Here is a 144,179-nt window from a genome sequence, read left to right on the forward strand (position 1 = left end):
CCATTGTCCTGCTGTGTCTGTCCAGAATATACATACCAATGGACTAACTTGATGTCATTTCCTGAATTATAGATCCACCCACTTGTCTTTTCTTGTGTAAATAACTAGGTCAAAGACTTTTCAGTTATAGATATTGTGTAGGAGACTCTGGTATGTGCTGAGGGTATGACATCAGGTATGGCCAGGAGCTTCCAGAGGACCTTTCCATCTAAATGGAAACTCTCTCTGGCCTGGCCTCTTAGCTGGGCATCCCCTAGAAGAGTGACACACAGCTCTGGCAAGCAGACAGAAGCTTGTAGAACATGGTTTGTCTATCTACGAACATCTACATGCATATAGGTATGAATAGTATATCATTGTCATTGTTACCTGGGACTCCTCTCTGTTAGGGTCAGTTTGCTGGGAGTATATTCCCATGTCCATTGTTAACGCTGGGTCTACTCCCAGGTGACCTTTGCTTTTTCGCTTCTTCCTACACATAGTAGGCAATTAATAAGTGTGTGTGTGTGTGTGTATATGTATGTATATATATGTGTGTGTATGTGTATGTATCATGACATTGGAGGTCAGTATACATTGGCAGGGAAGAAATCTCCATCATTTCCTTCCTTGAGCCCCCTGAGCAACTTCTCTGATCTTATGACCATCTGGGGAAAAACTTCGCCTGACAAGCTATTTCTTCTAGCCTAAAAGAGAAGGGAATAATCCATGGAATTGAGAGCTCATATGAATGGCATGAGCAGGCAGTCAATTAGTAAATTAATCAATAAACATTTTCTAAACTCTTACGTTCTATCTTATAATCAATACTATGTATTGGTTCTAAGGGAGAAGAGAGGTAAGAGCTAAACAATGGGGGTTAAGTGACTTGCCCAGGGGCACACAGATAATCTGAGGTCAAATTTGAACACAGGACCTTCCTGCTCTGAGCCTGGCTCTCAATCCACTGATCCACCTAGCTGCCCCTCAATAAACATTTATTAAATGCTTACTTTGTGCCAGGCATTGTGCTAAGTGCTGTGGATACAAAAAAAAATAAGGCAAAAGACACTTCCAGTCCTCAAGGGATGTACAGCCTAATGGACAGAATGGCCAGGCCTCAATAAACTGGGTCTGAGAGCAAGAGGAGCATATGAAGGAAGGGATGGAGCAGGGGGTGTCTGTGGAATCAGCCCAGGAAACTGTAGAAAGTGAGGGAGCATAGCAGGTGGCATATTGTCCAGAATACTTTGTGACTTTCTCCAAACCACACATGAGTCTTTCTAATTTTCAAACTGAAGCAAAGAAAAGTTCTTTGTCAGAAGATATCCCTCCATTTATCCTCTCCCCCCAAATCCCCAAACCAGCAGAAATGCTACGAGAAAGTGGGGACAGAGCTGCAACTGTAAAGTCATTAGTACAGTTCTCAGGGGTAGGAAGTGTTTGTGAGTAGAGCTTATTTTGCTGATCTCACCTAGTGGCCCAGGCCCAGAGCTAGTGATTCCTCACTCCCTTCACTCCCTTCTTTCTCACTCTTCTCTGTTTCCTGAAAAGTTTGTTTGCTTTCTATTTTTTAACTTTAAGATAAATGGGGTTAATCATTGCATTAATATCTATGTGCTTTATTACTCAAACAAAATAGAGAAAAAAGATAGCAGGAGGAAGATACCTGGGAGGTGGCAAATATATATATATATATATATATATATATATATATATATATATATATATCTGGAGGACTCAAAGAATAGGACAGAAAACTATTGATACATTTTTACAATTTTCACAAAGAAAAAAGAGAAATGTAGAACTGGATCTCTCTAGAAATATGGGTAGGCAGCTGTGGCTTAAGAAAGCTCCAATGAGTGGGGACTAATATGACAAATGAGTCTTGACCTTTTTCTCTTCCTATTTGTTCTTTTTTCCCCATGGCCAGTTTGAAAGGAGAACCAAGCCTTATGGGTAGAACCAGAATGTCTAAACAGTAAAGTCTAAAGGGAGGCTCTAAGGAGTAGTGAAATCCAGGAGGGTCAGGACCCAGAAAGGAGACTCACCAGTCCAACATAGTACTACACCTCCACCTGCACTGCTACATTTGTTGAATGAAATTTACTGTGGGGTGGGAAAAAAGAACACTGCTGTGTCTCCTACCGCCACCCCCTAAACCCACCCCTGGGAGGTCTGAATGACAGTAAACACTGCCTGCCTCACTTAGAGAGTGGAAGAAAAAGTCACCAAGCCAAAAGCCTCCTCTCCTATTAACTGATGCAGCAGCCTGCCCCTCTCAACACTGTGTGAGTGAGAGGGGGCTCACCCAGGATTTGCATCATGAGAGCAAAGAGCATTGGGCCACAATGTAGCTGGAAGAAGCCAGAAACTTCATGGCCTCTGACACAGTTGAATCCCTTGCATTCCCTGTAAGTTTCCAGGGCTGCTCCAGGGACAGAGTCCCCAGGATGGCCCCAAACATCTCTTTTAGGTGGTTGAGAATCATTGGAGGATTTTGGGTGAGCAAAAAAAATGGCAAGATAAAAACAATATTTGAGAAAGATTAGTCTAGTAGCTATGTCAATCAGCATGAAGGGACCAGAAAACAGTTAGGAAGAGGTTGCAATAATCCAGGCTAACTTACTTAAGTGTGTAACCTATTCCACAAGGGTAGATTTATGGTCAGAGAACCTGGGTTCAGATCCTGGATTCCAAAACAATGTGACATGGATCAAACTACTTGCTGGACCTCATTTTCTTCATCTGTAAAATGAGGCAATTGGACTAGATGGCATCTAAGGTCACTTCTAACTCTATATCTACATCTATAATCATTTTCCTTTTTTCCTTTTTTTTCTTTGCCATTTAACTGCTAATTAGCTAAGGAGAGGGAGGGAATCAAGCTCTCACTCATACATAGGGATAGGGTTAGGTTTAGATTTATGGTTAGTATTAGGGTTAGGGTTAGGATTAGAGTTTAGGTTTAGGATTAAGATTAGGATTAGGATTAGGATTAGAGTTTAGGGTTAGGGTTAGGATTAGGATTAGGGTTAGGATTAGGATTAGGGTTAGAATTAGGATTAGGATTAGAGTTAGGATTAGGATTAGAGTTAAGGCTTTAGCTTTAACTAGTTAGGATTATGGTTAGGGTTAAGGGCTAGGGTTAGGATTAGGATTAGGGTTAAGGCTAGGGTTAGGATTAGGGTTAAGATTAGGGTTTAGGGTTAGGATTAGTGTTACTTACAAGCAGCTCTGAAGGAAGGCTAAAACTATTGGTAAAAGCAATGAATTATCCATGAGCCACAGTACATACACTCTACACACCCCTGACCAATAATTTACTTTAGAAGAATATAAGCTCCATGAGGGCAGGAACAGCTTTTTCTTTATATCCACAGTACTTAGCACAGTGCTTGGCATAAAGGTGGTACTTAATTATTGCTTATTGCATTAAAAAACCTGAACAACATTATTAGTCCTGAAGTACTTATTACACTAGAAATGTGATTTCTTTCCTTTTTTTCTTAAGTTAGCCTTTTGTAGAGTTTCAAAACATAGAAAGCAGAACAATCTACCCTATTGTATACAATACTACTTTCTAGCAAGGGCTACACCTAAGTCATTCCAAACAGTCCCAGGATACCATACCAAGACTGGCTACGACTTCTTCCTTCCCTTATTTCAACACCTTTCACTGGCTAGAAGTTCTTTTGATCTAGGGTAAATGACCCCACCATTGGTCTGTAAATTCTTTTTTCTGCTGCAAAGATAGTTGGAGGAGAGCAGGCATGGAGGGCATGTTTACTTGTGATTTGAGGAGTACTGAAGAGCACATGAGCAGAGAGTTGGTTTTGGAGAAATGAAACCTGAATGTGAAGAGAAAGAGAGAGAGAAAGAGAGAGACAGAGAGAGAGAGAGAGAGAGAGAGAGAGAGAGACAGAGACAGAGACACAGAGAGAGACAGAGACAGAGACAGAGAGACAGAGACAGAGAGACAGAGACAGAGAGACAGAGAGAGAGAGAGACAGACAGACAGAGACAGCGACAGAGACAGAGAGACAGAGAGACAGAGACAGACAGAGAGAGACAGAGAGAGAGAAAGAGAGAGAAGTGGTAAAGGTAGCAAGAGCTGACTGTGCTTCAGAGGAAAATCTATCATTCAAGCAATGCTCACTACATAGAAAGGATCCCTATAAGCAGACGAGACTGACAGTTACCCAACTCCTGAGGTTGGAGGAGGCATGGGGGCTGGCTTTGGGAGAGAGAATGCCAGGCATTTTCTTCCTCCACCCTGATGAGCTGGCTCCCCTAGTTTACTTCTTCCTGAAGGCACATTCAGCTTGAGGAAGTTTCATTGGAGTCAGGCAGCAGGGGAAGCTGAATAAATCAGATTCAGGTCCACAAGGGAAGATGATGAGCAAAAAGCCTTAGAGAAGAGCTGATTCTTCATCTTTCCTTCATGAAGTTGACATCAAATTAGTTGTCTTGATGGAGAAATAAAAAGAGTCTAACAGGCTTTAAACTCTTCAGTATAGTACCTATTTCAGATATTTCTCCCTGCTCACAATCAGTTGGGCTGGGAGCTGCCAAACCATTTATGCATAGCTGGGTATCCAGGGACAGTCTAAGGAAGGAAGCATGGCTTCTTTCTCACAATCTTTCCCTAAAAGTTTTGCACACTGAACTGAAAACAAAGTAGTTATAAATTAGTTTGGATTCACAGAACATTTGAGTTAGAAGGAATCTCGATTTACAGGTCAGTCAGTCAGTCATCAGACATTTATTAAATGCTTTCCAGGTGCCAGGTACCCCTCCTGGATCACTTCCTTGTTGTGGCAGGGGGCTTGCAAAGTTCAATGAAACTGTGGACAATGCGGTACAGGGTTATCCAAGATCCAGAGGATATAGTGGAGAATTTTGACAAAAGTTGATCCACTAGAGAAGAAAATAGCAAACCACACCAGTATCTTTGCCAAGAAAATCCCCTGGAGAGTGTGGTCCACAGTGCTGCGAAGAGTTGGACATGACTGCCCCACTGAACAACACAGGTGCCAGGTGCTGTACAGAGTGCTGGGAATACAAATATGAAGGAAAAAACCCCAATCTTTGTCTTCAAGGTGCTGTTGGGGTGTGTGGGAGGGGGAAGCATATAAAAAGAAACTGGAATTCAGGGAAGGAGAGTTCAGAGAGTCAGGAGCAGACCTGGGAAAGAAGAATGGAATAAACAGCTGGCCGAGGTGCTTCCTTGAAATGGAAACTAACCAATTAGGTGAGGAAACGAATGACTAGAAAGTCTAAATCCTTGATCAAGGTCATCTAGCCAGAATTAGAACCCAGATATTCTGATTCTCTAGCCCCAATGCTTTTCTTTAAAAACCAAAACCCAAGCTCCTTACCTTTGGCCTCAGAATCAGTAGTACTAAGGCAGCAGAATGGTGAAGACTAGGCAATAGGGGTTAAGTGACTTGCCCACAGTCACACAGCTAGGAAGTATCTGAGAGATTAGGTTTGAACCCAGATCCTTCTAACTCCAGGCCTGGCTCTCTATCTATTGAACTATCTAGCTGTGCACTCCCATCTAGTACTTTTTTTACTGGGCTTATTCTTAATTCTTCCTATAGAATCTCAACTAGGACTATTTGCTTCTGCTTTGTCACTGAGTCCTCCTGGGAACTCGTCTTGCCTTGTGTTCCCATTTCACCCATCTACCCACTCATACTGAATCCTGTGTCTATCATAGAGTCCCTCTTTTTCTTCAAGGACCATCTCAGGATTTATATCTTTCATAAAACTTTCCTTGGCCTGTCCCACCTGGTGAAAGAGCTTTTTTACTCCTCAAATTTATCATAGTCCTCCCTCTTTTGCACTTATTCCTATTGATAAAATTTATCTAGTACTTTAAATTTTTGGGAGATGCTTTACAAATATTGTCTTGTTTAATCCTCAAAACAACCTTCGGAGGTAGGTTCTATTATTATCCCATTCTATGAATAGGGAAACTAAGACAGTTGTAGTTAAGTGACTTACCCAGGCCTCATATCTAGGAAATATCTAAAGCCAGATTTGAACATGATCTTTTTGACTCCAGATCCAACACTTATCCATTGCCCCAGTTGGTTCATTCTACCTTATACTTGTGCTATTAGATTCTAACTTCCTTGAGGACAAACCCTGTGTCCTAAGTTCATCGACTGATCAATTAACAGACACTAATTAAGCAAATACTTACTATGTGTTTTGCCTGGTTTGTCAAATGTAGTAGCTGGTTAGTAAATGTTGAAGGAACTGAACTGAATTAACTCATAGAAGTTTGTGGGGATGGGGGGATGGGATATCTAGGTTAAGTTGCTACTAAATCTGTTTAAATCAATGGGTTTAGCACATGAATATTAAAAAAAAAAGTTGACAAATTGTCAATAACCCTGGCTTATTTTTAGGTTGGGATTCCCTAAGGGACTTCCTTTGCTAGAGCTTTCAGCCCACTGCTCACCTGACTTATTTGCCACTCATTTACCCAAGGGAGCTTTGAAGGAGTATTATAGTTCACTGTAACTTAGAGTATAGTTTAAGTTTAAATACTTCAGGGCTACCAGCTGGCTATCTTGGGTCTTGCTAAGGTCCTTTGATTAGATTTTTCCCTAATAAGGTGAGACTTATATCTCATATTGTAATTAAGTGGCATAATGGATAGAATGTTGGTCCTAGAGTTCAAATCCAACCACAGACATTCACTAACTGTATGACCCTGGGCAAGTCACATAAGCTCTGCTTATCTATTTCTTCAACTGAAAAATGGGGATAATAAGAACACCTATCTCTCAAAGCTGTTTTCCTTTATCTTTTAAAATTTATTTAGAATATTTTTCCATGGTTACATGGTTCATGATTTTCCCACCCCTCTTCCCTCCCCACTCCCAGAGTTGACAAGCAGTTCCACCAGGTTATACATGTATCATTGTTCAAAACTTGCATGTTATTCATATTTGTAGTAGAGTGAACTTTTAACATCAAAACCCTAATTATATCCCCATCAAACCACATGATCAATCAAATGTTTTTCTTCTGCATTTTTGGTCCCACAGTTCTTTATGAATATGGATAGGTCTCTTTCTCCTAAATTCCTCTGGATTGTCCTGGGTCATTGCATTGCTGCTAGTAGAAAAGTCCATTACATTTGATAGTGCCACAGTATATCAGTCTCTGCGTACAATGTTCTCCTGGTTCTGCTCCTTTTGCTCTGCATCAATTCCTGGAGGACTTTCCATAAAATTTGTTATTAGGATCGAATGAAATATTTTGTAAAGCACTTAGGACAGTGTCTGGCACATGGTATATACTATATAAATTCTGATTCTCTTCTTCCTCCTCTTCATTAGTTGTAACTGAAACTATGAGCCACCTCATCTAATCAAAGACCTGAACAAAATGTGCTCCCAGACAAATATAATGTCTACTCTTTAACTCATTCTACATGGGTCTGAATTGTAGTTTAGATGGCACAGTGGATAGAGTACAGGAAGTTAGTGTTAGGAAGACCTGAGTTCAAACCCAGCCTCAGACACTTACTTAGTTGTGTGGCCCTAGGCAAGTTATTTAGCCTTGGTGCCTCACTTCCTCATCTGTAAATAAGCTGAAGATGGAAATGGCAAATCATTCCAGTATCTTTGCCAGGAAACCCCCCAAAACAGGTCATTAAGAATCAGATATGACTTAAAATGACTAAACAACAATAGTAATAATAGGTAAAACCTCCCATTTTACTCGGGGGTAAAAAAAATGCCCTTCTTCTGGGGCTTCTATATCCTTCAAAATTCATCTCCCAATCTCTACCAACGGAAAAACATGGGAGTTGTATAGGATCTGAGACACTGCAGTTGAGGCCCCAAGATCCTTTGGGTCTTGGCATGAAAATGAACAGCTGTGAGGGCAAGAACAAAAGAAAGGGGGGGTGGAAGAGGGTCACTGGGAGGCTATTGCCTTATATCTCAATTCTTTTGTCCCAAAGCTGTTTACATGCGGCTGCACACATTTCCCAAAGTTATAGTTACTTCATGACTATTGAAACCCGTCTCTTCCTTGATCCATGAAAAGCAGATTGCAGGCTTTAGAGTTAGGAAGGACCTTGGAAGTGAAGTATTGAGATTATCTGTGTTGTGAAGGGGAGGCTGGGATAAAATACTTTGTTGTTCACAAACGTATCTTTCTATTCTCCCCTCAGAAGGAAAGCCAGGAGTGACTTCCTTCACCAGGTCAGTGTGCACTTTACTTGGAGACTATAAATTCATAAAAATCTATTTGTTTATAATTAAAAGATATAAATATAAGGATTAATAACAAGGAAAGCCTTAATACTAACAGGGAACTAAATCCACCATTCACCCACCTTTTACGTTTGTCTCACGACAAAGTCTTCGGATCTTCCAGCTACACTAAAACTTCCTAGCACTTACCAAAAATCCCAAAAAAGCTATCTGACTATTATCTAACTAAAATCCTTATTCAATTAACTTAATTTGATAAAAATATCTCCAAGTACATATAGATTAAGTCAACCAAGATGGCAGCTGCTAATTGACAATAAGGTAACCCTGGTAGGGTCCAGAGTCCAGGCAAACAGCCTTCAGCCTTTCTTTCTCCAAAACTATTCTCCAGCAAAAAAGATCTATCAGCTTCTTCTTAGAGATGACTTCTCTCAATCAGGAAAGTAGAAAACCTCTTCAGATGGTTTTCAGAGTTCTCTTCCCTCTCACCAGCACAGAGCAAGGAAGGTCTCAGATGTCTACCTCCACCAACAGCCAGAGAGAAAGTCAGTCAGTCAGTGAGTGGACCTCACCAACTATCAGAACCTTTTCCTGTGTTCCTACTTCTAAGTTCTGGTCTCACACCCAACACTCTGCCTTGCCTGCACCCTCAGAGATCTCTTTATCAAATATATTATTTTAATCAATACTTAATCAATATCCTAAATTCCTCATTACAGGAGTCTAACTTTTATTTTTAGAAGTTAAATGTTATTGATATGATTTTAAGAAATGGAACTGCTTGATGGATTTGGGAGGGGGGAGGAAAGAGCAGGGCAGGGGGATCATGAATCATGTAACCTTGGAAAAATATTCTAAATTTTAAAAAGAAAAAAAAATAAATGTATTTTTTCTTCCTCTCATGCCCACTTTGTTAGAGAAAACCAAACCAAACCAAAACAAAATCCTTGTAGTAAATAAGCCTAGTCAAGGAAAATAAATTCTCTCATTGGTCATGTCCAAAAAAATAAATGCCTCATTTTTCCCTGAGTTCATCACCTCTGGGACAGGGGGTGACCAATATTCTTCATCATCTAGCTTCTGGAATCATGGATAGACATTTCATTAATCAGAATTCTTATAGCTTTCCAAGGTGTTTGACTTTTTACAACATTTTTATTGTACAAATTATCTTCCTTGTTCTGCTCATTTTATTCTTCCTTGGGTTATATGCGTTCAAAATTGTTCATTTTAAAATTGATGATATAGTACCAATTATTCTTCTGCCTCTGTTCATTTCACTCTGCATTACTTTATACAAGTTTTTCCATGTCTCTTTGACATCATTTTCATTTCTTACAGGATAATAGTGTTCCATTACAGTCAAATACCATCATTTTTTTAGCCATTCCCCAGTGGATGGGCTTACATTGAGTTTCATTTTGCATATGCAGAGACTACATTATACTTATCTTTTGTGTGCCTGAGACAATGCTTTGTATATAGTAGGTGACTAATGAATGTTTGTTGAATTAAGAATGTTCTGTATATGCTTCTCTCCACATATAGTGGATCTTGTTTGGAGTAAGGAGGAAAACCACATTCAGTATTTTAAGAAAATATCAACAGTGGATCTCATGTTCATATTTATTGCAGAGAAGTAATGTGGTTTTAATTGATAGCTGAGACACCCAGGGACATCAAAGATGAATTATTGATTAAATTCTTTCTGAAGTATTAAGTTATTTAAAAGTCAATTCTGATATATGGTACTACCTAGCTATACTCTGAGCCTGTAATATCTGGTTAACATGTACAGAGACCAAACCTGATCTCAGTTCCTCCTACCATCTCTCTTTCCCCAGAGTCCCAGGACAATATTTTTCAGTTATCTAAAGATGTTTCATATTCTTCCTTACAGGCTAAACACTCTTCTTTGTGAAGAAAGAGCCTTGAAAATCCATTTAAAAAGTAAAGGAGAATAATGAGAAATCCTAGCTACTAATTTGGCACCAAAATCTCCACTGACCCTTGCTGTTCTTCCATTGCCAAATAAAGTAATGAAGGTCCAAAGAGATGAGACTTGGAGCTGGACCCAAGCTTTCTTGATTCTAGATTGAATGTTCCTTTCATTAAACCACCACTGTGTTTCAGTTGTCAGGAGACCTATGTTTGTTGTGGCTAGCAATAGCTCTCATGGGAGACTATAACCACAGTGTTCAGTTGTTGAACCTGTATTTAAAAATAGAACTATTTCTTCTTTTCATAGCCCAAGAAAAGGTCTCACCAGATAAGCTGGGATCTAATTATTTTCTCTATAAACTGATTCTTTTTTAAAAATTAAATAAAAAAAATTAACAAGCATTCTTCTCTCCCACCAGCTCTTTTATTTATAGTTATGATTAGACCAGGATCTCCACCAACTGGGATGTTTTCCCTCAAAGGCAACACATCTCTTACCCGGTCCTAGTTAGCCCTTGCCTTCCTTATGAGGAGCTTCCTGATTACTTGGGGCATTAAAAACTCCCTCCCATGTGAAGTTGGGACCCTCTCTGTCTTGGATGTCTATAGAAGCTCTAACTGTTTTCTTATTGCATAGCCTTGCTATGTTAGGGTGAAGTAAATCTTCTTGAGTTACCTGCTTACTGTTGACTTATGGGTACCTCTTTTCATTCCAAGTTGAACTAGAACTGACAGGATGTAGGTATTAGCCTGCCCCAAATAGTCAAGTAAAACCAATTCTCATATTGGCCAGGTTCAGAAATGGCTCTCATTCTACATATTTTCTCCCTCCCCTTCCTCTCAAGGGGCAGATAACATGTAGAACTCATTACTGAGAACTATGCCCAATATTCCTGAAGGAGATACTTGGAATGGTGGGTAGGTGATATCGCCAATGATTCTCTTCATTTAGTTTGCTTTTCCAGGAACCCATATTTTCAAGGAATCTGGAAAATGAGGCTTTCACAAAAACAGGGGTAAAGAGTACGATTACTTTATTTCCTCCATGATATCTTTTCTTTTCTTTCTTAAAAATTTAAAAATATTTTTCCATGGTTACATGATTCATTTTTTCTCCCTCCTCTCTTCCCTCCCCCTTCTGGAGCTGACAAGCAATAGAACTGGCTTATTCATGTGTTATCTTGATACTTATTTCCATATTATTCATTTTTGTAATTGAATTATTTTTTAAAACCAAAACCCCAAATCAAATTCCCATATAAACAAGTGATAAATCATGTTTTTCTTCTGTGTTTCTACTCCCACAGTTCTTTCTCTTGATGTGGATAGCATTCTTTCTCATAAGTCCCTTGGGATTGTTCTGGATCATTGCATTGCTGCTAGTAGAAAAGTTGATTCCATTTGATCATCCCACAATGTTTCAGTTACTGTGTATAATGTCCTCCCTGTTCTGCTCATTTCTCTCTGTAACAGTTCATGGAGGTCTTTCCAGTTCACATAGAAATCAAACAGTTCACATGATATCTTTTCTTGTATATGCAATTAGAGTCTTGTTTCAAAACATGATAAAGAGGGAAATATGTGTTATGTGATAACATACATACAATCTATATCATATTATCTGCCTTCTTGGGGATGGGAGAAAGATAGGAAAGAGGAGAAAAATGAGGCATAGATTTTTGGACAGAGCAAATGTGAGAATTTGTTTCTCTTGATTAAGCATATTTAGTATAATTTATTACATGGTGATCATATGTACTATATTACATATAATGTTCTATATTAAAATATAATAATAAATGGTCATTCCCACATTCCCACATATACACACAAGTCTGATCTTGTCCCATAAACTGTTTCTGTGTAGAACATCCCTGATCCAGTCCCCCAAAAACAGGATGCTCTTCTTGTTTAAATTTTTATCTAATTAATTAATTTATAATATTTTCCCATGATTCATTTTTTCTCTCTCCCCTCTTTCCTCCTTGCTCCCAGAGCTAACAAGCAATTCCACTGGATTTTATATGTACCATTGTTCAAAACCTACTTCAATATTATTAATATTTGCAATAGAGTGATCATTTAGAGCAGGGGTCCCCAAACTACAACCCACGAACCACATGCGGCCCCCCCAAGCCATTTATCTGGCCCCCACTGCACTTCCGGAAGAGGCACCTCTTTCACTGGTGGTCAGTGAGAGGAACACTGCATGTGGTGGCACCGCGAAGCACGGCATGGTTCACATACAGTACTACTTCTGGTGGCATAATCCTTTGCATGGCACCTTGTTCTGAGGGTAACTGAATGAGAACGAGGCACCATGCAAAGGATTATGGGGCTGCACAATGGAAGACGTCAGCATGGTGAGTGGCGATCTGGGGGAGGGGATTCTGTACTGTGTATACTGCTGTCTGGTATCGTGGTGGTGGTGATGGGCCTGTGCAAGTTGTGACAGGTCCATCACAGCCAGCACTGTAGCCTCTGCTATCCCAGACAGCGGTATACAGATTTGTTCATAGTTTTTTTCATAGTCCGGTCCTCCAACAGTCTGAGAGATGGTGAACTGGCCCTCTGTGTAAAAAGATTGGGGACCCCTGATTTAGAGTCAATATACCCAATCAAAACCCCACCAAAAACATGTAATCAAACAGTTGTTTTTTCTTCTGTGTTTCTACTCCCACAGTTCTTTCTCTGGATGTGAATAGTGTTCTTTCTCATAAGTCCTTCAGAATTGTCCTAGATCATTGCATTGCTGCTAGTAAATAAGTCCATTATGTTTGATTGTGCCATAGAGTATAAGTCTCTGTGTACAATGTTCTCCTGGTTTTGCTCCTTTTACTCTGCATCAATTCCTGGAAGTCTTTCGAGTTCACATGGAATTGCTTCAGTTGTATTCCATCACCATCAGATACCACAATTTGTTCAGCCATTTCCCAATCAATGGTTACCCCCTCATTTTCCTTTTTTTTTTGCCACCACAAAGAGCACAGCTATAAATATTTTATACAAGTATTTTTTCCTATTATACCCTTAGGGTACAAACTTAGCAGTGGCATGACTGGATCAAAGGGCAGGCATTCTTTTAAAGCCCTTTGGGCATAGTTCCAAATTGCTTTTCAAAATGGTTGGGTCAATTCACAACTCTACCATCAATGCATTAATGTCCCAATTTTGCCATATCCCTTCCAACATTTATTACTTTCCTTTGCTGTCATATTGGCCAACCTGCTGGGTGTGAGGTGGTACCTCAGAGTTGTTTTGATTTGCATTTCTCTAATCAGGAGGGATTTAGAACACTTTTCATGTGCTTATTGATAGTTTGATTTCTTTATCTGAAAACTGCCCATTCATGTTCCTTGACCATTTATCAATTGGGGAATGACTTGATTTTTTTGTACAAGTGATTCAGTTCCTTATAAATTTGATAAATTAGACCTTTGACACAGGTTTTTGTTATAAAGATTTTTCCCCAATTTGTTGCTTCCCTTCTAATTTTGGTTGCATTGGTTTTGTTTGTATAAACCCTTTTTAATTTAATGTAATCAAAATTATCATTTTACATTTTTAAATATTCTCTATCTCTTTCTTGCTTGGTCTTAAATTCTTTTCTTTCCCATAGATCTGACAGGTATACTATTCCATGTTCACCTAATTTAATTATAATTTTCCTTTTTATAAGTTGTTTACCTTTTCTGAATTTATCTTGGTATAGGATGTGATATGTTGATCTAAATCTAGTCTCTCCCATACTGTTTTCCAATTTTCCCAGCAGTTTTTGTAATATGGTGGGTTCTTGTACACTATCTTGCTGAGGTTATTTACCCAAGTCTATTCCATTGATCCTTCCTTCTGACTCTTAGTCAGTACCATATTGTTTTGATGACCATTGCTTTATAGGACAGTTTAAGATCTGGTACTGCTAGGCCCCCATCGTTCACATTTTGTTTCATTAGTTACCTTGATATTCTTGATCTTTTGTTCTTCCAGATGAACTTTGTTATAACTTTTTCTAATTCTATAAAAAAATTGGGTAGTTTGTGTGACAAGGGAATCACTTTAAAAGACTGATATATATTAATTTAAGGTCTCCAAGGAATTCAGCTATGTAATTCCTAAATGAAAAACTCAAGTCAGCCATCAGCCTTTTTTGGAGTTTAATTACAATAGGAGCAAGAAAGGAATTAGAGATAGAGAGAAAGAAAAAGGGAGAGAAGGGAATAGGGCTTAAATACCCCTTCTGTTTAGGCTGGGCCAAAGGGCCCAAGCCCTTAGATAACTGAGGCAAAGAAAAGAGATCAGTCCCTATCACTCACGTGACCAAAATGGAGAAACAGTCTCAGAGGCCCCCACCTTCAGCTTCCTTCAGCGCAAGCTTCTCTGAGTCCACCGCAATCACCCCAACCAAACTCCTCAACCCTCCTCAAGTCTCCAGACCCTCCTATCTTTAAGGAAACCCTCCAAGTTCCTCCTCTCAGTTCTCCCATCTACCAATCACTGTTCATCAATTTCCCTGTGCCAATGGAGGCTCTAGCTTAACCCAGGACCGCCCAGAGGTTTCTGGCTTTTGCACATGTCTGTTGAAGGTCATATTTTCAAATGATTAAATCTTTGATCTAGGCTGCAGCCCTTACTCAATCCTGTTAGGACTGAATAGGGTGGAGATTGATTCCAAGTATCTCCATTGTATCAATTCTAAAATCAATCATGACTCAAAGAAATTCCTGTTCTATGCTTAAGCATAGGTCAAAGTCCTTTCCATTGTTCAGCAAAAGGTTTCTGTCCTAAAGTAATCTGAAGAAGGGAAGAGAAGGAACCTCCCATGCCAATGGGGTTCCCATTCCAATAGACTATCAGTAAGAAATTTTCCAAGTATGAAATATCCCAATGGTGAAATTTCCAACATTTATAAGTCTAAGGAATTTTGAGGTTTACATTTGATAGGTATGGCACTGAATAAGTAGATTAATTTGGGTAGGATTGATATTTTTATTATATTAGCTCATCCTACCCATGAACAATTAATGTTTTTCCAATTATTTAGATCTAGTTTTAATTGTGTGGAAAGTGTTTTGTAGTTGTGTTCACATAATTCCTGTGTTTGTCTTGGCAAATAGATTTCTAAATATTTTATATTGTTTAGCATGATTTTAAATGCTCTCCATCTCTAGGGATGGAAATTCTGTAACTTTTTCATCAGTTTCCTTCAGGGGTCTCTATCCCTTAATGTCATGTGTATAGGTGTATGTGTGTGTGTGTGTGCTTAGTATCAGTTCCCACCTTATTTCGATCTGAAACATTATAGTCAGTCAGCAGCCAAGCACTTATTTATTTTAGCAATACTTAGCTTCTGCTTTAGAATCAATACGAGGTCTCGGTTCCAAGGCAGAAGAGCAGTAAGGACTAGGCAATGGGGGTTAAGTGATTTGTCCAGGGTCACACAGCTATGAAGAAGATGAGTCTAAATTTAGGCTTAGGACCTCTAGTTTCCAGGTCTGGCTCTTTATTAACAAGCATCAATACTGTGTGCCAGGTACTGTGCTGAGTGTCAGGATAGTCCCTCACCTCAAGGCACTTCTCATGAGGGGAAGACAATGTGTAAGAGAGCCGAGAGTGGGAGGCAGAAGGAAAGGCATCATTCCAGGGTTTAGTCAGGGAAAGACCTGCAGAGATGAGTCAGCATCTCCAGCAGCACAGTCTGGAGAGGGATAAAGACAAGTTTGGGGTCAGCTGGGTGGTTCAGTGAATAACTCAGGCCTGGAGATGGGGGGTCCTGGCTTCAAACCTGGCCTCAGACACTTCCTTATAAATACTTAGTATTGATTCTAAGGATTTCTAAAGTAAATAACTACATTGTATTGGTTCTAAGACAGAAGTTAGTAGTGTGTATATATATATATATATATATATATATATATATATACACTACCAATTATATGTAATAAATTTCCATACAAGTTTTCCTAAGTTATATGATCGAATTTATCTCCAGCCTCCCTTCTCTTACTCCTCCAGGGATGGGCAGGTGATTTGACCTGCATTATAATTGTATTGTCATGTGAAACACATTTCCATATTGTTCATTTTTGTAAGTGAAACCCCCCAATTTAAATCCAAATAAACAAGTGATAAATCATGTTTTCATCTGCATTTCATCTCCAACAGTTCTTCCTCTGGAGGTGGAGAGCATTCTTTGTCTGAGTACCTCAGAATTGTCCTGGATCATTCATTGTATTGCTGATAATAGCTAGGCTAAGACAGAAGAGTTAAAATATCAAAAGACGGAAGCTTGAAGACGTCAGGATTCTTTTTCAGGTTAAATAATCCCAGTTTCCTAAAGGCCACAAATTCAGACATTAAACTGTGCCCTGGGACTTTGCCACCAATCTTTGCTTTGCCTAAAATAGAGTGCATGCAGCCAGGTTCCAGGGCTCACTCAGTCTGATGTCAATTTAAGGAGGACCATGACAACAGTTGCTGGTGCTGCAAAACAAAGTGTTTCTTAAGTATCTGATTGATTTTCTTCCATCCCAAGTGAAGCCCTGCAGCATGGTGTGCTCTGGAGATGACAAGATTAAGAAAGGGAGGCCTAGAACCAGAGGAGTGTACTGGATAAGAAATCTATCCTCACCCCACTACTGGGGAATGAAAACTCTTCAGGTGAAGAAACAGATCCTTCCTGTGAAGCAGAGAAGATTACTGTTCTCAGCAGGCACTCTGAAGCAAAGATAATGATATAATTTGACATTCCCTACTCTTCGGGGAAGAGATTACATATATAATAACCTCCCACAAATGTCTAAGAGGACAATTGAAGCCAAAGGGCTGGAGGAGGGGGCTCAACTTGAAATCAGAGGTGGCAAGCCTAAGTGTTGGGTACACAGGATGCTGCTTGCATCTTGCAGGCAATAGGGGCAGCCACAGATCTGGTCCTCTTCTATAAGCCATATCAAACAGGGCCTTTCTTTTCCATTCCATGGTCTCAATGATGCACTCAGGGGAAGCTAGAAAGGGAGGGGGGGTATGTGTTTACTTTATGGGGGAAGAAGGGGAGTACAAATGGGTTTTTTCCTTTTTTACCATTCTGTGGCTGTTGCTGTGTAGAATGAAATGAAATTTGAGGGCTTCATCCACAGCTCAGCATGGCTCCTCTGGTTCCAGGTGTGGATGCAAATATGGGGATGATTATCTTGTAGCCTCCTTTAGTCACTTTGCTTCAGAGATAAGGGTTTTTTTTTAAACTCTTTTCTTCTGTCTTAGAATTAATATTAATTTTGGTTCTATGGCAGAAGAATGGTAAGTGCTTGGCAATGGGTGTTAAGTGACTTGTCAATGGTCACAGAGCTAGGAAGTATCTGAAATAAGATTTGAATCCAGGATCTTCTATCGAGGCTTGGTGCTCTATCTAACGAGTCACCTAGCTAAACAGGTTCCTTGTTTAAGATGAGAGTGATCTTTTGGGAAAACATTCATCAAGTGTGTTAGGAGAGAGGGGCTCTAGTTTTCTTAATTATAAGGATAATTCTTGGCTCTGATTTGTTGGAGGGTAAATGCTTTACTCAAATCTAATTCCTATATCACACTGATGTAATTATTGACTCTAGCCTTGGGATGGGCAATAGCAGAATGTTCAAAAACTCTGAAGTGTTTAAGTTGTTCTTAATAAGACTTTCAGTAATGGGTTTTATTGGATGTTTCTTTTAGGAACCAACCCTCGGGTTTCCTGACTCATTATGCCACCTGAGGTAACAGAAAAGTAGTTAAGTCTGAAGAGTGGGAAGGCAACATTTACTCATACTCAATGTAATTTCCACACATCTATTGTTAGTTGAAATTCAAGGGGAAGAATTCTGAAAATAAATAGCCAGTACTCCAGTGCATATTAAAATAATAACTTTATTACCATAAGAACAAAACCAATGGTATAAAGCAAATATCTCCTTCAAATACAGGTATGATGTGACACCTTTTAAGTCTTTTTGATGTATTTCATGGTTGAGTTGAGGATCTCAATCCCATGAAGCTCTTCAAGTTGAACAGTATGCCTGCAACAGCCAGAATGCAAAAAGTCAGCTTCTAACTCAAACCCCTGCTGCTTCTTAACTTCCTAGATCCAGTGCTTTGCTAAGGCCTTCTGATTCTAGCTCTGCAATATTTCTCTACTCCTTCTCCCACTCTGTTTCTCCTGTATTACTCCCATATAGGCTCTCATTACCATTCACCTGGAAAAACTGCAATCGTCTATCTTCACTCCCTCTCCTCCTATCCACTTTTCATGGTGCTGCCAAAATCATCCTGAAGCATGTGCCTTAGCATGTCAATTCTATGCTCAAAAATCTTCTGTATAGTTTCCTTTTTTATGTTCATGTCAGTCACCCATTTTGAATTTATCTTGGTGTAGGGTGTGAGGTGTTGATCTAATCCTAATCTCTCCCACACTGTCTTCCAGTTTTCCCAGCAGTTTTTATTGAATAGTGGATTTTTGACCCAAAAGCTACGATCTTTGGGTTTATCATATATTGTCTTGCTGAGGTCACTTGCCCCAAGTCTATTCCACTGATCCTCCTTTCTGTCTCTTAGCCAGTACCAAATTGTTTTGATGACTGCTGCTTTGTAATATAGTTTGAGATCTGGGACTGCAAGGCCCCCTTCCTTTGTATTTTTTTTTTCATTATTTCCCTGGATATCCTTGATCCTTTGTTATTCCAAGTGAACTTTGTTATGGTTTTTTCTAAATCAGTAAATAAATTTTTTGGAAGTTCCATGGGTATGGCACTAAATAGATAGATAAATTTGGGTAGGATGGTCATTTTTATTATATTGGCTCATCCTATCCATAAGCAGTTAATGTTTTTCCAATTGCTCAAGTCTAGTTTTAGTTGTGTGGAGAGTGTTTTGTAGTTGTGTTCATATAGTTCCTGTGTTTGTCTCGGGAGATAGATTCCTAGGTATTTTATTTTGTCTAAGGTGATTTTGAATGGGATTTCTCTTCCTAGTTTTTGCTGCTGAACTATGTTGGAGATGTATAGAAATACTGATGAAGGAAACTATAAGTAAATTAGGTAAACACAGAATAGTATACATGTCAGACCTTTGGGAAGGGAAAGACTTTAAAACCAAGCAAGACATAGAAAGAGTCACAAAATGTAAAATAAATAATTTTGACAACATCAAATTAAAAAGCTTTTGTACAAACAAAACCAATATAACTAAAATCAGAAGGAAAGCAACAAATTGGGAAGCAATCTTCATAAAAACCTCTGACAAAGGTTTAATTACTCAAATTTACAAAGAGCTAAATCAATTGTACAAAAAATCAAGCCATTCTCCAATTGATAAATGGGCAAGGGACATGAACAGGCAGTTCTCAGCCAAAGAAATAAAAACTATTAATAAGCACATGAAAAAGTGCTCTACATCTCTTATAATCAGAGAGATGCAAATCAAAACAACTCAGAGGTATCACCTCACACCTAGCAGATTGGCTAACATGACAGCTATGAAAAGTAATGAAATGAGGCAAAGTAGGGACATTAATTCATTGCTGGTGGAGTTGTGAACTGATCCAACCATTCTGGAGGGCAATTTGGAACTATGCCCAAAGGGTGATAAAAGACTGTCTGCCCTTTGATCCAGCTATAGCACTGCTGGGTTTGTACCCCAAAGAGATAATAAGGAAAAAGACTTGTACAAGAATATTCATAGCTGCGCTCTTTGTGGTGACAAAAAATTGGAAAATGAGGGGATGCCCTTCAATTGGGGAATGGCTGAACAAATTGTGGTATATGTTGGTGATGGAATACTATTGTGCTAAAAGGAATAATAAAGTGGAGGAATTCCATGGAGACTGGAACAACCTCCAGGAAGTGATGCAGAGTGAAAGGAGCAGAACCAAGAAAACATTGTACACAGAGACTGATACCCTGTGGTACAATCGAAGGTAATGGACTCCTCCACTAGGGACAAAGCAATGCCTCTGAACAATCTGCAGGGATCTAAAAAACACTATCCACAAGCAGAGGACAAATGTTGGGAGTAAAAACACCGAAGACAAGCAACTGCTTGACTACAGGGGTGGATGGGATATGACTGAGGAGAGACTCTAAATGAACACTCTAGTGCAAATACCAACAACATGGAAATGGGTTTGAACCAAGAACACATGTGAAATCCAGTGGAATTGCGCGTCGGCTATGGGAGAAGTGGTGGGAGGGGAGCAGGGGAGGAAAAGATAATGATCATTGTTTCCAATTAATAATGTTTGTAAATAACCAAATAAAATAATGTTTAAAAAGTGAAAAAAAAAACAATAATTAATTAAAATGGGAAACTACCAAAAAAAAATCTTCTGTATATCCCTGTTGTTTACGGATTAAAATATTTTCCCTTTGTTTAGAATTCAATGTCTCCACAATTTGGTTTGTTATTGTTTTGTTGAGTAGTTATATCTAACTCTTTGTGGCCCTATTTGAGATTTTTTGGGAAAAGATAATGAAGTGGTTTGCCCTTTCCTTCTCCAGCTCATTTTACAGATAAGGAAACTGATGTAAACAAGATGAAGAGACTGAACTAGGGTCATGCAGCTAAGTAAGTGTCTGAGGTCAGATTTGAACTCAGGAAGATAAGCCTTCCTGACTCCAGGTCTAGCATTCTATCCATTGCCCCACCTAGCCACAGCCCTCTCAATTATTCCCCATATACACTATGCTCTAGTCAGACTGACTCATTTTCTGCTGCTTCCCTCCAGCTCCCACACACACTTTCTTGCTTCCATCCCCTTGGAATGCTGTCTGGTCCCCTACACTTGCAAGTCCTACTCATGCTTTAAAGCTCAACACAAATTCCATCTTCTCCATGAAACTATTCCTGATTCTCCCTATTTGTAATGATGTTTTCTATATAAAAAGTCATAAAACACTATAGATTTGCTATAATGTATAAGTGTATAATGGTTACCTGTGTAAGTATCAAGGACCATGAGATCAAGGACTCTGACATGAATTTTGCATCTTCCTTAATTTCTACTATAGTGCTGTGCATACAAAAGGTGCTTAATAAGTGCTTGTTGAATTAAGTTGGCAAAAGAATTGAACCTTTATCCAAAAAAAATCCCTATCTTCTATTTTGATCTGATTGGTCAGGGTGTCCCACATCCTCTATTAAGGCAACACACTGCCACATATTTATTCCCTTTGACTCTGTGGCTTGACAGACATTCTGGCCAGTTGATCCTGATAACCCTTGGACACTTAGTACCTTGGTTCAGCCGTGCACAGTTTTCCTAGGGCAATTCCTGCATTCAGCTGCACTGATGTTTCCTTTGAATCACCACCTGCAAGTTTTAACAATATCTTTACGATATCAGACTTGAGCAGGATAAAGGCGATTCCAGGCACCTCTGCACAATTACCAATGCAGAGGGCTGCATTTCCCACAATAATCTCATCTTCTGAGTCCAGCAGTTTGATCAAAATACTAAACTCTATAGGAAAAGAAAAGAAAAGAAAACAATGCTACTGATTCTCTTCATTTCCAAGGTCCCTTTGAGCACAAAGATTCAATTACATTTTCTAGACTGTCTAAAGTCAGATGGAGAAATAGTGCACTACATTCAGCTACCGGCATGGCAAAGGCATGGCAAAATGACATCAGGGAAGAGGCAGTCAACACTCAACTTCATTAGTACTAAGAACTGGAAGTAAAAACTCAAATAAAGGGCAATCACAGGATGAGTACTATAGAAGAAATGAAGGGAGTAGGCTAGATGAGCTTTGAGAGGATGCCTTCAAATGCCAAAAATGCCTGTAGGCCAGACTTTGGAACTGGAACAGCTATTCTAGCTTTGGAGATTAGGCAGCAACGACTCCCCCAGGACACCTGAGCCTAGTACTCTGGGTTTTGTGTCAAGGTCTCTAGGATTGGCTGCTTGAGTAGGGATAGTTTTATTCCTGTTTTCATATTCACTTAGCCTACTACAATGCTCTGTACAGGGCAGATGCTTAAAAAGGGTTTGTTTAGCTGTATTAAGATTATCGGTCTGGGAAATAGCACCCAAAGCGAGGAGAGAAAAGGTCTTTCTCTCCTCCTGGATGTGTTACTCAGAATAGTAGCAATGTCATAGACAGACAGAACAGACCCTAACAGATGTGCACGTTTTGGTACCATTATTGGGTCCAAGAAATAAAAGTGGGTCTTTCAGTTCCCCTGTGGAGCCAATCAGAATGCACTTCAGAGACCTTTTCAGAAGACCCTTTCCCCTTAGGAATGGAGAATAAACCAAAAACAATTCATCTTTAAGTGCCTGCTAGGACTTTGGCATTGGTGCTAGATGCTACTGATATAAATACAAAAATGCAATAGGTCCAATCCTCAAAGGTTTATCTTCTATTAAGGGAGACAACCTGTACCTAAAGAACCACATTCAAAACCAACAAGTTTAAGTGTATGGGGGGGGGGGGGGAGCTGTAGTCAGTGAAAGACTTCGTATTAGATGTGATGCTTGATCCGAGGGCAGATTCGGTCTGACAATTACCAAGAAGCCCAGTCGGCCTGGATACCCAAGAAGGGGAGGAATGTTTTAATGGAAAATGGAAAGAGAATTCAGGCTTAAGTTTAAAGACAAACAAAGGAGCTTGACTCTAGAATCAAAAGGAAGCCAAATTAATTGAGTAAAAAAGTGACATGTTTGGGCCTGAACTTTAGGAAAATCCTTTCTGCAGCAGTGTGTAGGTTAGAGAGGAGGGAATAATTGAAGCAACTAGTCCAAAGGAGGCTATTGCAATAATCCAAAGGACTGGGGATGAGGGTCTAAATGAAAGTGATAGTTGTGGGTGTGAAGAAATGGGAATAGATGCAAGGAATGCTGTGGAGGTAAAAATGACAAGATATGACAACTGGTTGTTGATGGTTGTTGGTGGTAAGGACACTGAATAGGCAAACCTGTGTGATTGGAAGGATGGTGGTGCCCTCAGCAGAAATAGAGAAGTTCAGAAGTGGGGTTGGTTTGTCATCATGTTAAACAAGCACCTAACACTGTTTCCTTCTTCGCTCTCTGCTGCATCTTATAATCTTCAATTTCAAGTGGAGATATTTGGTCAAAATATTTGGAAAACATCTTTGCCAACAAGAATGAGCTGGAGGTAGGAAAGGTCCGATTCTGGAACAAATGTCCAGATGCACTCAGTGTAGGTGACTTTGGCATTAGTGACTATTCCCACACCTGCCACAGACTGTCGCCACTCCTGTTGGCAGCAGAGCCCACACAATGCTGTCTTTGGATTCTAGTCTTTACGATCTGACTCAATCAGAAGACTGAGAAGCCTAAAATGGCTAGGAAAGTTCAACGATTGTAAGGCCCTATTGCATGTGTCCCAGGAGCACCAACTGCCTAGCACAGGAGTGTGCTGTTGGCAAAACTAGACTACAAGATGCTACAGCAAAAAACAGTATTGCAGAGCCCTGGATGCCAGCATGGCCCATCCTGGCACAGGCAGTGCAAGCAAGAGCTGACATTTTATTAGCACAAATACACTGAGAAATAGTCTGTAGGATATGTGTCGATATAGAAAATATACTGTGTGGAGATGTAAAATACTCTCTATGCTATAGATATGTAAAGTACTCTATACTGTAATTATGTAAAATACTCTTTACAGTATAGATATAGCAAATACTCTAGAGGGTATAGATATGGAAAGGACTCAATAGAGTGTACATATATAAAATATTCTATATGGTATGTGTGTGTGTTTGTGCACACGCATGCGCTCAGGCTGTCACAGCTAGAGACTCTCTGCTCTCAGTGACCAGTTTGAAAAACCCAGTTATAAAGTGAAGGCTGGTCCCTTATCCAAGAGGGTTTTCTCATTTAGTACACACTGAATTTTATTTTCCAAAGGCAAAGAAAGAACCTGTGTTAAGGCAATACAGTGAAATCCTTTACAAACTATGTCAATGACAACTTGGTGAAAAGGTGTTTCCCAAATAAGAACTTGCCATTTCTGCTTTCTGCTTTGTCTCTCTCAGAGGAAGGAGGTTGGGGGAAACGAAGGAACTAAATATCCTCAGCTCATTCTACAGCATGGACATTCCACCTGTTTGTAGTTGAAAGACTAAAAAGTTCCGTAGTCAAAGACAAAACACCACATTTTTCTGTAAATACTACTGAATTCTGGGGAAGATTTAAGGACCTCACTGCTACTTTTTTAACCACCCTTCAATGACAGTCTTCTTTAGAGCTCCAAACCAATGCACACTGTACCTATTAGGTACAAGGTACTCTGCTAGACTCAGAGCTAGGCTAAACGCCAGGACTAAGGCTCTGTCTCATTGAATTGTCACTTACTTTTATCCAGTCTTGCTACTTCTTCTCGAGCTTCATAACAACTATTAGTACAGACAGCTATTATCTTTATGGCATAGCGTGAAGCAGTCTGGCCTCCAGCCTAGATTTAAAATTTTTTAAAAGCAGAAAGAAGAATTTTAAAAAATGTACATACAACTGTATTATTTGATGCTCACATAGTTTGAATCTTGCTCCGAAACCTGAGTCAACTAGATAGACTGTAACAGTGGTCTACTGATATTTTATAAATGAGAACTCTGCGAAAGGTGATTTTTTACTCTATAGAGCTAGACTCAGATGAATGAAGGAATGAAACATTTACTAAGCACTTGCTATGTGCAAAACATCAGGCTGAGGACTGAGGATACAAAAGAAAGGTCACACAGACTCAGGGAGCTCACATTCTAATGGGAGAGATGGAAGATTCTACACATGGACAGTTTCATCTGCAAGTCAGATGAAAAACTCTCCTGGTTCTTAGGAGGCACTGGCAATTCAATGCTAATGCCTCCTCTTTAATGTCATTTCCACTGATAAAATCTTATCAGTCTATGAGGCTGAACCATTTGATGGTACCAAGGACGTTAGTGGCAAGCCCTTTCCTTTCTGGGTCTTCAGTTGCTGTGGCTGCAACATCTGCAGGCTGGGCCATTCCCAAGGCTCAGGTGATGGTGGTCATCTGACCTTCTTGGGACATGCTGGCTCCTCTCAGTGTGTTCTGCTTATTCTGGATCCTGCCAGTTTTAAAATTCTATCTCTCATCAACTCAAATCTTCAAACTATGCCCTCCAAAATAGATGTATACCTGTTATACAATGTCCACCTTGGCTAATTAGCTCCAGGGAGGCTTCACAAGCTAATTGCTGAGAACAGAAGGAAGTTACCAAAGTGGCAGCCATATCTCACCCTAAAGATGAAGAATGACAAAGGCCTCCCCTGTAACATCTCCACTTGAGAGTGGCTTCTGTCTCACTAAGGCTGTCAGGCTGACAGCTCTGCAGGGAGAACACCATGAACTTAAATCATTCCAAGAGGTGAAAACTGTCAAATCATCATCTCTCAAATTACAAAGCACAGCTTCTTTAAAAAGTGTGTGTATGCATGTGTGTGTGTGTGTGTGTGTGTGTGTGTGTGTGTGTGTGTGTGTGTGTGTGTGTGCATGAGTGATGGGAGAGAGAAGACGGGAAAGGAGAGGGAAGGGGAGGAAGCACAGAGAAGAAAAAGAGAAGAGGGAAAGAAGAGGTATGTATATACACATAGAGAGAGAGAGAGAAAGGGGGAATATCTGTCTATCTACCTAGCCTCTAGATTTGAGAGAGAGAGAGAGAGAGAAAGAGAGAGAGAGAGAGAAAGAGAGAAAGAGAGAGAGAGAGAGAGAGAGAGAGAGAGAGAGAGAAGAGAGAGAGAAAGGAGAGAGAGAGAGAGAGAGAGAGAGAGAGAGAGAGAGAGAGAGAAAGAGAGAGAGAGAGAGAGAGAGAGAGAGAACAAGAGCAGAATCGGAGCTCTCTTCTGGAACATTCAAAATAATTCTATGAAGTGAACCTCTAAAAGTAAAAATTCTCAGCTTTCAATGGGGAAAAGATTGGTTGGTAAATGGAATAAGCATTATTTTTTAGGCACCTACAATGTGCCAGACACATGCTAAGTGCTTTATAAATATCTCATTTAATCTCATTTGATCATTTGAGCGATGATCTATATTCAAAATCTGCCTCAACATTCCCCTCCCTATATCCAAAAACAGCTTTTCTCCAGTCCTATACAAGTCATCCATAGATTTTTAAAAAACCCTTACCTTCTGTTTTAGAAGTGATACTAAGTATTGGTTTGAAGGCAGAAGAGAGATAGGGGCTAGGCAATGGGAGTTCAGTGCATTGCCCAGGACCACACAGATAGGAAGTGTTTGAGGTCAAATTTGAACCCAGGACCTCTTTTCTTCAGGCCTGACTCTCTATCCATTGAGCCACCCAGCTGTCCCCCATCTAGAGATTTTTATCAAATCTTTCACCCCACTCAAGTGAGCAGGCTAGCTTGACCAAACACAGAATAAAAAGGTATCCAGTACCATTCACTAATTCACCTTGCTCGCCGACTTCCCTTCTCCTTCTCTCCTTTCTAGATTTACAGTGTCAGGCATGAGTCCAATATTGCCTCTGACCTAAAATATGTTCTTCAGAGCACATAATCTTTCAGGATGGTAAGGTGCTGGATATAATAATTTAATACTACTCTAATGAGTAAAAAGGAATGACATTAGTAAAGAAAGGTTATCAGGGGAATAGCACTGCAGATCTGAAGCATTGCTAAGGCTGATAGGAATCCTCTTTTTAAAAAGAGAGAGGCTGGAGCAGCTGGGTGACTTAGTAGATAGAGCACCAGGCCTGGAGACAGGAGGTCCAGGCTTCAAATCTGACCTCAGATACTTCCTAGCTATGTGCCCCTGGGCAAGCCACATAACCCCAATTGCCTAGCCCTTACCGCTCTTCTGCCTTTGAACCAATACTTAGTATCAATTCTAAGACAGAATGTAAGGGTTAAAAAAACAAACGAGGCCCTAGGATAATAGATGCAGAAATGGGAGGAACCTGAGACCTCATCTAGTTATGTTCCCCTCATTTTAATAATGAGAAAACTGCCCAAGACCACACATGTTGGAAGTGGCAGGGTCAGTGTATATGTGGAGATGCTTCCCACTGTACCACATTGTCTCCCAGAGTTTCCAAGTTAGGGTTGAATAAAAAGTGGGTGCTATGAGAATCCACTCAACTGGCAGAGAAGTGTGGTGGATAGAGTGGAAGATGAGTTCAAATCCTACCTCTGATTCTTCCAACATATGTAACCAAGGGCACATCATTTAATTTCCAAGTGCTTCCTGCAGCTCCATAGGCTGTGGTGATGAGCCTATGGCATGTGTGCCAGAGTGGGCACTCAGAGCCCTCTCTGTGGGTGGGCACACCTGCCAGAGCCCCAGTGAAGAGTTTGCCAGAGTTCCTTACTAGGAAACCAGAGGGACAGGGGGCTGGGCTGCTCCCTCCCCCTCTCCATCAGGGCCTGAGGACATTTCTCAAATCACCTGCCTCTTTAAAAGGTTCATCATCACTGCCCCAAAGCATAGAAGAGTTGCAAGTTGCCTTGGTAGAGGGAGTTCTCATATTCAGAGTCTTCTCCTCTGATGAATCAGAAGGCCTTCATGTAGATGTATCTGGTAGATCCCAATTTGATTCATTCCTTCATTTAATAATCATTTCCTGAGGACCTTCTTTCACAAAACACTGCACAGGATCAGGCAATATGGGAGGAATGGAGGAGGAAGAGGAGGAGCAGAAAAAGAAGACTCCCTCAAGAAACTCAGAATCTAGGTGGGGTAAAGCAATCATGGCAAACCCATTGAATAAAGACTATTTAAAAATAAAACACTGTTAACTAGTGCTAATGATCATCATCATTTTAGACTCCTAAAATAACATTTACAATAGTAAAAAAATTGCAGATTATAAGGATTAGCCTCCATGAACTCCAGGAAGTTGCAAATTGTTTGTATTACCTTTAAAAACCTGATCATTGTCTTCATCACATCTGCTTTCACTGTCTCCTCAATGGCTTTCGAAGAGGCTGAGAGGACCCGGCTCAGAACCCCAGCAGCTCTCTGAGGGAAAGAGAAAATAAAGGATGAGCAAAGATTTTCTAGAAAAAAAACCCAATGATGGCCTTTAAGAGTTAATGAAGCTTCCACTTCTTTCATTTGGCAGATACTCGGGTAATGCAAAAGCAATTGTTAGTGTTGGAAACAAAATATGCACCTATAAAAAATCTAATAGCCACGTAATAGCTAGAGAATGCTGCTCTTTTTAATAAAGCTGTTGGGAGGCAATTCTGAAACCTCAAAGATACTTCTCGGTAGAGAAGCCCAGCATGGGCCAAGGCTGGTAGCTGCTGCACAGCAGGGCTTAGCTTAGTTTTTGCACAGAACCAGTGAGTCCAGGCCTGGAGAGAGGAAGACAAACTGTAGATGACATTACAAGGTTCCAGGATCTATTAGTTACCGTGCAGCAGAACAGACTACTATTCATTCTGTCAGAGGAAGAGTTCTCAGAGGAAAAACATTACATGGGCAAAAAGTCACCAACACCAACAGGGTTAGAGAACCAGGCCAGGAGATGGGAGGTCCTAGGTTTGAATCTGGCCTCAGATACTTCACACTTAACCCCCATATTGTAGCCTTTACCACCCTTCTGCCTTGAAACCAATATTTGATTCCCAGATTCCCAACCAGAAATTAAGGGTTTAAAAAAAAGTCACCAGTGTTTTGGGTAGCTTTCCTGAATAGAAAAAGCTATAGCCTCAAAACCTTAAACAGAATTAAGAAGAGGCAGTTCTCCATCAAGGGATTGAAGCCAGTATAGCTGTAGTTTGCAATTTCGGTGCCAGGCAGGGACTGTGAAAGACAACCTCAGTTAAAATTACATTTTCATAATACAGATATTGACATTGTTTTTGTTCAGTCGTTTTCAGTTGTTTCTGACTCCTTATGGCCTCCTTTGTGGTTTTCTTGGCAAAGATACTGGAAAGGTTTGCCATTTCCTTCTCTGGCCTATTTTACAGAGGAGGAAACTGAGGCAAACAGGTTGAAGTGACTTGTACAGGGTCACATAGCTATTAAGAATCTGAGGTCAGATTTGAACTTTGGAAGATGAGCCTTCCTGACTCCAGGCCTGGCTTTCTATCTATTGTACCACCTAGCTGCTTTAATTGGCAGTGATACAGTTTGGTTTCAGAGTCCACAATAGAGATTTATACACAGAATTCATAAATGTCTTGCCTGGGAATTCATTTTTGAGTTCTGTGCCACACAAGTCAAATATATGAATACATACACAAATCAAATATACTAAATTTTACAATCTGTTTCTTTCCAAACCATACTAAGGCCTTTCCTGGGTTTCCTTAGGATAAGCTTACTGTCAAGATTCCTCCATCTTCACAGCTTAGCAGAGACACACATCTCCTGCTCACTTCCTCTGCTAGGATCTAGTACAACAAAGAGGAATAAAAAGGATTCAATACATTTATTGATGTCTTGGGGAAAATAGAGACAGAATACCTATCAGATCTGCAGATAATCACTAATATCTTAGATGACATAATTGGGATCCAAAATGAACTCAATAATTCATAATTATATGTTAAATTAAATTATAATATGGAAAAATACAAAGTCCTCTATTTAGGTTTGTTTTAGCAACCTAGGGTGGTGGGAAGGTGATAGAAAAAGAATTCACTCAAAAAAATGAAGGAGGAATCAAGTGGAAGACCAATATTAGTCGACAGTGTGACACTTCAATGTTTCAGTGAATCTGTGGGGGCCCAGTGGCCCAGAGCACAACTCATCTCTATCTTCTTACTCTGTGTCTTCCAATAAGTCCTATAGAAGGTCCGCCAAAAATATGGAGGGTATTCCTCTATGTATCTTGACATTGCATGGCTATCAACTGAAAATTTGAACTGCCCATCAATTATTTCCCTCCTTCCCTATATGACTCACCCTTACCTGTACTACATGTTTCTAATGATATTATTTATATTGTTTTTCCTGTGAAATTCATTGGCGATATGCCACAGTGTACTTACACCCACCATGAGCTACTGCTTCAAATGACCTCACAATTGATTCTCTGGAGACCAGCATTCCATGACTTGCAGGTAGCATCATTGGAAGAATATTCAATTGGATCTATGATCTTAGCAATATAGATGTTGCTTCTAATAATGCAGATCACAACCCACTTCTGCTTGGTCATCCTATGTGACTCTTCCCCATATCTTCATATAAGTTCACAATGGAGGTCCAACCAACTTGCTGGGGGCCTTCTTCACTTTCTTCTGACATTGCAGACACTAGTGGGCATGCTCCTTTAAGCTGTGTGGGTGCATGGCTGCAGAGCCTGAATTGGTCCTGTGCACACTTTATTTCTGCTGTACAAGTAAAATTCTCTTTTAAGTACACTGCTGCTTCCACACCATTGTTTACATAATTGGTTTTGCTTATTCCCAATTGGTTAATCAACTGCCATTGTATTAATCCAGGTAGGTCCTGTAATTTTGGCTGGCTTGAGGAGAAAGCCTCTTAAGAATGAAAGAGGTGGCCCTTCCTATTTTCAAACAGACAGGAAGGCCATTATTAGCTAGAGAGCGACTGCTCTAGTCTTTTCTCTAGAGGCAGAAACCTCAAGTTATGTGAGATAAAGGCAGAAATCTGAAGTTATATAGACTTCAAAGCCCTTGCTAGGAGGAAAGAAGGAAAGGAAAACCATCCATCCAAATAGTGACTAATGTTGTGAGCATTCTGATAAATTGTGCTAAATTTCATTGTATAATCCAGTTAATAAATAAGATCAAAAGTATGCAGATTTTCAATTTTATAGAAAGTATTAGTATTATGTAAATTTGAACCCAAAACTTTTAAAGTGCCACGCTGTCATCAAGTCATGGTAAATTTCCTGTTCAAAGCAGGAAGGGGTCCATGGAGCTGAAAAAAATATCAGGGGGCACATTGCCAGTGGAGCATATGCCACATGACTGGACTATATACTTTTTGATCATCCATTTCTTTGATGACATCCTGTACTCAATGTTCTTCCTTGTAGTTCCTCATTTGTTATGTATTCTAGCCTGCTCACATCTATCTGGTGCCTCTCCACAGTCTTCTGAACAATATTCACTCTCAGTTTTCTGAAGATAGTAACCTGTGACTTATCACCATTCAACATGACCAGAAGAATGGTAGCATTAAAAATAAGAGCTTTCCATCAACTAGGATTGTGGTACATGAACATAATGGAATATTACTATACCATAAGAAAAAACAAATATGAAAATTCCAGGGAAGCTTAGGAGGATTTATATGAAAAGAAATAAGGAGAATGAAAAAAGCAGTTAGAACCATGATGGAACATAATACATGACTACCATGAATGCGAAGAACAAAAATAAGAATGAGATTGCTTATTTCTGTGCAAAAGCATGATGCTAAATGGCCAAACTTGGCCCTAGAGATGAGAAGAGGCAGGACCCTCCAATCTTTGTAGGAGGAGGAAGTATGGATGCAATACTGTCATACTCAGCTGACATGCTAGTTTTGAGGAACTCCCCCCCTTTTCTGTTTTATTTTGTGTTGCTGAGCAAAAGAAGGAAGGATATATTTAGAAATAAAAGTAATATAAAGGTTAAAGGCATTAAAATTTAAAAATATATGAAAGAAATCTGGGTTCAATAAAGAAGTTTTCCAATTCCCTTATGGCCATTTAGCCCACTCTCCTCCTTTTGACTTCTTGTTTAATTTTGGATCAAATTCATTCTCTAGTTTCACTATATGGTATGAATGTGGATGTGTGAATACACATATAAGAGGCACTATTGATAAAGCAGAAGCTTTAAAGTCAAGTTCTGGGTTCAAGTTCTACTTTGGACGTATACTGGCTATGTGATCCTGGGCAAGTCATTCAATTTCTCACTACTCTAGGCAATTCTCCCAGACTATAATTTCAGAGAGGGTGTCAACCTGAATCTGTAGAGGGATGTTCCTAGTTCTTACACCAATGAAATTATAGCTGTACTCCCTATCCCTGGCTAGATGAATGCACAGAAACAGTGAAGAATCAATCTAAATCATATCATAATTTAGATAAGAGGCATTCTTCGTTCATTCATTTTTTTCTTGTGTTGAAGGTTAGGTCAAATTATGTTGCTCAGATTGCTTCCAGAAGACTCTGTCATGTTCCTGGACCTCATGCAACCAGCAAAATGTTACCTGTGAACAAGTAATTCTAGAGGTCTTTAGCATCCACAGGGATTTCTTCCTCAATTTTGGTTTCCTCGCCAATTCTCTAAGCCAATGGTAAAACTAGTGTTGCACATTAATCTTCCCATTTTGTTTTGCTGGAAATTAATTATCAGAGGTTCTCTGGATGAGCTTTTCTCTGTTGTTATATCTTTCAAGGAACCTTGAATAATTTGGGTATTTAAATGAGAGATATTTTGTTGGATGAGAGGCTGCATCTTGCTCTGCCAAATCAAATGTTTTATAATCAAGAAACAATAAACTCAATGGGCTATTGAATTCTCCACATCTTTCAGTCGTATTAAGCATTACTCTTGTGCCAACAACTGTGTTCAGTACTGAATAATGATAAAAGTATAGCCTACTATGCAAAATGGCTTGAGAAAGCCTGACTATACCATAATGATAGCCGCATCAAGAATAACTGTGATGTAGATTCTTTTTTTTTTTTTAGTTCTTAGTTTCTGTCTCAGGCTCCATACTAAGTATTGGTTCTAAGGCAGAAGAGAGGTGAGGGCTGGGCAATTGGGATTAAGCAATTTGCCCAGGGTCATACAGACGTGTCTCTGTGCAGATTTGAACCCAAGATCTTCCATCTCTAGTCTTGACTCTCTATACTCTGAGTCACCTAGCTGTCCAGATGTAGATTATTTTCATAAAACTTTAATATAAGAGGTAAAGTAGGCAACATAGAGGTTAGTAGTTATTGATGTTCTCCCATTTATGTGTTTTTTTGTTTTTGTTTTTTTTTGGTTTGTTTGTTTTGGGTGTTTGTGTTTCTTCTGTCCTTCTTCATTCCAGGCTCTGTGCATTTTCACTGACTGTTTCTTTGTGTGGAATGTTCTCTGTCCTTAACTCTGCTCACTGACTTTCTTTAGGGCTCAGTGCAAATTCCATTTTTTCCAAGAGATCTTTCAGGATCTTCCCATTTATACTGTTTTTATCTTGCATATATACACAGTTGTTTCCAGGATGTTTACCTAATTAGAATGTGAGGCACCTGAGGGCAAGGTTTTTGACATTCTTTGCATCTCCAACCTTTAGTACAGTGTCTGGCACACAGAAAATGCTTTATAAATGCTTACTGATGGGCAGTCTCCAAAAGCCCGAGTTTTCTTATTTGTAAAATGAAGTGGTCCCTTTTAGTTCCATGATCCCAGTTTCATGGACCGGTAGACTAGATGACCTCTAAGATCACTTCCAACTCAAATTTAATTTCATAGCACATCCAAATACAAATCAAATTATCATATCCCTCAGTGAAGTGAGCCATGGAGAACTAGTAGAACTTTTAATCACATTTCTAATTTCCCATTGCCAATACCAGATCAGTTCATTGACAGTCCCATAATATTCTTTTTATATTTTAGGAAATTTAAAAAAGACCAAATGGAATAGTATGTGTCTTAGGGATTGTGCCTAGTTTGGACACAATACTGTACCTCTGTTATAGAAAGAAATTCCAGAGACAAATTCATCATGAGGCCTAGGGTGGCATATAAGGTTTCTCGAAACTGTGTGACATTCTTCTCACACTTCACCTTTAGAAACAAACAAAAAAAATAATTACTATATGATCATTGTGTACCATACCTGCAGAGTCAATCTATATACTCTTTAAGGTTCTTATTACATTTCTTAAGCAATTGGAACTAAGTACTTTTCCCCTAGAACAAATAATTTTTCCAAATCTGTCTAGTGCCTTTTGAACTTAGGTTGCAAAACAGGAAATTTATATTCAAAAGAAAATGATTCCCAAGGCATTGGATGATGAAAGGAAATTTATCTGGAAACCTTAAAAAAATAAATCTAATAGAATAGACCCACCCTGGTTAGGTGACACATGGTTAAGAGGTAGAGGTTGGAAGGAAGGAGTGGTCTTTTACAGTTACATCAGCCATTCTTTAAGTCCATAAAAGACAATGGCATGCTTATTCCAAGACTTTCAGAGTTAGAGAACAGGGAAATGCCAGAGAAGGAGGTAATGGCCCCCACAGAGACTAACAGATTAGCTCCAAATAATAAACTTAATTTACCATGAGATCCAAGCATGCATCCCAGCATTCTCCACAATCAGACATCTGTTTCCTGATAGTAGCATCAGTACTGAGGTTTCCCATGATGGCAACGCACTGGCAGAGAATTGATGGATAGGCATTCTCTGGATTTTTCTTTAAGAAAAAGGGAAATAAGGAGAGAGAGAAAGAGAGGATGATCTCTCAAAGACAAGGACAATGATGCCATAGCAAACTATCATGGTCATTTCTCACATATTAATGAAAGGCCCAGGATTCGGAATGGATCCCAATTCTGCCTGATGCCCCTCAGCACAGAAGTAGGAGAAAGGTCTGCATTTGTTGGGGAATCAGGAAAATTTCCAAATGCTCTTTTAGGAAACAGCTATTTTTACTCTTCCCTCCACTTCATCAACCCAAGCATGGTAGATTATTCAAATGAATTTGACAAATGCTAAGTGTTCCACTGAGTACAGAGTATGTTGTTAAATTCTGGGAGAAAAAGCAGAGTTTAGGGAAAAAAAAGAGTTCTTGCCCTCATGAAGCTTACAGCCTATCAACATACACATACAGATATTTATATTCAAAAGAAAATGATTCCCAAGGCATTGGATGATGATAACTATAACACATAAAAACACAATATAGGTATCAGAGATGTGCAAAACACAGTGAGAGATCTGAGGTGAAGCGATGATATGAAAAGAGGACATCACAGACAATTGGCTTTCCAGAGGAGATGGTATTCAAGCTGGTTTTTAAAAGATAAGGAGAAATTGAATAGGGGAAGAGAGGGAGGGGGAGAAAATTCCAGGCACAGAACAAAATGAAAAAGCAGAGGGTATGTTTAGAGGAATAGAGAATAGGCCACTCTGACTAGGGCAAAGAATGTGGGAAAGGAATATGGGCATAGAGAGCAGGGTGGCCACAGATTGTGGAGGACATTGAATGCAGGCAAACAAGTTTAAAATTTTCTCAATGTGCAAAAAGAAGCCACTAAAGATTTCTGATGACAGAAGAGGCAGAATTGGTTATATCCATAAGAGATTATCAGGGCAGGGGTATGAAATGGAGAGGAAACAGATAGAGACAGAAAGATCTACTATGAGGCTTTGGTAATAATCCATGGGGGGGCCTGGACAAGTGACCAGGGTCAGGGTAGCTGCACTAGAATGGGGCAGGGGGATGAATGGAAGAGATATTATGGAGGTGGAACTGAACGTACTTGGTAACTGATTAGAAACAAGTAGTGAAGGAAAAGATCATCATCAAAGAAATAACATTTTTCAATGAGAGACGATGAACAGTGATAGTACTAACAAAAACGAAGAAAGAGCAGATTTGGGACCAAGCAATAAGCTTGGCTTTGAACACAGTGAATTTGAGAAGTAGGTAGGATATCCAGTTATTATCCAGATATTGGTTAATTAATTATTATGTTAATATATTAATTAACAATTTTGAGTGGGAGCATATAGAAGGGAAAGATTGTCAAGGACAGAATTTTGGGGAATACATATTTAACGGAGTGAGGAAGAGATCCAGGCACCACCAAATTAGGCAGAGAAGAGGCAGTTAAAGAAATAAGCGAGCAACCAGGAAGCATGGTTTTTCTTAAGAGAAATCCAGAAGATAACTATTATCCAGTTATCCAGAGTTATCCAGAAGGAGGAGGTGTTCAACAGCATCCTAAAGTTCAGAGACATTTGATGGCATGCTTTGTAAATTGCATTGATAGAGATAAGTGTGATTGAGAGGTTGAAGCTGCTAAATTCTCTCAACCTGCTACTTGAGAGGTATTCTCAAACCCAGCTTTTTCTGCCCTGAGCTAACAAAACATATCCATATGCCTCCTCCACCTGCCCCAACTGAAGTTGTTTTATTAACCAAGGATTTGTGTAAATTCCAGCTGTGCACAAATCATTAATCAGCCTGTGAGACAACAGGTCTCTGTTTGACAGCATAAATCATTTCTAAACAATTACTTTCATGTTTCTGTGTATGTTTGCTACCAACAATAAAGATGAGACCTTGCTTACCAGCATACTTATGAGTGTGAGAAGAGCACTTAGGTTGCTTTGGAGCCTGGTTTTGAATCTGTGGGTGGGAAAAATCAGCTATCACTCTTATTTACAAAATAAGATATCTTTTGACTTTATGAAATTGTATGTATGTGTCTCGTATACACTGAAAAATTGCCCTAGTTTGGAATGTGGTTTTACATTTGTAAGTCTAGAGAACTGCTTTTGATATTAAAACACAAAGCTTAGATGGAGACTGTCCTAAGTAAAAGTTACCAGAATGCTTACCCTCTGCAGACTGCCCTATCCCATCTCTCACTGAGTCTATATGCTAATTGCAATGCAAACATAAGATGAAGTCCGAAGATGTTTACTCTTCACAAATCATTGGAGGGGCCCATGATGCAAACATCCTTCTACTGTGATAGAAGAGTTATTACACATTCCATGCTCATATCCTCTAACCATCCTGTCTGCCATACTTCCTCCAAGTATAGGGGGCTCAACTGTTTTGCATAAAGTAGGCATTTGTAAACTATCCAGTCTAGGATTTTTTTCTCTCTCTTTCTCTCTTTTTAAAAACCCTACCTTCTGTCTTAGAATTGATACTGAGAATCAGTTCCAAGAGAGAAGGGCAGTAAGGGCTAGGCAAAGGGTGTTCAGTGACTTGCCCAGACTAACACAGCTAGGAAATGACTGAGGCCAAATTTGAACCTAGGACCTCTCATCTCTACCTATCTGTGTTACCTAGCTGCCTCCCCTCCCCAAGATTCTCTTTTTAAAAAAAATATGATAATACTGACAAGTTAGGGAAAATACCACAAAAACTAAGACCTCAAGATCTATGTAGTTTCCCCTAATTCAATTCAAGTAAAGAACTATGATGATGGCTGCTACTGTCTATTCAAGAGGAAGTTATACTCAGTGTTAATAGAGAGAATGATTTTCTGAAGCCTATTGGCCCTCTCTTGAGAGACAGATATTATGTCAAAGACATTACAGTTTCCTAATACCCTCTTTAGGACTGAGCCACTATGTCCAAGGAAACAAGCTGTGGGCCACAGAGACATGTTTGTTAACTTCTACAGGAAACTCCTAAAAGGAATCATCACTTCCACTAACACTATAATTATGTTAATTTGCAATCTGGTCCAGCCCTTACTCTATTTCTTACTCTTGGCTTAAAAATGATACAGAACCCCAGAAACTGAAGAGAAAGGAATAGCCATTTCCAAAAGTAAAAATTACCTTTCCTCCAGGGCTAAGCCATTTAGGAGTTGTGTCACAGTTTGGGCATCCTTTTCTTCTGAAGAATTGACAAATGCCACAAAGACCTGCAGCAACCTGTAAAAAAACCCACAGTGTTGGCTCCTTGACCAATCCTTACCCCCAGAAGTATAAACTGTTTAAGTGTAATCATCAAAGATGTATCTAATTTTGATCATAGATATACTGAAATCTCTTCTATTTCTAGGCAAGTGAGTGAAAATCTTACATAGCTTAAAGATACAAGATCTGTTAATTTTTATTAATCTCCAAAGAAGAGCCTTCAACTTCCCCAGGAGTGTGTTTCATGTATCCCTACTGTCATAAAAGTCTTCTTCACAGTTATCTAAGATCCCCCTGGAATCTCAGTATAGAAGATCAATGTCAACAGACCTGACTAATGCAAAAGATAGGGTTGCAACATGGAAGGAGGCAAAGCTGGAACACATAATTGATTCAAGGTCATAACTCATACCAAGCTTGGTTGCAAAGAAGAGATGAAAAATATATACCTTACTTCTCCTTTTGGTGAGGTGGGTTGCAGATTCTGTTGATTTTGATGAACTATTTTTTAAAACATGTTATCATGAAAGGCAACTCTCCAGATAGGGAAGCATATTCAGAAATGAATGTAATATTAAATCAAATGGGGAAAAAAGAAAAAGTAAGAAAGTATGCAAGCAAACAAGCAAAAGGTAATTCTACCAATATATTTTGCAACTCTAAATTGGTATTTTCCCAGAAGGTATGTGTAACCTAGACAATTCCCATGTGTGATGAACTCTGGCTCTCTAGGGATACAAGTACAGAGGATAAAATAATCTCTATAAAGAAAGACGTTATATTTTAGTGAGGGAAACAAGTAGATACAAAAATATAGAGCAAAAATACAATGTAAAAAATACAAATACATACAAAGTCATTTTAAAATGGTAATTTTGGAGGGAAGATAACTGGGAGATTAGGAGAGATTTCATACAGAAGGAAGCATGCACTCCAGACATACAGCATGGTCAGTGCAACAGAGATGGGAAATTGGCATGTTCCAGGAGATGAACAGACAGGATCAGTTTGGCTGAATTGTAGAGTGGGGGTGGGGTAGGGTGGGGTGGGGAGGGTAATAGCAAGTAAAATGGAAAGATAAATTGGGGCCAGGTAATGATAGGCTTTAAAATCTAAAGAGAAGAATTTATTTTTAAATTTTATTTAATTAGGTGATTTAGAATATTTTTCCATGCTTACAAGACTCATGTTCTTTCCCTCCCCTCTCCCCACTCCCTTCCCATATCTGATGCAGAATTCCACTGGGTTTAACATGTGTCACTGATCAAGACCCATGTCCATATTATTAATATTTGCACTAGGGTGATCTTTTAGGGTCCACTTTCCCAGTCATAGCCTCATTGACCCATGTGATCAAGCAGTTGTTTTTCTTCCATATTTCTTTTCCCACAGTTCTTCCTCTGGATGTGGATAGCGTTCTTTCTCATATATCCTTCCGAATAGTTCTGGATCATTGCATTGCTACCAGTAGAGAAGTCCATTGCATCGATTTGTACCACAGTGTATCAGTCTCTGTGTACAATGTTCTCTTGGTTCTGCTCCTTTCACTCTGCATCAAATCCTGGAGGTCGTTCTAGTTCACATGGATTTCCTCCAGTTTATTACTCCTTTAAGCACGATAGTATTCCATTACCAGCATATACCACAATTTGTTCAGCCATTCCCCAATTGGAGGGCATCCCCTCATTTTCCAATTTTTGGCCACCACAAACAGCATGGCTATGAATATTCTTGTACAAGTCTTTTTACTTATTATCTCTTTGGGGTACAAATCCAGCAGTGCTATGGCTGGACAGGCAGTCTTTTAGCACCCTTTGGGCATAGTTCCAAATTGCCCTCCAGAATGGTTAGATCAATTCACAACTCCACCAGCAATGAATTAATGTCCCTACTTTGCCACATCCCCTCCAGCATTCATTACTTTCCTTTGCTGTCATGTTAGCCAATCTGCTAGGTGTGAGGTGATACCTCAGAGTTGTTTTGATTTGCATTTCTCTGGTTATAAGAGATTTAGGACATTTTTTCATGTGCTTATTAATAGTTTTGATTTCTTTATCTGAAAATTGCCTATTCATGTACCTTGCCCATTTATCAATTGGGGAATGGCTTGATTTTTTGTATAATTGATTTAGTTCCCTATAAATTTGAGTGATTAGACCTTTGTCAGAGGTTTTTGTTATAAAGATTGTTTCCTAATTTGTTGATTCCCTTCTAATTTTGATTACATTGGTTTTGTTTGTACAAAAACTTTCTAATTTAATGTAATCAAAATTATTTATTTTGCATTTTGCAATTTTTTATAACTCTTGCTTGGTTTTAAAAATCTTTCCTTTCCCAAATATCTGACAAGTATACTATTCTGTGTTCACCTAATTTACTTATTGTTTCCTTCTTTATGTTCAAGTAATTCACCTATTTTGAGTTTATCTTGGTGTAGGGTGTGAGATGTTGATCTAAACCTAATCTCTCCCATAATGTTTTCCAATTTTCCCAGCAGTTTTTGTCAAATAGTGGATTTTTGTCCCAAAAGTTAGGATCTTTGGGTTTATCATAGACTTAAACAGAAGAATTTAAATGGGGGTCCAACCACTTAGATCTCTTTATAGGGTTCATAATGCTTCATTTCCAGAGTCCCATTTTTTTCCATCTTGGTGATATTCTAAAACGGTTCTGTAAAAATACCATCCTATAGGTGTATATTATATTGTAGGTACTGTCTTTTGGTTATAGTGTGATTAATGGAAAACTGATGGAAATATTCAAGTAAGTAAGCCCTGACTTTGGCCCAAGACCTCAGAGTTTTGCAGAATAGAGCCTCCTTTTTCTAAAAAAAAGTGTTATAATGATATTTTATTTTCCCAATTACATGTAATAACAAATTTCCACATAAATTTTCTGAAGTTATATGATCCAAATCATCTCCTTCCCTCCCTTCTCTCCAGGCTCTTGGAGTTGGCAAACAATTTGATCTGGGCTATACGTGTATTATCATGCAAAAGACATTTCCATACAATAGAGCCTATTGAGATAAAATAAGAACACTACTCTAGTTGCTGCTGACTTCTACTTCTCTCTCTCTCACCCCCAAAGTGAGGAAAAATGTTTAAGGGGTTGTACACTCCTTCACAAAGAGGTGTGATCCACAGTGCAGAGCCTTGCCTTTTTTCTAAGAAAAGTCTCATTTCATTCATTACAGAGGCTCCATTACATCTTTCTCTCATGGTCTCTTTTTAATTGTACAACATTAAAAAGTAGAGTGGGCATAAAGGCAATAGACTGAAGTTTCTTTCACTGGCTAATGAGATGGTGGAGGACTCATGGGGCGATCATTGACTTCATGTTTCCAAATCACTAGAAGAGCTCAAGAAGGAATTTAAGCAATTCTGTAATTAATTAGGAGAGGGAAGTCTATAACTGTTTTACCTTCCCTAAAATTAACAATGTACTTTTGGAAATTTGCTCCAATGGATCTTCAATCCCCATGATCTGGGAGTTTCCTCCATTGGAACCCAATCCATCTATCCTGACCATCCTAGGAGATTCTTTTCCATGTCTCCCCATACTATGCACTTTAATGACAATTTAACAGTGTAGAATCAGGGCCACTTTCCTTCCTCCTTCCACTATAATATGGAATGTGACTGGTGGCCTACCTCTTCCCCATGAAAATTATGCTGGCCTTAGTAGGCATTGTGCTGTGAAGGGTCCCAGAGTTGGATGCCAGGCTCAGGGTGGGCTAAGTTTTCCCCTGTAAACTATAGAAGCCAGGGCTGGGAGTTAAAGGGAAGAAGAAGAAGGGAGTTAAACCAAGTGACTCCTTTATCCTCAAAAAAATTACTACTTTTTTTTTTCAAGATGCAGAACCACAAAATAATGGCTTATATCAGCTAAGCATAGCTGCCCACCTTAGCACCAGTGTCCAAATTCCTTCAGTGTTGAAAATCCCTCAGTTCTGAGAGCTTTGCAAATCACCTTTTCTATCACAGGCATCCTTGCTAGACTTTCTGTCCAAGATCCTTCCCTACCATAAAAATCCTAGTCATTAGCTGCTCATAGGTCAGTCACAAGCTGAGCTGAAGAATGTCACTCATTGCTAAGTGAATGGGTTACTTGGGGAGCACATTCCAAGAAGAATAGATTGATATACTGATGTTACTATATGGCTCTATCATTATCTGGGAGACTTATCCGTATGGAACAGAATGCATTAATTGTTTTATACATGTCTGAGTGAAATGCCTCAGGAACTAGGAAACCGTTTCATGGGAAGTGAATAGCCATCCCTGCAGTTTTAATTAGACAGGTGAGCAGAGCTCCTGCCTCTAGGACATGCAGCTGGACTTACATGTATATTTGGTTGTTTTGGCAGCTACCATATTTCTACTGCAGAAAGGAACAATTGGAGACGGGAAAGGAGGCAGGAGATAGCTTATGAAACTAACAAAGAAGTGCACATGAAAGGCCTGAATGCCGATGGTGGCTGTACAGGAGAGACAGACAGATGCTAGGGGGATCCTGGAGGCAGCCTTGACAAACAGGTAGAAGAGAGGAAAAAGTCAAAGATTACTTGAAGGCTTTCTGTCTTGATGAATAAGGAAGCTTGTGGGGCCATTAAGAGAAATGGGAAGGTTATGGTGAGGGGCAGGGTTTGGAGGACAGCCCAGTTCAGTTTGGGAGTACCGAGGGCAAAATGTTAGTAGGCTATCCAGCTGGACATGGGGATGATGATGACCCTTTCATAACACTGTAAGATTTTTAAATGGTGCATAACTATTATCTCATTTATCTTACAACAATCCAAATGTGGGACTGTAACTTAAGGAAGCTCAGGGCTAGAAATAGAAGCCTGGGAGTGGTGTGTCTAGGGGTGACTGAGACCACAGGCATGGATAAGCACTAGGGGAGAGCACACACACACAGAGAAACAGGTTTGGGGTTGATTCCTATGGGACACCCACCCTAAAAAGCTTGGGAGGAGGGAAATGAACTAGGGAAGGAGATGGAGAAAGGGCCTTTGGGTAAGCAGAAAGGAAGACAATGACCTAGTAACTGTGAAAGAAAAGGGTAATGAAGAATATCAGATGCTGAAGAGAAGTTGTTGCAGGTGAGGACAGAGAAAGGGGAACCATCTCTGGTAATTTGGAGATCACTGGTAACCTTGGGAGGGTTAGTTTTTACAAAATCCACCCTATCTACCTCACCTGGAATTTGTGAGGATGAAATGAGGTAAGGAAGACGAAGCAGTTCTGTGTTGACTTTACTATCCACAGGACCATATACAAGCCACAGCCTGGCCCTTTCCTCCCTTTCTGGTCTGCTTATGCATTATTCCTCTAAACAAACTCTGAGTTCCTATGCTGCTGATTGATCCACTGTTCCACAGATACAGCCTTATGTTTCTCTTCTCTGTGCCTTTTTCCTAGCTATGCCCCATGCCTGACATAACTCTCCCTCATCCCCTCCATCTGTTATAATTCCTGCTTTCCTCAAGAGTCCCTTTCCTTCTGGGGGCAGCTAGGTGGCTCAGTGGATTGAGAACCAGGCCCAGAGATGGGAGGTTCTGGGTTCAAATTTTACCTCAGACACTTCCCAGCTGTGTGACCCTGTGTAAGTCACTTCACCCCTATGGTCTAGCCCTTATCACTCTTCTGCCTTGGAACTAATACATCATATTGATTCTAAGATGGAAGTAAGGGTTTAAAAAAGTCACTTCCCTTCTGAAAATTTTCCTGCCCCTCCCATACAAAGTTGTATTGATTATATAACTATTTGGTACATATCCAAATGCAATGCTAGATAGGAAGTACCCTCCTTGGGGGCATCAGTGGGGTCCTTGTCTTAACAGCTCTTAGCACATGCCCTCACATGTAAAAAGTGCTTAATAATTATTTAATGACTATTAACAGTTTAAAAGCAAGGGATTAAATATGGTTTTTTTATTGTTATTGAGAAAACCCTTAAGACAGATTAAGTGTGGTTCAAAGAAAAAATAACCCCTCACACATGTAGGGAAACTAAGCTTTATTCTGGCCTGGAGAATGTCTCCATCTCCTTACATTATGCCATGTGTGGAAAGGCCATGGATACCACCCGTGTTTTAAGTTTTCTTGGGAAAAAAATGACATAAAATGATCACTTCCCAGGAAACTCTAGAGAGACGTATGAGCATCAGAAATAAGACAGAGGCCAGTGAGCACCCCAAACTCTAAGAGTAGAGCCTCCATTTCCAAGGAATAAAGGTCAACTATGGTTAGAGACCTTAGAAGGTCACACATGCTCCCCAGGAGACATAACAGACTGCATAATCTTACCTGGTCAAGTCCATATGGTTCAAGACCAAGACTCTTCCATTCTGAGTCTGGCATAACAGGAGCAGAAGGCGCAGGCTCTGCTGCTGGATGGACACAACTTTTGAAATGAGGAGGAAAGGCAGCAGGAGGTCCATGTCAGAATTCGTTAGCAAGAGGCGCTGATTTTCTTCTATAAAACACAAAGTATAGTATCGCTCTACAGATTTATATAAAAATCTAATTCGCCAACATTCCTGAGGTAGGAAGACACCCTCAAAGTAGAGGTTACAAGAAGTCTTCTTCTGCCCTTTTTCCTCTGGCTGTTTGCTGCAGGGAGGTTTGGGGGGTTGACTCTGATCCCATAGGGGGCAAGGGTCAAGGAGGAATAAAGCTCATAGAGGTGCTCCTCTTTTACACCCACCATGGCCTGGGGAGGAGGGGCAGGGTTTTCCTGGAAGGACCCTCAGACCCACATTCTCTTTTTATGCTTATACCCTATGAGCAATGACTAAATCATGCATCAGCCTTAAACAAAAGGCTTTATATAGAGAGGGATGTAAGGTTAATGCACATTCAGAGGAAAACCCAACTTGGGCCATCTTGGGCATTGTCAGAGGTGTAGAACTAGGATGCCTTGGGTTGTGCCTTTTAAATAACAGAGGTTGAATGCAGCTGGGGATATTGTCTTTAATCATGAAGATTTCTGGTCCCTAACTGACTGCCCTTTATTTACAAGTGTTATATTTCCTTAGGATACCTGACAGGAAATCGTAGATGTGCTACAACTGTATACTCATGATGTGAAATTTAGATTAACTCCACCCTATGTATTCTTTAGAATTTTAGCCATCAGGAATGTATACACCTCACTTAAGGATTTAGTGTAGGGGAGGAAGGTCTATGACCCATGTGTGCTAGCAAGTGACAAATCAGAAACAACTGACTGCCCCCCTGGGCAGTCCAGAGCCAAGTTTAAGTCACCATTGGTACACCTTAAGGTGGAAGTAAGGCATAGGAAGTGATGCAAGGAGCTGCCTTTAAATTTCAAGATCATTTCCTGTGAGGAGGTCTTCACCTTGGAACTTGACTGTGGAGGAGGTTGGGCTTGAGATCTCAGACTGTTTCCCTTTGGACTGTCATGTGGTGAGTGAAAAGGCTGACTCCTTTTCTTTAGCTTTCTGGAGACACTAGTCTCTGAAGAGACCCCTCATCTTGGAGGAGGCCTCAGAAGCTGGAAGCTGTATTAAATTGAATCCTCTGGGCCCCACCTTGCTGGGGCCTCTGAATTTCTGCCTGGTTCAGATCAAGCCAGAGCAGCTATCTCTCTCTCTCTCTCTCTCTCTCTCTCTCTCTCTCTCTCTCTCTCTCTCTCTCTCTCTCTCTCTCTCTCTCTCTTTCTTTCTCTCTCTCTCTTATTTCTTTAATTTCTTCCCTCTATTTGCAAATAAACTATCATAAAAGCCATTCTGACTTGAGTAATTCATTGGTATTTAGTAATTAAATCCCTGGCAACCAATTCTCAAATATTCAGTCCAACCATAATTTTTCCCCTTACAATAATTAATAGACAAAGTATTATGAAGGAAACCTAGAGGATATGACTGACATAATATTATATTATTTTATGCACTGAAAGTAACTTAAGGATAAGTAGTTACTAAATAAATTTAGTATTTTGGATTGATGTTTATGTTATATTTTTAATAAAGCAACCTTTTAAATAAAAAGACAAAAGGGTATCTACAATGTATGTATATTTAGTCTCTGTTTAAAGATATCCAGTTATGGTGAACTCATTTATCTTCCTTTTTCCTCTCTCCCATCATCAAACACCAAGATTATGGAAATCACCTTCTGAACACCATTCAACTTATTAATGCCCTTTCTAAAATATGGTATCATGAACTAGCCCTAACACTTCAGATATAATCTGGTCAGGGTACTGCATATAGCAGGACCATCATGTTCCTTTTCTATACTAGTCTCATAGAATCCCAGAATTGGAAAGGACCTCAGGGATCACCTAGCCTAGTAATGGTGAACTTTTTAGAGACTGATAGCCCACACTGCAACCCTCATACTACATGTGAGCTGGCACCTTACCCCCAACAGGGGAGGGAGGAAGTGCTCCCATTAGGCTGCTGGGAGGAGGGCTGGGTCATGTGAGAAATGTCCTCAAGCATGGTGGTGAGTAGCCCCCTCTGGCATACGTGCTATAGGTTCACCAACATGCACTTAGACCAACTTATCCCTGAAGTGGGATATGCCCTCTATAACAACTGTTTCTTCTCCTTTCTAGGTTAAACATTCCCAGTTCCTTCTATCTGTTCTCATATGGCATGATCTTGAGACCCTTAACCATCCAAGGTCCCCCTTTGGATGCATTCTAGGTAATCAATGCATTTCCTAAAATGTGGCACTTTAAACTATAGTTTTCTAGATTTCACCTGAGCAGATCCTCAAACCAAGGAACTCTCTATCACCTGACTTCTTTTGGATATTATGCTTCTCTTCTCTTAATGTAGTCTAAGGTTATATCTTTACTCTTTAAGTTATGAGAAAGAGAGAAAGAAAGAGACAGAGAGACACACAGAGAGAGGGGGATCTCAATTTAAAAACAAGGAACAAAAGACTTTGAAGAGGTAGGGCAGCATCCTGATCTCGATCAGGAGGCTCAAGGGTGGAAAAATGTTACAAAGAGGAGAAAGAGAAGGACAATTAAAAACTTGGAGCTAAGTAACAAATCTGAGACTCTTCTAGAACTGGATTCTCCAAAGAGAAAACAACTAAGGCATAATCATGCAGATTCACAGGTATTATTAAGTGAGATATGATCCAGTAATCAGAGAAAAGGAGACAAATTATGGTAATTGATGAATCCACTAAAATCCACTTGGACAAACCACACTTATAAGAAATATTGCATATTTGCTTCTGGACACTGCATAATAGGAAAAAAACCATACAAGGTAAATCATATCCAAAAGAGAGCAGTTAGAGGAAGGCAAGAGTAATTATGATTTCTAAAGGAAGAGAATGGAGTCTACAAGCTATAAGTCAGTAACTGAACTTCTATTCTTGGGGAAATTACTGAAGATATCATCATTAAGGCAATGAACATTTAGAAATTGAAGCAGTGATCACAAAAAAGCCAGCATATCAATAAAAGGTCATTCCAAAATAGCCTCATTTCCATTATTGAAAGGGTTTCTAGATGGGTGGATGAGGAGAATGTTATAGAGAGAGTTTCCTCAGATCTTAGCAAAGCATTTGAAAAAGGACTGGGTAATTTTGTAGAAAATATGCACAGATGTTGGGCTACTATGCAGTAAAAGAGACAAATAGGTTTGGAACTGGTTGAATGGCTGGAGTCTCAAAGTGGACCTTAATGGCTCAATGTTAGCTTGCGAGGATATCTCTTGTGTAACATTTCAGAGATCTGGGTTTGATCCTGTGCTGTTTTATATTTTTTGCCAATAACTTAGATAAGGAATAAAAGGTACACAGCAAATGATACACAGCTAGGAGGGATAGCTAATGTAATGGATGAGAGAGTTAGATCAAAAAGAGCTTGACAGGTTCCATATAGTACAGGGTCAGACTTAGTAAGATGCAATTTAATAGATGTAAATGTAAAATCCTGAATTCTATAAGTCAGTGGTAGCACAAGTATGAGATGGGCAAGGCCTGCCAGATAGCAATTCATCTGAAAACTATCTGGGATTAAAGCAGCATGAGTGAAGTGCAAATTTCATATAAGTCAATGGTGTGATATGGGCAGGGAAGGCTGAGTGTCCAGGAAAAACCAGAGGATAGATAGCATCTCTGTTTTCAGCTCTGGTCAGAACACATTTAAAGCACTGGGTTCAGGTTTAGTGTTACATTTTAGGAAGCAAATTATTCAACTAGAGGGTAATTAGAATGGTGAAGGGCCTTAAGAACACAAATTATTAAGATCAGTTAAAGGACATGGAATAAGAATCAGACTTAATCTGTGTGGCTCTAGAGGGTAAACTAGGAACAATGGGTAGAATTGACAAAAAGGCAAATTTGGGCTCAATTATGGAAAGCCTTCTGACAATTAGAATTATCATAAACTGGAACACTGGTGATCTTGATTCACATTTATTGTTATACATTAAGTACTTTTATATATTCAATATTTGTCTAGCAGTCTAAGTGATAGGGGGAGGGGGAAGTAGGGAAGTGAATAAGTCTACTATGTGCCAGGCCCTGTAAAGCCAAGTGCTTAACAAATGTTATCTCAGTGAGGCTACAAAAGAAAAAAGCTTCCTTTCGACTCTACAAAAACAAAAAGTGATATCCAAGACTATGCTGGGCCCTGAACGGTCAATGCTATGGGCTCTTCAAGATACAGTCATAATAAGAAACACAGGTCCCAGGCAACATAATCACTTGCATGGAAAATGGCTCCATAAATGTTTGCTGGTGTTAGTAATGATGATGATGATAATGGGATAATTCCTTTAAGGAAAGGCTCTGCCTGTTTATTCTAGCTTTCTGGGACACTAAAGTCCTCTTTCTGAACCTACTTACTATAACCTTGACTCAGGTGTCACTATGTTTTCACCAAGAACAGGACTTCTTAGTGTATTCCCTAATAAGCAAAAAAAGGAAAGCTGGAGAAATAGATAAGAACATGAGTTAGATTAGTTATATTTACATGCTTGAATTGACTAACTTGGTAATAACATATTATTGAGACACAAAGAAATCTATTTCCCAAATTCTAATGTTGAACTGTAGCTACACAGGCAAGGTTAATCGAATAACCTAATTGTTCAACTTTATTCATTAAGCAGCATGTGAAGACCCTGGAGGGATGACCATATGCCTAAGATAGCTGAAAGTGTACTGTGGTTGTTAACAAAAAGGAACACTAATATTGGGAGATGGAAAAGGTTCCTAACACCAGAGCATGATGGGAAAACACTAATATAAAAGGGGCAGGAGCATCTCCTAGGTGAACATAGCTACAAGGCTCCAAAAACAATTATACACAGAATTATGACACTGTGAACTTCAGGGCTGTCTTCTTTAGGGACCCTAAAGGACCAGTAAGGCTATAGTTAATCCCAGATGCAGCTTAAAAGAGCTGCAACTGAGCTCAACTCACAGATCTCTGGAGCACATTCAGGCCTAGACACTTTTCCTCCAGGAAGCAATTCTCCCAAATGTAGTCCCTGCCAAATTCATGGTACATTAGCAATAATTAAGGGTAATTACTTGGTCTTACCATTTCCATCACATATTGCTTGCCAGAGTTTGAGAACAGAAACACAAAGAGCCTCTTCAACTCCATTTTTTCCTTCTGCTACAAAACACCTGAATTAGGAAAATAAGGGAAATGAAAAGATTAAATCCAGAAATCAGAATTGTTTTCTTTTTATCTGATTTTTTTTATCTCCAGACTTCCCTAAATTCAGTGATTTGAGGATTCAGAGTAATATTTCTGCTTTGACTAATCAGATATCTTTTAAAAAATATATTCCAAGAGACACAATAAGGAAAAAGAAGATCAAAAGTGTTTAACATTACTTAAAAATGTTAAGATTCTGAATGAAGCCATTAAAACCTGGGAAGAAGGAATTAAAAACAAACCCACAGATTCTAGAAGTCACTGGCATAAGCCTTAAAAGTGACTAAATTAAGAACTCTTTACTTAGTGTGTTTTTCAAGTTAGAAAGGCAAATTTAAGGTTGAATTTGAGCTGGAATGGGGGAAATTACTCTCCCAAGTGATGAGGAAGCTACACATGGACTTAGAGCATCCAGGCTATCAGAGAGTCCTGATCAGATCAAATGGAGTTTTCTGGTGCTTCTATGATTCTGGTCTATGGCAGATGGTCAAATCTAAAGAATCCACTATATTACATCAAGTTCTGTAAGGGGCCATTTTTCAAATGAAATACATGAGCACTGTGCCATTAATTAAATGGATATTTTTTTCCAAAGAAATTACAGTAGGACTCAATATTGACATAAGCAACTTATTGACTTTATCAATACAACTTGAAGGGTAAATAGTAATTTATTCATATACATATATATCCCAGAATGGTTGTCTTTAAATAGCAAAAATAAATCTGCAAGAGAGAGAAGTAATGAAGTTCCTAGAACTCAGATTCTTGGTTTGGGAAATTATTTTGCTTCTTTCTTCCTAAAGCAGTTATTAGAGACCAGGGTACAAGGGGCACTCATTTTCACTGCTTAACAAAAAGCCCATTGTTACTTGCTAGATATCAATTAAAGGCAATATGATCTTCATAGAAAGCTGCTGTTACTAATTTTTAATTATTTTCTATGAACTTCACAAAATTTTCCTTGAAAAATAATTGTGCATGTGGATTTTCATGCCCTGTTGTCCTTCTCACAGGAGAGTGGCCTTACCGCTTTATGATTTTGTTGTCATTGATGATACAGAATCCATTATGTGTTCTAAATAAAGTTTGTTCTGTGCCTAAAACAAATCAAAGATAACTGTGTCAGTTGTCTGAACATCTGGCTGATGGCAAACATAGCCAGATGAAAATGAATATGAATCAAGGTCACCAAGATAACACTTTGAGAATAAAAAAAATACCTTTACATTGGTTAACAAATTATAGGCATCATATTACAGTAACATTATTTGCTGAAGAAAAATAGGAGATGGATACTATAGGTTATCTATATAAACCTGACCATTTCATAATCTTTAAAGGGTTTCCTGAAATGACTTAAGAAAAAAATGTACAAGAAAAACTGGCAAATCCATTTGTTCTTAAAATATTAATCTCACAGATATTCTAAAGGTCTAAAGAACTCATAACCTTCACAAAACAGCAGGGCAGGACAAGAATGGGCTTGAACACATTCTGTACTGTAGGCAAAAAGTAGGCCAAACACTCCATCTAGTTGAACAAGTAACTCTCTGTAGTTTGGAAGTGAAAACTGTTTCAGCCTTCGCATTAGTATGTACAATCCTGATAATATCACCTTACCAGCTGTACAAGTCAAATTCTATTCACTGAATAAATGAATTAATTCATGTCAACTAAGGCAAACTTCCGTTAAAACCTTTATTCTCCTGATAGGTTTTCATAGAACATATGAAAGGCAATGTAGAATTGTGGAAATAGTGCTGGAATTGGAGTTGTAAGGTCTGAGCTTGGGTTCTGGATCCACTATTTATTAGTTGCCACCTTGGGTAGACGCTGTGACTGAGTAAAATCTCTCTGAGTCTCAATTTCTTGGCTGTATAAGATAAGAATGTAGTCAGTTAGCTGACACAGTAAACACAGTACTAGGCCTCAGATCCAGCCTCAGACACTTACTAGTGGTGAGACCCTGGGCAGGAAAGAAGATGACTCAGTCACAAAAACTCTATTTGCCTCCATTTTCTCATCTATAAAATGAGCTGGAGAAGGAAATGGCTAACCACTCCAATATCTTTGCCAAGAGAATGCCACAAAGGAGCATGAAGAATCAGACACAAATGAAAACTACTGAACAACAAAGACAAAAACTATGACATAATACTTACCTCACAGGGCTTTTGTTTTTTAAGGAAAATTTTGTAGATAATAAAACAAGACATAAAACTCTAGAAACATGACCTAATATAACATTGACAGATGAGCCTTAGGTTAGAAATTAAGTCAAGACTAAAACAATATATATATCTATATATCTTGAACTCACAATCTTTCATGAGTTCTGTGAGAAGCTGCAAACCCCCTGCATAGAACAAAGCGGTCTGATCAGGTTTCGAGAGGGACTTGAGCAGGTTCTTGGTGGTTACCGCTGATTCCTTTCCTGACTCCAGCTCCTCTAGGGCTATTTTCTCTTGTAATTCGACTTTTTCCTTTTGGTCCACTTTATTGAGAGAATCTTGAAAAAACAAAACACAAAACCTTTTTCCTCCCAGTGGATCTCTTCCCGTCCCTTGCTCCAGCCTCTCAACCCCTTCCCAAGCTGGAAAGTGAGAAATAGAAAGGAAAAATATCTTTTTTCCATGAGAACAATGGTTCATCCAAGAGAAGAGATGTGACATAGGTGTGCACAGCCATAGGCTAAAGGCATCAGGGAGGTTTCAGGGTGACTCAGAAAAGACTAGGGAAGATGGAGATGGAGGAGAGCTGGGGGCAGGAAAGAAGATGACTCAGTCACAAAAAAAGAAAGAGATGAATACCAGAGGAACGGTGTGTGAAGCAAGTGGAGCGGGCGTGCAGAGTTGATGCTGCGTCAAAAGGGAAGAATAAAAACAGGAGACAATAAAGCTCAAGGTTCGAGGGTCTGTGGGGACAGCCTCACCTTTCACTTGGCTTTGCAATTTGGGGTTTATTTCTAAGATCTTCTGGTAGCATTGCCTGGCCTGGAAACAAGAAACAAGAACTTGCGGGTTAGTGATGAGGAACGGCAATGGCAGGAAAGGCCAGACTGCGGCCTCTCCAGGTTTCTTAACTATTTGCTTCTAGGTCCCTGCTCCGCCCCAGCCCAGGAGGCGGTCAGGGTCTGCTCAGCATGGAGGAGACAGGAGAGCCTATTTGTCGGGACTCCTGTGGACGCTCTCCCCCAAGCCATGATTTTTGAGGACACCTTGTGTGGCTGAGGCAGAAACAATTACAGCACAAGGCAAAGGATCAGGTGGGAAGGTCAGAGACGCAGGGAACAAGGTGGCAAGCTAGCTAGGAGAAAGGAAGTGACTTTTCTGCAGGCGTGTGAGAAGGGGCAGAACCAGGGTTCAAAGATGTATGTAATTTCCACAAGAACAGCTCACTTTTGGGCAGCACTGTCAACTGTTTACATAATGCTTTTCCTACGCTACCTCTGTGAGAAGATTGCTGAAAGCTCAGCACCTGGTCACCACAGACAGGACTGGAACCCAGCTCTGCTAGCCCCAGGTCTATTACTATTCCATGATGCCACCAAGCCTCGTGGGTTCCCTGAAGTCCAAGATATTAGTGTTCGCCACATTGATGTTTGTGCTGAGGAAATACTGCTGGACACCCAGGACAAGTACTTGGAAACAGGAAACGTTGAGAATGAGAAAGGAGCACAATGAAAAGAGTGTGTAGCTCATGTTTAGGGAGCGCCGTCCTTTCACATCCTCTGGGAGGCAGCTACTTATAATTCTGTCATCATTCCCATTTCACAGAGGAGAACACTGAGCCTCAGAGACAATAAATGACATGCCGGGGTCACAATGCTCACTGATGCCAGACCCAGGCTCAAATCTAGAGTTGGTCCTTTCAGCAGCCTAGCATGTTCACAAGGTAATGAAAAGGCTTCCCGGGGGTAGTGGGCACTGCAGAATGGGTCCTCCAGGGTGCAGGGCACAGGAAAGCACTCGTTTCAGGAGACTGAGGCACGAGGAGTGAGGGGGGCTGCTTGTGAAGTGTGGCCTAAGCCTAAGGGGACAGCCTCAGGTTTCTTGGGGAGTCAGACAGCCAATGAGAGCTGGCCAGTTCCTGCGGCAGCACCTTAGCGTCAGGGCCAAGAGAAGCCCCTGGTGCATGTGGCAGGCACTGAGAGGGCACCTCAGAACAAGGGGAAGATGGAGCTTTGGCAGCCAGTTAAGACGAAGGCCCAGGAGCTCCCAGGACAGTTCTTGGGTGACCACACTACCCAACAGGTAGAAATAGGGGTAACAGCAAGAAATAAAATTGGAGGCAACTCTAAGAGCATGGTTAACATGCTAAGCCCTATCAAACTGAGAGGAGCTCCGAGTCTGGAATTGGGAAGACCAGAGTTCAAATCCAACCTCAGACACTTACTAGTAGCTGGGTGACTCTGAGCTAGTCTTTTAACCTCTGCTTGCCTCAGTTTCCTTAACTGTAAAATAGAAATAATAAAAGCACCTACTTTGAAGGGTTGTTGTGAGAATCTATTGAGATAATAATTGTAAAGTTCTTAGCACAGTGCCTAGCACATAGTAGGTGCTATTTAAGTGCTTATTCACTCCCCCCCCAAAAGGAATTGAGTCTTGAAGTTATGCACCTCTAGTTTTACCTGACTTTATCATTTGTGTCCCCAAATCTCTATATAATGTGCCAGAGGCTTTTAAAGCCTGACCATTTGACTATCTGTTATGCTTAACACATCACTGGGAAAGGGTATAAGAAAGCAGTAATGGATAGAGATCAAAGCTCTGAAGTCTTTAGAGGAAAAAGAGCTGAGTCCTTGGATGGCAACGACAGAAAACTGCCAGTGAGAGAACATGAGGAGGCCTCCTATTTGGGGATCCTTTGAGTTCATTTCCTTAGATGGTCAAATACTTAATCTGTACCATAGCAGGAGATGAACTCAAGAAAGAACTCATAGATGTCTTCCACAAAATGATTAATATGGAAAGATGTCTTATATGATTGCACATGTAAAATCTATATCTAATTGCTTACTGTCACACAGAGCAGGGAAGGATAGCAGGGAATAAGAAAGGGGAAAGTGGGAAGAAGGGAGAGAATTTTAAACTCAAAATTTTCAAAAAATAAATGTTTAAAATTGTTTTTACCTGTAATTGGGAAAAAATAAAGTATAATTTTTTAAAAAGAACTCATAAAAGAAAGGAGCAAACACTTTTTTTCTTTTCAAAACACATAAAACTAATTTTCAGTGGGCAGAATTTAAATTCTGTTTAACACCCAAATAACTTAGGTGGAACATTTCCTATTTCATCTCCTTCCTCCTTTAAGGAGGACAGGCATATTAACTGGGATTAAATGTGCCATGGAAAAGTTCCTAGCACTTACCATTCTATAGTTCTTCAGGGCCAGGTGAGCTTTTCCCATGTGAAAATATGCTTTTGTGCAGTTTTCATCACACTATACAAAAAAGAATGATTGAGCATGCTTCAGAATCCAGTAAGCCATTACAAAGGATAGGAATCGAGACTGGACCTGTGATTTCTTTACATAGAGAACACCTAGAACAGCACTGGCAAACATTTTTGAGTTTGCGTGCTCAAACTCAATTTCAAGCTGCCTGTGAGTCCCCTGCATTACCCCAGAGAGTGGAAGGAGGAAGTGCTTGCTTTGGGTGGCTGAACAGAGGGAGGGGCATGTAAAATGTCCTCAGGCACTGGGAAGAGGGGCAATGGAGCAGCTCCCCCATAAGCTGGCTAGGCACCCATGCCAATATTTTGCTAACACTGACCCAGATGAATCAAGTCCCTTTATCCAGGTCTCTTTTCTGCAGTTTGGGGTCTTGAAGTTGACTAGGGTAATGAGAGGTTAACTGTCCCACAAGATCAGATAGGATATGTCAGAAGGGAGACCAGAACTTGGGTTTTTCTGTTTTCCAGGCCACCCCGCCCCATCCAATGCCACTTGCTGGTACTCAAGTCATTATTTGTTACTTGTTTGTTCAATTGTGTCTGATTCTTCATGATCCCATGGACCATATGACGGTCAATACCGTCAATGGGGTTTTCTTGGTAGAATTCTTAGAGTGGCTTGTTACTTCCTTCTCCAGTGTATTAAGGCAAAAAGAAGCTAAGTGACTTGCCCAGGGTCATAAAGCTAATAAGCATCTGAGGTCATATTTGAACTCAGGTCTTTGTGACTCCAGGCCCAGTGCTCTATCCATTTAGCCATCTAGTTGCCTCCTAAGCCATTAACTAACTCCTAATAATTACCTGGCTATTGTGTTATTTAGGGAAGCTAATTTTTTTAGTTCTTAGGAGAGCTAACCTAAAACTAACAAAACTTATCTCTGTGTCTATGACCATATTAGGAGCAGCTAAGTGGTACAGTGGATAAAGTGAGTGCCAAGCCTGGAGTCAGAAACACATATCTTCTGAAGTTCAAATCTGACCTCAGACACTAACTAGCTGGGTGACCCTGGACAAGTCACTTACCCTAATAGTCTGACTGAATAGTCAATAGTCAAATTAGCTGGAGAAAGAAATGGCAAACTATTCTAGTATCTCTGCCAGGAAAACTCCAAATAGGGTCATGAAGAACCAGAAATGACCAAAGCAACTGAACAAGTGACCAAATAATCAAGTAACAATTATGATTATGATGATTATAACTGAAGCTTATAGAGCATTTTTAGGTTTACAAAATACTTTACATTCATAATGCCTGTATTTATCTGTGAGCACCACAGGTCCCCCTAGTGGGTAAGTCCCTGTAGACTCTACAGTGCAGAGCAAGGACCCTCTCAACTTTGTGCCTGAACTATGGCACGCAGCACTATGCATGACTGGGAGAGGGTTCTATTTAATTCATGCTTGGTGCCTGATTTACTTGCTTCTCATGTCTGGGAAGTGGGTACTCTCATTATTGTCTCTGTGCTGCAGAGAAGGGAAGTAAGGCTCGTGTTGGCTAAGTGATTCACCTCATCATAAAACCAGTAAGAATCAGAGGTGGGATTCAAACCCTGTACTTCCTAGGCTCCACATCGAGCACTCTTTCCACAACATTTCTCTGCTTCAGATGTTACCTGGGAAGGAGTTCAGCCATACTGAATGGCTCTCCACCAGTGAGCAACATGCCAATCAAGAAGCAAATGAGAAGCCTTTCACTTAGAGCTGAAAGTAGGGGAAGCAAAGTAGCTACCTGTCCAGGATACATGATCCAGAGAAAACAATGCAGGACATCTCTTAATGCTGCTTCTTTTGAGTGCCCCACAAGTCAACTTTCTGTGGCACTTATATATTGATTTATTCTGTGCTGTTGATGCTGAGTCTTACCTGTTTCTGAAAGCTCAAAGCCTCCAGTGAGTGTCCAGGAACATGGAGAGGGCAAAATTTTAAACCTCTCCTAGGGCATACTGGTTAAAAAGCGATGACGAGAAATTAAAATGGCAAAGTAACTTGCTGACACTAAATTCTGAGGGTCTCAGAAATTCCAGAATAGGAGATTTTTACACTGCCATGACTATTTCTGATTATAAATACCTAGACTTCTGCTCACCTGAGGTAGCAGGAATTTTTCTTATTAGAAGAAATGCCTGAGATGTACAAGCACTGTGCAAATTACTTGGGAAAGTAACAACAACAACATCCATGTGTATCTGCTTCTGCTGGTACTGGGCTCATCTCTAGGACAATGACTCCAAATGAGTCTCTCCCCTGAGCTTTGATACTGTTGGATATGTCAAACTATATCTATGAGTTATCTCAAACTCAACATGTTCAAAATAGAACTAGTTATCTTTCCCCTACACCCAATCCTCTTCTAAATTTCTCTACACTATTCTTCTAATCTCCCAGGTTCTTGTCCCACTTATCCAATCAAGGAAGGGCTAGGCAATTGGGATTAAGTGAGGTCACACCACTAGGAAGTGTCTGAAGCCAAATTTGAATATAGGACTTCCTGTCTCCAGGCCAAGCTATCTATCCATTGAGCTACCTAGCTGCAATTTTAAATGTATGGAGAATACAATAAATTCCTTGAAAACAGAGACTGTTTCAATCATAGTATATGCATTTCCAGTGAATAGCACACAGTAAGCATTTGATACTTGTTGACTGATCATATTTTTGTAATTTCCTTTTCTATCCTCCAAGTTTTCAAATACCTTCAAAACTTCACTAGGTTTTTTAACAAATTTAACTACTATTTTTAAAAAGCATATTCCAAATCAGACCCGATTTGCCTTGATTTCCTTATTAATTATTTTGCAAACAGGTCAATATATTAGACCAAATCAACAGGAAAATGTGATTGTCCTTTTTGTTCTTTTCATGTCCAAATAGAAGGAAGCCTGGTGGCCTAGAGAGAGAGTGCCTAGCTATCTGTACAGGAGGGAATGAAATCCACTCTGGCAAAAGTTGGACAGAACTCAGACTGGAATTTTAAGATTTGGTAATGGAACAACTCAAGAATGTTTCTTTAAACACCATCCACATTCAGAGGAAGAACTGTGGGAATAGAAACACAGAAGAAAAACAACTGTTTGATCACATGGTTCAATGGGGATATGATTGGGGATGCAGACTCTAAACGAACATCCTAATGCAAACATCAACAGCATGGAAATAGGTCTTGATCAATGACATATGTAAAACCCAATGGAATTGTGAGTCAGCTACAGAAGGGAGGTTGGGGGAGGGAGGGAAAGAACATGAATCTTGTAACCATGGCAAAATATTCTAAATTAATTAATTAAATAAAATTTCCAAAACTTACCAAAAAAAAAAATCATACTGCTGCCCTCCTCAAAAAAAAAAAAGTATGTTTCTTTACCTCCTTTCTTTTCATTTGGAAAAAAAGAACCTATGAATCCCAAAAGATGATAGAGTAAGTAGAAACTGAAACTGAGCTTTGTTTGCTAGCCAACCTTGGACAATTCTTATAACTCTACTAATAGGAACCCCCCCCCCCCCAAAAAAAAAACGAAACCTTAATAGCAAATGTTTTTATGAAATGAAATTAAAAGTCATTCACTCTTAGATATCAGTGAATTATTTTTTGAAAGGATATCTTATATGTCACTTGATAAAGGTTCTAACTTGCCTCTTCAAGTATTTGCTGAAATCACTGGGGGTGGACAAAATTGCACCAAGAATGTAAAGTCTTATTATCTGATTGCCTCTAGGACAAAATAGAAATACCTCTGTTCTTAAATCCCTTCACAGCTGGTCCTAGCCTACCCTTCCAGCCTCATTGTACTTTACTTTCCTAGTCATACTCTGAAATTCAGTCAAGCCAACCTTCTCTTTGCCTTTCTCACAAACAGCACCCCACTTCCCACCTCTACACCTTTGCACTGCCCAACTTCCATGCCTGGAATCACTCCCTCTCTCCCTCCTCACCTCATAGATTCCTTTCTTCAATGTCCAACTTAAGCAAACCTTTCAAGCCTTTCCTGATCCTCTCCCCAGTCCCATCTACTAATGGCTTCTCTCCTAAACTATCTTATATTTTTTGCCTACTTGGTATTTATTTGAATTTATTATTTTTTGCCTATTCTAAACATATTTATATACTTACTTGTTGTCTCCCCTATTCAAATATAAGCTCCTTGAGAGTAGGAATTGTCTTACTCTTGCTATTTGCATCCTCAGTGCCTGGTAGGGTACCTGGCACATGGCAGGTACTTAATAAATGCCTGTTGATTGACTGATTAAAGATTATTTAAATACCAAGACACTTGAAATAAAATAACAGCAGGTGGGCATATCATTTTATTATTAAGAAGCCCTTTCAATTTCATCCTTCACTGCCTATTATGATAAATTCAGGAGGATCAAAGAATTATAGAATTTTAGAACAAGAAAATGCTACATACAGCAGCACTATGCCTGCAGCATGACAGGCAGAAAGGCTGAACAATAGAAATTCTTTCTCCTGATTATCCTCCTTCAAACAGGGAGGTGGTATAGTAAATTTATAAATGATTAGGGATAGAGAAAAAATATGATCTTGTGGGAAAGAGTTCTACACTTGACACTAGAGCATGACCAGCAGGGCTGGGAGTCCACTTAGGATTAGAGGTTCTGCCTCTGCACACATGACCCTGACAAGTCAGTTTATTTTAGTCTAGCATGGGGCTGCCTAAATCATATCTTGTCCCGGTAGACTTCCTTCTGGTAGCAGGGAGAGGATCTTCTTACCTTCAGTGCCCATTCACAATCCACCAGTGCTTGTTCATATTCTTCCAGTTTTATGTAAGCCTGCAACAACACAAAGACTGTGAGAGGAAGCATTGGTCATGCAGAATGAGCTGAGTAGCTCTGAAGCTGTCACTGAACCTCAGCAAAGACAGGGCCTATCTCAATGATCCTGGTGTTGGGGGGTAGGGGGGCTGATTTTTATAGAATGGAACCAGAGTCTAGCAAGTAACGCCAGACTCCAGCTGTTATCTTCTCCTTTGGAAGGCTTGGGCTAAGATCACAGAAGCCAAGAGCTCCAGAAAGCTCAATGGCCCAGATGAAAGTCACCTGGATGCTCAGATGCTAGGTCCCAGCAAGAGTTAGGGGCACTCACATACAAGACTCTGCCAAGAGATGAATGAAGAGGAGAGATTTCCAGCTTTGCTTTGGGGCATTCTGGCTCAAAGGGTTTCTTGGGAATGAAAATGGGACTTGGATTTGTATCCTCATAAGCATTTTAGGAACACTTAAGATTTGTGGTATTTGTGGCCCTAATCTCAGTATCAGTTTCCTCATTTCTAAAAATAAAAGGATGATTAGATTGTCTCTAAATCATATTTTAGAAAACTTCATTTAATTAAAGATACTCTATGACCTTCCTCAAATTGCACCCTGAACACAGCTCTCCTCAAAGCCCAGAATGCAAATAAGGCAAAGGCTGAGCAGGGGGCAGGGCCAGGAAACACAACCCCACTGCTGTCCCTGCTATGACTGACCATGTTCTCCAGCATGGGACACTTTTTCTCTGAAGAGCTCTCTGTGAGCTGAGGAAACAGGGAATTATCCTTCTTCAGAGAAAGGGAGACTGAAGTGTCAAGAGGTTAAGTGACTACTCTAAGGTCTGCCAGCAGGAGAAGTGATACTAGAAGACAGGTCTACCTGTAATCCAAGTCACAGATAAAACCTTTTAGAAACAGAAAAGGCATAAAAGGAAGCAGACATAGATATTCACACAGATTGTCCTATCATGAACTAAGGGCAATGTTTGGTGGAGGGATATTACACAGAAAAGTACACTGATCAAGAATCAAGCAACAAGGGCCAGCTGGGTAGCTCAGTGGATAGAGAGCCAAGTCTTCAGACAAAAGGTCCTGGGTTCAAATATGACCTTAGATACTTCCTAGTTGTGTGACCCTGGGCAAGTCATTTAACCCCCATTGCTTAGCCCTTACCACTCTTCTGCCTTGGAACCAATACACAGAATTGACTCTAAGATGGAAGGTGAGGGTTTGAAAAAAAAAAAAAGAATCAAGCAATAGCTTGCACTAATAAATTTCTGTAGTGCAGCTCTTGCTCTGATGAAAAGGAACCTGAGATGTGGTGCTTCCATTGAATTGGTTTATGGACTAATTGAAGAAGATGACTTTAGAGCTCTCTGTTCCATAAAGCACCCTCCATTTCTTTTGGTGTCTGCTGTTTTCATTTAAAAGTCAGGGCATGTGAGGAAGAGGTGACCATCTGTTCCAGACAGCCACCACCATGATTTCATGTGGTTATTATTCAGGATGGGGAATCTGAAAAAAAAATCAATATAGGGTGTCCCAATTTCATGGCATGGTCTTTTCCACCTCTATACTTAGAGTTTCTCATTCTGTATTGTTTTTCTACAATCTTACTATCTCCTATTTTACAATCTACTATCTTAAATAGACATACATTTTCCAAATGGCAATTAAACTTCAAACTTATCTAAATTACACTAGCAATCTATTGATCATAACATTAGCTCTAAGAGAGAAACAAAGTGATGAAAAGGTAGGTTTTCTCTTCAGCACAGAGCAACATGATTCAAAGGGTCCTTATTAAGTGTTCTATAACACTGTGTGCATATTGACAAGGATTTTTAAAAATAGTCAATGGTTCAAACAATTTTCAAACACCAGGCTTTACAGTGTGTCTATTTTTTCTCCAAAGAAATGCTTCTTAGGTTAAAATGGAAAAGGAGTTGTTTCATCACAACTTTTCACCACTTTTCCTTATGTAGAATATTTTTATACATAATGAGACTCTTCAGTTATAAAAATTAAAGTATATTAACAGCTAAATAATTTAAAGCATAGACTAGTCTACATTGCTGAATGGTTTGAATTAAACATTTTTAAACAATTGTAATTTTGTTATTTTTTGAATATCTGGCTTCTGGCACGGCACTCCCAGGTCTTATCTAGATATATTCTTCAGGGACCCCCCCCCCCCAAATCAGTCTCTGACTGCTGTCACTCCAGGGAAATACAAAGAAATAACAGTTTGTGCGTAGGATTTCACAAATGTGGATGAAAAAGGTTCCCTTATTCTATATAAGCTTTTAGGATTATAACCTTGTAGGGCTTAACGGATACGGATTTAAAAGGTTGCCTTATTCTATATAAGCTTTCCGGATTATAAAATTCCAGATCTTTGGGTCATTTTCGAATCTTCACTTTCACACCATATATTCAATCAGTTGCAAAAATGTTGTTTCTATCCCCATAACATCTCTCATCTACATCTCATTTTCTCTTACCCTACTTAAGGCTTCCATCCCTACTTACTCAGCCTATTGCAACAGTATCCTAATTGCTTGTCTTCTTTCTAGTTTCTCCTCACTTCAAACCATCCTCCACAAAGAAGCCAAAATGATTTCTTAAGGTGTGGGTCTAACTGTGTCACTCATCTACTCAATGAATCCCAGTGGCTCCCTATTACCTCCAGGACCACATATAAACCCCTTAGTTTGGCATTTAAAACTCTTTGTACCTAGGCTTTTCCTATCATTCCAGTCTTTTCACATTCTACTCCTTTCCAAACACTGGCCCAGTCATACTGGCCCACTTGCTATTGCTTACAGATGTCAATCCATCTTTGATCTCTTTGTCTTTGTACTGGTTGACCCCTATACATGGAGTATTCTCTCTTACCGCCTTCTGCCTCTTGGAATCCCTGATATTATTCAAGACTAAACTCAAAACTTATGTTCTACAAGTGGTCTCCCTTGGTGTTAGTGCCTTTCCATGGTTCCCATGCTTCTACTTGGTGTGATTTTGAATATATTTCTATTTGGTTCTACAAACTGTCTCCACCAAGATTCTATGATTTAGCAACTAAGAGATTACTGAAAACTTTTTCAGCTCAATAATGGGGTTGAAAACTAGGCTGCAAAACAGCTACTAATGACTGGAAGAGGAGAGAGATGCCCTCCACCCACACACTCATTCAGGTCTGTTCCTACCTTGGCTGCTTTTTTAGGATCTCTCCAGAAAAAAAAAATTAAAAGTTGAGTATAAGATGAAGGATCTTTTTTTTTTTTTTAATCTTTACCTTCTGTCTTAGAGTCAATACTGTGTATTGGCTCCAAGGCAGAAGAGTGGTAAGGGCTAGGCAATGGGGGTCAAGTGACTTGCCCAGGGTCACACAGCTAGGAAGTGTCTGAGGCCAGATTTGAACCTAGGACCTCCCATCTCTAGGGCTGGCTCTCAATCCACTGAGCTACTCAGCTGCCCCCTGAAGGATCTTTTTGTAGGTTAATATGAAAGATGGCTCCTCTCTAAATAGTCCATCCCATAAAAGTCTGAACCAGCCAATTAAACAATCATGAATGAAATTATCAGGAAATATTCTTAGTTTTCTGAAGGAGGTTCAGGGTACACTCATAACCTCCAAAGGAAGATACTTTCAAAGTCCTAAATAAAAGTTTACCACACAATAAGGTCATCTGGGAACTCCCCTTATTAAGCCCCTATAAAAAACCAGGCTAAAAATGTGTTAACAAGTAGAATTCTTTATAGATCTGCCTTAATGGTACCTAAGAAGGCTTTATAATTAGCACATCAGTTATTTATATACAGTACTTCAAAAGTACTTTAGCATTTGAACTGGATTTTCTAGTGCAGGCTAACCATTCCTTAATTGATTCAAATTAACAAGTATTTATTGTTGAACTACAATGTACCTAGTATTGTGTTAATTCAGCTATAAAAATAAGCTGGCCCTCTTTACATAGTTCTCTCCAGGAAAAAGTAGCCGTTTTCAAAGAGCTTATAATTTCTTTGGAGAGAGATCAGATCAAATCAAGGAACAGACTTCTGCTGTTTTGTCTACATTCTCCATTTTGTTTTAAAAACACTTTTTTTCAGAGATAAAGCAAAGATAAATTTTAATTCAGTTTGTGTCTGAATTACTAATGGCATCTGAACTAATGAGATTATGATGTACTCTACATGGTTTCATTTGTCATTGTCACTATATCAGTCTTTTCAATTTTTCCATGTCTTGTTTTCAGTATTTTTCCTGTTTATTACATCAGTTCCTTAGAGGAATTATTGAAGTGAGTGAAGGTCTAAAGAATGAGGAGCAGGGAAGAAGAAAGGGCTCCAGAAACTAAATCCCTAAGCAATTAGCTCTATTACCACTAGGTACAAGGCAATTCAGGTTCCAGAATCTTAAACTAACAGGCAAGTTAGGTGACTTCCAAAAAGTAGGCTTCCTGTGATGACAGAACTCCAAGGAGGAAGAAGTCCCTTTTACCCTCCTTTCTTATTATGGGGAAAAAAAAAACACCAATTATGGTATAAGCCATAAGATAAATAAATGTCTTATTGATCCAACCTTCAGAAGATTCTGTTGGCCATTCAGTGTCTTAGTCTCTTCCTAGAATCCATGTCTCTGAATGTTATGACATGGCCTTCTTTCCACTACCTGTTGGGGATAATTTTTTCCCCTTTCAACTTCACGGAGCCCTTCTATTTTCACCTTTCTGACCCATTTATTGTATATTATTTTATGTTTTAGTTAGTAGTCCATATGCTATCCACCTAATAGACTGTAAGGTCCATAAGTAAGGTAAGAGAGGTAAGAGACAACATGCTATCTAAACTTTGTATCCTGCCTAGCACTGAGTAGTATTCAGCACACAGTCAGATTCATTCTTTCATTCATTCATTTCTTCATTCATTTCTGTATTTCTGTATTTATTTATTTTAGAGAAATGCTCTTTGCAGAACCCATTCTGTGATACCCAGCACATCAAATACAGGGTTCAGGTAGGCAGAGGCCCTGGAGTTCTTTCTGGTTAATGCCCAGGTCACCAAAAAAATGGGAGACATAGGTGGGTACAGTGGAATCACTCTGGCTTCAAGAAAAGTCCTGAGTTAACTGACCTGAGCCCGGTTGGTGTAGAGCACTTTCATGTCCTTGAGCTTTTTCAGCCCCTGGCTGTAGAGCTGGACAGCTGTCCTGTAATCACCCTTCAGAAAAGCTTCATTCCCTTTTTCTTTCAAGGCTATGAAAACAGAGATCACAGACATAAGCCCTAATTTTACATGGAAAATCCTTCAGAACCTCACTCTGCTGCCTAAACATACCTTCCTTTTCTGAGAATAAGTTTTGTCATTTTTTTCTAACTTGTCTATGACTCTGGTATAATCTTATCTTATGCTCAAGGTTAACCTTCTTCTATCTACCTTCAGTTCACTTTGTATCCTCCCTCTAAGGGTCAATTGAAGCCTCTGAACCAGCCTTGAGTGAGCTACAAAGACCAAGTCTCCAGAAGTGAAACCATGTCAAGGATTGCAGAGATAGATGGAACTTATGTGATCATTTATACTAATGCCATTGTGCAGCCACTGTGTACTTAATAAACAGTGTTTTCCCACTAACAATACTTTTGTTTGCTCCACTCTCTCCCCTTGTCTCAAATCATTTCTTCTTTTATGCCATTTTTTTTGGCCTTAAAAAAAACAACAACAAAATACCTTCCCTTATGTCTTGGAATCACTACTATGTATTGGTTCCAAGGCAGAAAGCACAATGGGGGTTATGTGACTTGCCCAGAGTCACAAAGCTAGAAAGTGGTTGAGGCCACATTTGAACCCAGGACCTTTTGTCTTTAGCCCTGGCTCTCAATCCAATGAAACCCCTAGATGCTCCCATTTTGCTTCTTTCCTTTCTTCTCTCCCCATGTCTTATGACTGCCAGTGGTACTTGTTAACATTGTTTAGCCACACTGATGGCATTGAGGATTAAAAGAAATTACTGACCCCTCCTATTGTCTCTAATACCAGCCCAGATACTTTCTGAATAAAGCAATTGTTGTGGACATGTGACCTGAGACAACAACATCTTCACACTTGGAGGAAGAAGGGACCCTAGAAGCTAACTCATCCCAACTATATTTGAAAGAGGCACCTTTACATGAGCCCCAATAAGTGGATTACATAGCTTGAGGACTTCAAGTAAAGAGAAAAACACGTTCTCCTTAGGCAGTCCATTTCCTTTTTGGATGGCTTTAATTGTTATTACGTTTTTCCTTATATTGAATCTAAATCTGCCTCTCTGTTCTTTATGCCCACTGTTCCTGGAGATCAGTATGGTAGGATCATGTAGAATGAGTCTATGACCACTTCTACATAACAACTCTTCAAGTACCTGCTGGCAGGGGTCTCAAATATCTTCTCTTCTTGGGGGTTGAAGGAATCCCCAATTCCTTCAACCAATCCTCCCATGATGTTGGATGGGAGAGGAAAGTATCCTCAAAAATGAGCTTTGCTGAACAGCATCTTCTCTCCATGGGCTTATTATAAGCCAGCCAACTGAGAACACAATGCCTTCATATCTGGATCCCATTTTAGTTCTCCAAGCCTCTTTTCAGTCTAAAGTAGCCTGTCTAATGATGGCAAACCTTTACAACCATTACCATTTGCTAGGCTTTTGTTTTCTTTTCTTCTCTGAGCTCGTTCTCTGGCGTCTTTCTCTAATACTTCCATGAAGCCATCTGATAATAGAGGAGATGGGTTTAAATGGTTAAGCTAAAAATGAGAATTCTATAATCACCTCTCTAGTTCAAAGAGAGAAGAAAGCTTCTCTATGTAACCATGCCTCTTCTGCAAAGACATGTGCGCACGCGCGCACACACACACATGCACGGAGGCATCTGAAGTCACCAAGCTGACATCTTCTTAATTTGACATTAAATGGTAATGTATGTGATGTATTATTATACATGATGGCTATGACTGTGTGTCAGATTTGAATTATGCCTTTTAAAATAGTTTTTCTTTGGGGAAGAGAATTTTTTTTATTCCTTGCAGAATAAAAAGCTTCTGAGCTGAGCAGAAAAAGGAAAGCCTGGATCCCTTGGGTAGCTAAGAAATGGCACAAGAGGTGCTTATAGAAGGCTGGTGAGGATATGAGGAAAGAAGATTTCAGAGTGCTGCCAGGTCAATGCAGAATAGGCTGGAAGGTCACTAAATCACAGAAATTAAGCTATAAGGCACCCCTGTGGTCACTAGACCAACCTGTAACTGAACAGCAGTTGCCTCTATAATCTTTACAATCAGGATCTCCTTGAAGACCTCTAGTAACAATGATCCTGCTAACAATAGGAAAGATTTTTGCCCATTCATAATTCCTCAGGTCATAAAGCTACAACTTACAATTCTTAAAGTTGAGGTAGAATCAATAAAATTGTTGACAATAAAACAAAACCTATTAGGAAGAGAGATACTGCCCTACCTTGGTTTGTATCATCTACATTCTGTTTTTCCAGGTGGTCACACAAGTCACCATGAAAGAAAAGAAAAGAAAATTTTATGAGCTATATGTAGCCTAGCAAAAAGGGAAGTCAAATCAATTATATGAATAGGACTGCTCTGGGCCAAATTCAGCTTTCTGATTTGTGAAGGTTGCTATCAAATACCAAAGTTTCTCAATTTGCTTGGGATGACACAAATTATGAGATCATTTCATAAATCTGGTTGCTATGAAAGAATAAAGTTAACCATTCCAAGCTGTGGCTTGTTTGTGAAAGTTAAAGGCTCCCAAAGGTCATAAACCCTACTCATTAGTGGAATTAAGTTGATAAGCAAAGCCCTGTGGCTTTACATATGGTTCCCAGGTACTATCTAGTCATAATTTTTGAAAAAAAATTTTTTTAATGTTAAATGAGCTAAATCCTAAAGCTTATTAAAAAGAACTCAATGTTGTTGCTCAATGATGAACAAAAAGATCAGAAAATCAAAATCAATATTATGGAAAATTGTCAGGCCCATCTTAGGCCCACATAGCAAAATCATCTTTTAGCTTCATCAATGTTTGTGTCTCAGATCTATTATCTATCACTGTCCATTGAATTCCTTAACAGAAAGGAAACCTTTGTAGGAGCTTGTGGAGGACTAATCACTGTTTTGTTCAGAATGGTCCTGCATTCCTCTTCCTCTTGGTCTTTTGGAACCTGCAGTCTGTTCTCTGCCTCAGTCATGGCTCTGTCACGGACAGCGATGTCATCAGAACTCAGATCCTGAATCAAATTCGCTAAGAGAAATTATACATGTACTGATCAGAAAAAGCACAATTAAAGGAGAGAGAACCTTTTCTACTAATACAATCTTCTAGGATATAGGAATTCATAGACTTACTGAAAAGGGTTCACAAGAAAAAACAAGAATGACTAAGTAGTTCCAATAAAGAAAGAATAGGGATTATTTAGCCTGGAGAAAGCTACAGGGGGTACCTAATTATGGTTTTTAAGAACAAAAAGGGTTATAACCATTCATGCATCTATTATCCATGAATTAGAACCTCTTCACACCTTTGGCTTATAGCTCCTCTTGGGGGTAACTGGGTTCTATAGGCTTAATTTTTCTTGTGTAGAAGATTTCCTTTATTAAGTATAAAAAGGGTTTTCTCAAGCTTAAAGAGGTAACCACTAGTTTTAACACTATAGAATATCTTTGGTACTTGGTAAATCAGTAGAGATTCTTAATAATCTTCTAACTAAGTTGGGGGAATTTTGCCTAGAATGGACAAGATGATGTCTTCAGGTCTTGCCAGTCATGTGAGTCTATGAGATAATTGTACATTTAATCTTTTGGCCCATAAGGAAAGAGTGCTGCCTATACTTTTGCAGAAGCAAAAAGGAAGTAAATGTTCCCTTAAATAGCAGACTATCAGATATCAACAACCGCAACCTTTGAAGGATGTCCTCTAACAAGGTAATATTCCCCCTCTGTGTGTAAGGTACAGTGGGAAACCACAATTTCTTCTTGCCCTGTACTAGGGAGAAGGAGCTGAAATACAGACAGAGCTGACACTAGAATCCTAATCATAACATTAACAGGTTCTCGTGTACCAATTAACAGTCAGAAAATATTGCCCCAAAGCTACAATATCATTCAATTTCTCAATATCCCTTCAGTTTAAATTCAATTACATTTTTTCTTAGACTCATAAACCTGTCAGGCAGCCTAGTAACTAACTCCAAGCAATAATTCCTTTTTAGCCACCACCACTCCCCAAAACAGAACTTAATTTGTTTGTGATTTTCCAGTACTTACAGATTTCATCCACATTCTTGAGAAATTTCTGCAAGTCTCTCTCTTCTTCCTCCTTAGCCATTTCAGACCACAATCCCTGAGGGGGTTAGCAACAAATGATGGAAATTAATAACAATAAAGCACTAAGTGGAATTTGTCAGGCCTATTAGCCCTGAAAACTAAGAAGAGCTAAGTAGTTATTTTAACACACATTTGGGTTTATAAATGTCAAGGATAACAAGAGGGTAATCTATGTCTTTTCTGCTGGTATTTAAGACAATGGATATTCATTAATTGTGGATCCATCCAGAGAGCTCTGAGTTCTTCTCCTGCTGGCAAAATCATCACTGCTCCAAGACCCCTAAAGTACACCTCCAATTATACCCCTTCAGAGCCAGCACACCAAAACAGCCTATTCCAGATCAGGAACAAGAGAGACAGGTAGAAAGGCATCTTAAAGTTGAACGTTAGGGGAGTTGATGCGTGACCATATGTGGAACAGAATTACTGTTGAAGCCAGGCTTGAGTCTGCAAGCCAGAGGGTCTCTCTCTCAGCGATGGCTGCCAGGAGGTGGGAAGGGGGCTTATTTGGCACTGTGATAGGTATTCAAAAGCTATTGACAATTTTCATCTTACTACTCACATGTACTCATAATAGCTAAATGCAACTTGAAGCTTAGCTTGTTTCTAAGAGGGAAAGAGAAGTTGCTAATTGATGAAATCGCTACCATTTGCAAAAATAATGATAACCCCCTTATTTCCAGTGTAAACTTCTTAGGAGGCAGTATATTAAGAGACCTGAATTTAGCTTGTCTCCTGGCAATCACAGGGCAGCTAGGTGATACAGTGGATAGAGTGCTGGGCCTAGAGTCAAGAAGACAAGTTCAAATCCAGTCTCAGATACTCACTAGCTTTATAATCCTGCGCAAGCCACTTAACCCTATTTGCCCCAGTTTCCTCATCTGGAAAGTGAACAGAAGACAATGGCAAATAACTTTCTCTGCCAAGAAAACCCCAAATGGAGTCACAAAGAATTGGGAATGACTGGACAACAATGACAGAGTCACATAGCTAGGATGTATCTGAGGCCACATTTGAACCCAGGATCTCCTACTTACAGGTCCAGCCCTCTATCCACTGATCTACCCAGCTGTCCCCCAGATATGATTTTATAAGTAAAAAAAAAACATTAAATTAGCAAAACCATCTGTTTTGTCACTGCTTCTAAATACCATGGGATCTTTCTATTTGATATGAAGCTGAATTTTCCTATATGTGTTGTTTTCTCTAATAAAGATCTATCCTGCTTTTCTATTTGTATTTCCAGCTTTTAGTTCTTTGCACATAGTAAATGCTTAATACAAAAAATGCTTTTTTTACATTCACTTACATTCTTAAATGTTACCTTCATTTGATCCTCACAATAACTCTGCAGTAAAACAGGAATGGCAGGTAGGGAAGGGGAAGGGAACATGCATTTAAACAACACGTGTTGTGTGTCAGGTGCTATGCTAAGTGCTTTTTTGCTTTTTACAAATCTAACCCATTTTCTAGATGGTGAAACTCTAAGCAAAGAGTTAGACACTGAATGAAAGTCATATGCTGGATGCATGTGACAGAGGCTGTACTAGCAAGGATTCCTGGTACAAGGTTTTTTTCTGCCCTAAGATATGGCATAAAGAACATCAGGAGTGCAGAATATTAGAATTTTAGCTGCTGGCATATTTGGATGGAAGGGGGCTTTGCTGGGGGGTCCTCCTGACCCAGACTGAGCTCTCCAACAATTTTCTTAACCTGCCTGTGATAGTCCCCTTGGATAGTCAATGACAGTTCCTTCTCAGAATGTTTTTAAATGCACAAAGTAAAATAGAAGGGAACCTTAGGAATTTTTATGTGTGTAATCTTGTTTACGAGGCAGCTGTTTTTAAGTGGTTAGAGCCCTGGAGCCAAAGCCAGAAAGACTTGAGTTCAGATACAGCCTAAAACACTTCCTAGCTGTGTGATCTTGGGCAAATAACTTAACCTCTGTATGTCTAGAAAGCAACTTAGTGACTCAGCAGATAAGAATGCTGGGCTTGAAGTCTGAAAAACCTGAATTCAAATCTGATCTCAGACCTTTCCTAGATCTGTTTGACTCTGTTCAAGTCACTTAACCTTTGATTACCTAACAAAAAGGCACCCTGGAAAAGTAAATGGCAAAGCCACTCCAATATTGTTGCCAAGAAAACCTCATGGATAGCCATGGAGTCAAAAGAGTTAGATGCAGCTAAGAATAATTTTAAAAAATTTTATTTAGAACTCACAATACTACATAGCTGTTTACATAGAAGTAGGTATTATGATCATCTAGATTTTACAGATGAGTAAAGAGGCTAGGAGATTAAGAGACACACAGAGTAAGTGCCTTAGACAGGATTCAAACACAAGTCTTCCAAACTCCAAGTCCAATATTCTATCCATTGTGCCAATCAGCAGCCTAAATTATATTGAAACAGTTATAAAATAATTTTTAAAAACAAGTTTATGTTTTTAGCAGTATTGTAATGATGATAAACTATGACTTGGCTACTTTAATCAGTGCAATGATTCAGGACAATTCTAAAGAATTCATGGAGAAAAATGCTATGTATGTCTATGGAACTGATGAACAGTGATGAAGTAAAGCATATTTTTTCCGTCCTTTATTTTTCTTGTCTTTTTTAGCAACATGCATAATTTGGAAATATGTTGTGCATGATTTCACAAATATAATTGATATCATTTGGCTTTCTTTTTCAATGGGTGGGGAGGGGGCTAGGGAATTTGGAATTCCAAATTTTCAAAAATGAATATTAAAAATAAAAACTTTTTTTTCTTTTTTAAATTCATGGACTCTCGGGTTAAAAATCCTTGCCCTATCACAGAGGTTATAACTCTTAAGTGATTCTAAATGACTCCGGTCGCCACGCACCAGACTAGGCATTAAATTTACCAGGTCGGGGCAGAAGAGTTTGCCCTCGTACCCTGGGGCATTTCCAGGAGTCTTCCACGCAGCCCAGGCAGCAGCATTCCCAAGATCGTCTAAACCAACCCAGGTCCCAGGAAGGAACCGGTTCTAGGCTCAAAAACCTCGCGCCCCACCCACATCCGCGTCCCCGTTGCCATGGTAACCACTGGGACGCTTTCCCCTCCCTTCTCCATCTCCCATTCCCAAGCCCAAGCACCTGTCAGGCGGCCGGCCCCAGAGTCAAAGACGCTCCAGCTTCCGTAGCAGCCCGCCTGTTTCAACTGGACCTCTTAAGTTTTATTCTTTAGCCGTTCAACCCTAGGGTTCGGAGTTTAGAGGATTCCGGTCTACTCCAGCTCCAAAGACCCAAAGGAATAACTTCTCCGACTCGAAATGGCGGTCGGGGGTGGGGGGAGGGGCGGGCCCAGGTAGGAATGGGACGGGGATTGGTTAAAGAGAAGGACAGGGCAGGGGATTGGCCGGCCGTAGAGTGAGCGATTGACCTTGGCAGGGGGAGGGGTCAAACGCTCTGGTGTGGCTCGGGCTTGGTGCCAGAAAGGTGTTGGGGCTGCGGGTCTTGAGGCTGTGGGGCACCCTCTCTAGCACTGGATCTCTAGTGGCAGTCTCCTGTCGGTATAGTAGTAGAAACATGCCAGAAGTAGGAGCTGCCTGATGGCCGGGGTGGTGGGAAGGACACTCACTAGTTGTGTGATCTTGGGCAAGTCAATAACTTATGGGTTGATGCTTAGATGGAGGAATGAGAGGCAGATCTCAGAGATGAATAAGATGGGAAAGAGGCAGCTGTTTTTGCTCTTTGTCTACCTCTCTCCCCCCCTCCCCCCCTCCATTAAATGGTTACTAGGTCAAGCGCTAGAGATACAAATACCCAAATTGGCAGTCTCAGTTATTAGGGAGCTTCTTTGCAACCAACTTTACCCCTTCACCCCAACAAAGCAATCTTTTTTGTTGTTCTAGATGTTGCCTGAAATTGCTCTCTACTAGGTGATCTCTTTAAGAACCAAATTTGATGACTTCTCAATCATTCTCCTTCACTTCTTTACAGCATTGATATTGCTGACTATTCTCTCCTCTTGGGGCTTTCCTGACTCTTTCCTCTTTTGGATCTGCTTTTATCATATAAAAATTAAAAAAGCAAAACAGTTCTTACCTTCAAGGAGCAAATGGCAAACCACTCAAAATGTTTGCCAAGAAAACCCCAAACGGGGTCAAGAAGAGTCAGATAGGAAATGAAAAGACACAACAACAACAACATGGGAATAGTGGGCAGGGAGGAAATCTTTAGATCTGAAAGTTAGAGGGTTGGTGAGTGTTGGCAAAGGGGAGTAGACACACACCTGAATAACTTTTCTCTTATGCATCACTTTCTACTCTTGCAGCCATTGGTTGGCCTTAGTTCAGCTCCACATCACCTCTCTCCTAAACTGTTAGAGCAGCCTTCTAATTGATATCCCTTCTCCAAATCTCTCTCTACTCATTTGGATATTATTCTCCACACAGATGCTAAAGTGATAGGTCTGACCATGTCAATCAGAAGCTCGAAAAATTCTAGGAGTTCCTTGTTGCCTTTGTTAAAATGGAAACTTCTTCAAAACTGAACCCATTTCAGTCTCATTGTCATTCATTTAACTTCTCTAACTTTCTGGTTTGAGAACAGAAACTATAAGAGCAAGCGAGACTTTTCCTTTATCTGTCTTAATAGAATTGAGTGACATACTCTGCTTAGAAAAAAGGGGGATAATTAACTATTTCATCCACTAACCATAAAGAACGTGGCCCATGCAGGCTGAAGGAAGCTGCTGGTGGCCCAGAGTGAAATACTAAATAAATATCAGTTATTGTCATCATTATTTTGACGGTACAATAGATAATGAGCTAGGCTTTGTAATAGTGAGGGGGACTTAAAAAAGGAAAGAACTAGTGAACAGCTGTTTTGGGGACTGAGTTCTGTGTGACACTTCCTCTTTCTTCCACTGAATTGATCTCTTATCAATGGAGTCAGACAGTTCAGACTACAAGGTAAGTCTGTTCTCCTATAGCCTCCTTCTTACGTGATAGATTGAAATTCCCCTCCTACTATATAAACTCTGAATCAATATCTGTTATAACCCAAAGTGTCTAATTTATTGAAGTATAGGGTTGTTGAAAGAATGAGAAAATGAAAGGAAGGGAAAGGGCAGAGGGAAGAAGGAAGGTCCCTACTATCTCTTTCCTAATACAACTCTTGAGGGCTTGACCGAGGAAACCTCTTCATGGAATATGCTCTGAGTTCCCCTAAGGGAAAAAATAGTCTCTATTCCAAATGTTGGCTTCATTTGCGCATTGAGATCTTCATTCAGTTCAAGCAGAAGGATGTGGAGATGAGTACTTTCTTCACCCCGTTCCCCACAGAGTTCCAGATAAGAACAGATCTTTCTGGATCCAATTGCTTTTTGAATATTCATGGAACTCTCCCATCCCTTGCAGGTCCTATGAATGTTCCATTTGCCCCTCTTCTGAGGCATCCCTTCCAACTTCATATTTTCCTTGCTCTTGGCCATTCCCTTAGTCACAGCTTATAGTTAGGAAGACCCAAATTCAAATCCAGCCTCACACACTTAAAAGCTGTGTGACTCTGGGCAAGTTACTTAACCCTATTTGCCTCAGTTTTCTCATCTGTAAAATGAGGATAATAATAGCACCAACCTGCTTTGGCTGTTGTAAGGATCAAATGAGTGTAAAGCACTAACAGTGCCTGGAACTGCCTGGTAAGCAAGTGCTATATAAATGTTTGTTGTTGTTGTTGTTGTTATTCCACCTCTGACGCATGCTGACTTTGTGAACTTGGGCAAGTCACAATCTTGCAGAGCTTTAGTGTTGTTGAACCCAGATAAAAATGGGGTCCCTAGATCATACATAAGGATTCTTGGTGGGCTACATGTTGACTTAAAAAGTCACATTAACATTATCTTTGTTCTATTGTATTTTTATTTATTTCACTGTTTTCCAATTACATTTTAATTTGATTCAGCAATTTCAGGTCTGTTTGACTCTTCTGCTCTAGACAGTTTTCTAATTGTATAAGTTGCAGAGAGAATGTATTGAGAAGAGAGATTTTCCTCACCCCATAGTCCCTTGTACCTGCTCCATTTTCATTCCATTTCTGAATATTTACTCTGGGATAGTCATATACTCTACACTATATTGAAACGAGCTTTTTTGGAATGGGAGATGATCTGATTTGAGGTTCCTCTCCCTTGTAGGCAGCAGTGTCTATATTGTTCAGTCATATCTGGCTCTCCATGACCCCTTTTGGGGTTCTCTTGGCAAAGATACTAGAGTGGTTAAATGACTTGCCCAGGGTCACACAGCTAGTAAGTATCTGAGGCCAGATTTAAAACTCAGGAAGATGAGTCAACCTGATTCCAAGCCAAGTCTTCCATTTCATCCACTGTGCCACCCACTAGTCACTAAATCCAGAATCGTTAAGGGGTGGTTTGGGGAGGTCAAAACTTCATGTTGGCATGTAGTGGGTTTTTTGTTTGTTTCTTTGTTTATTGTTTTTTAAGACTATGGGTGTTGCGATGTTTCATCACAAAATGGACAGAAAAACTTAAACTTGTTTTATCGGCTGCCAACCTATTCTCCTTTGAAGATATTTCTAACTCTAAAGACCATGGTTGCCACAGAAAACGAAATTCTAGGACCCAGGGAGAATGCTTAATTTGGGTTCTGTAATCTTCTGGGGCTGAACTATTATCTAAGAGCCACCTATTTCTATCCCTAACCATTATGGGAGCACACAGGCAAGTAATGAGTCTGGTTCCTTTCTTCCTTGTGCTAGAGTCCCATTTTAATTTCTTCTCAATTCTTTGTTACTAGAAACTTGGGGGTAGGCCTCTAATCACTGCTACTGGTGGACAGCTTGAGCTTAGAGGCAGGAGTAGAGCAAATGGGGGAACCACACTAAGACAAGAACTAAAATAGTAAATCACTGAGAGCAGAGATTCACCAGTCTGCTTAAGGAGGGATGAATTGGACCAGGTTTGGAAAATGGAGCAGTTTAAAGCTTCTGAACCAGTCAACACTGGGATAAGGCTGCTGGTCTTCCAGCCAGAAAAGATAGAGGGATTCAGTCTCCCTCCCACCCCACACCAAGATGAAAAAAAAAAAAAAGCTAGGAGCATTTGCAGGGGAATATCATGTGGTGGAAAGAATTTTAGATTTTGACTTAGATTATCTGTATTCAAATTATTTCTCTGATACACTATATGTGAGATTTGGGGGCAGATCATGAAATGTTTTTAGCCTTCCATTCCTCACTAGTAAAATGGAGATAATCCTTGAACTGCTAACTTTCCAAGGTTGTTAAAAGGAAAGAACATTTTATGTGGAGAAAAAGAAGTCAAAATAAGCTGGGTAAAGAGAAGATTCTCCGTGGTTTCCAAGGCTCAGAACTGTTGTTCTACAGTAGAAGACAAAAATTGAACATCTATTCTTTTTTATACAAAGGATATAAGAGAAAATTGACTTAAATTGCAACACATGGGATTTAGACTGGAGTCAGAAAGCAGTAGTTTTGCATGTGGTTCATGAGGGTTGGTTTGCCAAGAGATCTGTGAAATGGTCCAAATTTTAAGTCATGATAGAGGTAGCGAGGTGGTGTATTGAATATGTCCACATGGAATCTAGAAGCCCCAAACTTGTAGCCTAGTAAAATCTGATTAACCCCAAGTTTTAGAACTAGCTTGTAAGTTGGAGACCCCAAAGCTTGCATATGTTCCCCATTCCCTTGAGAATCCACCCTGAAGGGAATCTCAGGCCCTTAGTTTCAGACTGAATAATAGACTTAAAGACCATCACTGTCCTGTGGGGTGGGACCAAGCCCAAGCTAAGTGCAGTAGGCTGCAAGTCAGTCTCCTAAACTGAAGGTCCTGAGTTAGAATCATTAAAGGAGGGTGTGATACGGTGGGAGAGGCTTCTGGAGACCAGAAGAGTCACTTGGTTTGGGCTTGGCCCCAACTAACTGGGATTGTCATTTACCTTAAGTCTATTATTCAATCTGAAACTGCTGGCCTGAGATTACATTCAGGGTAGGTTCTCATGCAAACAGGGAACAAGGGCAAGCTTTGGGGTCTCCAACTTACAAGCTAGTCCTAAAACTTGGGGGTCATCAGATTTTACTAGGCTACAAGTTTGGGACTTCTAGATTCCATGTCAACAAATATAACCCTGGCCCTGAAGACAGGCCCAGTTTTGAAGTTTTGGCCACAGATATTTATGTGTGACCTTGGGCAAGCTTCTCTATTTGCCTCAGTTTCCATGACTGTAAAATGAAGTTAATGATAGCACTTATCTCTCACGGTTCTGAGATTCAAATGAGATAATGATTACATACAATTCTTAGCGCAGTGCCTAGAACATGGTAGATATTTAATAAATGCTTGTGTCTTTCTTGTGAGTATTTCTCACTACAAATTTTTAATTGTGTCAAAAGCAAAGAAAAGTGACTACATTTAGGAGTCTCCTGATAATCATTTACCCATACAAAGGTTCTATTAGATTTTTTGTTGGAATAAGCAGGGGGAAATGGGACAGGAGTTCCATAAGGTCTTTTGACTCACCAAGTAGTCCATAGATTGAAAGATCTCTGGCCTGAAGAAGAACTCTGAAATAATTACACGACTGTAAAGGAAGAGGGCAGAGTAATTTAGGGGAGAACACAGATATGTCTTATAGCATGATGCAAATTCCTACAAATGGAGTAAGATCATAGACCCTCATGGTATCTAAAGCATGAGTTTTTAACCTGTGAACTTGTTTTTAAAATATATTTTTATAATTATATTTCAAAATAATTGAATTGCTTTGTAATCCTCTGTATTTTATTTAATGCATTAAACAACATAATGAGAAGGGGTCTATCTACAGGGTTTAACCAGACTTCCAAAGAAGTCTGATACATAAAAAAGCTGTAAGATTTAAAATTGTTGATGTCATGAAATGTAGTGAGTAAAAATAGTTGAAGATATAAATTGTGCTAGATATAAGAGTGGGTGAGTAAATTGTGACTGCAGAAAATGTTTTCACTACAGTGTCTTGTTTTAAATCAAATATAAGGTGGTCGCCAGGGAATATTTTCCCAATTATGAATATACCTGTCAACTGGGTTTTATAGAGATTTTAATTAATAATACAATGAGCAATCAAAGAAAGAAAGAGTAAGAAAGGAATAAGTATGAAGGGCCTTAAGCCAACATGGCCTAGACCTGAGTCTTAAGAGAGAGAGAGATCAGTCAGTCAGTCTTTTATCACTCACCACAAGGTCTGTCTAAGTAAGGATTCTAGTGACACCAGGCCAGCTCCATCTCAGCTGACTTCACCAGAGAGAGTTCCAGCCAGAGTCCTCCTCAAAGAGAGATCCAGCCAGAGACTATTTCAAAGGGCCTCTCTCCAGAGCCTCCAGAGGGACAGAGTCCCCTCAGAGGAGCTCCAGCGAGACCTCCTTAGAGATTGTCCTCCAAGAGCTTCCCTTCTCCAGAGCCTCTCTCAAGAGATTCTTCCCAAGCGATCCTCATAAGACATTTCTCCAAAAGGATTGTCCTTCAAGAGATTCTGCTTTTTCTTATATAGGGGTTTTTCTCCTATGTCACCTCCCCTAAGTCCTTACATCTACCAGTCACAGTATATGTTTCCCAAAGGACAACCCATTCTAAAAACACTGCTGGGTTGACTAATCCCCTCAAGAGAAAACCTCTGAGTAAGTTTTCACCTCTTTGCTCCTGGCAAGTTTACAAGTTGCCCGACCTTTATAGGTACCTAGCATCCCATTGTATCAATTCTAAAAACAGACATGGCTCAAAGAACTCCTTGCCTCACTATAAGTATGGGTCCAAGTACTTTCATTGTTTAGCAAGGAGTTTTCTCCCCTAAAGCAGTCTTAAGTACAGGTGGAGTAGAGGTCCTCCCATTTCTGACCCTGGTGAGTTCTTACATCAAAATGGGGAATGTTCCCAGTAGGGAATTGTTCCAATGTGGAAATTTTTAACATTCACAAGTCTGAGAAATTTCAAGATTTACAAAGCTTAAGAACACTAGAACTAAAGGAATTGGGAACTGGGGAAGTCTACGTAGTAGTATTTTCTAGTAATCATAATAAATAAATATCCAATTCTCATCTATTTAGAAAAATTTTAATGTGGTCCTGCTGGACTGGGATTTGAGGCTGATTCCCCAAACTATGGGGACTGATTATTTTGAGGTATTTTCACACATACTTGACCACTAATGGGTTTATGATTTCCTCAGTGTGACCACTTTCTTCAGCCAGGCAGACCACAGTTCATACAACCCTATCCATCCTGTGCTGTACCATTCTCATCTATGTCCTCTTCATGTCCCACAAAAGGTCAGCCAGCTTGCTTAGGGCCTTCCTCTAGATCTCTTGATATTGTGTGGTTACCAATGGTGCACATGGTTCTCTTTTTGTTGTCTTTCTCTATTTCTTTGTATCTTTCTTTCTTCCCTTTGTGTGATAGTAGATAGAGGTAGTTGTTTAGTTGTTTGCCAGTTATGCCAGATTTTTTGTGGCCGCCTTTGAGATCACAAAAATGCTGGAGTGGTTTGTCATTTCCTTCTCACTTTATAGATGAAGAAATCGAGACAAAGAAGGTTAAGTGATTTGCCCAGGGTCACATAGCTAGTAAGCATCTGAGGCTGTATTCGAATTCAGGTCTTCCTGACTCCAGACCAAGAGCTCTATTGATTGTGCCACCTAGCTGCTCTAGCTATAGATAGAGAGCTAGTTTCAAGGTCAGGAAGTCCTGGGTTCAAATCCAATGGGAATATAGAAAAGTCTCTTCAGAGCAGAAGCTGCTTTTTTTTGGTATCCTGAGCACAATACCTGGCACATAGGAGGTACTTTACAAATGTTTACTGATTATTAACTTAACTTTCCATTAACTTAACCCTGTTCCAGGCATCTCTAAGGACTATTAATTGCCAAGAAGATGCTCTTGTGCATTGGTCAGGGAAATTTCTTTAGCTTAATGTTTCCTTTCAACAAGATCATCCTTAATACCCAGTCCTTTGTCTGTTTTATGCTCTCAAATAAATCTCTGGAAAGAACCACTTAAATCTGGGGCTTGTGTGTGTGGGAAATGAAGAGTAAAGATCACTGTCTTATTGGAATGGTACCTGGAATTCTTTGTCATCTCTTTTTGCATCAGTAGAGGATGAGTTTGACAACCATATCCCCAGAGCAGGGGGAGCAGAGAAAAGGAAACTTAATGAACATTTATGAAGAAGCTACTAAATGAAGAACTTTATGCTAGGAATTGAAGAGAAAAGCAAAATTTAAATCATAAGATCAGAACTGGAAGGGACCTGGGAGGGGAAACTGAGGCTCAGGGAAAAACGTGACTTGCCCAACTTCATAAGGCAAGAAGTGGCAGCTTTTGATTTTGAACCCAGGTCTTACGACTCTGAGCCTGACATTTAATTTCATTTCATCTTATGTTCTGCTGCAATGGGATGCTCTTGAGTCACTACCCATATGGATCTTATAGGTGAGTGAGAGATAAGAGCAAAGATTTAGCAATGGAAGGAATCTTAGATTTAAAATTTTTAAATTCAGCAGCCCTCAAAATGTGATCTGCATACTCCAGGGTCCCCCAAACCCTTTCAGAGGTTCATCAGTGGAAAACTATTTTCAGCATAATTCTAAGGAGTCATTTGCCTATTAAAATAGTCTTTCCTTTTCAAACTACAAATCACCATATCTCATCAGAGTGAAGGCCAGACAAATAAAGAGATTTATAAAACATGTCAAACAATGCCAGTCTCAGTATTTTTTGAAAAAGTAACTTTTATAAAACATTATGTCAACATATGAGTTTAGTATTATCTTTAATGAAAAATATTTTAAAATGTTATCAGTTTTTGTGCCTATTACAATAAATATTGATAGATCTAAAATGCACATAAGCAAAATCTCTGAGGTCTTCAATAATTTTTAGGAGCATAAGGCAGGGGCTGGGGGTTGCCCTGAGACCAAAAAGTTTGAGAGCTACATATCTACTCAAATCCCTGATTTTACAGTTCACGGAAATGAATTAAACTGCACAGTTAATAAATGCCAGCTGGAATTTGAACCCAAGTCCTTTGGCCTCAAGTGTTGTTTCTCTTTTCACTGCACCACAAATGCAGAAATCATTATTTTGAGATCCTATCTGAGGCTTCAGAGACTTTCCTAGAGGAGAAGGAAAGCCAGAGAATGCTATGGCAGGATAAAAAGCTCATCTAAACCTACTCCATGATGGAGTAGTACTGCCACCCTGTGTACAGAATAACTATTGCAGCTATGACTTGGCTACATGATAAAGTTTGGGCCTTTTAGGAAAGGAAGAAAATAGTATTATGTTTCTGTTATCTTTGAGGAATGTGTTTAATTTCCTCAACTAATTGGGCTTAATCTAGGCCAGTGGTTTAAACATTTCACATTCATTTACTTAAAGCTGTCGAACAATCCAGAAATGTGCAAAAGTTATGATTTTTGAATGACCAAAATGATCCTGGGCCTCTTGAGACTTCTAAAGAAGAGGCTTGGTTTAGGGGATTTTCAGTTAAAATCCTCTGGTTTCTCAAAGCCACCCTCAAATTTATAGATGATAGTATGTCCCCTCACATCTCTCAGAATCTTAATGGAGAACAACTAATATTCATCTTTATAGCCAAGAATAATTTGGATAATTCTACCCATGTATGGTAGAGAATACTTTGGACTTTAAGAGAGGTAGCTCTGAACAAATGGGTAGTGCTTACTTGGAAGACAATAACACAAATATCTAAGAAAAAAAACATGATGATTTTTGGTCCTCATGGTTCAACTACCACAAAGTGGGTGACTAGAAGCCTAGAATGGCAGACATTTGTTTGATGAACAACATTCTGTGAGACTAGGAACACAAGAGGTAGTAGCAAAGTAGAAAAAGCAAAGAGATAGGACATTCCTTGTGTGGTTCTCTGAAGCTAACTTGGAACATCTCCAGAATCATTCCCCACTGTAGTGGACTCATGATATAGCTATGCTTGAGATATTTGCTCAGAAGTAAGTAACTACTTCAGGAAAAGATACTTGCTGGAAGCAATTAGTTGTCCTCAATTTTTAGCAGACTTTCTTTATTAGAAGATAACTCTATTTTCAGTGACCTTATGAATTCCATTTTGTTTTCTCCAACCATTCAATAAAACTTTTTCTTCAATTAATTGCATACTTGTATGGATATCAAGGTATGCTGTATTTGTTGATGAGAGTCAGGGATTGGTAATCATATGCTCTTTCACCAGGGTGGTTATTCATTCCAGCTAAGATAAGGGGGTCTGATGGAAAACACCAGAGCAAAGTATGTAGCATTACCACTTAATGGGTGGTATGATCTGTATGGATTTATGCCATTAATCTCTTAGTTTGGCCTACTTTCATTGAGAGATTCTACCCTCTTTATTTCCTTGATGCATTTTAATAGATTCCAGTCAGGTAAACCCAGAATAATGAAGCTAAACACACAAGAATGACCTGAATTTATATGTATACACATACCCACAGATCTGATTTTTCATGTGTTTTGTGTATGTGTAACACGTATCTCTTGAGTAGTCCTCTGAAGCCAATAGACTCCTTCTCAGATTAATGCTTTATATTGCATAAAATAAATTACATATGATTTTAAGGAAAACCAATTATATTAAAATAAAGGTGTAGTTTAAGGACCTCTTGAAATTTATCCACTGAGCAAAAAATAAGACAGAATATATTAAAACAACTACTACGTGGAGCCAAGATGATGGAGTAGTAGGAAGAAATATAGAGTAGCTACTCTAATACATTTGTTCAACAAAGATCTAGAAAATGTTGCAGACTATGTCCTGCCTGGAAAATTAAAAAAAAAAGCCACTTATTTTTCCAGCTGTCTTAAAGATAAAAGGAGAAGGAAGTTTTTTGTGCCCAATGGGAAGCTTGGACTTTCAGTATGGAGAGGGGGAAAGAGAGGAGAATCCCCTTCTCAAAGCGGGATTCAGGGGAGATAGCAGATGTAATGGGTTGGCTCAGAGAAAGGAGAGGGGGTTTGAAGATTTTCCCCCTTCTGCCTTCCCTCCTTAGCTAAAGTTGCTCTCCCCAAGTTGCTCTTGTCCCTCTTGTCTCCCCTCCACTATTCAAGACCAAAGGGTCTCCCCTTGATCTGTTCACTCACACTCAGCTTGGGGAACAGATAACTTTAATATTAACTCAATCAGGTAATACAAAAGGAATAACAGGCAGGGAAGAATGGGAAAAGGAAAGTGGGGGAAAGGAGTCCCTGTCTCTATCTAAGACCCTTTTCCTTCCCTCTTCAAGTTTGGGGGGATCTCAGGCCTTGGCAGCCTGAGCCCCCTGAGAGAAAGTCAGGTTGACTCACCCCTGGGCAACAGGAGCTGAGGTAAAGTCTGCTCAGGTTTCTCTTCAGAAAGTCCCTTCAATTGGGAAGTGTTGGGGGGAAAGACTTCCAGTCACCAGCAGGAAAAATGGGTAACCCACAGGAAAAAATCTCTCCTGACTGACAGCCTCACTGCTCTTTCCTCACCAGAGTCTTCTCTCCTCAGGATTCCCTCCTGGGGCCCCTCCCCCATCGAGGTGATCAATTTCACATACTCCTCAGTCTGGCACTTTTTCCTTTAGTGCCAGCCTCTATCACACAGCCCAAGTTTGCTTAGGGAGATAGACAAAAATGTCTATGAACAATGGAAAAAGAATCTGATCAGAATAATCCAGCTGTTAGGAATTCAAAGAGAATGAAGCTGTGCACCAGGGCAAGAGAAGATCCCAGACTGATATGAAGCATAGAGAATAGGTGCCAATTGGCATCTCTGTTATTTATTAATCAGCTTGAGGTCACATGGTTCAAAAAACTATCAAGAGAAACTGCCCCGATATCCCAGAAACTGAAGGCAAAACATAAATTGAAAGAATCTCCTGATCACCTTTTGAAAGAGATCACAAAATGAAAACTCCTAGGAATGTTATAGCCAAATACCAGAGCTTCCAGGTCAAGGAGAAAATACTGTAAGCAGCCTGAAAATAATTCAAATATTGTGGTGTGACAGTCAGGATAATATAAGATCTAGCAGCTTCTACACTGAAGGATCAGAGGGCTTGTAAAATGATATTCTGGAGAGCAAAGGAGCTAGTATTACAATCATCTATCCAGCAAAACCAAGTATAATCCTTCAGAGGGAAAAATGGAGATTTAATAAAATAGAGAACTTTAAAGCATTCCTGATGAAAATAACAGAACTGAATAGGAAAGTTGATTTTCCAATACAAGATCCAAGAGAAATACAAAAAAGCAAACGGGAAAGAGAAATCACATGGGATTCAATAAGGTTGAACTGTTTACATTCCTCTGTAGGAATATCATCTCTGTGACTATTAAGAACTTTCTACTTATTAGGACAGTTATAATGAATATTCATAGGCAGAGGGCATGACTATGATTTGTCTATGGTGGAATGATATTAAAAAATAACATTAAGGGGTGAGAAAGAGGGATTTGCTGGGAGACTGGAGAGTTAGAATAGGAGTATTGTCTCATCAAATATTTGTAAAAGAGCTTTTAGAGTGGAGAGGAAAATGGGGTGGAGCAGCAATAATTGAACCTTACTCTCATCAGAATTGGCTCAAAGAGGGAATAACATATACATTCAGGGGAGATATAGAAATTTACATTACTCTGCAGAGAAGTAGGAAGAGAAGGAGGTGGGTAAAAGAAGGGTTGCGGCAGATGGAAGGGTGGATTGGAAGAGGCAGTGATCAGAAGTATAATACTTTTGAGGAGGGACAGGGTGAAAGGAGAGAGAAGGATTAATAGGAAAATTTAAGATTGATGAAAATAAACACTAATCATAACTCTTAATATAAATGAGATGATCTCACCCATAAAATGGAAGCTAATAGCAGAGTAAATGAAAAACCAGAATCCTACAATATGTTGTAAACAAGGAATATGCTTGAAGCAGAGAAAGACATAAAGTGTATGGAAGAGGCTGGAGTGAAATATATTATGTTTCAGCTGAGGGGGAAAAAAAAGCAGGGATAGTGTAAGTGTTAAATTAGGGGTTTGACAAAATAAGAGAGCTTTTAATAACTTAAGCTTTAATGAGAATATAGAAGAGTTGCAAATTAATATTATCCCTTTAATCCAGAGAAAAGAAAACTTCTAGCAGCTTTTAACAATTAACAATTTAGTTTTATTATAATAGAGATAGTAAAAGAATATAGTAAAATGAATATAGTAACAGAGGGAAATATGGGAAAGAAGTAGAGAAAGAAATTTTCCTAATGTCTATCATAGTTATCCTATAACTGCCTATAACTACTGCTAAAACAACCATCCCACAAAGTTTCAACCCAATCCACCCAATCAAAACCAAACTAATCAGTGTTTAATCCAACCCCAATTAGGTCTGTCAATGAAGACCAGCCACCTTCCAAAAAATTCGAGGAGAAAATGTAACAGCCCAAACCAAAAGCCCAAAACCCAAAAGGTAAAAAGCCCTCTAAAGACTAAAGCCAAAAACCATCTCAGTAAGCTTAGGCTCACCTTTTGCAGTCCAGCAACTAAACACCAACCACTAACTATTTACCAACCCAAACCACCAGCAACCAACTCCAACAAGGGAGTTGTTCATGCCCAGCAGGCCACATCCCCTGCAACTGCCACCCCTACCTGTCAGCATCTGACAGACCTGTCAGCAATTGACAGGCCAACCAACTGAGGCTTGATCCCTTTTTTAACCTCCTCTTACCTCTCTTCCGGTCTCTATGGTTCTTCCTTCCTTCTTGTCTCTATGGTTCCTATTTCCTGTCCCTGTGTGCTGATTAATCCCTATACATCTTTATGGTAAGAGGACCTCCAGATCCCTCATTAAATTAGAGAAAAGGAATAAGAATTTCCTTTTACAATAGAAATAATGATCTCAGACAAAGCAAAAGCAAAAATAGATCTAATGAAAAAAGATAAGCAAGGAAACTGTATTTTGCCAGAAGGTACCATAGACAATGAAGTAATATTAATACTAAACAAATATGTACCAAATAGTATAGTACTCACATTAATTAAAAAGGTTTTACACACACACACAAAATCCCAATGTAGGCAAGATTAGAAGGAAAGCAAAAACTGGTAAAACAAATTTTTACAGCAAAAGTAAAAGCCTTGTTTTAAAAAATATATAGAGAATTCAGTCAAATTTATAAGAATGTCACTTTCCAATTGATAAATGATCAAAGATATGAACAGGCAGTTTTCAGATAAAATTAACGCTTTCTATAGTCATGTGGAAAAAATGCTCTAAATCATTGTTGATTAGAGAAATGCTAATTAAAACACTTCCAAGGTACCACCTTTTGTCAGATTGGCCACTTTGGCAGGAAAGAAAAATGACAAATGTTGGAGAGGATATGGGAAAACTGAGGGTAATAATGCACTATTGGTGGAATTCTGATCTGGTTCAACCATTTTGGAGAACAATTTGGATCTATGTCCAAAGGGCTTTAAAACTGTGAATACCCTTTGACACAGCATTAGATCTATAGAACAAAGAGATTTTAAAAGGGAGCAGGACCATATGCACAAAAATATATATAGGAGCTCCTTTTGTGATGGCAAAGAATTGGAAATTGAGAAGATACCTATTAAGTGGGGAATGGCTGAACAAGTCATGGTATATAATTGTGATGGAATAGTATTGTGCTAGAAGAAATGATGATCAGGATGCATTCAGAAAAGGTTGAAAAGACTTATATTAACTGACGTAAAATGAAATGAGCAGAACCAAAAGAACATTGTATACAGAACAGCAATATTGTGCAGTATTCAACTGTGACTAACTTAGTGATTCTCAGAAGTACAATGATCTCAGACAATTTCAAAGGACTTAGGATAAAAAATGCTCTGTACCTCCAGAGAAAGAACTGATAGAGTCTGAAGGCCTATTGAAGTATACTTTTTTAAACTTTATTTTTCTTATTACTGTTTTGCTCTGTGTTTTCTTTTACAATGACAAATACGAAATATATTTTGCGTGACTGCACATGTGAAACCTATATCAAATTGCTTGCCTTCTGAATAGGGAGGATAGGTAAAGGATTTGCAACTCAAATTAAAAAAAAAGTTTAAAATTGTTTTATTTGTAATTAGAAAAAAAGAAGATTAAAAAAGAAGAATGAAAAGGGAAAAGTGGCAGAATACCAGTGGAGGAAGGAGGAGGAGGAAGGAGTAGAAAATCATCTCTCATAATTGGGGTATGTAAGTAAAAGTCTACAAATAAGAAGGAATGGGCGGGGATATTGTGTCATTTGATTCTTACCTAAACCGATCAAGAAAGAAAAGAATACTAGGAAGAAAATACACTGAATTGGACACAGGAATACATTTCACTCAACAGAGAAACAGGAGGAAAGGAGAATCAACAGGTAAAATAAGGGAAAGATCTGTCTTAAACAAAACAAAATCATAAAGAGGGGGTGAGAAACAGAGGAGGAAAAGTATAAGAGAATAGGGTGGAAGGAAATACACAAGTACTCATAACCATGAATATGAATCAGATGAACTCACCTATAAAAATGCAAGAGAATTAAAGAATCCAACAATATATTGTTTACAAGAAACATGCTTGATACTGACATTTGTACACAGCATTGAAAACATTTTCCTGAAAGTTATCATAGACATTGAATTAATATCAATACTAAACAAACCATGAACTATCAAAGATAAAAAAGAAAACCAGTATCAAATGGATTTACAAGTGACTTCTACCAAACATTTAAGAATAATTAATTCATATACTACATAAATTTTTAAAAGATAGGAGAAAATTGTTCAGTGGTACAAATAGGATATTAATATCTAGGCATAGAAAAAACACAAAACAAACTAGATCAATATCAATAATAAATATTGAAGCAAAAGTTTTAAATAAAATAATTGCAAAAATACTACAGCAATATACATAAAGATCATACACTTTTACCAGGTTGAGTTATGCCAAGAATGATTTAATTTTGGGAAAAATATAAATATAATTTATCATATTAATAGCAAAGAACAACAAAAAGTCTATATTAATTAAACCTTGATTATATCAATAGACGAGAAAAAAGCTTTGACAAACTATGACACCTAATTTTTGTGGGGAAAAAACACTAGAAAGAATAGTAATAAATGTATCTTTCTTTACTATGATTAATATCCAAAACCAAGAGCCAGAATTATCTGTAATAGCAATAAACTAACAACTTCTCCAGTAAGATGAGAGGTAAAGCAAAGATGCCCATTATCATCATGACTAATCAATATAGTGCTAGAAAAGCTAGCTCTAGAAATAAGAAACGAAAAAAGAAATTGAGGGAATAAGAGTAGACAAAGAAGAAACAAAATTATCACATTTTCATAAATGGCAAACTTATTTACTTAGAGAATCCAACAACTAAAAATCCTTAGTCAACTAAAACAATGAACAATTTCAACAAAGCTGCAGGATATAAAACAAAAACACATAATGCAGCATCTATATATATCACCCCCCCAACCCACCAAGAAACAATGAAATGGGAAATTCCATTTAAAAGTAGTACAAAAAGCATGTAATATTTGGGAGTTTACCTGCCAAGACATAAACAGGAATTATGTGAACAAAATTACAAAATGTACTTTATGCAAATGAAGACATCTAAATGGTTGAAAAACTATTAATTGTTCATTAGTAGGCTGTACCAATAAAGTAACTATATTGCTTAAATTAATTTACTTATTTAGTTTTACTAAATCCAGATTCCAATTTATTTCCTTTTCATTGCCATACCAATTAAACTACTGCAGGATTGCTTTATGGAGCTAGAGGGAAAAGAATACATTCACCTGGAGGAATGAAAGATGAAGAATTCCAAGGAAATTAATGGAAAAAAGAGGGGTGGGGTGGAGAAGTGACTGAATGCTCAAACTATATTATAAAATAACAATCATTAAAATAATTAGGTATTGGCTAAGAAACAGGTTAATGAATGGAACAGATGAGACACACTGAAGCATATTAATTTAGTATTATAAGCACAGACTCCAGTTATTGAGGCAAGAACTTACCATTCAACAAAAAATATTTTATAGAACTAGAAAATAGTCTGACAAAAATCACATATAAAACAATATCTCACTCTGTATACCAAGACAACCCTCAAGTTGGCACATGATTTACAAGTGTCATCATAAACAAATTAATGAAGCATATACATTAATGTATTGTTGGAAGAGACATGAACTGAAAAGAAACTTGCAACTATACTCAAAAAAGTTCCTGGCCTATGCATGCTATTTAATCCAGTAATACCCCTACTAGGTCTATACTCCAAAGAGATCAAGGAAGGAGGGAGAGCATCCATATGTGCAAACTGTTTAAAAAGGTCTTTGTGTGTGTGTGTGTGTGTGTGTGTGTGTGTGTGTGTGTGTGTGTGTGTGTGGTGGCAAATTTAGAAACTGAGGGAATATCCATTAACTGGGGAATGGCTGAAAAAGTTATGAACATGTATGCGATACAATACTATTTTGTTGTAAGATATTTTGATGAAGGGGATGTTTTCAGAAAAAAAAAGTCTGGAGGGGGCAGCTGGGTAGCTCAGTGGATTGAAGTCAGCCCTAGAGGCGGGAAGTCCTGGGTTCAAATCTGGACTCAGACACTTCCCAGCTGTGTGACCTTGGGCAAGTCACTTAAGCTCCATTGCCTAGCCCTTACCACTCTTCTGCCTTGGAACCAATACACAGAATTGACTCCAAGACAGAAGGTAAGGGTTTAAAAAAAGGGAAAAAAACCTGGAAAGACATGTGAACTGATGGTACAGGGAAGCAAACAGCACTGAGAGAAATTCACACAAAATGCAGCAATTTTATAAAGACAAACAACTTCGAAAGGCTTAAGAACTCTGTACCACACAGTCCAGAAGATTCAAGATGAAACAAGTTACCCATGCCCTGATAGATATTATAGAATCAGAATATAGTTCAAGATAAGTTTCTTTTTTTTTTAATGTGGTCAATGTGTGAATTTTTTTTTTTTGCTTGACTAAACTTCTTTGTGAAAAGAAGTTTGTTTTTCCTGTTTTCTCAACTGGGATGGGGAGATAGGAGTGAGTAATTTCTCACAAGCTTTCATGGTTTCAAGGATCATTTCTGTGCAGATGATGCTTATATTTTTAGTTTCCATCCTATTCTTTTTCTAAACTCCAATCCTTTATCACCACTTGTTACTGGGTATTCCCAGCTGGGTGTTCCAGAGTTATTTCAAATTTAACATGTCCAAAATAGAATGAATTTATCCCAAACTGATCCCTGTTCCAAATTTCTGTCAAGGGTTAGTCTAGTTTTACAAGTTCTGTGTCATTCCCAACTCTCTCACTCTCACTCTACATATCCAGGGAGTTGCCCAATCCTGCCAATTCTATCTCCAAAGCATCCGTTATCTATAGTCTCTTTTTTCCCACTCATGTCACCATCACACTATCAGTCCCTCATTGCTGCTCACTCAGAATGTAGCGTACTGTAGGGGAATGGACTTTCGAGTTAGAATCAGAAATGCTTAGCTCAAATTTTACCAGAGAAAATTTGGTAGTTCTGTGACCCTGGGCAAGTACTTCATTTCTTAGTGCCATAGTTTCATCATCTATAAAAATGAGGGGGAATGGATTCGATGGCCTCGAAGGTATCTTCTAGTTCTAGACATTTGATCCTGTTGTAATAGCCTCCTAACAGATATCCCTGACCAGTATCTACATGGTTTTTCCTTAAGCGCACGTCTGACCTTGTTATTCTCAACTCAGTAAACCTCCAGTGGCTCCCTATTACTTCTAGGATAAGATATAAATTCCTTTCACTTTTGAAATTCTCCACAACTGAGTCCCTTTCTATTTTTCCCATTTTATTACACATTATCTACTTCTATACATTTCACAGTCCAGCCATCCTGGCCTAATCTTACTGTTTCTGACACCTATTACTCCCTCTCCCATCTTCATGATTTTGAATTGCCTGTGCCTAGTGCCTAGAATTCTCTATTATCGTCTCGTTTGCCTCATAGAATCCTTGGCTTCTTTTAAAGGATTCTGTTAGAAAACAAAGGAATCCTTTCCTAGTCCTTCTAGTTGCTAATACTTCCCCTCTAGGGTTACCTTTTTTCTACTCTCTATATCTTATATACACACATGTACTTAGTTATGTGTATGTTTGCTCCACCATTAAAAAAATCTTTTTGAGAGCAGGGACAATTTTTAATTTTTCTTTGTATTACAAATGCCTAGCACAGTACCTAGCACATAGTAAGTGCTCAGCCAATTGATCTGCAAAATGAAGAGACTGGACTAAATGAACTACCAGGTCCCCTGTAGAACTTAACTGTGATCCTTTGTTCTCAAGCCTAAGCATTCCAAGAATATGGTTTGGATGCTTTGATATCCTTACCTTCCATTGGGAACTAACAAAAATCCCCAACATGGTGGTCTCCTACAGAATTAATCTGTGGTCATGTGAGTGACTTAGGAACACTGATTTCTCTTATGGTCACTTTTCCCACTGCATTGTTATATTATTACCTGGGGCTCATTATGATTCTGCCCTCCAGTTGTTTCCTGGTGCACTTAGTTTATGGGTGGGTTATATGGAGCCCTATTTATTCCTCATGGTTTGTTTGCCACTGGAGCGACATAGTAGTTGATCCTCTGGCAGACCTGGAATTTTTCCATGCCTTCCATTTCTCTTCTTAGTTCTACGTTCCTTGAATGTCTGCACAGCTGTGTCCTGCATAACTTTTACCCAATAGCGTTGACTCTTTTTTGTAGCTTCTCTTGGAAGCCAGAGCTTGGTGGGCATGCTGACCTTCACAAGCTTGAAGGGTAGGACTGGTCCAAAATACAGTGCTCAAGACTAGACAGCTTGAACTTAGATATAATATCTGCTACATTTGCTAGTTGAATTGACATCAACATCCTACTTAGAATAAAGTGATAATGAAGAATCAGAAGGGTAAGAAATTCTCCAAAGGGAACCCAGGTCCTTATTATTTACTGTGACTTTATGCAAATGAATTTCCCCCTTTACACTCATTTTCTACATCAGTAAAACACAAAGAATTTGATTAAGTGATCTCCAAGATCCCTTTCCATCTAAATCTACGATGTCACAATTTGGTGATAATCTTTGACACACACAGGATATGCTCCAAAGACTCCCCTCTTCCCCCCCTTCCCCCACCCCAGTCCTCTTTTCCTTGGTCTCATTGCTTGATCTTGGGATCTTTTTGCTTTCTTTATTCTTTTTCTAACCCAAACACTGCTCCCAAGAACATCCCCAATTTTTGTTAACTCCAAAAAGACTGCCTGTGTCAGGGGAGTTCAACAGCAGAAGGCAGTATGGTGCCCTTCCTCATACTCTTAGCCAGAAGCTGCTTTTAAAGACTCAGTTGCCTCAGATCTTTTTTCCCCTTCCCTTCCCTTCCATCTGGAATAATTTTATAGGTAACCACATGCTTACAGTGCACAAAATAGCCGGTGGGCCCATTCATCTACACCCCAGGGACTCAGAGTAGGCTCCTCTTTATCCCCTCTTCCCTCTTGCCCCATTCCTCAATTTTCCTTTTTAAATAGAAAGTGAATTTCCAGGATTGGAAATTATCTATCTGGCACTTTTTTTTTCTCCTCCCTTCTGAGAAAAGGGACAAAATGTATTCCAAATCAATAAGAAGAGGAAGGTCCCTTATCCAAAGGGTAAGACTGTAGCAGGGAGCATGGTACCACATCCATCCCTTCTCTGACCTAGAAGCAGCCAGGAATGGACAACAGCAGGGATGGACTCCTTGTCACTTTTCTGCACTGCTAAGAAGTGGCCACTCGATGGCACCCTTAGATCACATTATGTGCTATCCAACTTCTCTCTGCCCAGGACATGTGCACTCAGATCTGGGAGGCGGGCCAGAACTTCTTTCCCTCTCTACGTTCTTATTGCTTGACTTTGACTTAGACATCAGGAAATAGACCTGAGAAAAGGAGAATAAAGAGCTTAGAATTCCAGGACTTAAACTGAGGATTGGCTACAACCTCAAGGTTCAAGGGCAACAGTACTATAAAGATGCACATTTAAAAAAATGCCCCAAAGCCCACTCTTCACAGGCTATTCATTTTGTGACATCATATATGGGTGTTATGTTGAGGCTTCAGTTTTTGCATGGAGATGGGCAATGGAAATGGAAATGAAGGTGGGGCTTTGGGGGATCTTGGAATAATTTTAGTTCTGAACATGACTCCACAGAATTCAAATGACTGGAAGAAGACTAAACAGTCACACAAGGAAGAATCTCAGATTTGGGAGGAAATTTTGGAGATCATAGGATTAAATCTACACCTGAAATTGTTGTTTTTCAGTTGTGCCCTACTCTTCATGACTCCATTTGGGATTTTCTTGGCAAAGATACTGGGGTGGTTTGCCATTTCCTTCTCCAGCTCATTTTACTGATGAGGAAACTGAGGCAAACAGGATTTAGTGACTTGCCTAGGATCACCCAGCTAGTAAATGTGAGATGTGAACCATCATTTTAGCCTATCAAAATCACTTTAAATTCTGACTCTGCCATCTAATGTTAGCTATTCCCTGCTAACTTAATTTTATCTGCAAATTTGATCAGCACACCTTTAACTAAATCATTTATAAAATTATTGCTCAGAATTCTACCTCTGGAGAACATAGTCTACTTTAGGTTGCTATTCACGTTTTTGGTCTACTCCCATACATCCCAAATCAGTTACTATGACTTTTTTTATTTTATCCACACAACATATTACCTCTTCTCCACTATGCTTGGCCACCAGTCTGGTTCTGTCCCTCATCACCCTTCGCTTAAGAGTATTATAATAGCTTCCTGGGTATCCCCTTTCTCCTCATCCATTTGTTCTTCTCTCTTTCATTTTTTAAACTTTATTTTTATCATGCAAAACACAATTCTTTGAAATCTGTTTTCTACAAATCTAGGCTGTGTCTCTAAGTAAAATATTCTCATTTGAATTGGTGTTTGAGGTGAGGAGATGAGTTAGAGTGATTAGGACTGGGGTCTTCTCTCTGGAACAAATCTAAGACAAAACAATAATTGATGAGGAATTTTTCAACTTTATATGTTCCCTTCTCCATTCCTTTTTAGCTATCATGAATGACATGAGGGTATTATTACCTTTCTGCCCTTACCCCTAGCATTCATATTTTGTGACACCTTCAAGACTCTAAGGAATTCTAGTGGCAAAATTTCAAGTAACATGGGCCAGGTGAGGATTAGCCTAAGTTTTAAATTGCATAAAGACTTTGGGGACATTCTATATTTGGAAAAGGAGACTTTATTAGGATGCTCAAATTACACTGCATAGACAATTGCCTACTCTTCTCCTTGGTAAAGCCAACCCAGGGTTCTAGGTTCTTCTATTACACAAGCTAGACAATGATGTTACCTCAAGGCTGAGGAAATTGAATCTCTTAAGGCAGGGGTCCCCAAGCTATGGCCTGCAAGCCACATAGGACCACCTGAGGCCATTTATCTGGCCCCCACCCACACTTTCAATGGGGCATCTCTTTCGTTGGTGGTCAGTGAGAAGAGCACTGCTCACGTGCAATACTACTTCTAGTGACATAATCCTTTGCATGGTGCCTTGTTCTGAGAGTAACTCACTGAGAATGAGGCGCCATGCAAAGGATTATGGGGCTGCATAATGGAAGATGTCAGCATGGTGAGCAGAGATCTGGGGGAGGGAATTCCGTACTGTGTACACTGCTGCCCCGCGTAGTGGTGGCAGTGATGGGCCTGTGCAAGGGGTGACAGGCCCATCACAGCCAGCGCTGCAGCCTCCGCTATCCCAGACAGCAGCATACAGATTTGTCCATAGTTTTTTTTTTTTATAGTCCAGCCTCCAATAGTCTGAGGGACAGTGAACTTGCTCTCTATGTAGAAAGTTTGGGGACCCCTGTCTTAAGGGGATAGTAAGTGGTAAGATGGTAAGCTTGTGGGAAATTTGATTAACTATTCCTTCTAAGTTTTTCAGACAAAACTACCCCCTTGGCACCCTTAGTCTTTCAGGACCCACCCTAGCATTTAGTTCTGATACCAATAGCTTCTGACACCAAGGGCAAAGTCATGGAAATGGCAAATGGAATGTTAAACTTGGGGAACAATAAGTAGGTTAGCTTGATCTGAGTGTAGATTGCTTGATGGGAAGCATTGTGAAATCAGGATGGATAGTGGGCTTGTCATACATAGCTTTTGCTTCTGTCTTCCCCATCCCCTCTGTTTTTGGCAAGCATATTTCTTTTGGTCCCAAAGTTTATCTGGTTTCATTCTTCCTTTTATTTCAGAAGCATCTGTACCAGGATGCACCCAGGAAATGGGAGTTGAGAAAAATGTCTTTCTTATTCACAAAGACTTCTAGTCCTGGTCCTGTTCCCCTTGAGGTCACTGGGAATCTCATCTTCTCACAGCTACAATTCTTTCAAATTGGTTCATCAATGAGTAGGCTGGAGGTTCTTCTGATCTTGTTTCATGTTTTTCACCTTTATGGACTTTACATTCCAATTAATGCTGTTCCATAGATTCCACATACTTACTGTCTCCCCATCTTTATTGACTCACACAAACTGATGTGTAAGCCATAATCCCTCTTGACCCAAACTGTTTCCATCTCTTTGTCCTACATGGTTTTTTAAAAAATTTAGAATATTTTCCATGGTTACATGATTCATGATTTTTCCCACCCCTCTTCCTTACCCACTCCTGGAGCTGACAAGCAATTCCACTGGGTTATACATATATCAAAACCCATTTCCATGTTATTTATATTTGTAATTGAGTGATCTTTTAACATCAAAACCCTAATCATATCCCCTTTGAATTACATGATTGATCATATGTTTTTCTTCTGCGTTTCTGCTCCCACAGTTCTTTCTCTGGATGTGGATAGCGTTCTTTCTCATAAGTTCTTCTGGATTGTCTTGGGTCAAAGGATATATACTATTTTAAAACCCATTGGTCATAGGCCCAAATTGCTCTATTGAATTACTGAATCAGTTTCCCAACAGTGCATTTGTGTCTCATCTTTTCCATATGCCCTCCAAATTTTGTCATTTTCCCTTGGACTAATAGTCTTATAGCCAATCTGATAGGTGTGGGTTGGTTACTCAGAGTTGTTTTAATTTGCACCTTTCTAATTAATAGTTATTTAGAGCATTTTTTTGCATGAGTATATAGAGCTTTAATTACTTTCCCTGAGAACTGCCTGCTCATATCCTTTGGCCATTTATCAATTGGGGAAAGACTTGTATTCCTATATTCTCAATGTATTTGAGAAAGGAGACCTTTATTAGAGAGACTTGTAAAATAAATTTGCACAATTATTATTATTGTGCATTACTTTCTGTATTATTTCTCCCTCTTTAGTTTCTAACCACAGCATCCCACAATTTGTGCTCTTTTCTAACAACCCCACCTCCCTTCTCTAATCATCTTCCTCTCCTACTTTCCTGCAGGGTAAGATAGTTTTCTATACTCAATTGATTGTTTATATTTTTCCTTCATAGAGTCAATTACGACGACAGTAAGGTTCTCCACTGTAAATGCTCTTTGATGCCTCTTTTATGTGTGGTGATTTTCCCAATTATTTTCTCCTTCCCCCTCTTTCCAATGTGTTATTCTTTCTCATGTCTTAATTTATTTTTTATATCATACTATCATTTTTAACTCATGCCTTTGCCCTCTGTCTATATATCCTCTTTCTAAGTACCCTAATCATGAAAAAGTTCTTTGAAGTTATTAGAATTATCTTCCCATGTAGGTATGTACACAGTTTAACCTTTTTGAATGCCTTTTGATTTGTTTACTGTTTTTGTGATTTCATAGAATCTTGTATTTGAGAGTTAAATTTTCCATTCAGCTCTGGTCTTTTCATCAGGAGTATATGAAAGTTCTTTATTTCATTTAATACCCACTTTTCCTCATAAAAGATTATGCTTAGTTTCTATGGGTAAATGGTTCTTGATTGAAGTTCTAGTTCCTTTGCCCTCTGGGATATCATATTCTAGGCCTTCTAATTCTTTAATATAGAAGCTGCTAAATCTTGGCAACTTGCAATATTTTCTCCTTGATTTGGTTTGGCTATAATGCTCCTGGGAGTTATTCTTTTGGGATCTCTTTCAGGAGTTGATTGGTGAATTCTTTCAATTCATATTTTGCCCTCCGGTTCTAGAATATGAGGGCAGTTTTTCTTCATAATTTCTTGAAAAATGATGTCTAACCTCCTTTTTTCTTATCATGGCTTTCAGGTAGTCCAGTAATTTTTAGGTTATCTCTCCTTGATTTATTGTCTATGTCAGTTGTTTTTTCAATGAGATATTTCACATTATCTTCTATTTTCTTCATTCTTTTGATTGTTTCTTGATGTCTCATGGAGTCATTAGCTTCCACTTGCCCAATTATCATTTTTAAGGCATGATTTTCTTGAGTGAACTTTTGTATCTTCTTTCTCTTTTCCCCAATTCTAATTTGTAAAGAGTTCTTTTCCTTAATGAATTTTGCACCTCTTTTTCTATAGGGCCAATTCTACCTTTCAAGAAGTTTTTTTCATCAGAGTATTTTTGAATAACTTTTCCATTTGGACAATTTTGCTTCTTAAATAGATTTCTCTTTGTTGGATTTTTGTACCTCTTTTACCAATTGACCTGTTCTGTTTTTTAAGGCATTAATTTCTTCAATTTTTTTTTTGCTTTCTTTACCAAGCTATGAACTCTTTTTTCATGATTTTCCTGTATCATTCTCATTTCTTTTTCCAATTTTTCTTCCATCTCTATTATTTAATACTTGAAATTTTGAGATTCTCCATTAATTCTTTTTGGGCTAGAGAGCAATTAATATTTATATTGGGGGCTTTGGATGCAGCAGCATTGACTTTGTTGTCTTCTTTGGAGTTTGTGTTACTAAAATAGCTATCTATGTTGAGTTTCTTTTTTTGTTGTTGTTTTATCATTTTCCAACTTTTTCCTTTTCTTTTAATTTAAAAAATGGGCTCTGTAACTATGGAAAAGGGAGTACTGCTCTAAGGTTCTGCTCTGGTTCTTTGCACAGCTGCCTTTTGAACTGACTTTGGAAATTTATTTGCTTTCAGTTTTTCCAAGGTGGTATGATATAAGGAGGGATGTGTTTAATAGTCTTCTAGCCTATCATTTGGTCTGTGAGTAATCTCAGGCACTCTTTTCCCTCTTGGAACTATGACCAAGGATCTATACTCCCTTGTGGCTGCAAGTGTTGATGACTGCAGTGTTTCTCTTCACCCTAAGAGCACATCCCAGACTGTGACTTGATACTGAGTATGGAGAATGAGCTCTTGTACCCAGAGCCAGCAAAGGAATCGCTGTAATCTTCTTCTGAGCAGTTGTCTCTACCCACCACCCCTGCCTTTACTGTCTGTGGCTGAGCACTGCAGAAGGCTTTGCTGCTGCTTCAGTTGTGCTCAAGGCTTGTTGCTGTGGTGGGGCCTTCTTTGGCATCCTTCTTTGTACTCTCCATCACTCATGCCAGCCTTCTAAGTTGTTTCAAGTTGAAAAATTATTTCACCTTGTCTTTTTGTGTGTTATGTTGCTCCAGAATTTTTCTGGAGGCACTTTATAATAGTTTTTTGGAGAGTAATTTGGTAGAGATAAGATAGACCCATGTATTTTCTCCACCATACTCACTCCTAATTACTACACATTTGTCCAACAGTTGATCTTGAGGGCATTGACCTTTATTGGATTCTGGCTCTGCCTCCCCTAATTACAGGTATCTATGCAATGACTCTCTCTTTCCCTACCCCCACCCCTAGTTTGAGAGTTTTGTCCTAATTCCTGTTTTCCCTAAAGGGCTAGACATTATGATTTCTGGATTGCTTAAAGCCACCCCCCTAACCCCTCACCACTAGGAGATCTTGCAGAAGAAGGAAGAAAAAGCTTAGTTCCTGAGACCAGGACTTCTTTACTAATTTAGTCCTTGTGATAATTTAGAATCCAGAGAACAAAGGGAAGTTGGATTATTATTAGAGGAACTAAGTGGAACTTGTGAATTCAGTCCTAGTATGTGCTTATGCCCATAGTATATACATATGTGGAAGAGGCAACTTTTGACATGATATGCTTTGATCTGAGGGAGACTGAAGTCTCTCTCCCTCCACTCCTCCCATATATATAACTTCCCTGCCAGTGTCTAGTATGAAATGTTGACCATCCATCATTCCTTTGGCTTTGACTGTTAAAAGGTAGGTGTGTTCTGGGGGAGGAATTACACATTGAGCCATCATTGGCCAGTACCATATGGGTATGCCTTAGTTTTTTGTTGTCATCATGGAAAAGAAGCCCCAACTCCTAAAAGAATAAGACAGGTCAATGTCTGTGAAATTCCCCTGCGGTGAACTAGGGAGAGGGGCATTGCTGACTGAGAACAAACAAGGAGGTGAAGGTGAGATGCCCCTAATTAAAGACTGGGTCAGGCTGGCCCTGTGCCAGCTGAACACATGGGCACAGCTTCTGCAAATGAGTTTCCCAGAACAGTCACTTAATCAGCTGCTCAGCAGAGCACTCTATATATTAGGTTATAGGAGATAAAGCTACAGTTGCTGTCCTTGAGGAGAAAAAATCCCCATTTTTCTGAGAGCTCTGCATATCTGCAGCTATTTTCCAACTTTAGAAATGGCAGCAATAACAACATCAGTAATGATTGACTTCCACTCTTCAATTTCACTGCCTTCTAGGTCCCAAGAAAAACTAGGGACTCTAGCATTCACTTAGCATTGCTTGAGCTCAGGTGTACAAGGCTGCCAACTTGTTCTGTGAACAAGCACAGAGTGTGATAAATATTCCCAGTGAACTTCAAACTGCTCCAGATTGGTACCTCAAGTACCACTTTCCCCCTAAATTCCTTGGCCTTCTACATTCTTTTTTTCTCCTTCCCCCTCCCCCCTTTTTTAAACACTTACCTTCTGCCTTAGAATCAATATAGTTTATTGGTTCCCTGGCAGAAGAGCAGTAAGGGCTAGGCAAAGGAGTTTAAGTGACTTGCCCAGGGTCACACAGCTAGGAAGTGTCTGAGGGCATATTTGAACCCAGGACCTCCCATATCTAGGTAAGGCTCTCAATACACTGAGCCACCCAACTGCCCCTCTTTTGTGTTCCTTTTAACTCTGCCCCAAACTAGCCCTGTTCTTTCTATTCACCTGGAGTTTCTGGTGCCACATGAAGGAGTAAAAGCTATAAGTTGTTTCTTTCACTATTACTTGGTCACTGGACTTTGGATTTAGGCCCCAGCCAGACGGTTTCTGATGCTTGGCAGCAAATCCTGACTATGAAGTATCAGCATTAAATAATTTTTCTTTTCGGCCTCAGTTGGTTCAGTTTTCCCTTGCCTGTCTGAGACTGTTTCTTGGTATTTCTGGACAGGAGTTCTAGGAAATATGAAATAGATGGTTTGTCTTTGGAACTTTTTCTTCTCCTTTTCCATAGCCTCTATCCAATCCCAATCTCTTGCCATCTCCTTAGGTTCTTATCTCCAATTTAAGCCATTTTATTTTATTTTTTCCAATTTAAACATTATTTTATTTGGTTATTTTCAAACAATATTCCTTGGAAACAAAGATCCTTTTCTTATCCTCCCCCCTCCCACCGCCCCTCGCCTAGCCAATGCATGATTCCATTGGGTATCACATGTGTCCTTGCTTCAAACTCATTTCCATGTTGTTGGTATTTGTATTAGGGTGTTCATTTAGTCTCTCCTCATTCCTGTCCTTTCCACCCCTGTAGTCAAGCAGTTGCTTTTCCTCGGTGTTTTTACTCCCACCATTTGTCCTTTGCTTGTGGATATTGTTTTTTTCTCCTGGATCCCTGCAGAATGTTCAGGGACATTGTATTGACACTAATGGAGAAGTCCATTATGTTCTCTTGTACCACAGTGTGTCAGTCTCTGTGTACAATGATTTCCTGGTTCTGCTCCTCTCGTTCTGCATCACTTCCTGGAGGTTGTTCCAGTTTCCATGGAATTCCTCCACTTTATTATTCCTTTTAGCACAATAGTATTCCATCACCAACATATACCACAATTTGTTCAGCCATTCCCTAATTGAAGGGCATCCCCTCATTTTCCAATTTTTGGCCACCACAAACAGCATGGCTATGAATATTCTTGTACAAGTCTTTTTCCTTATTATCTCTTTGGGGTACAAGCCCAGCTATGGCTGGATCAAAGGGTAGACATTCTTTTATCGTCCTTTGGGCATAGTTCCAAATTGCCCTCCAGAATGGGGGATCAATTCACAACTCCACCAGCAATGAATTAATGCCCTGACTTTGCCACATCCCCTCCAGCATTCATTACTTTCCTTTGCTGTCATGTTAGCCAATCTGCTAGGTGTGAGGTGATACCTCATAGTTGTTTTGATTTGCATCTCTCTGATTATAAGAGATTTAGAGCACTTTTTCATGTGCTTATTAATAGTATTGATTTCTTTGGCTGAAAACTGCCTGTTCATGTCCCTTGCCCATTTATCAATTGGAGAATGGCTTGATTTTTTGTACAATTGATTTAGCTCTTTAAAATTTGAGTAATTAGACCTTTGTCAGAGGATTTTGTTATGAAAATTGTTTCCCAATTTGTTGCTTCCCTTCTCAATTTGGTTGCATTGCTTTTGTTTGTATAAAAACTTTTTAATTTGATGTAATCAAAATTGTTTATTTTTCATTTTGTGACTCTTTCTATGTCTTGCTTGGTTTTAAAGCCTTTCCCTTCCCACAGGTCTGACATGTATATTATTCTGTGATCACCTAATTTACTTATAGTTTCCTTCTTTATGTTCAAGTCATTCACCCATTCTGAGTTTATCTTGGTGTAGGGTGTGAGGTGTTCCAAACCTAATCTCTCCCACACTGTCTTCCTGTTTTCCCAGCAGTTTTTGTCAAATAGTGGGTTTTTTTGTCCCAGAAGCTGGGCTCTTTGAGTTTTTCATATACTGTCTTACTGGGGTCACTTACCCCAAGACTATTCCACTGATCCTACTTTCTGTTTCTTAGCCAGTACCAAATTGTTATGATGACCACTGCTTTATAATAGAGTTTGAGATCTGGGACTGCAAGTCCTCCTTCCTTTGCATTTTTTTTTCCATTATTTCCCTGGATATCCTTGACCCTTTGTTCTTCCAAATGAACTTTGTTATGGTTTTTTCTAAGTCAGTAAAAAAATTTCTTGGAAGTTCAATGGGTATAGCACTAAATAGATAAATAAGCTTGGGTAGGATGGTCATTTTTATTCTATTGGCTTGTCCTACCCATGAACAGTTAATATTTTTCCAATTGCTCAAGTCTAGTTTTATTTGCGTGGAGAGTGTTTTGTAGTTGTGTTCATATAATTCCTGTGTTTGTCTCAGGAGATAGATTCCTAAGTATTTTATTTTGCCTAAGGTGATTTTGAATGGGATTTCTCTTTCTAATTCTTGCTGCTGAGCTATGTTGGAAATATATAGAAATGCTGATGACTTTTGTGGGTTTATTTTGTAACCTGCAACTTTGCTAAAGTTGTTGATTATTTCAATGAGCTTTTTGATTGATTCTCTAGGATTCCTTAAGTAGACCATCATATCATCTGCAAAAAGTGATAGCTTGGTCTCCTCCTTGCCTATTTTGATGTCTTCGATTTCTTTTTCTTCTCTAATTGCTACTGCTAGTGTTTTAGTACAATGTTAAATAATAGATGTGATAGTGGGCATCCTTGTTTCACTCCTGATCTTAGTGAGAATGCATCTAGTTTATCCCCATTGCAGATGATGTTAGTTGATGGTTTTAGATATATACTGTTTATTATTTTTAGGAACGACCTTTCTATTCCTATGCTTTCTAGTGTTTTTAATAGGAATGGGTGTTCTATTTTATCAAAGGCTTTTTCTGCATATATTGAGGTAATCATGTGATTTTTGTCTGTTTGCTTGTTGATATGGTCAATTATGTGGATGGTTTTCCTAATATTGAACCAGCACTGCATTCCTGGTATAAATCCTACTTGATCATAGTAAATGATCCTCCTGATCACTAGCTGGAGTCTTTTTGCTAGTATCCTATTTAAGATTTTTGCATCTATATTCATTAGGGAGATTGGTCTATAGTTTTCTTTCTCCATTTTTGACCTGCCTGGCTTTGGAATCAATGCCATGTTTGTGTCATAAAAAGAATTTGGTAGAACACCCTCTTTGCTTATTATGTCAAATAGTTTGTATAGTATTGGGATTAGCTGTTCTGTGAAAGTTTGATAGAATTCACTTGTGAATCCATCAGGCCCTGGGGATTTTTTCTTAGGGAGTTCTTTGATGGCCTGTTGAATTTCTTTTTCTGATATGGGATTATTTAAGAATTCTATTTCTTCTTCTGTTAGTCTAGGCAATTTATATTTTTGTAAATATTCGTCCATATCACCTAGGTTGGTATATTTATTGCCATATCGTTGGGCAAAGTAGTTTTTAATGATTGCCTTAATTTCCTCTTCATTGAGGTGAGGTCCCCTTTTTCATCCTTGATGCTGTCAATTTGCCTTTCTGCTTTCCTTTTTTAAATTAGATTGACCAGCACTTTGTCTATTTTGTCTGTTTGTTCAAAGTACCAGCTTCTAGTCTTGTTTATTAGGTTAATAGTTCTATCACTTTCGATTTATTAATTTCTCCCTTAATTTTTAGGATCTCTAGTTTGGTTTTCTTCTGGGGGTTTTTAATTTGTTCGCTTCCAAGTTTTTTGATTTGCATTTACAATTCATTGATCTCTGCCCTCCCTAATTTGTTAATATATACCCTCAAGGATATGAACTTTCCTCTGAGTACTGCTTTGGCTGCATCCCATAAGGTTTGAAAGGATGTCTCACCATTGTCATTTTCCTCAATAAAATTATTAATTGTTTCTATGATTTCTTCTCTAACTAACCGATTTTGGAGTATCATATTATTTAATTTCCAATTAATTTTTGATTTGGCTCTCCATGTACTCTTACTGATCATTATGTTTATTGCCTTATGATCTGAGAAAAGGCTGAATTTATTATTTCTGCATATTTCTGCATTTGAATGCCATGTTTCTGTGACCTAGTGTATGATCTATCTTTGTGAATGTGCCATGTAGTGCTGAGAAGAATGTGTATTCCTTTTTGTCCCTATTTGTTTTTCTCCATATGTCTATTAACTCTAATTTTTCTAAGATTTCATTAACATCTTTTACCTATTTCTTATTTATTTTTTTGGTTTGATTTATCTAAATTTGATAGTGGTTGGTTCAAGTCACCCACTAAAATGGTTTTACTGTCTATTTCCTCCTTCAATTCTCCTAGTTTTTCCATTAGAAATTTGGGTGCTATACCATTTGGTGCATGCATGTTGATTAGTGATAATTCCTCATTGTCTATACTCCCTTTTAACACAATATATTTACCTTCCCTATCCCTTTTGATCTGGTCCATTTTTGCTTTGGCTTTGTCAGATATCATGATTGCAACTCCTGCCTTCTTTCTATCAGTTGAGGCCCAGAAGGCCTTACTCCATCCTTTAATTCTAACCTTGTGAGTATCAACCCGCCTCATATGTGTTTCTTGAAGACAACATATGGTAGGGTTTTGGATTCTAATCCATTCTGCTATTCGTCTATGTTTTATGGGTGAGTTCATCCCATTCACATTCAAAGTTACGATTGTCACTTGTGGATTCCCTGGTATTTTGATATCCTCCCCTAATTCTGATCTTTCTTCTTTAGCTATAACCTTTTAAACCAGTGATTTACTTTAGATTAGTCCCCCTAGTCCCCTCCCTTGATATGCTTCCCTTTCTAGCACCTCCCTTTTTGCTTCCTTCCCCTCCTCCCTCTCCTTCTCTCCCTTTTTATACTCCCTCCCTTCTCTCCTCCTCAATTTCCCCTTCTCTCTTACCCTGTTGGATAAGATAAAGTTCAAGATCCCAATGGATCTAGATGTTCTAAGCTCTCAGAGTTGATTTCACTGAGAGTAAGGTTTAAGTAATACCAGTTAGCACTTTCTTCCTCTCCTCCCTATAGGAAATTCCTTCCCCCCCCTTCCCATGTGTATCTTTGAGAAAGATTATTCTATTTAATTTTTTCTATCTCTTGAAGTATATCTTAATACCATCAATGATTAACCCCCTCCCTTTTTCTTTCTTTCACCCCCCTTTTCTCCATATTGTCTTAATTCCCCAATCATTCCCTATGCATGATTCTTCTAACTACTCTAATGATGCATACATTTTTTGAGAGTTACACATTACATTTTCCCCACATATTAATATATATATATATATAACTTGATATAAATGTAGTCCTTATAGAAGAGAGTTTGAATAAAAGAAAAAGATAACATTTTTCTCCTTTTCCCTTTCCTTCATATTTACCTTTTCAAGTTTTCCTTGCTCTTTGTGTTTGGATGTCGAACTTTCCACAGAGCTCTGGTATTTTCTTTACAAAAACTTGGAAATCTTCTATTTTGTTGAATGCCCAAACTTTCCCCTGGAAGTATATAGTCAGTTTTGATGGATAGCTGATTCTTGGTTGAAGACCCAGATCTCTTGCCTTTCTAAAAATCATGTTCCATGCCTTACGGTCATTCAGAGTGGAAATTGCAAGGTCTTGTGTGACCCTGATTGGCATTCCTTTATATCTAAATTGTCTTTTTCTGGCTTCTTGTAGGATTTTTTCTTTTGCTTGAAAGCTTTGGAATTTGGCAATTACATCCCTGGGAGTTGTCTTTTGGGGATTTAGTGTAGAGGGTGTTCTGTGTACTCTTTCAAGGCCTGTATTGCCCCCTTGTTCTAGAATCTCTGGGCAGTTTTCTTTGATGATATCTTGTATTATGATATCGAGATTACTATTTATTTCTGGCTTTTCTGGTAGGCCAATTATTCTCAGATTGTCTCTCCTTTCTCTATTTTCCAGGTCTGTCACCTTGTCAGTGAGATATTTTATGTTATCTTCTAATTTCTTAGTCTTTTGGCTTTGCTTTATTAATTCTTGCTCTTTTGCAAGATCATTGTCTTCCAGTTGCCTAATTCTGAACTTTGCAGCCTGGTTTTCCTTTTCAGTTTGGTCTATCCTGCTATTTGAGGCCTCAAGCTATTTCTGTAGTTGTGTTTTTTCATGCGTCTGCTTGCTGAGTTCCTTTTGCATTATTTCCCATTTTTCCTGCCAGAAGGCTTCCATCTTTTTGATACTTTCCCATTTAAATTCTTCAAGAGCTTGTGGACAATTTCCATTTCTTTTGGAAGGTTTTGGAGCATTTGATTGAGCTTCCTCTTATGCTATTTCCTCTGTTTTTTATGTTTTCCTTCCATAAAATGTATCCAAAGCCACCCCCTTCTTCTTGCTTTTCTTAGTGTTGGGGTGTTGGGGTTCTTGGGTACATTTTGCCATCTTTGTGTTTTGTTTGTTTTTTTTTTTCTCCTTCCTCCCCTTTCCAGTCAGAAATCTGAATGAGTAGTACTTGTCCTCAGTATAAGGTCTAATGGTCAAGGCTTTAGTCTCAGGCTAATTCTAGGTTCTCTGTAGCTGCGCTGTCCTCCTGGGGAGGCCCAAGGACTGCCCTCCCCTGCCTTCTGGTGTTTTGGGAGTTAGTGCTCTCAGGTGAAAGTCTTCGGTGGTCTTAGCTAACTCCCAAGACCTGTAGGTGCCCCTTGCTCACGTCAGGGGATTCCTTTGCGCACTTGGTAATTACAGCATGCTAGTTCTGGGCACCTGAGATCTGTGTTCCCCTAGCCCGCCTGCCGGGGTTTCAGGTATTAGTACTCTCAGGAGAAGGACCTTATCTTTTTCAGGTCCCCAGACCTGGGGCTGCCTGTTGTTCAGTCCTGGGGTGCTCCTCCCTCACTTGTTGATTCTGGCCAGTGCTGACTTTAGCTCTTGACTCCGGCTGTTTGGTGGGGGAGGTGAGGGTAGGTCAGCTTTTTGTTCCCTTATATTGTGGAGGTGCTGGAATCCCACATACCTTCAGAGCTTCGCTTTGTTGTGAGGTCTATACGTTCTTATGCAGATATTTGTTTTTTATTTTGGGGGGGTCTTTTGCAGTCATCTGTGTCGTTGGGTCTGAGGAGAGGAAGGAAGCTGCATCTACTCTGCAGCCATGCTTACCCGGAAGTCCCAATTTAAGTCATTTTAGCAAATATTTATTAAATATCTATGTACGTGGCACTGATCGGTGACAAAAATGATCTCTCTGTATAAGAAATTTATATTTTATAGGGGAGATACTATGATACATAGATGGGTATGAAAAGGGTAAGAAAAAGAGGGAGGGAAGGGGGTAAAGAAAAGGTCCAATCAGTCAGCCTTCTAGTCAATAGATATTTATTTATTAAGTGCTTATTATGTGCCAGGCCAAAATACTCTTGTTATATTTGAGAAAGGAGAGAGTACTAGAAGAGGTGAGGAAAAAGAATCAGAGAAGGCTTCATGGAGGACATGGCACCTATGCTAAACCTTGATAAAATAAAGAATCTCTGAGGCGGAGATGAGGAAAGAGGGTGATCCATAGGTTGGAGGCAGGCAGACACAGGTTCACTGAATCTCAGAGGTTAGCTACTCCAAACTGTATCTGAATGGGAATGTCCTCTAAAATCTACCCAACAAGTAGCTCTCTTGCCTTTGGTTGAAGATCTCCAGTGAGAGGTTCCCTGCTCATTTCACTTTTGGATGGGATGTCAAATTCTGGGAACAGCTACTTGGGTTGGAACATAGAGTATGTAAAGGAAAGTGTCTGTATCTTGTGCTTGTACTTTGGGTCTCAGTTACTACATTCATAACTCTTCTATGTCTGGAAAGGTAGTAAATGCTAATGAGTGCTTATAGACTGAATTATAGACTTATAAACTACCTCTCTAGGGATATTTGCGTTTTCAAAGGGGATTCTTGGAAACTCAAAGCCTTCCCAAAGACCTAGAGAAACGATTCTCCAATGGTGAAATTCCCAGTCCTTTGACCAGCTTACAGAGGGAGAAATATTTTCAGAGAGTGCCCTTTAAACTGTAGCACCTAGGTGGAGATCCTTGCAGCTGATATTTTCCTTCATGACTAACTGCTGGTATGCCTGCAGATAAAACCGGCAAATGTTCTTCTCTGTGGATATCCAACATGGGTGGAGTGAGTATCAGGGCTCCCCAGACCTGGATATCTTTGGTGTGGGGAACTCTTCCAATTCAGATCAACCAGCCCATCACTTAGAGGGCTGCTTAGGTTAGGTGACTTTCTAGGATCACACATTTATTGTGTATCAGAAGCAGACTAAACCCTGACCTCTGAGCTTTCTATCCAACTATGTCAAGCTGAATTTCAATTTATAAGTGACTCTGGAAAATGGATGTTTCTACCCTCTGAGCATTCCTGGATCATTCTGGTACATCATTCTACCTGTTGTTAGAGGTGAAGATTTCTGAGAAGCCAGCAAATCTGGAGGGGAGGTTCTGTCACTCCTTGGGTAGTCTGATTGAAGGTCAGAGGGAGGCTGACGCAGATTGGAAAAGCCCAGGAAATCCTATCCCAAACACATACCAATCCTGCCACAGAAAGAATCCCCATTCTATCTGGCAGCCAAGATAGAGGGCATCATGCACAGAAGACAAGGACCAGGGAGACACAGAAATATTCAGAGAAACCCCAGAGAGCCTGTGCCCTTGGAATTGTCACTGGGGTGCCTTCCTTTTTCTGGGTAAGAGAACTGTGGCTGTACTTTGAAACCCAAAGAACCTGGGAGTTAAATAAAGTTCTGCTCTCTGTGGGGGAAATGCTAGCAAGCTTGGGCATTTATGGTACAAAAATCTTTATTAATGCAAGTGCCCTCTTATAAATCCATACATTTAGTAGGGAGGGATCCAAATACATTCCAGGGATGAGGTTGATTTGCTGGCTTCTCAGAAATCTTCACCTCTAACAACAGGAAGAAATTAGCTTACCTGCTTCTGCCAAAAGAGAGCCAGACTTCAGATCTTTTCCATGTTGAATTTCAAGCTAAAATATATTTTTCTCTCTCACTAAGTTCAGTTGGATAAATGGAAATAAGCTTTGGGAAGTCAAAACAGGACCTGGGACTGAGAGGTAGCTGACAGGGAGGGAACTTCTTTCATCTAATCCATTTTTGAAACTCAAGTGCTGATCATTATTCTAATTAGCAGCAAGGATTTTCCTCTCCTCTTTGTGGATATGAGGGAGGTCTACTTGCCACTACTATCAAGGAATGGGAAAAGAAGGAGCAACCATTACTCAGGGCAAAATGTTTCTAACATATAAGAAAAGGACCGGTAAGACATTGGGTCTCACTAAGTCCCTTCATAAATACCTGAGTTATTTCTTCATTTCTTTCATGGGTCAGAAGAAATCAGGATTTGACTGCAAAGACTTTTTTTTAATATTTTTATTGAACACAAGTATTCTGACAGAATGCAAAGTCAAAATTCTCAGTTAGTACTCAGTATTTACACCAGTGAGAATGGAAATAAAGGTGGTGTCAATGTTTCACTTGGTAAAAAGTTTTATAACAAGAGAGAAGGCCCCCAAAGTAGGGAATGCTGGGTAGGGATGTTAATGGAGGTCTGAAAACCACTATCCAAACAGCCTAGAGTGAAAACCTGGGATTTGGAAGGCTCCGTAGAAAAGTGTGAAAACAGAGTTCCACTTTGCAAGCTGCACACTCCAGTACACCGTAGTTCTTATTGTGTGGCCTGGGGTGTTGAGGAATTGCTCTACTAGTAGAATTTGACCACTGATGAGTGTTTATGTGGATACATATGCATACACATACACATGTATAAACACACATTGAAAAAATGGGTAAAGTTGGTCCCTCCTTCAAAGGATTAAGAAAAATTAAGACTAAATCGCTCCATTAAAAACAAAAAAGGATGGATACCTTGGAAGTGAAGTGACTCCCTCTGTTTTTAAAAGTATTAAAAAGTAACAGGGAAAAAAACAACAACAAAAAAAGAACCTTGAGAGATGAGACATTCCTATGTGTAATGGGAGAAGCAGATCATGACTAATTAATGGGGCTGATGGTATGTAGATCCAGAGACCCTGGTACCTCAGTTCTCCTGTATCGGAGGTGATCCTATAGGCCAGCTGAGTGCTAAATATGCCTCCACTTATTCCTAGCCAGCAGAGTGTGACTTCCACTTGCTTGCTTTAATCAGTAATCACCTTTGAGGTATAGAATGGTGTTGGCCAAGTGGGCTAAAGCCATTGGCATCATATGATGAGGGTTTGATTTCCTTGGAGCATTCTGGTGGCTCAACATATTCCTCTATGATCTGGCTCTTTCCTTCTTCACTCACAAGCCCCACTCTCTCAATCTGTTGGGACATCTTATTCCTCTTTTACTATTATTATTTTCTGAAGGCCAATGTGCAATTAAAACATACACCCATGCAAGCCTCTGTGGCAAGAATGAGCCAGGATTGTGCACACAGGGGCCTCCATTTCCATCCCCAGGAGCTGAAAAAATGTAAAAATAACCAGGAAACCCCACAACCCAACTGAAAAAACTAAAGAGCACCCCACACTTAGCAAATGACAAGACCATTGTTTTTCACAGTTTGAAATCATAATCTAGCATTGCCATTGTTCAGACTGCAGAATTGTGAGTACACTGGAGAGTGTGGCTTTAATGGAACGGGCTCAGATGACAGTCTCACCACCCTAACCTCTTCCCTTATCATACCTTAGGAAAGGAATGCATGCCGGAGTATTGGTTTTTGTTTACTTATAATCACCATGATCATCATCATCATTATGTAATTTTCTTTGTTTAAAGGCTTCTGTTCCTTTTAAGAGTTATTTTATTTCCTGAATAATTTTCTGAACTATCTTCTACACCTTCCACAACCAAACTATGTTGAAGTTTTATTTCAATACTATGACAAAAACACGTTTCACACTAAAATATTCACGCATCCACAGTGCACAAGCTTGCAGTTCTAAAGTAGAATGAGGAAAAAAAAAAAGAAAAATTTCTATACAAAGGGCTGGTCTTACCCTTCTCCCCTCCCACCCCCTTTTAAAGTTCCTGTATTTTCCCCCCCACTCAGTTCCTAATCCAGGAGAGTCATATTATGAATCAGGACAACAGATCTCACAGGTGCTGTCCAAGTGAACAGAAGGCCGATGTTGCTTTACTTCGACAGATTTCCAAAAGAAGACACTAATTCCCTGAAGTACACATGCTCTTCCGCTCAAATCTAGATTTATGGGCTAAAAAGTAATTGTTTGCATATTCCTTTTCATTTGGCTTTCTAAAAAAAGGGGGTATGGTTGGGGTTAAAATGTGTTTGCCAAGACCAGCCCCAACTGTACAATCTCCGTCTCACTTAGCAAAACCTAGGGAGAGCTATCCAAGGAAGGGGTCAGAATGTCCCGAAAAGTAGAGTCTGTCTCTTGGATGTAGCTAGTGGGTATTCAGCAAGCAGCTTGCACCCCCAAACCAAAAGCAAAAGCCAGAGAAAATCTGGTTTTTACCCAGGTTAGCCAAAGGTAGAGGAAGAAAGAAATGGGGAACAGCCACTGACAACATTCAGATTCTGAAAAGTCTCCCTGTGTCAAGCAAGTGTGCGAAGAGCCTACTACCTCTAGACTGTATCCATTATCTTTTTAAAAAAAAGGAAGAAGGAAAGAAAGAAAGAAAGGTAGATATTTTATATGGACATTGAAACACAAACCAAAGTCAAACATTTCTCAATTTGTAAACACTGGAAAATTAAAGTTGGCAGAAAAAAAAAAGAAAATGAGAAAAGAACAGAAAAGAAGTCTGAATACTGCAAATTGAAATCTACCCCCAGAAGCTGCAATTTGGCATTCTTCCTACAAAACGAGTCTACGTGGGAACTGAATTCAGCTAGAAAGGGTGACACACTTTGCATACTGAACAAATACAAAGTGAACAGAAATTATAACTTATTTATGAGGCTTTACATAGTTCAAACTCGACTGAAAAGTATAAAAATAAATTGTGGACTTTGTTCATCGTGCCTGAAGAAAGTACTTCTCTGAAGCTGTTCGGGTGCTAAATCCGAGAAAGCAAAGTATCGTCTTCCTAAACCTAGATTTGTTCTGAGCTTCCTAGATTCTTTACTCGGTGGGGTCTTTTGTTGTTTGATTGTTTTTTGTTAATGATTTCAGGGAACGGAGTGTCCTAGTTTGGCTGTGGGCTCAACCTTTTTTTTTTTTTCAAATTTCCTTACAAGTGAGTGCACAACAAAGGGATCCTTTTAACAAACCTACAAAAAGGAGACCCCATTGGTTTACTTATTTGTCTGATTTTTTGATTTTTCTTAAAGGCAAAAGACACTAGAGGAATGAGATACGTGTGAGTGTAAGTGTGTGTGTGTGTGTGTGTGTGTGTGTGTGTGTGTGTGTGTGTGTGTGTGTGTGTGATGCTAGAAATGTTCCGGGGAGGTGGTTCTGTCACTTTTAATCTGATGTTTGCTTTTGAATTTCCCATCACTGATCACGCTTTGCTCTCATTTCCATTTGTTTGTGTGGCTTCATTGGGGACCGTCTTGACTTCTGCTGGAGCTGGCTGGGTTTCTGTCTCCTGGGGTGCAGACTTTCCTTCTACTGGGGTTTTCCTGCAGAGAGTTAAGAAAACAGGACTGGTCAGTAGCTACTCAGGCAGCCCCCTTCCCCACTGGCAGGCAGCCAGACCTCTGGAGGAGGTTCCAATTTGAGGACCAGCTCCTATCCTGTTGAAGCCCTAAGCTTAATGCCAAGCAAGGACTCTTTTATCAGAAGAGATAGGTGAAAAGAGTGGCAAAATGCAACCCATTTATTATACTATTTATCTGGTCCCAAACAGCTGCCAACCCCGAGCCTCATGGCTGGTGATGGTGTAATAATTCCCAGCCCTGAACCCATAAATTATGAGAAAAGGGCTGGGTACTCCAAAGGATGTCTCGTGAGGACTGACTTGGTGACACCATGTTTGCCAGAAATTCTAGTACAGTGAACAATACCAAGATGACCTTCCCACCCTTGGGAAAATACCCCTGTATCACTGGCCGAGGACTCTGTTTGAGGACTTTCTTGGGCTACCCGGCACAGTTCAAAAGAGGGAATGCTTTCTGCAGTGCTGCCTTGTGTTTCTGTGGGGGACCCATCAAAGGGCCCCAAGTTTACCTGGTTTGGCATAAGTGTATAGGACCATTTGATTTTTGTGCACTAAGATGCTGAGCTTAAATGAACTGGGTTGTAGGGTTAACAGTTACAGTCTGTGTTCACCATATTGACTGCTGCCCATTGGGACCTCCTCCCTAGGGCAGGGGGAATGAAAATTCCCCATGTTCCCAAACTCCTAGTCTCCTAATTGTACAGGAGGCAAGAAGTTTGTAGACTTCAGGAAATCTCATAGGCACAAAGAACAGAGAGGAGGTGGCTAAAGATGCTTTTGGGGCAGAATTCCACTGTGGCCTACACTTTAGGGCTCTCCAGCACTTCAGCTGTACATGGGAAGAGTTCTCCCTGGTACCCAGTGGCACCATTGCTGCCTAGCTCTTGGCAGGCTTAAATTGCCTTATACTGTTCTACCCCAAGAAGAAGCAGGCATGGGAGGAAGAGCTCTGGCCTGATGGTGATGAGCTTGGGTTCTTGGGGGGAAAAATTGAGGTATCTGAATCCTTTTTGGCCTTTTTTCCTTTTCTAAATGTGACTTCTTATTTTTTCCCCCACTTTGGGCGCAGCCAAGATGGCGGCCTAGTAGCAGTGAAAGCTGAAACGGCTCTGAGAATCCTTCTAAATGTGACTTCTGGTCAGGTACCAGGAGAAGATGGCCTCTAGTTGTCTGTTAGAGCCTCTTGTTTGGCCTCCTCAGAAAGTAGAAACTAATTTGGAACCTTGCCAGGGTCTCCCTTCTTTAGCCAGGCTAAAAAGAAGTCACTTCCCCAAATTGAAAGATAAAACATAATTAATGTGGCCTAATTAGCCATCAAGTGGCTGCTCTCTGGGGCCTCCCCAGCCCTTTTCTCCAAACCCCCTGCTTGAATGGGTCCTCTAGGGGCTAGCTGACTGTCTCCTTCTCCTCCCCCCCATAATGGCCTGAGAAGACATCGAGGTTAGTGGGAAGGCACATCTAACAAGGACACAGTACAGCACCAACGCACAACACCACAGGATATAATTGACAGCAGATTAAGAGAGGCCATACTCGGTCTTTGTTGGTGCAGGCGACACAGAGCTGTCTGCAGGGGAAGAAGCAAGCTCAGGGGCTTGCCCACTCGCTGCAGGGGCAGGAGCAGCAGAGCCCAGGGCTGCAAAAACATCCTTTGCAAGATCAATCTCTGGGGTCTTGAAGGTCCCTTCGTCCATTTTAAAGTCCTCGCCCTGGGAGGGTTTTGCAGTGTTGACGGAGGCAGCCTCACTCTTCGGGCTAGTGAGGGCCGTGGCTGCCTCTGTCGGGCTCTTCACCGTGCTGGGCGGAGCGGGCTCCGGGTCCGGGCCTTTGGTGACAGCTGGCTCCTGTTTGGCCTGGGGGGGCTCTGAAACGGCAGCCAAGGGGCTAGTGGAATTGGTAGGGGTTGGAGTAGGAACTGGCTTATTCCCAGGAGGAGTCTTGGAGGCCTCTACCACATTGGTGGGGGCGCTGGGGCTGAGGACAGCCCCCTGCGTGGCCATGACACTAGAAGACAAATTGCTAGCTGCAGGAGTCGAGGTCGGGGTATCGCTTAGGTCAACCAGGGGGGCGACTTTGGGGGCCGAGGCGGGGGGCGGGGAGGAAGCGGGCACTACCGGGCCCTTAGAGGGGGTGGCCTGGCCAGCCGGCACGGAATTGGAATCCGGAATGGCCGTGGCTGGAGGGGCAATGCTAGAAGTCAGGGTTGTGGTCTCACTGGTGGGGCTGTTCTGAGCAGTGGCAAAAGTTTCGGTGATAGTGTCAGAGTTAGTGGTGACGGTGGTGACAGAAGGCAGCATGTCCTCGACAGTGGCTGTGGTGTCAGCTGGCAGCCTGTGGGGAGGACAGGAAGTAGAAGAGAATAGACAATGAAGCCCAGACGTGACAGGAGAGCAGAGCCAAGCCAAGGACAGAGGGACAGGAATGGCAGGGCAGGCTATTTTACACACACGCACACACACACGCACACGCACACACGAAAACAAGGAGAGCAGGCGGAGAGAGGAAGCGCCCCACCCCAGCAGGGCAGGAGAGAAACGAGGAGAGACGACAGGTGGTGGTGGACATGGCGAGGGGACCTAGCTCCCCCTGGCCCTGCCTCAGGTCCTGCCTTTCAGCTACCTCGGTCAGCTCTCGCTACTTTCTCCATCAGGGTTTGGCTCAAGGGGACGGATGCTGGGTTTTTCTTGATCTGCTTAGCCCCTAAGAATGCTCCTCAAGTTGGTAGCTGGGTCAGGGAAGGCCCTGAAAGCTGGGGTCGCCACAGTGAGGAGGGGCCTGGTGGAGAACAGTGGGGAAAACAGGGAGAAGGTGGCACAGCAGCACTTCAGATACTTCCATTGATTAGTTGGGAAAAAATCAGATGCTGTCAGATATTTGAATCAAAGTAAATCAGGAAAACCCCTAAACAGCCCCGGGGCACGGAAGGTTTTTACCACCCTTTTAAACCAGATTCCATTAAGCCTAATGGTAGTCTCAACCAGGCAGCCAGGTGTGTTCGCCTCCTGAGTGTTCATTCCTTTAGGCCATAATGGGGTCTCCAACTGTCTCAGACCAGAAAAGTAGGCAAAATTTCCTTCAAGACTCAGATCCAGGGCTACATTTGACAGGTTTCTCAAGTCAAATTCCCTTGTATTCGTTTGTGCATAGATTTCTTTATGCCCAGGTTGTGTACCCCAGTAGAAAGTGAGTTCCTTGAAGGGAGGGATCATTCACTTTTGCCTTGGAATCTCCAGGGCTTGGCAGTGTACAGAACATAGCAGGTGATCAATAAATGCTTGTTGATTGATTGTGATAATCATGGAGGGGTGCCTCAGTTTCCTTATTGGGCAGCTGCTGGGAAACCAGCTCTCCCTACCCACCCAGAGCAATCCACTGCTGATATTAGTTAACCTTCTCCACTCTCCATAGGTTACTAAGGAGAATCAGGGGGTCCCATTTGACTCTGAGGAGGTGATTTCTCCACCAAATTGCCCTTGAAATTAGAAGTGATTAATCTCCACTCTAGTGAAAATTGCTTCAGTGTGCCTAGGAGTTATCATGGAGGGGTGGGGTGGGAAAAGAGCAGGAAATCAGGAAGATTTGTGGTACTCTACTGGAACCCCAGATTCCTCCCCCCAAAACCCCCACCCCATGGTCCCAGGTCCCCAGTCCACATACTCTGGCTCTGTCAGTGGTGTTGTCTCATTTGGTTCTGTGTGTTTCCCTCCATCATGATTTGGGGTCCGCTCCTCTTCTGTCCGTACCTCTACTATGGGCTCCTTGGACTCATCTTTCCTGTAGAGAGAGATTGCTTGCTGGATTCCCAAGGCCCTTAGCCCTGGGCATGGGTGAGAGGATGTTAATCCAGAGAACCTGTTACAGCTAGAGGGAATGGCAGTTCTCTCCTACCTTTCCTAGCTGGCTTGATTGGATAAAGATATTCTGAAACCAGGCCATCTGGATCCCAATGTCCCTTTTCCCCTTCCCCAGCCTAGTCCAATCAGTCTTTCTAACTTCCTGGGTGGAGAGGCAGCATTTATACTGCTTGAATAGAAACTCATTCTCTTTTTTGAGTATGTGCTACATAGTCCTGAGTGGTATAAGTTACATCCTCTTTTCATCTTGGTTTCTTAGTTTCCTCATTTGATGAATGGGGAAGGTCATGCACACTTTAACATTCTGAGATGGGTCTGGAGCAGGCCTTATTCACCCCACTCTCTATAGATGAAAAGCTGAGGCCAGGATGAACTATTAGAAGTGGAAGGAAAGTCCTCGTTGGAACCAGGGCCTTCTGTCAGGATGGGGGTGGGTGGGTACTCACGAGAATGCGGCTTTGCCTTCCTCCATGTCTTTCCCTTTGGCTCCTGGACCAGCTTTTCCACACAGGTTGACCGCAATGCACATGAGCAAACCACACTTGTTCAGGAAGTAGCAGGTGATATCCACAGCCACCAAGAGGAGGACAAAGATTACAATGAGGATGCCCACAATGGCGCCGGTTCCCAGGCTAGTGGTGGGGCTGCCATTGGCTTTAGAGACCAATAGAGAAGTGGAAAAAGAAAAAAAATGACTGATGGTTAATGGATGGTGAAAGCCAGATGCCCCTCAACCCTGAAAATCAGTCCTAGTAGGGTCTGAGTGATAAATACAAGATACTGCTTTTCAATGGTACCTTTGTCCTCTATTGGGTATTAGATACTTAGATATGGTCTCTTCCTCATCATGTGCTAGGGAGGTCAGAATGGCCTTATTTCTCAGGGGCAGGGCTGAGATTCAGTGGGACCTAGCAATTTTGGAGTAGAGCCCTTATCTCATGATTTGTTCTGTCTCCACCAACCAATCTCACTCAGTTTATTCCACTGACATCTTTGGTTAAAACCAGGAGGGCTTTTCTATCTATAAGCCCTTGGACATAGCTGATACTCTACCACAGTTTGGTAGCCTTAGGCTGGACTATATGCCTGGGGGCATAGTGATTATTGCTGGCTGTGGCTCTGAGGCATCTGCTTGTTTACCCTGTGGGTATAAAGAGTGTGCCAGGTGGAGTCTGCTGAGAGCCACAGAGAGCATTTCTTTAAGAAGTCTTCCTATGGTATACCTTGGGTATTACTAGGTCTCACAATGCAGTAATGTGTCCTTTTGTCTCCTGTTTAGGAAGAGCCCATAGGATCTGGTGGCTAGGATGATGCTTTGATTCAAATCCTACTCAGCTTCTTGGGGGGACATGAGAACTTGAGCAATTTCAGTAGCTTCTCCAGACCCTCTGGTTTCCAAGGTCTTAGGATCTGAGAGTGCGAGGGGAAAGGGAAGGCAGTGAGGGTTCTATGGATACTCACCATTTGTGAACTCAGGCTTGGCTTGGCTCAGACTCCAGTGAAAGTGAATATGCTCCCACCCAGATGGAAGCACCTGCCCCCATCAGACAAACACACACCTAGATGGATGAACCCTCACTCACAACCCACATTCATTCACAGGCACTCTTGGATTTGACTAGGCTTACCTCCAATGAATTTGTCTCCCAAAGGCCTTTCACACTATTTGATATTCATTGCCTTCCTCATCTTGTCTCTTTACTATTCCTTAAAAGCACAGTTCAAGTCCTGCCTCCTATAGTCTGCCTCTCCTTTTACTGCCCCAGTTGTTACCTCTTAAAATTAATTAAGGTTATTTTTTTGTTTTGTTTTTGACTGGACCTATAATTCCATCAATATAGGGAGCACTTATGGAACCCTTTTCCTTCCCAAGTGGACTGATACCTGCTCTTCAGTGTAGAGTTTGAATGACTTTCCCAGGGCTCTTGGAGGTATAGGGACTTACCCAGGGAGGGTCATATAGTCAGTCTGTATCAGAGGCAAGAATATGCCATTTAACTTATATTTTATATTTTCTTATCTTTATATATGTTGTATCTTTGTAATAAAAAGAAAACTCTGAAGGCAAGGACTTTTGTTCTTTGTGCCTCCTATACCTGGCCCAGTGCTTCTTTACATATATTAAATGCTTACTGAATGTTTTTTTTTTAAACCCATACCTTCTGCCTTAGCATACTATGTATTGGTTTTAAGTCAGAAGAGTGGTAAGGGCTAGGCAATGAGGGTTAAGTGACTTGCCCAGGGTCACACAGCTAGGAAGTATCTGAAGCCAAATTTGAACCCAGGACCTCTAGCCCTGGCTCTCAATCCACTGAGCTATCTAGCTGACCCTCCTTCCCTTACTGAAAGTTTGGTGAATTGAATTTAAAAATCCTCAGTGTTTTGATCACTCTGGTATCCTCAGATTGTCAACTCACTTACCTAGTAGGTCATCTCTCTTCTCACACTCAACAGTTTGATAATGTCTTTATTCCAGGTTCTTGGGAAGTCTTTGCTAACATCCCTAATTTTACCCTTTTGGGGGATTGAGTCAGTCAGTCACAGAGAAGGAAGAAAGATCATATAAATTGACTCTACATAAATAGTGAGGAGCAGAAAAGGATGAGTAGATAATACCTTCTAAGGAGAAAAAAAAAGTTGTTTTTTTCCTGTAAGGATTGTAGTTATGAACTTCCATTCCTTGTCCACATTGATCCACAGTTCAAAGAATATCAGACTTGGAAGTTTACTTAAAAGCATATCTCTCCAAACCAGTATCTGACTAGAAATCCATCCCCTTTGTCAACATCTACTTTTTGTGCGAAGATTTCCAATGGTGGGGAGCTCACTATTTCCTAAGTCAGATCATTTCATTTTTGGACAGCTCCAACTGTAATTCTTGACACTAAATTGAAATCTACCTTCCTCTGTCACCCATTATTTATTTCTTCCCACAGGGCTAAGCAGAATACATTTTTAAAAACCCTCTTCCTTGGGGGCAGCTGGGTGGCTCAGTAGATTGAGAGCCAGGCCTAGAGATGGGAGGTCCTAGGTTCAAATCTGGCCTTAGCCATTTCCTAGCTGTGTGACCCTGGGCAAGTCAATACACAGTATTGACTCCAAGACAGAAGGTAAGGGTTTAAAAAAAAAAACCCTCTTCTGTTTCACACCCCTTCACATATTTGAAGATACCTGCCTAGGTCAAGCCTACTCCTTGTAGTTGATAGCTAGGCAGGGGACAATCCAGGAGCCCATTAACATCTGCAAACACTGCCCTGACCCCTTCCTCAATCAACATCCTCAGCCCATTATACCTCTTCAGACCTCTGTCTGAAGCTATATTCCAGCCCCATTCATCATGTAGGATAATGAAATTAACACATAGCCCATAGTACTTGGCACTAGAGGTGGGACCATATATCTTCCTCTTTTAATGTAGTCAGAGTTCCTGTGGGCACTATTTGGTTCACAGCAGACTCCTCTACTTTGACTGTGCAAGTGGTTTATCTGTGGACAGTAACATTACTTTCCTTCAATTCAAAAATTTAGCTTGTATATGAACCATAAGCCCATTTCCATAAAAATATCCCTGAAGGATATTGGTGAAAAACCCAATTCTGTGGTCAAGGGGACTTCCAAACATAACCTGCTTCTTAACTCCACAGCTATAGGCAAATGTGTATGGTCTTTGGAAATATATCTGGTGACACTGGGCTTTCTGCTGGACACAGCAGTCAAACTTTTTCTCTTAGTTTCCAGATGCTTTTCCCCTTCTTCTTCCTATTCCTCCCTAACTACCCTGGTTCTTACCCCTCACTCCCAGTCTTTCCCCTTCCATGCCAGGAAATGACTGATTAAATACCCATTTAGGGTCTTTGTGAATTCAGTCTTGGTTGCCCCATTCACTGGGTCTCCAGGGCCAGGAATATAGCTGCTAATGAATGTTCTTTATGACCCCTACTCTAGATAAGGGAGTATGCCTGGCTTTTGACACTCTATTACTAAAGATGCTTTTTTATTTGTAGTGTTAAGAATATTTTCAATTTTTTTCCCACCATGTTCCTACTTCCCACTTCCTCTCAACCCTATCTGTAACCTAAATAAAAGGATGAAAATATATAATCCACTGGCATTTGAATAGGTCCTGCAATTGTTCTCTCTATGTAGAAATCACCACGAGCTTAGGTTATTTCTATTAGTAGTGGGCACTTAGGCCATGGTGTTATAAGTGACTGGCTCATGCCAAACACCCAGCTCAGACATCAGCTCCAGATGCCAGGTACCAGTACAGACATTACTCAGGGATGAAGACAAAGAAAGACTACTTTGGAAGGCAAGGGGTTGCTGTATTTTTTCCCTCTTTTTCCCCCTCATGGTTGTTGGAGAAGTGAGGACAGGATGTCTATTTTCTCATTACTTGCCCCACATACCAGTTCTACAGCTCATAATGAACACCATTTGACTAGATAGTATAGCATTGAAAAGAGGTTGTTTGAAAAATCATATTCCAGTACTGATTCCATTCATGCCCCATGTGTAATGGCTCCCTGATGTCAGTCTCTGATATGATGGCTACTTGGAGAGAAATTTCCCTGTTCATATTAGAAAAGGCATAAGGCCTAGACTTTGATTTCACTGATTATAGGGCATTCCTGGATGAGAAAACTCTATCAATTTGGGTCAGCACCTTCTCTATAGCTTATGGTCTTAGTTGCCTAGAGCAGTGGTATCAAACTCCAATAGAAATAGGAGCTACTAAATCATACATAAGGATCAGTGAAAGCTCTGTATTGCCATATTTAAAAATTTAATGTTATCAATGTTTTATTGTTACATTTATTATTTTAAATATTTTCCAGTTACATATTAATCTGGTTAGGCCAAACTAGAGAGTGTTGCTGGCCCATGGTCAACACCACTGACCCAGAGCTCTGAGAACTTAAGAGACTCGCTCAGGGCCACACAGCCAATGTGTGTACATGACAGAATTGGAATCTAGGTATCCCTGGCTTTGAGGCCAATTCTATATTTATTACACTGTGCTGTCTTTCATTAATAAAGAAAAAAAAGTTATTTAATTTTTGGTAACTTCTACAGACTCCCATATCACTCTTCTTCCTTCCTCAGTACATGGCTCATAATTTTTCTCTCCTATCCAATTCCTATTCTCATACTGGAGAATCTCAACATACATACTGATTCCCTCAAATACCTAATCACTCAATTCCTCAACTTACTTCAAATGAGCCACTTTTTGAACCTACCTCAGCCACACACAAAGATGATGTCACCTCTAAATGTACCACTATCATATTCAAGAATTCTGAAATCTCCTTATCCAGTCACAGTCTAGTGGCTTTTTACCTTTCCCCCTGCCTTCCCTTTAAAAATCCTACTCTTCATACACACTGGGACTGCCAATTCCTTGAGCCCGCAATTCTTTCCCAGGCAATTTCCTCTACTCCAGCCAATCTTTCCTCTTTCCTCCATCTTGATCCCTTGGTGAACCAATTCAACTTCACACATTCCTTCCTTCTGAAGCCTTCACCCCTCATTATCTTATCATTGATTATATTCTGTCAAGCTTCTGTCTTGGATCATTCCCACTATTTGCTGCCTTCTCTTCTGTATATATGCTGCTAAATAAGGGTAGAGAAAAATTACACAACCATTTTGACTGTGTACACTACAAATTTATTACCCATAGCCTCAATGGGCCCTCACTGATGCTAGGAAATCCTACTATACATCCCTTATCAACTTATCATGTCACTTCCCATAGTGGCTTTTCCAGACCTTTTCATGCATCTTCAAATCTCCCATGGCTCTTTTCCCTGTTCTTCTCAGTTTGCTTCATATTTTACAGGAAAACTGAGGTAATTTTCCATGAGCTTCCTCTTTTTTCTTCCTCATTGTATATCACTAAGATGCTTTTTGCCACAATCTCCTCTTCATCCCTGACTCATATAATGAGGTGGTCTTACTCTTACCAAGACTAAGCCCTCTTAGCCTTGTCCAAGTGATCCCATTCCATCCTATCTCTTCCTACAAATCATTCCTCCTGTCACCCCCACTCTTATTTTAAACCTCTCATGGTCTACTGATTGATTTCCTTCCTATAGATATGCCCATGTTCCCCTATCCTAAAAATATCCTCACTTGATCTTTAATCTCTTTAAACTATTATCCCATTTTTCTTCTGCCCTTTGTAACTAAACTCTTCAAAAAGGCTATCTACATTAAGTGTCTCTACTTCCTCTCTTTTCATGGTTTTCTCAACTCCTTATAATCTGACTTCCAAACTTATTCCACTGCAACTGCTCTCTCCAAAATTACCAATGATTTCTTAGATTTTAGATCCAATGACTTTTTCTCAATCTTAATTCTATTTGACTTCCCTGCAGTCTTTGATACTGCTGATCATCCTTTCCTCCTTGATATTCTCTTCTCTCTAGGTTTTCAGGATACCACTCTCTCCAAGTTCTCCTCCTAGTCTAACTGATTGCTACTTCCCTGACTCCTTTACTGGAACCTAATCCAGTAAATGCCCTCAAACCATTGGTGTCCTTCAGGATTTTGTCCTAGGCCCTCTTCTCTTTCCCCTCTATACTACTTCAATAATCCCATCAGAACCCATGGATTTAATGCCAATGACTCTCAAATCTATTGTGCTTGCCCCCAATATCTCTTCTGACTTCCAATTTTGAATCTGCAAGTGCCATTCAGATATCTTGAACTGAATGTCCAAGAGACAGCTTTAATTCATTATGTCCAGAACAAAACTTATTTGGTTTCCCACTAAATTGCCTCCCACTTCTTCTATTACTGTAGAAGGTAACACTGTCCTCCCAATTCATCAGGCTCTCAACCGAAGAGCCATCCTGGAATCCTCATTATCTCTCATTCCCATCCCAACTCCCATATCCATGCTGTTGCCAATTTTACTTCAGTATCATCTCTTATATATGCTGCTTCTCTCTTCTGACACTGTATCAGTCTAGTGTAGGCAGGCCCTTATCACCCATACCTGGACTACTGATATAACCTATATGTGGATCAGCTTGTCTCAAGTATCTCTGCATATCAATCTTGTTTCTATTCAGCCATTAAAGTGATTTTCCTAAAGCACAGATTCACCCATGTCACCTTCTACTTAGAAAACTCCAGTGGCTCCCTATTATCTCTAGGATCAAATACTAAATGCTTTGTTAGGTGTTCAAAACAACCTTGCTCTCTCCTATCTTTCCAGTCTTCTTACATCTTACTCCATCCCACATACTCTTTGCTCTCCCTTCTCAAATTTGCCTTCTGACTTTCCTGGCTTCATTTAAGTCCCAACTAAAATGTTCTCTAGGAAGCCTTCCCCAACACCTCTTAATTCTTCTGCCTTTTCTTTGTTAATTCCGATTTATTTTGCATTTACTTTTCTTTGTATATATTTGTTTGCATGTTGTCTTCCCATTAGATTGTAAATTCCTTGAGGGCAGGGACTGGTTTTTTTTTTGCCTTGTTTTGTATCTCCATTGCTTAGCTCAGTGCCTGACACACAGTAGGCACTTAATAAATGTTTATTGATTGACTGATTAATTCCAAAAGTTCTGTGTTTATTAATTATTTTTCTAAGCCCCAAAGGGTTTCTGACACTTTCTCCAGATTTTTCCTGCTCTCTGGGCTTGAATCTGAGAACCAAGGTAAGGTTTGCGGGGGGTCTTTCTGGTTCTTTAAAGGTATATTCTGATGAACAGTAATTGTTTCTATGGCATGAAGTGCAATCCTCAGATATGGATTTCCTTTCATGGGAATTCTTCTGTTTCTGAAGTGAGGCCCATACAGAGACAGAACTAGACACAGATGGATGAAGGGCACAGACTGTTAAAAGAGAAGATGCCACCTGAGTTATGTTCTGCAAGCCCATCCTTTTAAAGAAGGCAAGAAGCTCCTCTAGCCAGAAAGGGAGAATGTATGTACATTTGGCAATAAGAAGATCTAGGTAGACAAAGCATCAGGCTGCAGATGAAACACCCAGCATTCATGATTTCAAGAGAATGTTGAGTCTATGAATACTAGGTAGAAGACTGCTGAACTTATGTAACATTTTACAAAAGAAAAAAAATACAAGACCCATTACCCTTATCCACCTCCCATCTATGAAGTCTATCTACAGATTAGGGGAATCTAGAGAATCCTTCCTCTGATGAATTCCCTACCAGCTGAAGAGTTTAGAATGGCACTTTATAGTCAGGATTACTTGGCCCAGGACCTCCTATCCTCTAGAGGTTTATACCTAGAAGAAGGCAGTGTTCTGCTCCTCTGAATGAATTACAAAGGGCATATGTTCTCATATTCTTTTCTAAGTCATGACGGCTTTAAAATCGGACCTGAAGGTGCACAGAGAGATCTTATTACTCCTCTCTTAGCATCAGGGTGCTATAGGTTTGGGACATTAGGGCAAACAATACAACTGCTAGAATTTGAGTGTAAGGCTGTGAACCATTGTCCCAGACTCTCATCCAACACAGGCAAGAATGAGTTCAGTCAAAAGTCTGGAAGCTATGAGTTCTTGTTTTGGCCTTTGAAGGGAAATCACACTGACTGACCTGTAGGGCTAGTATGAAAGAGTTGGCAACAGGTTGGGAAGATGGTTTAGTTTGCCCAAGAGAACATTTTAGACTTCTTTCTAAGAAATATCACTTAGCAAGGCTTTTGTCTTGGTGGGAAAATGGTCTAAGAAGTTTTGAAATTTGGTGCATATACTGCTGGGTGGCTGGGAGCTCTTTCCCTCTGACACCTTCCTAGTATTGCAGACATTTAAAAAAAATCTCTTTCTTATCAGGAACTATAAGAAGGTCCAGGAAACCATTGGTCCATACTAGCCATTAATGACACTGCCTTTATTTGCTGTCCCTTTGGCTAGAGCTTCACCCAGGTTACAAATCAGGTTCAATTTAAACAACAATCATGGTGTATGAGCCAGGGTTCCAGTTATACATGAAAGAATAGGGAACTAATGAAACTCTCTATAAGACAGCTTCAAAATAAACTCAAAACACACTGGACAGTTCACATGAATTGTTATTTCTTTTAATAATGCAAAGGTGTAAACTTTATAAAGGCCTTACTGATTATCTACACATCAACATTAGCGTTTCTTGTTAGTAAAAAAACGTGTTCCAAACCTGCTGTATAAATATTCCAAGAGTGAGCATGGGGCCCTGGGGTTTGCCCAGTGCATTCAGCCCTGCTACAGAGAGCAAAGGCAGGGGCTGCAGAGCTGGAAGGTAAGCGCCCATTACTGCAGAGCTCCCTGGGAGACAGTGGTCCTGAGGACTCCTTGCAGGGTGGGTGGCAGGTGTGCTAGTGAGGGGAAGCCAGAGCCTTCACCAAGAGTGTATATGTGTTTGAGGGGCCTACTGAATGTGCTCAATGATGACAACTTCTGGTACAGGGGGCTGGAGAGATTATAGATGCTGGTTTGAATAGGCTTATAGGTTTGACCCTGAAGTCATTTCAGACAAGTTCTTCTAGACTCCAGGGGAATCCTGAGGAGCTGGGGTAAGGGTGGGAGGGAAATTCTCTTCTAAACACTTCATTTACTTAAATTGGCTGAAGGACCTCTAATGCCAGAGGCACCTGGAGAAATAGTAATATTCAAGCTGCACACAAAACTCCCACAGCCAAGCAGGCAACTGGTTTTGAAATGAATCTCTCCCTCCATGTCCTTACTGTTTAATAGAAGAAATAACTATTTCTCTCTCCCTTTAAAAATCCCCCTGGGTTGTACACACAGCTCTCCTGCAAGAATCTGTGTGTGCTTCTATGGCAATGGCCATTCAGATGGTTTTAGCTTTGTTGTTGGCCTAAAACATGATGAAATTCATGAGTAAAGCAGCTCCTGTCAGGCTGAAAGGATACCAAACATGTGTCTCTGCATACATGCAAACAACACCCATGAGTAGGGGTGGCCTAGCAGTAATTGGTATGTGAGTTCTTACATGTGCACATCTCGTTCTGCAAAAAAAATATGTTGGCACTGCAGGTAGACAGAGGTGTGTTGGCAAATGTTTAACAAGCAGTTGTCCAAAAACAAAGACACACTTTTAAGTTTAATCTGCATTATTAACATTTTCTATGACTTCATTAAGTCTAGACAATCAATGAAACAAGAAATCAAGCCCTGACTTGTAGTATTTGCTAATTTCTGAGATGTAAATGCTCATGCTGAAAATTTAGCAATCAACTCTTGTCTTGCCAGTTGGTATGAACTGGCTCCAACACACCCTTGGTTGTGGACCCATTATCTTTTTGCATTTCTGATAGGAAAAGTCCAGCAAGTCTACACTCTGAATAATAATCCGTGTTCTAATGTGGAGATGTTTAGAGATGAGCTAAACAAATATATCGGGGTTTGACCACAATGGGGGTGAACTTTATTAATTAGGAGTTCTGAGAATATGGAACAAGCCTTTATTTCAGGGGTTCATTTCTGTGATTCAATGCCCAAGCATCATTTGCCTTTTCTCCAAGGGGTTGGGAGAAAGCATAATTTCCCAGCAGAAGGAAAGGCCATGGGAGACACATTCCCTATGATACCATTCTATGAGAGAACACTAGTGATTAAAAAAAAAAACACAACACAACCACCCCACCTCACTGGAGTAGCTCTGCTTAAATGCAGCTTGAATAGGATGGGCTTGCTTAGCAAAGGTTGGCCAGTTACTACTTTGTTCATACATGATTATCACACTTGGGCTAAGAGGTATCAGAACCAGGGATCCCCCCAGTTCTCTACCTTCTTTAAGGGAGTAGGGTGTTTCATCATGGGGTTAGAGCAGCTGTCTCTAGCTGGGGAGACTGAAGACTGCTGTCAAAGCCACGCATTATTGGTGGACAATAACCCCCAGGATGTTGTGGCTCTCTGTTAATCTGTGATATGCAGTAGGGGAGAGTCACCCAGAACATCAGACAAGCACTGGACAAAATTTCTGTGAGAATGTCACAGTTGAAGCTCTGTCCATGGTTCTAGTTTTAGAGTAAAGGCTGGGGGAGCTTCTTAGAGTACTTCTTCAGCCCTCTCCCATTTCTAGTCAATCTAATCTTTGCTGTGTGGGATGACAGATGATTTAATTTAGCTTATCAAGTTAGCAGGATGCTCAGGTGAACCCCAAAGGCCTGTTCTCTTATAACTGGTTTTTAAAGAAAAGCAACGCCAACTACTTGTTGTAGAAAGGGCCCAGGGATCACAAGGGAAATAAGGAGGGAAGCTATGGCAGGTAAAAAAAAAATCTGTTGTAAGTTTTAGGAAGACCTTAAGAAAACTGCCTGCAACATTATTTGTTTGTGTGAGAAAAATGTGGAATCTGTAGCAGATATGTAAAAATTTATATAGAACAGCACAAAACAGTTTTAAATATTGTACTTTTGTATGATTTCTTTTGAAAGGGGGCAATGAAGGAGTTTTCTTTACATATATTAAGAAGGAGCAATTTATTATAAGCAACACAAAAGAATCTATTAATGGGTAAGTTCCTGGATGTGAACTTTTTTCCTCATTGCAAAAACCTTCATCTTGTTCCAAACAGAATGCTTGTTTGTGTTTGTCGAGGGTGCTGTACTGACATGGTCTTCAAAAGGGGGTATTACCCATTTTCATGCCTTAGTAGGAATTGAGCTTTTAAGCAAATTTAATTCCCTCCCTCCCTTCCCCCCCACCCAAGTTTCTAACAGAGCAAAAGAAGAGTCACTGCAGAGAGAAGCAATGAGACAAAGGTATACGACGCTGAGGAGCCGCCCAAGGTTGCTGCAGGTGTCAGACAATGATTCCCCAGGGGGATGTGGTTGTTTTTAAAACAAATGTTGGTGCATGTGGCAGTGGGGATGTCCAGTGACGTCCAGGGTGACATGTATGACGACAGACACAGGAAGGGAAGAGGGGAGGAGGAGGAGGAAGAGGAGGAGAGAGAGGGCAGAGACAGAAACAGAGAAAAAATAGATAAAAAGAAAAAAAATTAGGTCAAATATAGAAAACATAAGAATTAAAGGTTAATTTAACTTAGTAAATTAAAATGACAAAGGTTAGAGAAGAGTTCAGTGCAGTAACCACAACAAAAGGCCAGTTCAGAAGCTCAGCAATGCCGAAAGCAGCACAGCAGGGTTAATTGGAGGGATTAGGAGTTAGCAAGCAAATGAAATTAAAAAAGATGAAACAGAAGGCTCCAAATATAAAGTGTGTCAAAACGTGATCAGCTGGTACTTTTGAGGGCAGTGTTATGTTTGATGAAGTTAAAGGCCTTTAGATAAAGACAGTGCAACTACCAAGAGGCTCTTAGTCATAGCCTGTGCTTACTGCTTTCCACTTCGATTTGGCTAGTTCAGGTAGAGATGTATTCTGAGTTTTGCACTAAATGTCAGAACAAAATGCAGGTACAGGTAAGGTGCTGCTTTACCTGGAAAACTATTTTTGCTATTGCAACCAACAAGTCCTCCGAGAGACTCTAGACTTGTAAGCCTTGTCTGAGACCATTAAATTTGATCCGGATTAACCCCAGAATTCCCTTAAATTGTTTTAGTTGTCATTCCAGGATGTCTAATATCCCAAAGAAATAGGTAAAAAACCTAACTCTAGGAGCTAACGTTCATTAAGGGTCCTCCTAACACCCAAGAGGGAGATTACCAGAAACTGCCTAAGCTGAGATACAGATCCCCATGACATGATTCTGAAGCCTTAGAGGGTTGAACTCAACACAGTAAAGACTTGCCATCTTTAGAGTCTCCCACAACAGGTAGCAAACACTCATATGTGTTGAGGAAAGCTCCTGACTTTGCCTTAGGTCATCACTGCAGAATCTTCTTGTTTCCCTGGGCACCCTGATTTTGATAGACCCCAAAGCTTCTCTATGTACCCAAAGCTGACACTGGACAGCCAAACTGATGCTCAACCTTCCAGCACACCAATTTTACTAGTTACAGGAAAGATTCTACACCCTGGCAATGTCTCTCACATAGAAAAATGTCTTTTTATGATTGGTTCTGGTCTTTGATTCCTCCACAGAGTTACACCATTTCGACTACCCAAATGCCTCATCAAAGGTCCAAGTAGAACCTAGCTGCAGCATGGCCAAAGCCCCTAGACATTCATCCCAAGCTACTGATTTCAAGGCAAAATCAACAATGGAACCACAGAGGGAAAAGTGACTAAACGAAAGGCAGGATAGATTCTGCTCACTGTCTCATACAATTTAATTGGAAACTCTATCAAGGAAGCAATAAGGAAACTGCTGAAGTGTGCCCTTTTGACAAGTCACTCAGAGTCTGGTTATCTTAGCACAGTCTGCAGAATTGCTACCACCCAGTTGTGCTTAGATGAACCCTCCTGTCTGGGTAGAGGTGAAGCGAATGTTTCCATACAATGGAGGTCCGCATACATTCTCCTGACACACACATTCATGCCACAAGTTGTCTGTAGGAAACACTTGCCCAGCTATTGAATCTGCCTGAACAGAATCCCATTTACCCAGGTGGAGCCTCTTACTTCAGGCTGCCCAGATGCCAACTACAGTCCTCCCCTCTCCAACAGGGAGAGTCAAACCAACCAGGTCAACTGCCTCAGTAAGCACCATGGACAGGGCAAGAAAAACATCAGATCTCTTTGCTCTTACAGAAGGGAATCAAGACTGGAATCTTGGGAGAACCCTTCTGCCTTGTCTTGTATCCCTGTCATATGCCTACCCTTCTTTTTGCATGATCAATAAATGACCAGAAGTGGTTTCTGAAATAGCCTTTCTGTTCTGTGGGAGTTTGGTCAAGGAGAGAGCGCTTGGCTTTCTGGGAAAAAAATAAAAAAAGGTAGCTGGGCCAGAGAACTACTCTACTTCTCTGTTTAGGCTTGTTTCTGGCTTCCTGGAGATAGGTCTGTTGGGTCTACAAGGCCAATAAAGTCTCCTAGAATATACATTAGACCTGATTTAATTTCTTTGAATTGACAGTGTTTTGTGATGCAAATGTCTTATTCTTTGTTCTGTTTCTAAATAGTTTAATTGTATCCTCCCCCCCCAACAACCATGGCAGAGGGAATTATAAGTAGGCAAGGAATCTCTTTTTATCCCTCCGTGTCACCAAAATAAGTAGCATTTTGCTCAATATTATGCAGGAAAAGGAAGTTATCAAATAACTTCTGAAAACAGTCACATGGTCTTGGAACAAAATGTCAGATGAGGCATGACTGGACTTCTTCTGACCTGGTTTCCATAAAGGATCCCAACCTTCATTGACTTTCAAACCTACAATGAAGCTATGGTTTTTTCCTCATCTGAAAAATCTTCTGGGTTATTTCATTACAAATTCCTTGGAAGCAAGGACTTTGTATTATTTCCATTTTTTAACCCCTAGTGCTTAACATAGATCCTAACAGAATAGATATTTAATACATATCTGTTTGACTTTGCATCAGATTGAGTAGTGAGACTTCCAATCCTTCCACTCAGGGTGAAACAGCTCTCCCCAGGATGCCTGGACAAGCTTTTCTGGAGGGCACTCAATGTATTTATTACACAGCTATGTACAAGGCAAAACTAAGCTTTGCATGGGCAACCGATTATGAGAATGGCTTTAAGCAAGCAAGTTGTCAGGGTTTGTTCAGGCACATTAGGGGATGCAGCACTTTTGCATTAATTCAAAGCAGGTCAATAAGAGAAGCAGTGATTGCTTTATACCTGGGATAGCTGTGGGCTGGGCAGAGGTCCTAAACACAAAATGGGCTGCCTTGGATTTCCCCTGCTGGTTCTCAGCCACCACGAAGACCTCATACTCTGCATTCCATTCCAGGGCTTTGAGCATGACATGGTCACTGCCAGAGGGGAGTTTGATCTCAGGTTTCCACTCTGAAGACAGCTTCTGGGAGAAATGGGCAAAAAAAGATAGACGACAGCAGATAGCTTTAGTATTGGAAAGACAAGTTGACAAGTGTGTCCTTCAGATGAATGGTACCTATTGGAATAAAATAGTTAAAAAAAGAAGTATGGCCTTTGTTCTTTAAATTCTAAATACTATTTGCAAATAAAATTAGCCCCATATGGCCAGCATCTGTGTTTTGACCCCTCATTCCCTTCCATTTCCCCCATACACAGACATACTGAGCTATACTCTGGAATGCTGACTGGGCACATGGCATGGAGATTGAGGAGAATGAAACAAATACCTCATTTCCCACTGTTCCTTTAGACATATTCCTAGGCTTTGGCCAAGCTCACTGTAGTTCTTAAGTCATTTCAAACCTCTGACACATAAAAGTGTCTAGATTTCAAATATTTGAGATATTGAAACAAAACAATAATTCCACATTTCTCCGAAGAGCCTTGATAGAAATGTTCCAAATTTCTAGAAGTAAAATGGGGCAGAGAGGACTTGCTTTTGACAAATTCATTTTGTTGCTAGTTCTAGGTCAGAGTTGCTCAGCATCTTCATGGAAAGGTGGGCCATAGCTCACAGAATTCAGTGAATCCTATTTGATTTAGTTGATTACAGGTAGTTATGTCTCCTTTCTCTTGCTACATATTGTTCTAAGCTGTATGATATGGAATCACCAGTGCCTTCTGGAGCCATAGTGGGGAGAGTGCCAGGGCAGGAGTCTATGTGATTCTAGTTGGGTAAATATATTCCCCATGCATCCCCAACATTGAAACAAGATGTTATGGTACAGAGAAGTCAAAAGCCAATTTATCTTCCACCTCCTCAGAATCTTTGATTCCTTAATAATGCAAATTTCCTGTAAGGTATTATATTTTTATTTTTCCTTCAGTACATAGTATAACATTGGGTATATAGTAACTGTCTGATGAATACTTGATGAGTAGACCAGTACCAATATTATCCCCTGAAAGTTGAAATTCAAGCAGGTTGACCTTTTTCTTATAGCTTAGAGGTGTCAAACATGAAACCAAATCAGATTAAAATATAATTGGGAAACATTTAACAAAATAAATAAAATATATAACATTATATTGTAAAACTAAGTCTGTATGGCCCCATAAGATCTTTCTGCATAGATTAATGGTTCCATTTTTCTTTGAGTTTGATACCAAAACTGAAGTTGATAAGTAGAGAAGTACTCCGTCTTACCCTGAAACCATTTTCCTGTGAAACAATTTTCCATATGAATTGTCAAATATCTTTGGAAATTAGTGGCTAATGAGGAAGAGCCTGGGTTAATTCTTTTTGTCATCCAGACTTTGAATATGTCATTACATATTTCAATATCTACTTTTAACATGTAATAAATCAGATTCACATATACATATGAATATGTATAGACATATGTATATATTTATTTTGTTCTTTTTGTCCCTTAATAAACATTATTTGCCATGCCAAGACATGAAGCATGACAACAATGTGAGAGGAAGAGGAGCTGGAAGGGTAGATTCTTTCATTAAGGATGGAACTCTATAGCAGAAATACCTGAATGTTTCTGGGTTTCATGTGGATCTCCTTAGCATGGCTACTCTTTGATGCCTCAAATCCATATACGTTTTTCAAAGAGACCTCTGAAATCATCTAGTCTAACATTCTCATTTTATAAATGAGGAAACTGGTGCCCACAACTGTAAGGTGACTTAGACTCATAGCTTTAGAACTGTAAGGGCACCTCATTTTACATATGAGGAAACTGAGACTTAGAGAAGTTAAGTGACTTGTCCAAGGTCACACAGATAGCATGTAGCCAATCTGAGGTTGAACCCAGGTCTTTCAACTCCAAATCCAGAATTCTTCCCTACCACATTGCTTTTGTTTAATAACTATAGATACTAAACAGAAAGGCAAGCATCCAAAACCATCCTTCTAACCCCAAATCTAATGCTTTTCCAACTGCACCAAGATGTTTCCTGATTAATTAGAGAATAAGGTGTGACCAATAGCTGATCACATCCTCATTCTTTGAAGCATCTGGGATCAGCTTGCTTTATTGTAATTTTACTCAGTGCTTATAATCATGGATTAATAGGAGGAATTTCCTAGATAAATCTTAGATTATTTCCCTCCCCCCCAACATTTCCCTTCTTCATTAGTATCGATTTTAAGACAGAAGAGTGGCAAAGATAAGGCAATCAAGGTTAAGTGACTTGTCTAAGGTTATATAGCTAAGAAGCCTCTGAGGCCATATTTGAACTCAGGTCCTCTTGACTCCAGGGCGGCTTGCTCTATCCACTGTGCTACCTAGCTGCCCACTCCCTTCCCCAGATGTTTTAGAGTTTATATCTGACACTTGGTAGGTCAGAAAATTGTAGTGACAGTTCCTTCCATACCCACTCCCATTAATTGAGCAGTACAAATGTAGAGTTTCCTATTATTCTATGTTCTCTTTTGTAAAAATAATAACCAATGAATTGATTATTGATTATAAATTGATTAGATACTTTGCTTGTTGTTCTTACAAATAGATTATATAATTTAAGTGAAACTCATAAGTGAACTTATCTTCAGGGCCAGGTGCAAGGATGCGAAGGAGACTCTTGTTATATAAAAAGAAACTATTTATTGAGAATATAAGGATAAAAAAGGATTTCTAACTCTAAGGGATTCTAACTCCACCCAAATAAAAATCCCTGGTTCTGCAAGGAACCACTTCTCCTGTTTCTACAGGCTACATTGATCCTTTTTGATCTGACTAACCCAAATTTTCACTATTCTACAACAAACTAAATACTATTATCCTTATATGAAATATATAACTCTTAACTTTGTCTCCAAGTTATAAAAAATAGCAAAGGCTAACTGGCTGTGCCTCAGCAAGAACCAAATTAGGACTCTGAGCCTTGGCAAACTCAGAGTCCAAACCAAAGACCAGGTATTTCTTTGGTCTTATCAGATATAAAAACAATTTATAAAATAGCAATAGATAGTCACTAGTGTTTCCCAAGTTGGAAAAGGAAAATCACTTACCTCCTTCAGGTTTTTCCCTCTTTTCCTTCTGCCTCAGACAGTGAAGAGAGAGAGAAAAGATGTCACCTGCTCCCAGCACTCTGAGAGAGAGCATACCTGCCAACTACCTCTCAGAGAGTAACTGCCAACTCCCTCAGAGTAACAACCACACCCAGAGAGAGTAACTGCCACTCTCAGAGACCAGCTGCCACAGAAAAACCATTAGACTGTCAACATCTGAAACTGACACTCTGTCTCAGATCTGCTTCAAACTCCAATTCTTTCTCAAGCCAGCTTCTCTATTTCTTATGTCTAAATTAATATAACAAGACTTAATTTCTAATATCATCCTTAAACTTCCCAAGATGCCTCAGAAAGTAGATACATTAAAAAAAGGAAACCACATAAAAATTCTCTTTTTCTATTCTAAAATCAACCAATGAATTAATCAATAGGCATTTATTAAGTGCCTACTTAACTTATAAAGACACTGGGCTTGGGGCAGGGGATACAAAGGTAAAAATGAAAAACTTCCTGCCCTCACAAAGCTTAAATTCTATTTCAATTCTATTAACAGCTACTCTAGTTCTTACTCTTCACTAATACAAAGAAATCATAGGAAGATAGTTTCTCTACTACACAAAGGCTGGCAGGGACCTAAGACTCTTAGCATAGCAGTACAACTCTGCTGAAGACAGAATAAAAAGTATGTGTTAAGGGAGTTGGATAGAGAATGGACAGATGTCTCAGATAGAGGATAAAACAACGGGTGAAGCTGAAACTTGCAGCAATGTTCCATGGCTAAAGAGAGCCCAGTTGGGGGCATCCTAAATAGTAGAATTAAAGTTATTCACATTATCTTAATAAATAAGCTATTAAATAAAATAATAAAAAATTTACTGAAAGTTTTGGGAGTTGGTATGAGTATTAAGATAACATCTTTAACAAAACAATTCCAGTAGCATTTTTGCCATTGAAGGTTTTATTGAGGTTATGTTCAATTCTGTGTGAACTTATTTGGGGTTTCTTAGCAAGGATACTGGAGTGGTTTGCCATTTCCTTCTCTAGCTCATTTTACACACGAGAAAACTGAGTTAAACAGATTTTAAGTGACTTGTCCAGGGTCACACAGCTAGTAAGGGTATGAGGTCAAATTTGAACTCACGTAGATGAGTTTTCCTGATTCCAAGTCCAGTGCTGTATCCATGGCACTAGCTGCCCTTTATCACTGAAGGTGCTATGTTCAGACAATGTAATCAATAAATTCATGTTTATTAAAAATTGATTACATACCAGAAAACTATTCAAAGCACTGTGGATATGAAGAAAACCAAAAAGAATCCCTATCTTCAATGAGCTTGGGACATAATCTAAGTGTGGAGACATAGACATAGTCTAAGAATTTTTAATACCTTGGAAATCCAAACCTATCCTATGATTCCTCCTCTATCTCCTACATCTTCTACAAGTCCTTTCTAAAAATGACCCTGTTTTATTAAAGAGTGAGTAAATTACTAATAAAGAAGTTAGAAAAAGATGAAGGAAGAATACTCACCGCTCGGTACCTGACCAGATAGTGTCTGATGGGGGATCCTCCATCATCCTGTTTGATCAAGTTCACTTTGATAGAGTTCCCATCTTCGCCCATCTGCCCTTCCAGCTTGGGTGCACTGGGTTCCCCTGTATTAACCATTCAAATCAAATGTCATTTGCAACCATGTAAGGAAAATCAAAGTGCATTGTAGCAACAGACGTTTCTGAATTCTGAAGTTGATTCCCCTCCCTTCCACCTTATTCCTCAGAAATTCAAAAGGTTAAAAAAAACAATAGCTACAAAAACTCAAGTGCCATTACAAATGACACACAGAGTCAACTAAAGAGAAAGTTCATTTTGGAAATGTGAGAGGGGTGGGTTGGGTTCATACTTTCTACTCAAGTGATACTTGACTCTCTCAATGCTGTTTCCATTTGCTTTGTGGTTGCTCTGCTAATTAAATGCCAACATATTTACATATTTTCAGAAATAACATGAATGGAAAAAGAATCTGATTGTCCAAATAGCTTATATATTTCACTCCTGAAATGTCCAAATACACACAGATGGCTCCTAGAAGATATTGCTCCCCACAAAGCCAGCTGGTTTGGTGCTGGAAAGCCCTGTGGCTCTAGGTGGCCAATAAGGATTCAAGTCCATACATCCTTGTTTCAGCTCTACTTGGCAAATGAATCTGCATTCAGGTGATTGCCTTTTCACTAAATGAATTTATGTTTTTAATTAATTGGACTAAAACCCAAGTTCTAAACTAGAAGAAATAAGTTCATTTTGTCCTTCCTTGGTCTAGTCAAAGGAGTGATAATTCATGGTGTCTCATTTTTAAGTGCTTATCATTAATGTCATTTGCCTTGTAAGGTTTGAGGGGAAAATACATTTGTCTTCTGCCTTTCTAAACAGAAAAATCAATGGGAATCTTTATTTGTAGTTAAAAGCTCAATCTGTAGCCCTGTGAATCCAAGGTCCAGAAGAAAGATAAGCTTGTCTGTAACAAACAAGAGGCTAAGGAATTACTTCGGTGGATTTTTGTTGTTGTTGTTAAGATGTTAGTTGAGTTGAATAGAAACTATTTGATTAGTGAATACTGAAAGAAATGAGGCAGGATAGCGTCTGATGAAAGGTATGAAAACCAAGATTTGAAGCACCCATGAACTTTTTGTGTCTTCCCAAGGAAAGTCATTGTCTTGCCCTTTATTCTCTGTCATTAAACACTGATTGATTCTATATAAAATGGGTATCTTTCATGCAAGGGTATACCTGTAAAAAGTGAAGAGAACTGCAAAGGACTAGTTGTGGATATCATTACTGACATAATTAAGCCTTCCTAGGATGCATCTTCTGCTCCCTATGTGTGAAGTGACTATTGGGCAGAGACATCACAAAAATGATTCCACCACTTTCAGCATCTCAAAAGGATAATTTTTATATTTGTTTTCACAATCTTTCTTTGCAGTACCCTATACTCTCCCTTTAGGCATATGGAAAGGAAATGAAAGAGAAGAATACATTGGAGAAGAGAAATAAAAGAGAGATCAGGGAAAAAAAACACAATTTAGAAGCCCGAGAAATGAGATTCTTTGGAAAAGGCAATGTGGATAGTTTTAAATTTTCTTAATGGAAGCAGAATTTAAGAATTAAGTGAAAAGTAGAATGGATCTTAGACAAAAGAAGAAAATAACTGCTATATTTCATTCACTATCTAGAAAATAGCCACAGCTTTCTAGGGGAAAATATTTGGAAATATTGGCTTGAACAATATCAACCTGCTGGCTTATTTTGGACCAAATTTGCAAGACTGTTGGGTTCTATGACATACTTCAGTTATATCTACACTGTTAACAAAAATGTGAAAAAGTACCTTCTAGAATTATAATGGGAGGGCACTGTAGACATACAAATTTTGCACATATTAGAAGTGCAAAGAATACAAAGTTGAGGTTTGAAAGCCCTTTGGTTTTCTTACAGAGTGGAAATTAATCATTCATCAATCCTCTTGCACTCAAAGGGGGAAGACATTTTTATCAGATGACATCTGTGTTCCCTCATAATATACATCAAGTAGGACAACATTCAAGAGCTTCTGCATTGATAAGGTATACAAGATTAATACATGGAGGCTATTCTTGTTACTCCTCCCTTATTATTTGCTATATTTACATTAAAAGTTCAAGGACTCCGAGGTTGCTAAATCAATAATTGACAAGAAATCTTTCTACCATTTAGGGCTAGAACTAATATGTCTACTTAGAAAAGGCCTTTCTTTTCTATAGATACTTCTGCCTTTGCCTATGGGGGATACATAAACAGACCTTAACTTATGACCATTTACCTTTTGTGATTTATGCTTAAAATGTGCCGCCAATTACATCAAGTTATTACTCAATCCAGTGAGAAGGAAGTACCAAAAAAAAATAAATCACATGGCAAAAAGACCACCATCTTGATCTGTAACTCTGTTTTTCATAGGGAAATCAATAATGAATTTTAAAAAATAAGACATACAAATACCCCTGGATTGATTCTTCAAAAAGCTATCAAGTGGCCTTAAGTCTTTCCCAAAGTTTCCTCAAAAATGAATGTGAAAAATTTCTTCCAAAGACCTTGATAGAGGTGTTCTTTCACCTTTACTTGTTGCAACAAAAATAAAGTAAATCCTTTATGTAGTACATTGATTCTATGTTATAGCAATATAATTCTATGTAACAATTATTTTATTACTATTTAAATGCCTCACACACAATTTAGAAAAATTGTGCATACTATATAAATATTACAGGTCAAGATTCAGCTTGAATATAAGTGGAATATAAGTTCCTTAAGGACAGGGACTATTCCCATCCTTGTCTTTGCATTAAATATTTAATATAATGCCTATTGGATTTCATTGACTTTGCTATCACTTCTGTAAAATAATTAAGCACCACATTAACCAATTATAGTAATTTTACATACATCTGTGCATATTTAATATATAATATAGTAATTATGGTCATTTATAGTAATGAGGAAATCATATTATGCATATTTTAACTTTGTCTTTTTCATGCATGCTGTTTTTAAGAGCAGAGTCTGCCCATATTAAGGTTTGAGAGATGGGGTGAAACAAATTTTGTGTTAGGTTTGTCCATCTCCAAACCTTTATTCTGAATGTTTTTCTAATATGATTATAATCAACTTTAAAGTACCTCTAGGTCCATCCTTTGGGTTATGGATCAAGTTCTTATCTAAGATATGGGGATCAGGAAAGAGCTCACATCTGAGGGCACAAACTATGGTAAAATTTAGCCATAGCATTCAGGAGGCAACTTACTGCTTTATTGTGCACATTAGGAGAGAAAATTATTCAAAGGGTCCTGGGCTTGCCATTCTCAGTCAACTGCTCTGATTGAATTCATTATGGGTAATTTCAGCAAAACCAATATTATAATTATTTGTAAATGGCAGTTTGTGATTCAGCTGCAAAAGGCAGGTTGCTCCAAGAAAACCTTTGAGGTTAATTACACCCTCTGATTTAGCTTTAGCCACGAGTCATAATTTTTTCCCCAAAATATTGTATGTAACGTGTTGTAACTTAAAAATAAATGTTGTCACTAACAATTATATAGGTACCAGGCAATTTTAGTGCATTTTAGCTTAATGTAAATCATGTACTCAAGGCAAAAAATATCCAAAAACCAACAGTGGCTAGAGGCAGGAATAAGTGAAGGTAGGTCCTATGCAATTTTCTCTATAAATCTTGATCTGCATTGACATTATTTGTTCTCTAGAGGCTTAGGGTTTTCCTTTTGAATCATGGTGCTTCTGCTGCTTAACTAATCAACAGGGAAACTTACAGTAAAAAAAATAAAAGAGTATCCTTTCTTTTGTTTCTGTTCACTGAGGCCATAGCATCTAAAATTTATAAAACATTTGGAATCTTTAATAAAAATTCCAAAATGTATGAAAATTTATGGAGAAAGAAATATTCAAAATTCTGGAAAAATGCCAGGTACTAATATAATAGCTAATTCTTCTTCTTTTTAAAAAACTTTTACATTCCATCTTAGAATCAATACTATGTATTGGTTCTAAGACCAAAGAGCAGTAAGGGCTAGGTAATGGGAGTTGAGTGACTTGCCCAGGATCACCCAGGTAGGAAGTATCTGAGGTCAAATTTGAACCCAGGACTTCCCATCTTTAGGTCTGGCTCTCAATCCATCGAGCCACCCAGCTGTACCCTACAGGCTGCCTCTAACTAACTCATCTTAATGAAGTTTCTCCAACATATCCGAGGACAAGCTTTGTCCATCTTGCTCCATGTCTTTTATGTTTTTTGTTGTTTCTGAAGTTTTTTTCCTCTTGAAGCTCTTAGGTAGGATTTTAATTTCTGCTGGACCTTTTCTGACCCTCTGGTTACTGCTTGAAATTACAATGTGGAAGATCTCTTCTGGTAGACCAAATGTGATGCAAAGATGTGGATAGGACCTATATCATCTATGTTTTCCTTTAGAAATTTTATTATGAAACCAGATGATCTATATTTAAAATCTCATTTCTTTTATATAGCTGAAACTCAACTACTTTTTGTAGATTACTTGAGATCAGTTTGGACCTTGTATATAAATATGTGTATACACATTTATGTTTACATATAAATCATTAATGATGTATGTATACATATATATTATTAAAAAGGTCAATTTGGTTTTTCAAGGGTCAAATGTCATTCTCTTTTTAAATGTATAATATCAAGAATCTTCAATTCCATCAATGGAAATTCCCAGAAAGGGTAAGTGATTTACCTACAGTTATATAGCTACTAAAAAGTAAGTTTTGGACCCATGTCTTTTTGCATGGAGGTCAAGCATTGTACCACTATACTATGTTGTCTCTCATTTCCCACATTTATTACTCTTCCTAATTTCCTCCCAGACCCAAAAGGATGGATGGTCCTCACATGGGACACTAATTTTTGCATAGGCCACAGGTATTGAGATTCAATTCACAAATCTCCCATCCTGATCCCTTGTTCTTTGTCTCAGATTTAACATTGCATTTTAATACCTTCCACTTTATTCTAATTCTTGGTCTCACAAAAAATTCTCTAACATCTCCATACAAGCCTTTGCTTTAGATATCTTGGGGATCAATTCAAAAGAGCATAGGCTTACATAATCTAATGTTAAAAATGAAACAATAATTTTTTATTTGTCTTCCAAATCAGATCCTTATGGTTTCATTCTTACCAATTGCTATGAATCTTGACAATTCATTTCTTATTTATTTGTTTATTTATTTTTTTACAGGAGGCTAGAACCCAAATCAGAAAGTATGGGATTGGCACATCCTCCCATTAAAAAAACAAAGAAACAACTAAACGAGCATGTTTTTCATCTCTGTGGACAACTTATTGAAGTGGTACAATCCACAAGCTCGTTTCAATGCCAAATTCTCTAGGAATTATGATGTGTGGGGGGAGAAAGGCAGCATTGAGTGCAAATTAAATGGAAACAAATGAACTCCGACAGACAGAACCGCAAAACACCAATTCTCTTCTCCTGGGTGTCATGAAAACACCAACAGATTAATTGATCAATTATCTTTGTTTCATCATCCTAAAAAGAAAATATGACCAGGAAGGTATGGCTTGTGGTTGTGGGACTCATCCAAGCCGAGGAAGCTTTGACAGAAATAACGTCTATCCACCAACAATTAGCTCAGCTTCTGCTACTGAGCCAAGTTGTCTCATAAGGAAGATTTGTACACATTTTCAACACAGTTTCATGGAACTTAGATTAGTTCTTAAGAACTATAAGGCTCACGGGAAGCTAATTTTTGGTCTTTATATTGAAGACCCCAGGGAAACTAGTAGAGTTTCCAAAAGCAGCAAACAGTCTTCTACCCCAGCCCCCAGGATTCAGGATTTCTATTGCTGCTTTCCTAATGTTCCTTCAGATTAATCTTCCTACTGACCTAGCAACCACTATTAGAGGGGTCCCTAGAAATAAAGACAATCATAACATAAGCCCTGGTGAAAAACATGTTGACCTGTCAGAGACTGTTGCAATCCAGACACACAGCTGTAAAGGGAAAAAAAAAGGAGGGTGGGATGGTTAGTTATGTTTCAGTCTAAGGAGGAAGATTGGGTGTTAAGGCATTTAGTCGACCAGAACCAGATTTCCTAGCAAGAGTCAGTGTCAGTAGCTGAAGAGAAAAAATCATTATGAAGGGATTGGAATGGACACATGCTCAGACATGCAGCTCACTTACAGGAAGAGTTCTGGAAATCAAGAAGGTACATTACAGCTACTTGTTACACACATGCTGGGGTGGGGGTGGGAATCCCATTTACATAGAGTCCTCAGGGGGCTGCTGCATGCCTAGTCATTAGGAGGAACCAGATGGCAGATCCTCAGGGCCCAGATATTTGCTTCAATTCTTGAAGGATATACGATAGCCAGAAGGGTGGGTATTCTCTGCCTGGTGTGACCTGTGATCCTTTTATGCTATAATTTGGTACATGGTCTGCATGAATTGTGGTGCCTTCTGCCCCCTGCCAAATTTATCACTCACTCCAAGGGAAACATTTTGGTGATAAAACCTCTCTGAATTTGGTTACACTGATTCTCAGAAAATAGAAATATAGTCCATCATCAGGCTCGCACACAAAGTCTTTCCATCTCAGCAGAACCTAAAAGAGTTTTACTTCCCATAGCCTTCAAGAATTCAGGGTCATCTATGTTCAACAGGGAGGAACTGAGGTAAATATTTAGTGAAGGGGCAGATGGGATGTTGGGAGTAGGAATGCTCTGATATAATAAAAGAAAATATCCCTTTTTACAGATATAGCTAAATCAATTTTCTAATGCAAGCTCTGTTCTTTGGTCATATATTATGCTAAAAGCTAGAATATGAGAAATCTGAAACCTTCAAAGTGTCAAACTTATAGTACTGGGGACTAAATGACTGCCCTATTGAATATTTTGTTAGATTTTTAAATTCTGTGAGAATAGGAAAAAGAGCATTATACCAGGAGTCAGGAAGACCTGAATTCAAATCCAGCCTCAAACACTTCTGAATTTAACCTCTATCTGCTTCAGTTTCCTCAATTGTAAAATGAAGGTAATGATAGCACCTTACCTCACAAAGGTTGTTGGCCAGAAAAAATGAGATACTATTTGTAGAGCACTTAATAGAATGTCTGATACATAATAAGTGAAACATAAATGCTAGTTACTGTTAATTATTTTTATATTTTACCCAGAGCTTAACACAGTTTAGTAAGAAGAAGGCATTTAATAGAGGCTTGTTGAATGAATGAATTCATTTCCTATTTTAAATTTCTTTTTTGCACTAGTAAGGCCAGGCAATTTATTTGTTCATTCTTGGTTCAAGTCCTACCTTTGATATATTGGATGGGTGACCACTGGTCATACCCTTTGTATGTGTAGACACTTTTTTGTCTGAGAAACTCTCAAGACTAAGTTTTAGAAAACATGCTAACCTTCCTTGCCTAGAAGTTCCCTATAACAGTGAAATTACGCTCTATTTATGCTCCTTCTTTCAATAACTCATTCATTCATTCAACTTATGTTTCTTCAGCACCATAGGGAAAGAGGACTTTAGCACTTGCTGATGGGTATAATGTATTTTGAAAAGATTTTTTGCGGGGATAGATTTAGGTAAAGCTTTTCTTAAATCTTCATCAGGGCATAGCTGGGGAAAATTACTAGATTTACTAAAGTTTGTTTTTCCTCCTCTATAATTTCTATTTCCTCCCCTCTCAAATTTTCCATAAATTTATTATTAAAAGTCATCTCACTTCTTTGAAACTAAACTGAATCTCAGATGAATGTCATAATCCTTTAATTTAGGTGACACCCTACATTTCTATCAGGGCCCTTCCAAAACTTTTCCTCTGTATACTTTGGGGTACATCCCCAAATCTATCTCTTAAAGCAGAAGATTTTGCGCCCAATAGACTGACCTTGTCACTGTGGCTCCCTATTGCCTTGAGAATAAAATAAAAATTCTCAGCCCTTTACAACTTGATTCCAGCCTAATGTTTCCAGGCTTATTTACATTAACTTCCCTTCATATACTCCTCAAATAGAATATTCATTGTTCCTGAACTCAATATTTTGTTTCATACCTCTTCACATAGGCTGTTTTTCAAGACTGCATTCCCTTCTCTCAAAATCCTTATATTCCTTCAAGGTTTGGCATAAAC

At 39.6% G+C, this 144,179-nt stretch overlaps 2 protein-coding genes across 22 annotated transcripts in view; both read right to left on the minus strand.

The window, feature by feature from the left end:
* Nucleotides 1–18,044: 18,044 nt before the first annotated feature.
* On the minus strand, nt 18,045–72,294 carry TTC12 (tetratricopeptide repeat domain 12). Of its 3 annotated transcripts, none has more exons than XM_007494793.3 (22): nt 72,099–72,294; nt 68,917–68,992; nt 67,734–67,894; nt 67,097–67,118; nt 66,279–66,356; nt 64,744–64,865; nt 59,570–59,629; nt 54,756–54,827; nt 52,318–52,378; nt 51,706–51,894; nt 50,413–50,482; nt 49,260–49,348; nt 44,024–44,192; nt 37,632–37,727; nt 36,402–36,459; nt 34,384–34,518; nt 33,790–33,888; nt 29,470–29,538; nt 28,055–28,156; nt 24,511–24,610; nt 21,423–21,498; nt 18,045–18,211 (listed from the first exon to the last, which is right to left on the minus strand). In XM_007494793.3, exons 2-22 carry the CDS (start codon nt 68,975–68,977, stop codon nt 18,136–18,138), a joined length of 1,965 nt encoding a protein of 654 aa, XP_007494855.1. In that variant the 5' UTR covers nt 68,978–68,992; nt 72,099–72,294; the 3' UTR covers nt 18,045–18,135. The 3 variants fall into 3 exon arrangements, with proteins under 3 accessions (XP_007494855.1, XP_007494854.1, XP_016289343.1); XM_007494792.3 differs by having other exon boundaries at nt 21,423–21,648; XM_016433857.2 differs by lacking the exon at nt 21,423–21,498.
* Nucleotides 72,295–110,631: 38,337 nt separating this feature from the next.
* The window catches only part of NCAM1 (neural cell adhesion molecule 1), a 438,552-nt gene continuing 405,004 nt past the window's right edge, over nt 110,632–144,179 (minus strand). For 4 of the 19 annotated variants that reach the window (XM_007494803.3, XM_056794385.1, XM_007494801.3 and 1 more), the window contains 6 exons: nt 135,974–136,098; nt 131,214–131,394; nt 116,973–117,180; nt 116,330–116,446; nt 114,206–115,003; nt 110,632–112,634 (listed from right to left, as the gene is read on the minus strand). In XM_007494803.3, coding sequence (XP_007494865.1) covers nt 112,514–112,634; nt 114,206–115,003; nt 116,330–116,446; nt 116,973–117,180; nt 131,214–131,394; nt 135,974–136,098 — 1,550 coding nt within the window. In that variant the 3' untranslated portion in view covers nt 110,632–112,513. Of the gene's footprint in view, nt 112,635–114,205; nt 115,004–116,329; nt 116,447–116,972; nt 117,181–125,564; nt 128,303–131,213; nt 131,395–135,973; nt 136,099–144,179 lie in introns of those variants that run through there. The other 15 variants (XM_056794382.1, XM_056794381.1, XM_007494805.3 and 12 more) reach the window with 5 other exon arrangements.

This window comes from Monodelphis domestica, chromosome 4 (assembly GCF_027887165.1).
Source record: "Monodelphis domestica isolate mMonDom1 chromosome 4, mMonDom1.pri, whole genome shotgun sequence".
Lineage (NCBI taxonomy): Eukaryota > Metazoa > Chordata > Mammalia > Didelphimorphia > Didelphidae > Monodelphis > Monodelphis domestica.

Bases quoted from the DNA above. Each gene is read 5' to 3' on its own strand.
- TTC12 (XM_007494792.3), bottom strand. From the start codon at position 68,977: ATGGCTAAGGAGGAAGAAGAGAGAGACTTGCAGAAATTTCTCAAGAAT. The intron at 52,379-54,755 runs GTAAGTGCTAGG...TCTTGTTTCCAG, and splicing joins CCCTGAAGAACTATAGAATG to GCCAGGCAATGCTACCAGAA. The intron at 37,728-44,023 runs GTAAGATTATGC...GTTTTTTTACAG, and splicing joins AACCATATGGACTTGACCAG to GTTGCTGCAGGTCTTTGTGG.